The sequence below is a fragment of the Streptopelia decaocto genome, assembly GCF_964273445.1.
Source record: "Streptopelia decaocto genome assembly, chromosome: 13".
Taxonomy (NCBI): domain Eukaryota; kingdom Metazoa; phylum Chordata; class Aves; order Columbiformes; family Columbidae; genus Streptopelia; species Streptopelia decaocto.
The window spans coordinates 1631166-1757124 of record NC_138668.1 but is presented as its reverse complement, the minus strand read 5'-3'; the positions used below and the strand labels follow the sequence as shown (position 1 = coordinate 1757124).

The window sequence follows — 125959 nt, the reverse complement described above, 5'->3', positions numbered from 1 at the left end:
CTCTTAATTGCTTAAAAACTAACTGCCCCACCATCCAACCGCCGAGAAACCAGCAGCAGGTTGGGAAGGGACTACTGTTCCTTGGGAAATTAATGCCTTTAATTCCAAGTTGGTCCATGGGAAAACGCTGCCCACCCTCATCCTAGGCATGTCAGGAGGAATCACAGGGCTTTTAAACAGGGGATTAAGGAAAGTGGTCACTTTTGACTCAGTAGGAAAAATCCCTCCATGACGGTAATGAAAGCCTGGATGATATAAGTATCTTCTGGTTCACAATAGCAATTAATATGGTAATATTCTACTATTAAAGATGCTAACATTAAGATGGAACTCGTATGCGGTTAAAACATTTAATAGAGGGGAAAATGCATTCCTTGAGCATCAGGTAACAAAGTCAAACGGAGAAGGGGGAGTGAAAGTCTCTTAAAATAACAAAGGCTTCTATATAATTCGGAAAGGCTTTTAGTACTCCTTTCCTCCTCAAGAAAAACTTGAAGTGCTTTGAGAAGCGGGTATTAGCGAGTGCTAGGGGAAGGAGCCTGTGCTGAGTGGGGACAGCTGTCCTCATGGGAGCCCAGTCCTGTTTGGAGGCCAAATGCCACGGGGTCCACCTACAATGACCTGCTGGTGGCCCACAAGGAGCCTGTGCTGGGACAAAGACATTGAAGCATCACGGTACCCAGAACCAAGGGGGCTGGAAGGAGTGTCTGGAGGGCTCTGGTCAAGGCTCTGCTCCAGGCAAGGCTGAGCTCAGGGGCAAACCAGGCGGTCCATGGCCCCATGCAGCGAAGGTGGGCATCACCAAGGATGGAGGCCCCAGGACCTCTCTGAGCTCTGTCCCCATGCTGCATCATGCTCATCCTGGTTTGCTTTCCAAAATGTTGAGAGTTGCTTGTACCACTTGGGTCTATCCATGCACTCCCTGGTCTGCCTTGGGGTGCCTAGTCCCATGCAAGCACCCCAGATCGTTGTATCATGGGCCATGGCAAAGTCTTTGGTTTCTGCTGGAGAAGGAGGAAGAGTTTAGACCTGCTTACCCAGGCCCTGAGAATACGCTTGGTACGATCAATTTGCCAAACAGAGGATAGATACAGTTATGCAAAAATACTCTCCTAGCAGAGTTTTTTAAAGTATCAAACTATTTGGAAGAAAATTAGAAAGTACTTATTTAAACTATAGTCCGTGCTTTTATTATTGTAATTGTATTTATTATTGCATTGTATTTTCCTTTGTTTTCAATTTAAGTTGTGATTTAGGTCTTTGTTTTTCACTAGAATAAAAGTAATTTGCAAAGATAATACTATTGTGGGAATGGAGGAATGTTTTAGCTGATCACTAGAAGAAGCAAATATTTACCAGCTGGCTCTGATGATGAAAAAGAGCCCAATGTGGAGAGCACAGTCTTCATCCTGCCTACAGCTTTGCTGACTTCATCAAATCAGACCATCTTCATTTTACAGTTATTTTTTCTCTAAAATACAGCATTCCTGGGAAAAAATAAATTGTTTTCTGAAGCTTGCACTTTTGCATAGTTTATTTAAAAGAAATTCTACTTGGCTGATCCCAAGGATTCATACAGATCCAGCCTGACCAGCCAGCTCAGGTTCCAGGCTCCAGGCTTCCTCCTTCCTCGACTCTTCATATAGAAAAGTTGCACACACAAAGCCATTCCCAGGGTAAATCATCTGCTAGTTTTGCAACTGAATCACAACTGTGCATCACAGGGAGATGTGAATTGTTGCCCTTTTATCAAAACTGGAGAAGATGGAAAGGAAAATGGGTGGAGAAAAGCTCAATGAGGGGCTGATGCCACTACTGCATGCTGCTACCCCATGTTGGAGGTTACACCCCTGTGTGTGCTGCTGAGGATACTCCATAACCTACAGCAAATGGATCAAGTCAGATCACCAAAAGCTTCTTGTGTATCTTCAGATCATTCTGATGAAGCTGATTAGAGAGCAACCACACAAGCCAACAGCAGGGCCAGTGCCCCTGGGCAGCGATGAGGAGCGCGGGCAGGCAACCTCTTCAGCTGGGCGATACGTGCTGGTAGCAGTCCCTCGACTTGTGTCTTTATTGCCTTTCCCACCACTTTGTCTCAAAAAAGACTTCCTCATGTCATGCTCAAAATTGGCTCTGTTGCAAGTAACAGTGCAGTGATAACACGGCACAGAGCAGTGCATCTGAATAGAAGAATACTAATGACCAAGAAAAAACTGGTAACAAACCTCACTGTTTAATCCTTTTTCTTTTCCTTCACCGTCTGTTGTTATTTTGATAGTAGTTAAAGTTGAAGACACCAAAGAAAATGGGACCCTCCAAACAGCTGCTCAGCTGCAGTCAGCACGATGGGAGCCGAGAGGTCACTGTGACTCTGCCCAGCTCTGCTGCTGGAGGTTCACGTGGGTGAAGGTGACCCTTTGGGTCACCTCCCACCCTTGTCCCCTTGACTAGGCCACGGACAACATGTGGTGGAGCCCATCTCGCCAGGCACAGCAGAGGGGCTGCGCCAGCGAGCGCTGCACAAGCAACCGCAATGGAGATTAAAAAATAGGAACAGGGAATAAAAGCTACTGAAATTGAGCAGTGGATGACACTGTGAGAGGAAGAAAAAGCCTCAAACTTTAAAGGCGGTATTAAAATAGGGCATGCAGAAAGTGAAGTCAATTAGGCAAAAGAATCGTTTGCTGACGGAGGTCGCCGGGCCGAATTCCTAAAAGGATTCATGAATCGACTAAAAATACCCTTGGGATGGTTTGAGCACGGACTGAGTTACTGAAGGGCAATGCCCCAGATGACCCAGGAGACCCTTTCCAATCCTACAGTATAAACAATGACGCTATTAACATTTGTACTAAGTACCTGCTCGGGCTCCTCGGCTGCCACCGCAGCGCTTGGGCTCCCACTCCGAGCAGGAGCAGGGACTGCGAGACGTGCTCTGCTCCCTTCCTTAGCCCAGACAGCATCCTCTAGGTCCCAAGCAATTGCTCTGGTTTCTTATCCCTAAAATGACCCCTGTAGACCAGGAATTATAGAAAACCCTCGTGACAATGGTAGGAACAGCGATGGGCCAAAAAGATCAGCAGAAAAGCCTGATGGAAACCCTGCAGAGCTGAAAAGAACAACAACGGGAAGGCTGGAGAAAATCACTGGCGAGAGGAGAGACCCAGGGCACAGAGACCTTAATGGCCATGTAATGCTGAGGAGGCACCTGCAGGGAACGAGGGGACAGGAGACAATCTGGGGAATTTGCAGACATATTATAACCATAGAAACAAACCCAACTACGTCCGAGGGAACCAAAAAAAGCCAGATGGAGTTCGGATACCACATTAGCAAATGCAGCAGGAATGTGGGACCCACCAAGATGCTCCGAGTGACCTTTGCTGTTGGGATGTGCCTCCCCACTGTGGAGGAGTTATTAGTGTACAGAGCCCAAACAGAGCAGGGACTGGGTGAGGGGTCTTGTATTTACTGCAGCAGGGAAAGAGCCATGTTATTATTACCTGTTTCTCTTAACATCCCTGGTGACCAGACCTGACTGAAACAGCAGCCCATGGTGTCACCATGGGGCACTGTCCTGGGAGGTGACAGTGCCGTTGCACCTCGTGTGGGTGTACAGGTCTGGGTTTCGCGAAGGCAAACCTGCAGCCCTAAATCTCTAACTTGTAACTCAGGTGCTGAGGAAAAAAATGAAAATGAGGTTACATAAAAACATTCCCTATCAAAACTTAATTACACATCCACAGGCCGAGGCTCATTATTCATCCTCCAACCTGGAAACAAATTAGTCTAATGAAGCCATGAGTTCCAATGGAGAAAGGATGTAAAGGCTGGAGAGTATTTGTGTCTATGCCTGAGTGTCAAAACCAGCACTGAGCTCTGGGTGCTACACCAGAGCACCAAAATCAGGTGTTTCCCACCTGGGTTTTGCTAAGAGCAGGTTACAGTTGCTCGTAACAGGGAATCTGAAGCCATTCATGACTGGTGAGATGTGGAGGCTCAGTGCAGGCATGGGGGCTCATCAAAACCAGAGATCCTCAGGGCCTGCGGGTCTAAGGAAACCCAAACACCAGTGGCAGCTGCCACTGAGTCAGCCCAGCTTGAGGGACACATTTAGCCCTGGGACAAGTTCTCTGGTGACATCCAGCATAGGCCCATGGAGAGTTTGGTTCCAGTGACCTCCAGAAAATGTGGAGCCAAATCCCAGTAGCCGGGAAGAAAAGGAATGATAACTAACTATAGTGGGATGGCAGCTCTCTGTGGGTTTATTGTGCAAGTGCTTAAGAAGCTGAAGACTATAATTAAACTGCCCAGGAATGTATAATCGCAGTAAGGAAGGCCTTTTGCCTTGCTCCTTCCCTGCAGAATTTGGGGAGAAATGAAATTACATCACAGGAAAAGGACTTGATAGGCACTTAATCCCGTGCTCTCTGCTGCATCGCCCAGCACTCTTTGGTTTTGGACCGGTTGCTTTGGCCGCATATAAAAGTCACCCATAAACGATAACTCCTGGCACAAGTGGGAGAAGCCTGGCTTTGGGGACAGTCAGGGGCTTACCCGCAGCACGCCACGGCAAGGCTGGTGATGTATAGCCCAGGTCTGAGCTCTGCAGCACAGCGCAAAAGGTTCACGCGACCTAGTAAAGACCGTGCCAGTACCAGAGAACAAGTCCCCGTAGACCCCTGGCTGAGCCATTCTCACCGCTTTATTCTCTCACTCCCATCCTAATGCGCTTAACTATAAATGACCCCTTTATTTTTTATATCTCCATTTCATTTTTTCCCATTCTTTCAAGGAAGCAGTAAAACGGGGAAGCTGAGCTCTTATTGTAAAGTGAGTGCTGACACAGAGCAATTCTGGGGACCTCACAGCTCATGTTGAACATTTGTATCATCACAAGGAGGCTCTGGGCACCTCCTCTGAGAGCCAAGCCCTAATCCTGCTCCCGGGTCACCAGAAGAAGCCTGTTGGGATCACACATGCTGAGGTGAGCTGCATCTGGTCCAGGGGTCCTGACATTCACTGGGTGAGCTTGGCACTATTTTCTTTCCAGTTTTGCTGGGTGTTTTATTTCGTGCTGTCCTGGGGCTCATCACAAGGATGATTTGGGGTGGAGACAACCCAGCTGAGCGGAGCCCCCCAACCAACAGCCCCTCCATTGTGCTCTTTGTCTCGAACATGCAGAAGATGCTCAGCCACCCTGGGCGAAAGGACAACAGCTTGCTGTTTATTAGTATAATTTTTAAAGGTGCCTCATTGTATTTATTTGCTGTGTGGTTGAACATTTATTATTTATATTTAATTTTCCCAGATTCAAAGGGGCATCACCAGTGGCTGAGTGTCTGCAGATTCAGTGCAGCTCCTTCACACACTTATTTATGTAACCTTGGCCTCCCCCGAGGGGCTCCCGTTTCACTATGTGCCATCGGCCTCTTAATTGGCCTCACAGATCACGCCTTCTCCTTCGGCTCACCCAGGTCCCCGCGACTCGTAATTTCTAAGATATTAAATGTGGTTGAAACAAAAGAGTTCAGTGAATTAAAACCAGGAAGTTTCCTATCTCTGCTAAAGCTTCGCTTTCAATTCCCTTTCCAGGGCGATGGCCAGATTGGGGTCACCACCGTTGGTCCGGAGGGCTCAGAGAAGGACCGGGCTGTGTCCTGGCAGGACATGGACGTGCTGGCTGGTGTGCCCGGCTGTTGGTATGTGGCTTCACACCCAGCCACATCTTCTTGGTAAGAGCGTTTGGCACTAATTAGACTCCAAGCAGCTGATTAACCTGCAGGGTTGTATGGAAGCTATAAGATACCATAAGAGAGGCAGGACTCTCTCCTTGGGACCCTTTTGCATGGCCAGTCCGGCCCCCTTGGGTGGACAGGGGGTGGTGGGATGGGGAAGAGCCATCCTCTGCCTCTGAGCCACCCCAAAGCCATCTCTCCCCACTCCCTGGTACTGCAGCGCTCACCCAGGTAATGGTTTGGGTAGGGACAGCCAGGCTGGGCCACCTACCAGGGCATAGACTCTAGACTAAAACAATGCAATTTTCAGAGGCAGGGAGAGCAGGAACTCCCATTGACATTTCCTGAGAACTAAAACCACTTTGAGGGCTTCGGATATTCCTTTTGAGACGTGCCCTCCTGCCAATGCACCCCAAGCACCCTAGGGACATATCTGACCCAAAGATGCTGCACTTCATTTCCAGCCACCAGCCGTGCTGCTTCATGAACAAACCATCCAGGATTCCATCCACACAGACCAGAGAATGCACTTACAGCTGTTAAACTTTATTTTAGACAATACAGATCCTGTAGCAAGGAGTTACACGTGTCAGCAATAAGGCAAAGACTTTTGGAGAATTTAACCACATGAGGTTTTCACCAGGATAACTGAATCTCCAGGTGCAGGGGGTTGATATCCCTAGTGCAGTTTTACCCAGTTGCCAGCTGTTTGGGTTTAGGAAGAAACTTCACTCCCATAGGTAGAGCTATTTCAACATTAATGGTTTTTTACCTTCTCCTTGAATGGAGTTTGAGAGTAAACATTGTTATGCTGGAGCTGTCATCTGTGAGTAATCGCAGACCTAATTGAAGCTGGCCAGCCTATTAAATAAACATTCAGCATAAATGAGGGAGCAAAGAAATACCCTTTAGTTTGGTAAGAGTTGAAATGATGGAAACCAGTACCTGAACCAGGTACCAGGGCGATGGGGTGGGAGGACCAGGAGAAGCATGGAAGGAGGTTTCCTCCAAGCAGCTCAGAGCGGTGTGCTGCAGAGCAGCAAAAACCAGAAAGCATCGGCAACCAGCTTTTGGATGGAAGCAAGGAGGGAGCTTCCCTGGAGCAGCTTCCCTGCCATGGCAGCCTGGAATCCGAGGCAAGGAGGCTGCAGTCTCGAGGAGTCTGGCTTTATTGCATCTGGGGAAACACGGCTTCCCACCTACTGCTAATAGCTGGGCTACTGCTCGCAAAATAGCCTAACAGAAATCATCCTCCCGGCATCAAATACTGCCTAATCACCCCACTGAAATGGGCAACGATACAATCTTGCGCTGTTTCTTGTGTTCCTTGGGGAACTACCTAATCCTCCTTGTTGTCTGCCAGTTTTCCCTTGTCCTTGGGAGTTTCACATATAGAAAAGGCTATAGCTTTCCAGAGCGAGGCACTCGGTGCTGGCAGCTCTCAGCGTGCTGCAGTGCGGATGGCACCGAGACACACGGGCATCTGAGCCTGCGTTGTGGGGCACGCACCGCAGAACAGGCACATTTTCACCCCAGTGACTCTCCCAGCATCCTGCCGCTCCTCGCCCGCTCGCCAGATGTTGCACGGATGTGTGCGAGCGGCGCTGCCTCTTTGGGAGGTGATGAGAAGAGGGTGATGCACCAAAGTGACATGCTCAATTTCCCTCAAAGATGGTGCAGCCACAATAACATTTTTCCTGCTGATGGCATCCATGTGTCTCTCCCTTTTCACTGGAGCTCTGTTGCACACTGGGATGTGGTACGAGCGTGTGTGCACCTTCTGTTCCCTGAGCCATCCCTGCCTTTCTGGGGAGGACGAGGTGCCTGGCCTTCCGTGGTTAGTTTAAGAAAAACACTCTCCCAGTGATCAGTGCCTGTATGAAGTAGATGTATGGTTTCAATTCTGTCCTTGAGCCATGGATCATTTAATGTTGTCAACACATATACATCCTTCTCAAACATCCCACTGAGAATTTCTAGGGACTGTAGACAGCTTAAAGCTAGCGTTACAGCAGCAGTATTTACTTTCAGATCCACGTGCATTTTTTAATACTAAAGCTTGCATAATTGCTGCTGAATTTCTAAGCAACTTCTTCAAAGGGGCAGAGGCGCATTAGCAGTAGGAGCGCTGGTGGCGGAACAGGAACAAGGCCTGTTGTTGGTTCTGGTTTCCCGGCAGCTGCTCGGGGATGGTGTTTGAGGGGCGCTGGAGAAGGCCTGGCCTGGGACCTCCCAGCTCGGCATGTGTTTGAGCACATTTTCCTCCTGACCGTTGGGGCAGCTGAGACGTGCTTGCCAAACAGCCGTCGGTGCTAGGTGCCTGCACAAAGAGCATTTTAGTGCTGCGTGTCTTGTCAGGGAAACTTGCACAGACATCCTGCTTTGAACAATGGGACAGGGCACTGCCAGCTTGTTTTGTTTTGGGGAGGTCTGGATGTGCTTCAAAGCACAGAGATGCTACATGCAATGAAGGTGACTTGGAAGGTGAAGGGTCCATCACAGGGCTGATTGAGGCAGGGCTTTAAAAGGGGAGACAAGGTGGTTCCTCAGTATAAGAGAAGGATCTCCTGATCTTTCCCAGGTGGTGGAAATGGAGTTGCAGCCAGGTGGGTGCTGGTATCTTCTGGTTTTGGGTGCTGGTACCTTCTGGGTTTGGGTGCTGCAGTCTCTCTGCAACTTTGCTCTGAGGTGGGACGTGTGCTGCTGACCCATGACAGTGGCATCACCCTCTGCTTGGGATGTCCATCCCCACAGGGCTCAGACCCCCCTGGGTGAAGGGCAGTGACCACCCCAGGGAGCGGGTCGCCCTCCTCTCTGTTTGCTGCCTGCTGATCTCTTGGGTGCTGGGGGAAGAGATGATGTAAGGCGGTGATGTCCACCAGCTGGAGCGTGAGAAGAGGAGGCTGTGGTTTGCTGGAGAACGTGCAGAAGCTGATCACTGCTGAGAGGTGTGGATGAAGCTGGGTACCCAAAAGCTTCTTGTGCCTTTGGAATCGCAGAAGGGCTGTGGGTGATGATGGTGCCCTGGCTGCACACCCAGCAGCACGGCTTGGGGCTGCAGGCATGGGACACAGCTCCTTCCTCCCCCAAGGAAGGTCATTTCTGGGGTTGACACCAACCCAAGTCACCCTCCTGTACCAAGGGGGCTGTTCCTCGAAGCCCCTGGCTGCTGCAGGGCCCCGTGCGATGCCACATTGGACGCACCTGGTCAGCCAAACTCCATTTACTGTGTCTATGTATTTATTATATGGAAGCCCAGCATAATTACTTTGCAACTCTGAACATTAAATATCATTTGTCTTATTCCAGTAGGTCCAAATCTTTATGAATTTTATCTGATGCATGCTCCCTTCAATTATCTACCATCAGAAAAAGTTTACCGTTGCTGCAAAAATATCAATTTGCCAGAGGTTGCAATACATTTACTCTCTACCTCTGTAATTTACAAACTTACATTCTATGATTAGAAAGAAAAATGGCTAATAGGAGAAATATTCATGCAAAATCGATACTGAATAAGATGCTGCCACCTTTTGGCTTAACCTAATTCTACATCTGCGGCCAAATGGATCCCTGGTGTAACCGCTTTGCTGGGAGAGGAGCTACAGCTGCCCTGGGGCTGCTGTGGGGGATGGAGTGGGATGGGGAGATGAAGCGTGACCTGGGGCGCTCACCCCATGGCTGCAAACAGGGTGTGGGAAGCTGAGGCTGTGGGGTTTGCAAGATCTAGTAAGAGGAAATTTTCCACCACCTGGTCTGGGGGCTGACGAGGCTCAGCACATGGCTGCAGGCACCTGACCAAGCTTTGAACTGGTTAGATGGTTCATCTAAGCTTGTAGGCAACCTCCATCCCATCTGTCTGCAGTATGGTTAGACAGTGTGGACACAGCGGGACTCGCAGCACTGTCAGTCTTGGTAGCTATTGAATGTACTTATTCTTCAATTACATGTCACTGCAATGGGCCGTGGAGCTCAAATACTGCCGTGCTTTCAAAAGAAAACAAAAAAGCAGTTAATTTTTGCAGCAAAGATATTCCAAATTGCTAAGCGCTAGAGCAGAGCAACTGCAACACTGCTCTGTCTCCTTGCCCAATGACACTGTGGTTTTCAGCTGAATCCCAGCAAGCACGTGATTAAAAGCTCTTAGGATTCTGCAGTTGTGGGATTTCCAGCAGAACTTGCTATTTCTCTCCTATCTTGCCCCTTTGTTTCCCCGCGTCCAGGGCAGAGTCTGAATTCGGTAATTGCCACCTGGATTTGCTTTGCTGTCTTCCCAAAGAACCTGTTTGAATAAATTGAATTGGCAAATGTATTGTTCAGCTGCAAAGCGTTGTGTCAGGAATAAAGTGGGTATTACCAGTCTCTCTGTTACAGCGCTGAGCACTCTGCCAGGGACAGCGAACCGATGCAGGAGAGCTCCCTTTGAGCCGCTCCCTTCATTTCTTCTTCAGAAAGAAGCGCATGGTTTTTTGGCTGGTTGCTCCGTGCTCTAACGCAAGAGCAGAAGGAGCTACTCGGAGCTTCCTTGGCATGTGCAGAAACTCTCCTCCTTTGGGGAACATTCTGCTAATAGGTTCCTATGGTTTGTACTTGTGTTTCCCTCACTAGGCAAGACTTGGGTGCAGCAGTCACCTTGCTTTCCGTGGAGCCTGTGAGCAGTCAGTCCCACTGATGCCAACATTAGGTGTGTGTCAGCAGAGCTCAGGGCATCGTGGTGGGGACAGGGAGGGCCTGGGGCTGTACCCCCAAAGCAGAAAGGGACATTAACCTGCAGATCTTTGCTGAAGGTCTGGGATAGGCTGTGGAAAGTCAGCAACTGGGAGCTCAGGAGCCTAATCAAGTCACCAACCAGGTGTTGGGCAAGTTCCTTGGGTTGGGGACTGTCATCCATTGCATTTCATTTCTGCACCGGTGCTCCCAAGGTGGAGGCGAGCTGAATGTGCCAAGGCATGAAGTTTAAAGTTCCTCAGGGATATAGGCTCACCTGAATCCTCCCCACCTTGACGTGATCAAGCTCTATGGGAGAAACAACCTCTCCTGCGTGCAGGTCCCTGGAGGGTGAGGACACAGCCAGTGCACACCAGGAGGTCAACAGACCAGCCAGGTGCAACCACCGCCGTGACACTGACATCTGTCCTAGTGCCAACCAATGAGGGTGACAGCAGGGACAGGAGCCCAGGACCCCCGAGGGGAGCTGTAACCAGTGGGAAATAGCACTGCAGCTCTGCAAACCTTGTGCCCTCAGCTGTAGGGTGACCAGATTTCTGCAGGAGATGCTGAGGGCTCCCACAGGCAAGTGGTCGAGCTGGGGAGATGTTCCATGGGACAGGGCAGTGGCACTGCCTCCTCCCTCAGCTGGGTTTTACAGAAGGGAGGGCTGCCCAGTTATTTAAAAAACCAAATTAAATAGCTCAATGGGGGGATTTTAATGATGGGGATGCTCAGAGGCCCAAGGCCTGCCAGGCAAGCAGAGTCCTGCAGAGGTGACCCTGCTGTGCGGGTTAGCAGTGACATGGTGCCACCTCGTGGCACACGGCTCTGAGTGTCACGCATCCTTGTCCTTGTGGGATGGACATCTTTGCACAGGGAGCATCACCCTGGGGGTGCTCCACCGCTTCCCAGGGCTGCCCGGTGCCTCCAGGATGTGGCTGCACCACGGGCTGGTAAAGGCCACCAGTAAATGGGAGGTTGGGACTGATGGGTGATGGACTGGAAAAGAGGGGAAATAGTTAAAGTGGTTGTCCTACCCCCTGGTCTGAGGACCGGTGTTGCTGTTAAATCATGATCAGTTGAAATACTTAAGGATAGAGTCTCAGCGTTCAGAGAAATTCTTTGAAACCAGCAATGCAAAAATTACCCATCAGAGGAGGCCTTTTCCAGTTTACTTCATCATTTAGGAAGAGGGTTTTAAACAAGAGACTCCTCTATCGAACAAGTGAGCCCATGCTGGTATAATGATATCTGTGTAAATCCGGCAGCGTAACAGCGGCTGTGGGATGAGCCCTTAGGCACTTAGCAAGGATTTGCCAAGGAGCCTAAGGGCTGATACACCCTTCAAACTCAGCGGGATTTAGGTGCCTAAATGCATTAGGCTGCTTGGAAAATCCTGCACTTTGAAGTTAGAGTAGGTACTAAGAAAAAATGGCCCAAAAAATTTAAAATACTAAAAGTTAGGCTAACGCCGCCACGAAGGCAGCGGGTACTTTGAGTTTTGCACCCAAAACAAGGCAGTGGGAGGTGGCCAGTGAAGGCAAGTGATGGTAGACTGACGGTTCAGAATTGCTCCATCCCTGATGTCTCAGACGCCCTGAGGAGCAGCAGGATGGCCCCTCCGAACCATTTCTACCTCTGATGGGTGTCTGCTTGTGTGGGAAGGATACAGGGCATTTGGTTGGGGACACTCACCTTGGGAGAGTGTGTGTGGCAGTTGCACACACCCCAATGAGGTCAATAGGGCACCTTTTGTGTGCACTGTGCCTGTCCTCACATACCCACCTTGCTTGATGCCAACCATCATGTTCCCCAACCCAGGGCCATGGTGACTCCTCACGTTCACCTCTCCCTGGCTGCGGGAGCAGGAGGGATGAGACCCCAGTCCACAGACAGGCTCCTCAGCCGATGAGGTGCCCAGACCTGGAGAAGCTTCTGGACCAATGCTGGTAATCACCACAGTCAGATCCAACCGGGCTATAAAATGGAGCTCCTGCCAAAGACCCCTTTGGAGCAGCAGGACTGTGATCAGACCCCATCCCTGAGATCAAGGACAGCAGCTAAGGAGACTTCCCAGGACTTAGAGCCCTCACCTTCTCCTTAGTGAGTGATTATTTCTTCTAGATACACCCTTGAGTGAGCCCTTGTTCCACAGGCAAATGATTATTTGTTCTGGGTACCCTGGAGTGAGAGACGCCTCTTTGTGGCGAGGGCTGCAGCCTGGGGATCACCAGTCTGGTGTGGTCATGTTGTAATTACATCCCCAACTCCTGCATCAAATCTGCAGCTTATTACATGTTGCTGGAGTGCTGACTGATTTTGGATTACCCCCCACTTGTGTTGGTGTCTGTTTGGTTTCAGTCCATCATTTGGTTTTGGTTGTGAATTAAAGTCGGTTTAAGGTTACATTTGCTTGGAGTCGTTTTGGGGGTGCCTCCATGAGAGAGTGTGACAGAGTGTACGAGGAAAACATTAACAACATCTCTTTTCTTTTGAGAAGAATCTTAGGACGTTAAAAGTTGGAAAACTCATCTTCATTATTTCTCTTTAAAGTTAGTTATGAATTGAGAACGGCTTTGCTCATATTTCTCTTTTATTTGCTATCTCCCCAGGCTAAAGTGTTGTCTATTTATCTTACAGATTAGGTTACTTTTTATGGGGTTCCTACTATTATATTTCACATCTAATTTTGTTAGTTTGTGTTTGATATTAAATTATGTTGAATAAAATGGGCAGCTCAAGGACGTTTTTCAGCGCCATCCTGAAATGAGGTTCTTAATCCTGTTTCTGGGTCTGCCCCTGTAGCCCAGCCCATGGGGACAGGATTGGGTACATAGAGAAGTGTTTGTATCAAACTATGGGTTTTGCAAAGTGAAGCTGCAAGAGAATCGTGCCTGTAAAATCAGTCACTTCATGTACAATGATTTTGGAGGCATCTCTTTAGAAATGGGTTCTAATAATATTGACATCATCACAAGATAAGATCCAGGACTAGTTAAATCACAGTCTCATAACTCAGTGGTCCTTTGGGGATTAGAAGAAGTCACTGAGCTGTCACTCTAAAGCTGATCATGGGCTCGTTTAACTATGTCATCCCATAAGACAGCCCTTTCAATTATGTCAACCTGTCTGCTCTCCCTAGACTCTAATTTTAGAGCAGCAGTAGCTAATATTCTTGGAAAACTGATCCACCTCCACAGATCTCTTCTCTCTGTCTGCTGCTGTTAACGGAGTATCCTGTGGGGAGATGGGACTGCTTTACTTCCCCTCCTGTAATAAACCTAATAAAAATAGGTACCATTAGGTTCCTTTGCGTGTGGTCTCTTTAAGATACTTATTTGAGCTATGTAATGGAGATGTCACATCTCCTCCACAGAGGGATTTGGCAGCACCACAGGGTCACTGCAATAAAAATAACATTCAGTTTTAAGAGCCTGGGATGAAATTGCGAGCCGAAAAGCAGGACAATGGGATTGGAGTTCAGAGACCTGGAAAAGGCAAATGTGAGCAGGAGTCACCCGAATGTTACTGCTGAAGTGGTGGCTCCACAGCTGGAGCAGCAAGCAGGATCCTTCCGGACAGTGCAGAAGGCCACAGGTGACGGGGTGGCCCCAGGGACAGGGGACTTGTCCATATTTGCTGGATGGGGGTAAAATGGATGGAGGGAGAAAGAGGAGGGCAGAGAGGCCATGCAGAGACAACGGAGGGAGGTTAAACCCACTCATCCCACCTGGTGCCACCACTCTGGTGGCAAAGGCCAGGCCTTCCCTTTGCTGATCAAGGGATATAAAACCCACACAGTGCGGGTTACCGGGGAATGGTACCTCCCCCAGACTCCAGCAAGTTAGTTACACGTAGCTTTCCTTTCACAAATCCATGTTGGCTGCCCCTAATCAAATTCTGCTTCTCAAGCAATTTCCCTTGCTAATTCCTCCCGAATCAGTTCTAACCCACCTATCCCCCTTGTTGCTAAGCTAGCCAGCCTCTAATCGCACGCTGCACTGTGTGATCCTTTCCTGAGTAATACAGGGTTCGACACGTTCCTCTGGTTCTCAGCAGCCTAACCTGTCAGGAGCAACCTTCTAAAAATATCACTAAAGACCCTGGCTAATTTTTAATCCTCATTTCTATTAAGACGGCTGCCTGTACTATGTGGGTTTCCAGACTTGGGATTTACAGTCTTCCTTAAGAGCATCTAATCTGCGCAGAGCCATTTCTGTTGTTATCCACACCAGACTCCTCCCTTCCCCATCACAATACAGATCCCTTTGGCAGTGGCTCTCCAGTCTGCAGGGCAGCACCAGCCGGGCAGCGGCCACACCACCTCTTCCTCTCCGCCAACTCACTCCAACAGCTTTTGGCAAGCCTTCCTGGGGAGATCACCAGGGTTCCAGTCCTCTTGGGCACTGGGTAGGTCTTTGGATGATAAAAATCAGCCTGCAAGCTCAGCAGGGCAAGTGATTTTCTTTGCACTTCACATATTGTCAAGTGTTGTGTAAATAGTACAATGGAGCTGATGTGTAGGTGCATAATGGAGCGAAGGTCTTGAAGTACCTCGTATAACTGAACTTTCTATCACTGTTTGTATTTGGATATTTTTTTGCCATTTCCTCCGTGTTATTAACACTCCCTCCTCCTCAACTGCCAAAACCAACCAGGTCAGAAGAACAAAGCAGGTGAGTACCGAGCTCTGGCTGCCCCAGTAGACTCCAGGTAGCTGGCCCAGCTCAGGCAAGGGAAAACCTTTTAATCACATGTCCTTAGCAAAGGGAACCTGGTGGAAGCCGCTGCATGACGGTATTGCCAAGGACCAGGCACACCTGTGTGCTTAAGGAGCACCGGCTGCTAAGGCTCTCCCTGGATTTGCGTGGAATGTGACCTGAGAAGGAGGTTCTGCTGGCAGGGAGAAGAGCAGCCATGACATCTGATGAAACATCTGCTGCTGCTGCAGAACGCTCCTCTAGGACACAGCTGGACAATAGTGGCTCTAACTTACACATTCAAAGCAGCATCAGCCCAACTCCTTCAGCTGCTGGTTGTCCAGACACAGCGAGAAGAAACTATGTAAATCAAAGGACAACGCTGCTTTGAAGGCAGATGGCCAGAGAAACTTTCACATTAGAAACCTGAAGCTGTCTTTTCATCATGAGAGCAGTGAAGTTGTGGGACAGCCTTCTGCGGGTTTGGTTTCTTTATGAAGGGAATTACACAAAGTAGTTACATGTTTAAGAGAAGCTTGAATTGAAAGACCCAGAAGGTCTCTTCTCACATCCATTTCCAAAGTCTGTGTGTCTGCAGCCACGCCGGGCAGAGGGGCAGGACTCGGTCTGCTTGGCACAGCAGTGCCTTTCACTCTGCTCCCAAACCTGAGCTGCCATCTCCCTGGGGGGCTACGGCACAGCCCCGGGGTGTCCTTGGGGTGTGTTGTGGGTGCTCCCAGCACGGATGTGGCACGGCTGCCCAAGAAGACGCGTTGCGGCGCTTGCTGCATGGCAGGGCATGAAGTCAGAGTTTGCCCTTCCAAACCAAGAGGCTGCAACACTCTGCCGGTGCAGTTCTTTGGAGGAAGGGCTTTGAATGAGGATTTTGGTAATTTTATGGATCCAGGTGGGAAAACTACTAATATGCATGGGAAGGCCTGGGAAGAGCATCTGGCTGGTGCTGTGGGATTATTTAATCCAGCAGGACTGTGCTGTGAGGAAGACCATAACACCGGCATGGATGTAAACTGGCAGGCACAGAGGGAGTCACACAGACACCAAGTGGTTGGGTGACGTGGGAGATGGATGAGTGGCACATGCCGTTCCCAGAGTCTGACAGCACAAATTGGCCACTGTAGTCAGTCATCACATGCCTTCCTAAAGCTCCTCTTCGATCTCAGAGCTCCACTCAGCATCTGAGTCATGTACTACAGGAGACAGACAGGTGTTACTGGGGAGAGCGGAGGCAGAACAACATATTGTCATTTCTCAATCCCATAACAAATGTCATTAAATCGATAGTCCTCACCTCCTCCATGCAAAGCTAGTATTGTTACGCACATTCAAAGATCAACATCTGTAAACTACCCCTTGATCTTGAGGTGCCTCGTTATAGTGAGAGATGCATTTAAAATCAGAGACCTAACAGGAGACTTTTTATCCAGTTGACTTGTGCAAAGTCACAGCTGCTGCTGAGGCTTGTCCACCCAACCCAGTTAACACAGTCCACTTAAACCAGTTGTGTTTCACTGAGGCTCGTCCACCCAAACCAGGTAGCCCATGCTGAAGTCCTGTAGTGAGGCACATCAGCTTGCTGTGTTGAAAACACCCTCTCTCACCGAGTCCTCTGGATTTACTTTAAAGTTTTGGAAGTAACATGCTGGGCGTGAACAGAGCTCGTGAGGAATTGCATTGAGTATCTTTTATTTTATGTTCTATTTTCCATTATATATATAGTTATTAATAGTAGTTATTAGTATTATTTTATTAAACTGATTTTATCTCTATCCATGAGTTTCTCCCTTCACTTCACTCATCCTAAAGTTCTGCCCAAGAACTGAGAACAATCAATAAACTGCCAAGCCAAGTTTACACTTAGTTTTAATAAAAATCTGTGTCTTGCAGGCAGATGTACCTTCATTGTTGTGTGCAATAGGACTGTGAGACCTGTGTGAAGAATGCAGCTCATTACACTGGATGGACTAGTGGAACTCCTGGCCGTGTGCATCAGAGGTGCTGAGCCTGGCTCTATTTGTAGCTGTGCAGCTCCGATGAGCCTCTCAAACCACCTCAAGTCCACGGGAGCAATTGGAGTGCCATCTAATGGGAATCCTCAGCACAACAGGTATGAGCTGTAGAAGAAGACAAACGTTTAGAAATAGTCTTGTGTCTACACAGTGTAGGAGTGTCACTGCCATGCCTCTAACTGCTCTAGAGCTGGTACCTGACCTTTAATTGGTGTTGGGAATGTGGGAGAGGGGTTCTGACAGCACAAGTAAATCTTTACTTCTCCGTACTGGAGTGATGAAAGTAGCTGTATAGACACAAGCATCAGGACAGCAAGTCGGTCTCGACCTGCTCAGTGTGAGTTTTGGTCAAATTCTGGGAAAATGGTATGTCATCAGAATGCTGAGGAAAGCACAGCGAGTATCTGAATTAAAACAAATGGCCCAAGCCCTTCCCTGCCACATTGTGTCTTCCGGTGACTGAAATTTTTAGTCATGTAATTTTTACAATGCATTCTTATGTCTTTCAGCTGCAGACAGTAGAGGCTCTTCACATCCAGGTCAAACCTCTGTCTACTTTAAAGTTAATTTTGCCTATAGCTCTTAAAATTTTTCTATGCAAATAACATATTTTTGTATCATAATGTTGTATGCATTCAATAAACTGTCACCCTTTCCAAGCCAACTTGCAATAAGAACTTTTATACTAAGAGCAATACTTGGTGGACAAAAGTGGGGAATCGCTATAGGAAGATGACTAAAATTATGCTGAAACACAGCCAGCTTTGCTTAGATCATGTTAAGTCTGAACTATGAGTCCCCTAAGATGAAAGTCTAAAATACAAGATACTGCCATATGTCTTGATCCTCTTGGAAGTGAACTGGCACACAATGCAGCATTTGGCTTGACAAACAACATATATCAGCATGAAGCACGTTTTATATAAGCTGGTTTCTGAATGTCATTGGAAGTATTTGATTTATAAAGCCATACTTAGTTTTTCTAGGCCCACCCTAAGCAATTCACTGAAGGCTACTGCACACAGAGGCACACACAGTATAATTCTTCATAATTTATTGCTGCTTAGATAGAAATCTGGATTTGCATAGGAATTTTTTGCAGCTGCGGGGGGAAAGGAAGCCAAAGAAAGTAGCAGTAACTATGTGTTTTGTCTCGTGTAACAAGAATGAGAGCAAAATACAGCATTGTCTAGGGAGGCTACTCTTGCTGTCTTCCTGAAAAGCTTAAACGAGTGAAGACATGACAGATATGTTCCATCTATTATCTTGATCAGCTATCTCTGCTCTTTAAAACTGCATGAATATCCAGCTGCTTAGCTTGAGGCCTGAAATATTGTAGGTTGATGAAATGGAAATGTGCTGTTAATGAACAATACTAATTCCCCAGCTGGCATCTAAGTAGATCTCGCATCCAACTAATTGTGAGAAAAATGCCAAGGCTTACTGATGATGTCAGGGGGTCAAGACCTCAATTTCATGTGTCATTGGAGCTATTCCTCTCTACGCTGGGGCTGCTGGGCTGGAGTGTTGGTTTAGGACTAACCGAAGGGTAATTGCGGTCCCTTGAATCAGCTGCAGCTATGAGTGCCCAACACTGTTCTGCGGAGGTGGGAGGATGAGCAGCTCGCACAGCAGAGAATGCTGTTTTCCTTGACCTGGGAAAATAACGCTGTAAGAGAGGTGAACCTAAGTGCAGTCGATGCATATGCTTTACAGAACCTTGAGGTGTACTGCAGTCCTGCAAAGATTGTTGTGTGCCTCCGGTTTCTCTCAGAAGAGGCTTAATCCTTAGAGTGCAAATGCTGACTAAAGGGGAAATGTGGATTTACGGTCCTTCATGGGGACAGTATGTAAACATTCAACACATTGAGTTGTACATCTTTCATCAGAAAGGGCAGAGAGAATGTTAATTTCTCGCCAACACAGAACAAAATATCTGTGCTATTCATGTTTGGCCCAATGTGATTTCTTCTCATCCAGGGGAGTTTTCGGAGAGAATCAAAGCTATATGGAAGGTTACAGTTGGCCAAAGTGACTACATAATGTAGGTGTGCATTACCACTGCTAATTCCATGTAGTCTAATTTTATGCAGTCATCTGGTCAAACCTGTGATTTGACAGTATCTGTAATACTGTGTTAAACCACAGGATGTCACAATAGGATATGTAATAGAACAGTAAGTATTTTTAGGAGGTCTAAACACAGAAAATACGCTTTCCCTGCTCACACTGGAACAAAAGCTTGCATTGCAACTTGCAATTTTAGATGCCACCACCTACTGATTACCCTGTGTGCTCTAACGCCATAACTCAGCCCTAGCACGCTGCTACCGTACCAGGACTTTTATAATCTTTCCGTATAGCACAGAATCAGCCGCATGTTCCCCAGCGCTGCTGTGGGACGGGAAGGGGGCTCCAGGGGAGCAGCAGGAATCATTTTGGTTGGAAGAGACCCTCAGGATCATTGAGTCCAACCATAACCTAGCTCTGGCACTAAACCATGTCCATAAGAACCTCGTCTAATCGCCTGTTTTATTATTAGTTTTATTTGTAGCTTTATTTGTATTCTTGCCCCTAAAGTTCCCCTATGCGAGGGGCGGGGACACCGGCCGCGGCGGATCTCGGCGCAGGTAGATGACGTCAAGCCTCCCGCAGAAGCCGGCCGAGCACTCAACACGTGTGTTCCAGGTGGGAGTTTCAACTCCGAGAGTAGCTTTCCTATTGGCCACTCGGGGGATTGGCATGCCGAGGGCCAACCAGAAGCCTCCATCCTCTTCTTGTAGCCAATTAAAAGGAGGGGGCGGGCCGCGGCGCCAAGCGTGGGGCTCAGTTAAATGTGCAGCAGGAGGCGGGTCTGCGAGGTGCGTGTGGGTTGGGGCGCGGGAGGTTGCGTGTCCGGTGTCCCCCACCTCGTGGGGCGGCTGCGGGAGCTTGGGGGGTCTCCGGGAGGACTGGGGCGGCCCGGCCCCTGGCGCGGCGGTGGTGCCTGAGGGCGTCGCATCCTTTCCCCCCGGTGCAGCTTCGCTCTCCCGCCCCGCAGAGGTGGGAGCCCGGGGCGGGGAGCCGGTGGGCAGCGCTGGGGACAGGGCAGGGACATCGCCTTACCCGTGAAAGATGCGTTGGTGGCGGGGCTTGAGAGCGTCTTACTCAAATGTAAGAACTTTCTCGTCACGAAGTCTTAATAAAAGAAGTACTAGAGAGAGCGCAGAGGAGGCGACGAAGCTGCTGAGGGGCTGGAGCACAAGTGTGATGGGGCGGCTGAGGGAGCTGGGGGTTCAGCTGGAGAACAGGAGCTGAGGGGAGAGCTGATCACTGGCTGAACTGCCTGAAAGGAGCTCGGAGCACGGAGGGGTTGGTCTCTTCTCCCAAGAAGCAAGTGGTAGGATGAGAGGAAACGGCCTCAAGTTGAACCAGGGGAGGTTTAGATTGGGTATTAGGAAAGATTTTTTAACAGAAAGGACTGCTGGGCATTGAACAGGCTGCCCAGGGCAGTGGTGGAGTCACCATCCCTGGAGGGGTTTAAAAGGCGTTTAGACGAGGTCCTGTTGGACATGGCTTAGTGCTGGAGTTGGGTTATGGTTGGACTTGATGATGCTGAGGGTCTCTCCCAACTGAAATGATTCTATGATTCTAAGCCCAGGGTGCAGTGTTGGTGTCCCCGGGCGGGCACTGGCTGAGGTGGTGCCTTTGGGCCCAGCCCGGTGGGGCCGAGCACTCAGGTCCCTGTCGCTCGTCAGGCAGCACAGGCCCCTCCTGTGCGGGTCTGGGTTTGGGTGCCAGCGCAGCTGGGGCGGTGGGTTGTTCAGTACTTTAAAGGGGCCTATAAGAAAGGTGGGGACAGACTTTTTAGCAGGGCCTGTTACAAGAGGACGAGGGGTGATGGTTTTAAACTAAAAGGGGAGATTCAGGCCAGACATGAGGAAGAAATTTTTTATGATGGTGGTGAGAGCCTGGCCCAGGTTGGCCAGAGAGGTGGTGGATGAACCATCCCTGGAGACATCCCAGGCCAGGCTGGACGGCGCTCTGAGCAACCTGAGCTGGTGAAGATGTCCCTGCTCATGGCAGGGGGGGCACTGGATGAGCTTTGAAGGTCCCTTCGACCCAAACTAGTCTACGACTGTTTTATCTTTCCGAGTGTGTTTCAAGCTAAATATTTGTGATTGAGTCAGCTGTGTGTTTGTGCTGTTACACAGAAAGTGACTGTGTTGGGGCCACTTAAATCAGCTTTTCTCTCAGAGAAATAATAATGCAGTTACAACTAGACCTGCTTTCAGAACCAGGTTTTTGGCAACTCCTATTTGCCTTTGCCCTTATCTCACTGTAAAATGAAAGTTAAAACATGTGAGGCATAATTCTTTAAACATAGTTTTCCCACATTAATATATATTAAAACAGTGAAACTTGCAGTTTAAACAGAAGTGCTGGTTAAAAACCTGTCTGTTTAGTAATCAAGTAGGCTTTCTCATAGAATTGTAGAATGTCCTGAGTTGGCAGGAACCCACAAGGATCATCAAGTCCAACTCGTGCGAATGTGTGTATGCACACATATGTATATTAATGAGATGGCTAACAGTCACGTTAACGTATTTTGAGAAGAGAGAGGTCTGATTGGTGTTATCTGAGGTAGAAAACCGATCAAACAGTTCAATGTGATGCGTTATAACCCACAGAAAGCACAGTGTCAGTTATGGGGGTGACTACCAGGTGGGTCAGTGAAACATTTTCAACAATAGGCATCAAGTTTTCTACAGGAGAATGACATTCTATTTTTACAGTAGTTTAGCTATAATGTATTCCTAAAGGAAACATGATGAAAATTCTCCAAAATGCATCAAAATTCAGTGCAGGTGTATATTTCATATTTAAGTAGTCACAAATAATTCCTGTACCGGTGTAACTGTAGTATAACTCTGCCCACATATGAAGCAGACATTTTATATAAAGAAAGGTTCTAATTGCAGTTTGGTGATTTCTGTTACAGAATAGTTCTGGTTAAAATGCCAAAAATGAATGTGGGGAAGAAAGAAAAGAAGGCAGAAAAAAGAAAAAAGCTGAAGCAACACGTGGCCCAAACGGCAGAGCTGGAATCGGACACTGAACCCAAGAAAAGGAAACAGAGTGTGCAGGTATGTCCTTCCAGTTTTGACTGGTTAATTCAGTAAAATGTGGATATGTTGTTACCTGTGACATGATGGCTTTAGAGATTCAATACTGAACCTGAATGTGCTACTTGATTTGGTTGCAATGACTCCTTGGATGCGATATGCTGAGAGTGGGTTGAAAGGAGAAGGTAAATTAAGCCAAATGTGGGTAAGATTGCAGCAGTCAAATTACATGATCTGTGTTTTGGATGCTTCTGTGAAAGACAGAGAATGAGTGAGAGAATGTAGGTGAAAGGCGAGCCAAATGCCTTTAAGCAACTGTCATATGGCAATATCAGCATAGCTGAAGCCTTCATGTGATCCGGAGTGGTTGGAAAAACATGAATGACGTTTTCTTGGAGGTCCTCTTGATTTTTGGATGGAATGTCAAATGGCCAGAAGGTGTCAGCAGTCTCTCTGTGTTACTGACCATTTTATGAATTGATTTTATGAGGATTAAATCGGCAATATTGAGATGTTATTGAAGTGGAAACTCAGAGCTGTATGTTTTTTGTGATGGAAATGATACATAAACGGGGTGATTCAGGTCAGCTGTTGAGTGGTTACTGTGGAACGTGGATCAAAGAAATATGAAGCGGTTTGATGCTGTCAAAGGGGAGAACGAAGGACAAAGGTTTTTTCCTCAGGAATTCTTAAAACCTTTCTTACGTTTCCTGGTCTAACATGAAATGGGTGTGAAAGCTGCTTGTTACTCAATTTTTCCTGAGAAATATAGCTCAATGGAGATCTTAAAATAAGAAGTTTTTAGTTATGTTATAAAACTTTATTTAAGCTCATTGGCAAGAATGTTTTTTGAGAATTGTTGCATGCATGAGTGTCTCTAGTTATTACCCTTAGAGTTGTTGAAGCATTGGTGTAAGAAAAGCCAAACCATTGGCAGAAGCTGTTCAGAGGGCTGTAAGTTCTTGCCATTTTGAACTCAGCAGATGTGTTCCTAAGAAAATCAGACTGTATCCTTGTCTATATCAAAGCATATCTATATCTGGTGTTTATAGCTCAATAAGAAGGAACGTTTCTCCTTCCCTTTGTAGGGTGTGTATTATAGACTTCAGATTCACTGTGCTATAATTCTATTGGAGTGAAAATAATTTTTCCAGGATAAAACAGTGTGAAATTGAAATGTCAAAAGTGGAAAACATCCCAAGTGGGCTTCAAACCCCTGGCACGTGGGGCCTTTTTGGGTCAAGGGATAAGTCGTTAGAACCCCCAAATGAGTTTTTGTTGGCCATGCAAAGTGCAGGGCTGTGAAAGAGCGAGCAATTATTAAATGGGAAGAAGAATCCTTACTACTGTAAGGGAACAGTATGAGACACAGCAGTTCTTAGAGTTATAAAAATTGGTGTCAGTACGTGGCTTAAACATGTATATAGTGTTAGTTTAAGGGAATACCATATAAGGTCTATGACAAGGCATTTTTTGGCATCAGCTTTATAAACTATAACTGTTGATAGTAGGAAAGCGTAAGTTAGTAGGCCACATTTTTTTTGTTTGGAACAGGCTGTCGAGCATGAAATATGTTAGGCAGGCCTTAAACCATTTTACTTCAGCAATGGTTAATGAGAGTTTGCTGTTGAGCGGTTTCTGGTGATTACTCGGCGTGCGTACTCCCAGCCTTGTGTGAAATACTCCAGTCACAGTGGCAGTTCTGCTTTAAAATGCTTTTGCTCACCAGCCCCTCGGCAGCATGGAAATGTAGTAGAAAACAAGGTAAAATGGGTCTGTGTGTACAGGAAGATCAGGAGGAACTTTGAGGCTGCGGTGATGTGCTCAGTTAGTCTGAATGGTTCCAAACCCCGAATTTGGAACACAAATCAAGGCAGCCGCTGAGTGTGTTTATTCTGCAGCTTTACTCTAATTTCATTTCAGTTACTTTAAAATAAACTGGAACCTTGAGAGATCTACAGAAGTTCCTGAATCACGACGCTGGATTCTGATGAGCTGTGATTCACTTTTAATACAGTGACTGAACTAAGAAAAGGATTTTTTGGCATTCATAAACTAAGGATGAGTAGACTGGACAGGATTCTCATATGTGATGGAAAGAATCAAACGATAGCTGTATAACACGTTGCTTTTGCGGGGAGGGAGGTTTCACTGGTTCATTAAGCCACTTTACTTTCCTGTGATTTGCCTTTTTTCCTATTCTAGTACAGCAATTTTAGTCTCCAAGGTGGGAAATGTAAATCTCTAACTGATTTTGTTATAGAGCTGCAGGCAGGTTGGAGTGGGTCTTAAGTGACTGGATTTCATGTACGTTGATCATTCCTTCTTGAAATTTGTTTCAAAAATTCTTACCAGCCCAAGACTAAAGCGTTTTTCCTTGACCTTTCAGAGTAATCTTGATGTTTTATTGATTTTCATCTACTCAGTTTCTCCTGTTTACATTAAATAGCAATGAGCAATTCAAGACCAATATAAATGTTGTCGTGAATGGTCTGAGATCCACGTGGCTCTAACGACACATCTCCAGTGCAGCTGAGCAACGCAAGGTTTTAAACTTAATGCAGCCTCGTTTTTTTCCTGACAGATTTTCATAATATTACTGGTTTATTTAGCTACTTGGCAAGAAACTCCATATTTTAAACATTGATTTTTTTTTTTTTAATGCCTGCACATTAGATTTACTTGTTTTTTAATGATTTTGCAGTTTGCTAACATAGCTGTATGTTAAACCTGCTGATTGTTCAAGTTTATTCTTTTGAATTGTCACATAACATGGGTGTAAAGAAGAGAGATTTAAACTGTGGTCTGAGGTGAAATCCTGGCTCCTTAACTGAAATCTTTCCGATGGACATGGTCTGAATCAAATTAACTTTGTTTCAGATCTCTGAAAAAAATTATTTACAATATTGTTAACCCGTTGTGTTGAAAGAACAGGAATGTTCAAAGTGCTTGTTTGCAATTACCTGTGTCTTGTTTCTGTCTATGGATTTCTTCACCCTTCAGCATTTCGGCTGCCACGGAGCCGACGGACACAGCCCCGCGGGGAGGGAGCAACATGTTGTTGCTTTGTTTAGGAAGGTTATTTGGGTGCTACCCAGAGTGACCTTACTGTATGAAAGGATCATTGAACCTTGTGATTGAAGCGTAGATGTTGTTCCTCCAGTGCTGTTTTCAGAGCTGCAGGCTTCCTACAGAACAGTAAGAAATTCTTCTCGAGTTGCACATCTATTAGGCAAAACTCATCATCCATACAAAACAATATTGATTTCCTGTTCCTTCCCAGTTTAATCTTGTAAATATTGTAACTTTAAGAAAAATTACAATGACTACGAGGCAGTCGATCTTTGTAAACCCAATTCCGTCCTTCATGGTTAAAGGGTACTTTAGGTAAAGCTCATACGGTCAGTGGGTGTTTCCTTGTGTGTTCCTTGTGATCTTCAGCATTGCACATGGTTGGAGGAGGAGGAATCAATATTTTCCCCAAATAAAGGCAAAATCAGTGGGAAAGGAATTAAATTTTTGAGATTCCATACAGACAGTACAAACAATGGCAAATAAACAAGTGGCTCATGGTGTTTCTTTAATCGGGGAGCTGGTGTGCAGGTGCCCAAACAGTAAGATCTGTTTACTAAATGGAAAATGGCAAAATTAGTAGGGAAAGGGTTTTACTGCTCAGCTTTTTGGAGGTTATCATAAAGACCAATAAGGAGTTATTAAGCTAGTACTACAGCAAACCAACCACAAAGAATGATTCTTTAAAATCCTTGTTTGCTTGTAGAGGTGGAAGATCCCATAAAATGATCTTTAAGCTGTGGAGATAAAGGCTGTGGCACGAGTTTGGTGCAATGGCTGCCAATGCTACTTTGATGGGATCTCTAATGCTGCCTCTAACCAGGTAACCAGGGCAGTAATTTGAACGTTTAATCAATGCAAACCAGACATTCATGCTACAAAACCTACCAAGCAGATACTGTAAAGCTATCATCAGAAAGTCTATTTATTATTTGACAAACCCACTCATTCATACCAAAGCCTTTTGTTGAAATAATGAGTTGTGGATGACTTGCAAACAAACTCAGTAATCCTTTATTGTTCCATATTTTTTATTTTAAATAAATGAGAAGCTTCTCTTGTAACCATCAAAATAACTTGTTTTGTGTTTTCCCGTCCTAAAAAGATGCTGTGAAGTGACAACTTAGTGTGGTGTTGCTGGGCTTTCTGCCAATTACCAGGCTACCAATTTTAATGGTATATTATATACATTAAAAAAGCATTTTGGAAACTGCTTGCGTTACAATTTCACTATCAACTCTTCCTGCATTTGTTTAGCTTTGCTTTACTAGCTTAGCCCTCTGTGGTAGGCAGTAGTGATGTCTGTGGTTATTTTTGTTTGGTTAAGAAATATGTAGAAAACCAACCTTGAAAACCAATATTGATAAAAAGGAAAATAATTAAGTTTTTTTAAGCATAACCTCTGAAAATAAGAATATTGTACTGGCTGTTTTGACCATTTCTAAAACATCTCTAGCATGCAAATAGTTTTGTCCGTGTTACAAAGAGAAGACAACACAATCCTCCATCCTGCTTCCATCCCTCCATCTCCCCCAACACCTTGATGTAAAGATACCCCAGCAGTTCGTGATTTTCTGGTGACAAAGGGAGGGCGATTGCTGTATCTTAGAATGGTAGTTAAATGTCAGTATGGATATCAGTGCGGTCTTTTTAGTCTGCTGGTAACTATAGACCAGTCAGCCTCACCTCCCTCCCTGGGAAACTGATGGAACGACTTCTCCTTGGTGCCATCTCAAGTCATATCAAGGATAAGAGGGTCAAACTGGGTTCAAACTGGAACACAAGAGGTTCTACTTAAATTTGAGAAGAAGCTTCTTCCTGGTGAGGGTGGCAGAGCCTGGCCCAGGCTGCCCAGGGGGGTTGTGGAGTCTCCTTCTGTGCAGACATTCCAACCCGCCTGGACACCTTCCTGTGTAACCTCAGCTGGGTGTTCCTGCTCCACGGGGGGATTGCACTGGATGAGCTTTCCAGGGCCCTTCAACCCTGACACTCTGGGATTCTGTAGTTTTGGTCAGTCTGTAATTGCAATATCGGGCCCATTTCTCTTCGGGCCACCTTTCAGTTGAATGTTTATTCTTGTTTTATTTGTATTTTTTCTTTCTTGCGTGAAGACACAAGTTTGCTGGCCCATTGGCTTCTGGTTGCCTCACTGCAGAATGGCCTTCTAATAGCTGAAAGAAAAATTATGAAGCTATAAACCCATTTGGCATTTGACTTACTGTGTGATATCTTACTTGGTTTGTCTGCTTTCTTATAACCTACGCAACATTTTTCAAATTAGGAAAAAGCAAATAAAAAGAACACCTAACTGAAACATTAGTTTCCTGCTAGCACTTTTTCATCAGAATATTGATAGTCTTTAAATTATTGTATTAAATCGACCATAAATTGATGTATTTTTAAAAAGAGGTAAATTTGATAGCGACACCACATAGTGTTTATAGAGAATAGTAGGCCTTTTGTCAACAGGCATGTCTAAGAAGGTACAAAACAGTGCCTGAAATACGGATATGCATAGATTAGGCTGAATAATTTTACATTCCTTTGAAAATTATTTTTGTAATGGTAGGAATAGATTTCCCAGGAAAGAGCATTCACAGCTGGGAAAACAGTTGCTACTTTGAAGATGGTTTTCCCAGGCGAAAGGCTCACGTCCCCAACTGTGTTTGGTATAAACAAGATGTGGTGTATGTCTTACTTTTATTTAGAGGAGTTGTGCATCCTTCATTACATATTAACCAGCACATTTCATGCTAATTGCGGGCATTTGCCTTAATCTGTGTACACTCAAAGTTAATTCCTCACTTTCATTGATATAACCAGGGTATTAAAGTGATGGTGAATTTGGTGGTGAAACACAACCGTCCTTTTGTTGCTATTAAGGGGGGAAATTCTTCTTTCTCTTCTTGGAACATGGACCTGATGTTTCCTCTCGACTCCGAGGTGAGACCTTGTTAGGTTTCCAGCAGAAAGTCCTTGTTTCATGACTAAGCTGCAACTATCTCCACAAAATTAAGATTCAGCGCAGGATTCCCACTCGTGGGCTGAATTTGTTGAGTAACAACCGCCTGCGAGCGGTTGTTGGAGGAAGGAGCAGAGGCCGAGGCCGCCTGACCGTGTGTCGCCCAGCGCCAGCCCAGGGCCAACACTCTTTGCTGTCCTTTGGCAAGTGTGGGTTTGTTCCAGTTCTACATTAATGCCTTCTAATGCATCACGGAGAGAGGCATCATAAATAAAAATTGCTGGAAAAGGCCCAAATTACTGAATGCAGAGAATTTGGCACAAAACCTCAAAAGATGTGGAGCTTCCGTTAAAAAAATAATCAAGTCCCATAACGTGTTTGAATTCACAAACCACATTCCACTTGGCAAGAAGTTCAGTTGCAAGCTTGAAAGGATCAATGTTTGCTGCATTCTGATATAGGATAATGAGCAGAGAAACGGGCACTCGAAGGCATTTGTTCTTGACAGGCTTGTAACTTGGGAGTGTGTACAGTATAATAGATTAATGCAAGCCTGATTCTTGTGGATTTGTTACTTCCTTTTATTGCTCTTGGTACTATTTTGTTAATGTTAATTTGTTTTAAAAAATCCAGGCTTGGATATTTAAAACATGTTTATTGTAAAAAGCAGTGGTTTTCCTGTCCTTGGCAGAACGCTCCTGCTTTTTTAAACAACATGGGACTCTAGTATAAGGATTTTTATAAAATACACATTATTGTGTGTTGGTGGAATAGATTAAAAAACCAATAATGTGGAGCAGATAAAAGGGGGAGGATGGCTGCTTCCACACTATCAATGAGAAACTAGAATTATTTATTTCACCAGAACTTTCCTCCTCCAAAATACCTGTTGTGTTTAGATTAATACTGTGAACACACGAAAGATTAGTGTGTATTTATGTATGTTAACTAATAAATTACGGCATAGATAAAATGGCTCTTGAGTATTAGATCAAAGCCACACAGCTTAATAAAGTCTTGTAAAGCGCTTGTCTGTCACATCCAACAGGTGATTAGAACAGAAAATGAATCTGGTGACTTTGAGAAGCTGCCTGGAATAAGGAGGGTCCAAGCATGAAGGTATTTGCCAGGGAAACCTCTTGCTTAAAGAACCGGAATCTGTCTTTGAATGCATTTGCCTCTTTCTAATTGAATCCCCCAAGAGTTCTGTAGGACATCAAACAGATCATCAACCAATGTTTTATTTAATTTCCCAGCATTATCTTAATAATCGGCATCTGTAAACCAGGCTTTTGCAAACAGAATATGTACATAAGGGAAGACAAAGCTCTGCTCCCACCGTCTTACAGTTTGAACTGGATCAGAACTGCTTGGACAATGTACTGAAGACTTAGAGCTGCCTCCCTTAGAAAGGAGCAGAGACGTTGTATCAAAGAGAACAGAAAATCTTAAAAGCTTGTATTTTCACCACATACTTAAAAACGGCAGTTCTATCCTACCTCTGCCTTATGTACTGAATCATAAATGGGAACTACTTGTATTTACCTAGCTGTAAAATAACAAAGTCATTACAGAACTGTTATACTGAACTGGAATACAAAGTTCATTGAAGTTGTTCATGGCTGTTGTGGACTCATAGTGGACTTTGGAGCCTTCATGGACCTCATTGGCTGGTTCTTTTTTCTTCTAGCTGCCTTTAGAATAGGCAAGTTTCTCCTATTTCATTATGAAAGTCCCATCTTTCATGGCTGTTCTTACACCTAAGTCTGTAGCTCTGATTTTTCTTGAGGTGTTTTTAATAAACTTGTGGGTTTTTTGTTTGCTTTCATGGCGAGCTTACTGTGTTTCATTTAGAACATGGTGTCTTCTTTACAAAGCTAAACTGAGGGGGTCCGCTCTGGCTGACCGGGTAGTGAGGTGGACTGGGAACTGGCTGAAGGGACGAAGCCAGAGAGTTGTGGTCAGTGGGGCAGAGTCCAGTCGGAGGCCTGTGGTGAGGGTGGCAGAGCCTGGCCCAGGCTGCCCAGGGGGTTGTGGAGTCTCCTTCTGTGCAGACATTCCAACCCGCCTGGACACCTTCCTGTGTAACCTCATCTGGGTGTTCCTGCTCCATGGGGGGATTGCACTGGATGAGCTTTCCAGGGCCCTTCAACCCCTGACACTCTGGGATCTGTCTAGATTAAGTCCTGGTCTAGTCTGGACTTCTAATAGGAGTGGCTGACTGTCCTGATCCTATAGGTCTTGTAACAAAACCTTCTGTCCAAGACCCAAAAGGTCTCACTGAGTACCTGTGAGTCAAGAACCGCACAAAGGGAGGTGGGGACAGGGACAGCTTTCCATGGATCCTCACGGGCCCTGGTGCTGGGCTGATTCTGGGGGATCAGTGGCTGTTCAGCAGCAGCTCTGCCAGCAACTTTGTGCCTCAACAGGGACATTCACCACCCGGCAGCTTGACATTAGAGTAAGAAAATACCCTGTCACGTTTCTCACTGTTCCGAGAGTATTAAGCTTTTAATATCAGAAGTAATTCTTCTAACTTTATGTATTTGGAAGCCAAGCGAGTTTATCAATGATGTTCCCGCAGGCGTCACTATCTGTATCCTGTCTCGCTACTCAGTGATCAGATGGATGTTTGGGATACCGTCACATCATTTAAGTGAGTTCTTGCCTTGCTTTCTCTCTCAATTTGCTGGGTGTGCTTAGCTCCTGAGTACTGGAACACAAGAGTTAGAAGGTTTCTGTAGTCAGGTAGAGGCTGTTTCTCTTCTGTAGTTGTGCAGGGAGAGAGAATGAAAGGAAGAAAATCTTATTTGCTGTTATGCTACTGTCAAGTGAGTTGGGACTGGTAAGCAGAGTTGCTGCTTTGGAAAGGCTTACTCCGCTGCATTAAATACTTATTTAGAGTAGGTATATTTAAAAGTTAAGGTTTCACTTTTTGGCAGTGAGTAGTTCGGTAGCTTGTTAGTTCAGAACTTGAAAACTTCCATCTATAACTGCAGCAGACTGTTTGAACAACTTCAGAAAACAGGTTAGCAACTTGGACACGGTTTCATCACCAGGGTCAAACGACTTCAGAAGCCATCGTAAACAGGTGGCTTTGTGGAACTCGGACAATCACTAAATTTTATAGTGGAATTCAGTGTGCGTATGTGAAAAACAGTGGATACGAGGCCGAGTTGGAAGGAATGAGCTGATCCTGCCCTGTGTGCAGTCCCGAGCAGGCTCCGCTCTTCCCTCGCCGTCTTGGGTGGCTGCCCCGCTCCGCAGTGTTTATTCTGAGCTCCTGGCCGTGTTTTGCTGCCGTGTGATGGAATGGGAGTCTAAAAGGAAGCCAAGAGCCAAGGGCTAAAAATTTCGGTGTATCATATGTCAATGTGGAATAAATAGTTTGGACAATACCGCTGAAGGAAGGCCACCTAAATTATGAATATGAATGGAGGCTGGTGGGGTTTTCAAATCCAGCGGGTGTCTCTTTCAGACACAGCACAGGGCACTCACCGCAGTTCCCCTCCAGGCAGCACGGCTGGGGATACAGAAGGATGGTCTGCGTTCGTGTCTTAAAAATGGCTTGTTCCCTATCAGCTCTTGTTGCGGATTTAACATAAAAAGATAAAGTGCAATTCCAAGGTGGAAATGCTTTATTTGTGATGTATTTTTTAAACAGAATGTAAAAACTATAATAATTTCTTAACGTAGACAGTCACTGAAGGAGGAATAGCTCGGCCTGTGTATTGATGGGCTGCTCTAGATGTAACTGGCAATGAAAGCCTGAACTTCTATTGCAAAGATGTGGCCCAATCAATTGAATTAAACAATGAATTTGGCCCTGTGCTCTTCTTTGATGAAAGTTTAGTTGTCTGTTGGCCCGAATGGGTAAGGTATGACTTTTGGAGCAGAAGGGAGGGATAACATCCCTTAAATTAAAATCAAACCCTTATCTTTGAAGGGAGGGGGGACTTTTCTTGCGTCTCGCCCATATTCTGTTGGTCTTGCACAGAATCTGATCTCCTGACTCTTTGATTCCAATTCCTGCCACACACCCCCTCACATCATGTAGTGCTTGTCATAAATTAACCAAACTTCATTTTGAGGCTGACTGGGCTCTTTCTGGCTGTGGATGTTGTGCCTGCATGGTCGGTACATTTTGTCTCCTCAAACTGTTCAAAGGATGCAAAGTTACAGCATCTCTTTCACGTGTTAAAATGGTCTCAGATAACTCTTTTTCACGTCTTTTTACACAGCTGAGGGAAAACCGAGGCTTTTGGTCAGTGGAGGTTCAGACTGGTGCCAGCTTGTGCTGTTCGGGTTTATTTTGTTTCTAGATATTCAATAATACTCTGTGCATTCATGACTTTGTGTGTGTGTTAAGGTGGTGTTTTCAAATGCAGTTCACCATTTCAAGGATTCTTTCATAGAGATTTTTAAACTTTATTCTTGTTTTTCCTCCTTCCCTGTGTGCTTTTCCCAACACTAGACTGGTCCCGTCTGCAGAGCTGATCCTTAGAGCCTTCGCTGGAATAGGCTGTATCTGTGATAAACAGGTTTTTAAATCTCATAGTTGTCATCAGTCTGGCATTTCAGAAAGGCGTATGGAATCCCTCCCTTAAATTAAACAGCTTGTGGGAGACCAGAGAAGAAAGTGAAGTGGTTATATCACAATTCTTTTTCTCATTTCCTCTCTGGTCCAGAAAGGGTTTTGTTTACTGACAATCATGCGCTTTAATGTTTAAGAAAGGTATGTAAAGCACAGGTCTTTTGGTTCACGGATAAGCTGCGGTAACGAGTTTCTGCAAGACGTTGGGCTGCGGAAAGCAGGTTGTATATACAAATACATGGAAGGTGTATGGTATTGCTGTAAGTGTTAGTGTTTAAAAACGAAAAGTTTGGGAAGGAGTGTGCCCTTTTTTCACCTGGGAGAGAACTTTTTATTTATTTGAAGTGACTGGTATGTTTAGCTGTAGTAATTTCAGGCACAGGTCATAAACCTGTACCGAAATATCAACAGAAGGAAACTCATTGGGTAGCTTAGAATATTTGGGTTGAAATGTGGAACAGGTTGTTTGAGATTGAGTAAATACTGTTTTCTTCATCCTATAATAATTTGATCTTTCCTAGATTTTGCTGTGATATCAGGATATTCCTGAATACGATGGTGTAGAAGCCATTCCATAGCTTGTCTGAGCAGGCATTTGCTCTGTCTGTTTATTGTTAGAAGCTTCTGAGCAAAGACACTTTCTTGATTTGTTATCCACAGGGGTGATGAAAGGGCTCCTGCGTAGCCTTGGGCAAAACACACATTCCTGCATTGGAAGGGAGGAGGAAGAGAAAGTTTACTCTCATCAAAACAAAACAAGCAACAGCCCCAATTGGGAAAGTGTATTCCTGCAATCCCAAATAACTTCTTTATTCCAGGCAAGATCGCACCAACCTAATGTATCTGTAAGCTAAGATGTGTCTTACTTCGTGGAATGGCATTGCCAAGAGAACGATCCATTCCTTCAGTTCTGTGTTGTCTGAAACAGCCATCTTTCAACCTATGGTTAAAGTACATGGGCAGTCAATAGGATATGAGTAATTATAGCTAATTCCAAAAGTGAAAACAACGAGGAAAAAGGGCTCTGGGCGATGTAGCACGATGGCGTGAGATTTCCTGCGGGTGCGGTTTAGAAACTTGTTCTGTGCAGAGGGGCCATGGCAATACTTGCGTCTTTCTTGGAATAAGTTGTAGCTGGTGTTGTACGGGAAAGCTGTGAGTAAATGACCCTTTCCTGGGACTGTGATTAGGAGTCACCAGCCAGCAGCCGCTGCCAGCGCCGCCCTGCGCTCCCTGTTCCAGCTGCAGGAATCTCGAGTTATCTATTCACATTCAGCCATCGTCTTGTGGCCTCTCTGTTTATAGGTCACGTCTTTTGTGGCCAAAACTTCCACTAGGAAACTCTTAAGTACTTCGTGAGAAATATGAGTGGAATTGTTGTTTCCACTGTTTTCTTTATTGCTTAGTAACTCTAGTCATTGTTTGAAGTGTCTGCACTTTAACATCCTTTAAAATCTGCTCATGTGCTAATTAATTCATATATGACATTTGAAAATAGGACGGCGCATGTTATTCTGCAGATTTCTGGTGCTTCCGTCGTTGAGCACAGAGGTGAAATGAGTTTGGTAACTTCAGAGCTGGAGCAAGTGATGCTTTAATGATTTTGCACACCAGTCTCGGAACTTTCCAGCTTCCTCTGCACAAGTTCAGCAGTAACCTCTGCTGAACATCATTCACATTTAAACCCCAAGTATTTTCTAGCGGAAATTAAAAGCTATTGTTTTCAAGTACGTGGTGCTAACATTTGTTTTCTTAGTTAATTAATCTTCAAATGAACTAAGCAACCAATGTGCATCTTAAAATCTTGAAAGGCCAGTGGTTTCTGGATGTGGGATGGACGCTGCACGAAGTGCAGGCCTGATCCCAGCTCATCGCGCTCCCCATTACGTAAGTTCTTTCCTTCTAAAAGCTGAGGCTTCTGGCATTTTCCTAAGTAATTTTCATACTCCTTTGTAGAACTCGACTTTGGTTCCAAGCCACAGCATTTTGTCCTGGCCATCAAAATGGGTCTGCTAAGTGTAAAGAGAGCTCGTGTGACCCGCATTTAAATCTGAGGGCAGGTATGCACGGCTGTATATGTGCACTGGCATTTTTGACAGAAGGCCCAATTATGTCTGTCCTGGGAAAGATTGTCTTGGGCAATACTTAAGATAGAATGACGCATTAAATTTTGCTCCTTTGAACCTCTTTGAGATGAGCAATATAGTTACAGATTACTTCAGTTCTCATCAAGCGCTGATGTAAACAGTAGATTACATTTATGAGACAAAACTCACCAGTGTGCTAGATTATATTAAGATTAAAAAAAAATGTTAACTGTGGAAGACATGCTAGAATACAGTGACGATAGTACTATGTAGTTCTTCTAAGCAAAGTCATTTATCTTAACATATTTGGATGAAAAACAAAATCAATGTTTTCTGCATCTCCACATCAATATGTTGTAATGATTTTCCCCCACTGTTACAGCAGCTTCATTATTTCAGTGGAAGTATCTTTTATACACCAGCAAAGTAGCATCTCTGATAATCGGGTTACATCTAGAGTCTTCCTAACTCGATAACATTTTCTTCTCTATTGTCATTCATACATGTGTAGTACAAAATTAAGCTCCTTCAGTGCTCAGCTTTTAATAATCCTGTTCATAATTAAATATAAATCTGACTAAAACGTATTGTTCTACATTAAAGTCTTGTCATAAAAACATTTTGAATATAAACCTTCGATACTCGGAGTGATACTATATAAATATATACACACAAATGCACTTTCTCTGTTAGTAGCAAGCATTTTGTTCACTATTTGCACAACTTCACAGTCATGTGTTTGATACAAGCACTGCTCAATCAGACCTCCGATTGCTCGTTGCTGTCAGGAATGACAGACGCTAGGGCAGCCTGACAGAAGCGATGCAGCGTTGACATTTTCGTCTTCTGCTCGATGTACAGTCGCAGTTTGTCTCGGAAGGTTTCTCCTAGAAAACTGTAAATTAAGGGGTTCAAGCAGCTATTAGAAAAAGCTGCCAGGTTGACGATGTGTCCTGTTAAAGGGTAATCGTGCCTGAAGGATGGGCTGCTTGAGGAGACAGGCTCGCTCTTCTTCTGGAGGAGCTGGACGCTAATGAAGACATTTTCAGGTAACCAGCAGATAAAGAAAACCAAGACGACGACAAAAATCATTCGAAGAGCCTTTTGTCGCCGCAGCCGGAGACTCCTGTGCTTGTGGGCTCTGATCAGGACCCGCACGATTAACGAGTAACAAAGCCCGATGATCACAAAGGGGATAATAAACCCCAAGGTTATTTCTAGCCACTGGATTTCCTTTACATCTGCAAAACAAAAATAGACCTCTCCGGTGTGCTGTAAATGCACGGCTGTGAATGGCACTAGCGCTGCAGAAATGGACGCCATCCATATGAGCCCGCAGCTCAAGCGAGCGTGCTGCATAGTGCGGAATATGCTGGACCTCATTACTTTGGCCAGTGCTATGTATCTGTCAAAGCTCATCCATGTCAGAAAGAAAATGCTGCTATACATGTTGATCTGAAGGAACAAAGACATAAAGGTACAAATAATGGTGATATCGTAATACTTCTCGTCAAGGTTAAAAACCTCAATGAGAGAATCAGCGACTAGAATGAGATCAGCTACCGCGAGGTTTATGAAGTAAAGGTCTGGAATAGTCATTTTTTCGCGAAAGCTTATGTTGACAACCAGTATCAGAATGTTTCCTACAAAACCAATAGGAAAAAGAAATATCGTGTAAAGGCATGATAAGAAAAGACCAATAATGTATTGTTGGTGTTCTGATTTATCAGCTAGTCTAGAAGACAGGCTTTCATTACACAAATGGGATGCATTTAGGTTAAAAGTCGTGCTGTTACATATAATGGGTGATATTGAAGCAGAATAAGTTTCCATGGTTAAAATATCTTCAGAAAAGATATTAGTACTCACAGTTTGGTGGTAATGCCAAACAAATCAGATTTGGGGTTGTTTTCAACTGAGTTCATAGCAAGCATTTTGACTGGAATGCAAGATGATGTACACTCTCGTATAGGAAATTAAGGTTTGTTAGAAGTCTAATTAGGCTGAAAATTGACTGAAATATAACAGTAACAAATAGTTAAATTTCTTTACAGGACACTATATATGGTGAATGAGTGAATTTGCAGTTCCTGTGTGCCCTGGGATGACGTAGGAATCTTTTTACCATTCTGGTACTTGGATCTCGTTATTAAAAGCTTTTCAGCAGCAGCGTTTCCTCGTGCGGGTTGGAGGGCAGTGGGATTTCAGCTCCATTGGTTTGCTTCTGATAATCAATGAACATCCTCGGACCTGCAATTTGCAAGCGGAAAACGATTAGTCTCACACTCCTGCATTATTGTACCATGTGCTGCGGTGGACTGAGCAGACACAGCCGAGCGGGTGGGAAACATCACCTTTGAATATATATATATATATATATACACGCAAAGGTTTGATTAAAAAACATTTGTTCTAGATAATAATATATCGTGAGGGCGGATCTGTTAAAAATTGTGCACTATTCAGGGATTCGGTGTTGGGAAATGTAGAAATATAGAAAATCATAGGAGTTCAGCCTCTTGAAGAAAAACTGCTTTGTATATTAAATATCTCTATTCCATCAGCATCTCGCAAGGCTGTTGAGCAGCAGAGCCTGTGGCTGAGAAGGCAACAGGGATGAAAAGCAGCCGGTTCCTTCTGCTTCCAGTGGGAAGGAAAAGGCAGATTTTAGACATGAGGGTAATACGAGCAGCGTATTGATTTACACCAACATTATTAGACTCGATCTGCTTTGCTTTGTGATTAATTGTGTTGCACTGACTTCCGGCTGGGAATGGAAAATACCAGTTATCTGTTTACTGATAAATGCTGAATGCTATGAGCTTGAAGCATTGCTAGAATTTCATTTAAAAGGAGAGGAAGAAACAAACAAAAGACACTCCAAGCAAATAAGACAGCAAGAAAATGATAAGCCCGGGTATTTTGTGTTAAATTTGACATATTTTTAGTTGCTTTAATCTCCACCGTACTACAAAGACCTTGATTTTAATTACATTAAAACATATTAAAAAAAAAATTGTTTACTAGTAAAATTCATGCATATTTACACATTTTAATGACTTAAATCCCATTGATGTAAAGTCTGGGAGAGAAGAAGCCCCAGATCACTAACAGAGTAGGAGTGTTAGAATGGTTTAGGTCAGAAATTTAGCTCTGAGTTCACTTCAATGTATCCAAGTTATCAGAAGTAGCAGAGAAATACAGAGACCTGTTCCCGAGTTTTTACTTCTCAATGAAACGGCCATAAATACACAGTAGCTGTTGCTATGTCTTGAATCACTTTCATGCTGTAAATCCTTATGCAAAAATAACCATATGAAATTACACTTATTTGAAGAAAGTTCGGTATTTGTTTCAAGCAGTTGTGGAAGTCCTGGGTGAACTGTTGTCTTTTATGTGCCATTGCCTTATTTTAGCGTAAGGCAGTAAATCTGCTTTGAATACAATAAAAGGTAAATTAACAGTCTAAGCAATTGATTTAAATAGGTCCATCTGAGGTCAAATTTTAAATACATCTGAAAGGCCACCAAAAGCCAAGCAATTAGAAGCATTGCAGGTAATCACGTACTGTAAAACGCTTTTATTTTACCTTAATTCCCTTTTTCCAGAGCTGATTTTCCCCCCGAGCGCAGGGGCTGGTTCTTGCTCGGGCTCCATAGATGCGGCGACATCAGTAAAGACTCGTCTTTAGGTGCCCAAAGCTGCGGTGAATGGCACCTGTTGACCGTCCAGAGGCAAAAAGCAAATCACATCAAAGTCTCTTCTGTTTTAAAACGTCTTAAATAAAGGGTAGTTTACAACAGCCAGATGCAGACCTTGCTCCATGTCCTTGGCAATAAAACAAGCTTTATAGATTCCCAGGGTTGCTCTAATTTGTGTGCAGCTGAAGTGCTGCTGTACAGCCTTATAAGGCTGGAATTAACCCTGTTTCTGCTGGTTTCTTTTTGATTAGAACTAGGCAGCGTGTTTTCTGTCGCATTTGTCGGTTTTACTTTGCCTGATGTTCACTTTGCCGTCCTTTCTGCCTCTGGCGTGTTCTCACGTTAAATCGTCTGCTCAGACTTGCAGCTCAGCTGATCAATAACTAAGACATTTATTTGCAAATTGTAACTAAGCATATTTTACATACATACAAAGTAATAATTCCTGCTATGTGTGGTATATTTTAAAAGCCTTTGGACAATCTAAAGAGCAGCATTTGTCTGAGAGGAATCCAGCAGCCGAGAAGGATCCTTTGCTAAACCGACAATATACATTTCAGTTTTCCTACCTTCAAGTCGATCCTGTTTTGCCCGTTTGTATTTAAATTTTCAGGGGTGCATCGTCATCCTCGCACTTAGTGTTGCTCAGCTCAAAATCCCACGGATAAAATCAGCTTATTTGGCCAAGAACGTGGAGCCTCAGCCTTGCATAAGAGCACCAGTGTTGCAGGTGGGGTTTTGCATTTGGGCTGTAGGAGGGAAAAAACCCACTTGCCATTTCCACCAACACCACCTACTGGTGGCCAGGGTTGCGAGAACGGAAAGCGAGTTAAACCCTTCTTACGGGAAAGAAACGCTTCGTTTGTGTAGGTTGCTTTAGATGCTGTTCATTGGGTACCCGAACGTTGTGCCATTAACATCTGGAGGTCGATGCCGCGTTCGGCCGCTGCTGGAATGAGACAAATGGGATCGCGGCATTTCGGATTTCAAGAAGACAATGTTACAGTTTCACGAGTGTGGAGTAAACTCTTACCATGTCACTATGGTGGATTTATTGCTCAATTACAGTGGTCAAATATTTTTAGATTATTAAAAGGTCTCATCTGTAGAAAAGCGAAGCAAAAGTTCTTCCCACAGGTGGCTCTGGGAGTAGAAGGGACTTGGCCTTTTAGTGCCCTTGCTGATTTTATGTTATTCATGTGCTGTGCATAGGAACACAGGGCTCTGGCAGTGTTACTAAAGCAGTTTTTGGAGATGTTCTTATACAATGACTCTTCATAAATAGTTTTGGAATAGACTATTTACCTTAAAAGAAAGTTTGTGCAAACGAGTGCGGGTGAAGTTTTCCGGGTGGCTTTTCCAGGGTTGTGAGGACAGAGAGCCTGAAGTGTTCTGAGAAATGTACAGACAGGATTGCGTTGTAGGACTGGAATAACTGTAATGTTAGAAACATCTCGTGATACCGGCTTTGAATGTCTTGATTTTTTGCTGTACTGAAGAAGAGGATTATAAAGAGTCTTTGTGGATCATGTGGCTTTGCTGCACTTGGTTCTGTCCTTCAGAGCCTGCACTGATCTTGTCAGGGCTAGAAGGGTGTTTTACTTTAGGCTCCTGGGTGTCAGTTGTTTGCAATTAGGGGGGCCTGGATTTGAAAATCAGCTGGTCCGTTTGTCCTTGTCTTTCTAGCCGTGAATATCAACCGATTTGCTATGAAAATGTGTAATTCGGAGTGCTGATTTTCTTGTTGGAGTTGGTGATAAGAAATGTCACTTTGCCACACTTCCAGAATTGTTAGGAAAATCTCTTTTGAAAGACATATAAAGTATCAGTTTTTCCTGCTGGTAGAAATGTGAAGCGTGAGAGGCCAAATCTAATATTATTATATTGCATTATTATATCGTAATTAGTGAGTTCTGTATTTCACTAAATATTTTATGAGATGATCATGTGAATTCTCCAAATCCTGTTTCCTAAACCAGATGACAACATCTTTGGGCTCTTGTTTATGCGGTCAAATTATCGTTACTGATTAATCTGTCTTCATCTCACCGCTCATCGCTTCCAGAATCCATAAAATGCTTAAAACTCATTTGGGCAGCTGCTGAACGTTGTGCCCTTTCTCTTTCCCGGTCCGTTGCTGATGTTCATGGGCCCTTCCAGGGAGTGCCCTAATGGTCCATACCTAGCGAGGGTTGTGCCGGCATTAAGCACCGTGGTTCCGCCTGTCGGACCTTATCTTGATTGTTGCTGAGAACGTGCATGGAAACAGCCTGTGCAACAGCATTCATATAACGTCACACCTCAATCGAGCAGTTTGTTTTTAAATCTGGAATAGTCAGCCTCTAAACTACTGTATATATCTCCATGAACGTGTCTAATGCTGCAGAGCCTTTAAGGAACACTAATGTAATTGTCTACGATGTACTTACATGCAGCAAGAGGTTTAAAGCGGGGTATAATAGAAGATATTCTATGTAATTTAGATAGTCCATGTAATTTAGCAGATTTCAACATATGTTGCCTTGCAAAAGGAGTGGGAGCTGGGGAGGGTGAAAGTGGGAGGTGTGAGGACGGGAGAGAAGAAGCCAAGAGCTGCAGCGCATTGTGGCTCCTGAGCCACCACAACGCGGCCGCTGCTCCAGCAGGACCAGCCCGGTGGGGTCTGAGAGTCTTGGGTTCTGTGGAACGGCTTTGGGTACAAAGCTATGGAGTCCTGGAGAAATTAGATCAGGACTGGGCTGTACAAAGCTGAAAGAAAGTAAGTTACTATATGGAATTGCCATTAATGAAAATCGCCTGAGGGTGCTTGCAGTGCAGTCCAACCATATGCAGGAGAATTAAGAATTGTATAAGAATCTCTACTGAAATTCTCTCCAGAGGAATTACAGACGTTGTTGTAATGTTCACAAAGTTTGGCAAGTAGATTGATCTCCACATTCTATCTCACCTTTCTGGCAGTGTGGACACCGACTTCCTCAGCCCCTGAACATCTGTCTGCCTGGACTCTCGTACCGTGGAAGCGGAACACATCCGTTCATTTTAGCCAATTAGTGAATCGGTTTGCTGTGCAACATACGTGGTGTAAATGTTCTATACACACTTTGGCTGAATTATTTGAGCTTTCACCCTACACCAAATCTTCTGCAACTACCTCAAAATCACGATAAAGCTGTAGCCCTTTCAGGGTCTGACATTTGAAGTCAGAGTGTAGCTAAGGCCGGGCTCAGCGGTACATTTAGGAGCAGCAGCTCGAGTTAGGACCCAAGTGTGCCAATCCAGTCTCTCTTTGGCTCAGATGTTGTTTTGCAATGGGATCAGATCAGATTTGAGCCAGCTGGTTCAGCAAAGATGAGCACTTGGTCTCTGCTTGTTCTCTTCCAAAATGTGTTACCAGCTCAGAAATTAATGCTTGAAGTTCAGCAGCCTGCTCGTTTCTCTCTTTTACTGAACGTTTTTTTTTTTTCCCAAAAGCAGGCCAGTCTTAAAAAGATGCGAATATTACCAGTACAGAAGTAAAATATTCTTCTTTGAGTTTAAGTAGATCCCTTTAGTTAATTTTGACAGCATGCCTATAAAAATATGTGCTCTATTTCTTCTGGAACACACTGTTCAAAAGGAGGTGAAGCTGGAAGCCGTGAGTGTTCAACAAAGCTGCTGCTGCTGCTATAGAGGGGAAAAACATCTCTGAGCAGGGAGATCTTATTTTGTTCTTAAAAATACACTTCAAGTTATTAATAATTTAAAGGTTATTACTTTTAATCTTAGGCAAAGCTGGTCTCTTCTCCCTCCTATCAGACTATTTTAGAGTGCATTTTGGGGTCTGTTTCTGTTCCTTCCCCCGTTGCACACAGGGCTCTTTGCCCTCATATTCCAGCTGGATGCAAGTCGATTTTTCTCCAGGACTGCACATTAATGTAAGCTCTGAGTAACTTTAGAAAGAGCGATTTAACAAAACACTTCTATAAGTTATGTTCATACCTATTTGAATTATTGTTCTGCATTTTTCAACCTCTTCTGTTTACCTTCGTTCTCTCCTATTTAGTCAGAAAGTCTTTTAATTGTACGCAGAGATTTCTTTATGACAATACAACCGGCTATCTAGAATGCTGGCTCTTTTTCCGGGACAGTAGCCATGGCTGGGGAAGAGACCCGAGTACACTCCCTCCCGTCTCACAGGTAACAGCCCGTAGCTACCCCCAGGAGTACTCACAGACTTACATGTAGTGGTTCATTCTGGACAAGACCTGACCTACTCTTTCCCAAGTCCCAGAAGGCTCCTGCGGGTCCTGTTTCTCCTCTGTGTGGTGATGGTTCTGCTTTAGCTGGGTGCCTCGCTGAGAGGATCGTTAAGCATCTTTCCACCCATGTTGAACCTTCAGGCTCCTTACAGGTGCCTTATTGTGATTTATTCACCATTAGACCAGTTCCCAGGTCCTGGTCAACATTAACTACAGTCAGCATTTACTGACTAGGTTTTCTATTACGCACCTTTAACAGTAACTCAGGACTCAGAACACAATCTTTATTATTTCATCCTCAAATATAAAATATATGGAAGCAGTGAATAAAGTAGAATCCTTCGTGCATAATTCCCATACTAGAAAATAACCTACTTAGCCATAGCACAGTGGAAACCATGATATTCTGTCTGAATTGGAATAAACAGCTTCTGACACACTCTTGCACACAGTCTGTCAGTTTTTCCACTGACGTACAGCTCTTCCAACTCATCTCTTCACATTTCTTTCTGCAGGGCTGATCTTCAGTCCTTGTTGTTTAATCTCCCCCTTCCCAGGTGCAAAACAAAACCCCTGATGCCAGCTGAGAAATCCTTTCACAATACGAAACTGGTTCTTGGATTTAGATAGACGACTCTTACCTACGTCCGTCCGCTCTGACCAGGTTCTATAATGGTCTGTTTATATGTCGTGTTCTTTAATGATCCATCTGTCCATGCTGGCAGCAGAAAACTGAACAGGAAGACTGGCTGACATAATACAATGCAGACATCTCACCAGCTGATTTTTACATCTTGCAGAAATGTTGGTCCTTATGGTCATAGGGAGACTATGTATTGCCCTTTATTTGCATGTGATGCAGCCATAGTCCATACATTTCAGGACTTGGATGTCTACGACTAGACCCGTGTATCTAGATACTAGATCTATATACTGTAGTATTATTGAACAAATGTCCTGTGTTCTTCCAGTGATGCACTTGGCTGTTTTGTGGGCGATGTGCCTGCTGACTGTGCTCACATTTCTGTGTTAAGCAGCCCATGCTGATTTGCAGCGATGTGGAACCTGTCAGGAAGACTTTCCAACGCATCCAACTGCAAAACAGTCTCGTCAGCTCTGTTAGCACCCAGGTGCCACACAAAGGCACGTGTCGGAGCATCAGAGTGGCTTTTCTCAGAAACCATCAGGTCACCTGAGCGTTTCTCATCGCATCTCTGTATTTTTAGAACTCTGCAGTCCACATCTGCATATTTATCCAAGATCTAGTACAATTACGTGCTTTCCCAGTTGTTTCCGTTCTGCCCACCTCTATGAGAGGAAAGGCTGAAACCGAAGCCAAATGTGTGGGATGATTCCTTGGCCAAATTTGGTTACAGTAAAAAACATTTAAAATTTTGCACCTACACCTCAGCCTGTGTTGGCCGTTGGTTCTGCAGATCTACAGCTCAACTTCTGTGCCACAGCTGTTTTTTTTCCTCTGATTCAGATGTTTTTTTTCCACATTTTCCACCATTTACCCATGAATTTGGGGGTCTTGGGGACAGTAGGGTGACCATGAGCCAGCACTGGGCCCTTGTGGCCAGGAAGCCAATGGTACCTGGGGTGGGTTAGAAGGGGGTGGTCAGTAGGTCAGAGAGGTTCTCCTGCCCCTCTGCTCTGCCCTGGAATCTTGTGTCCAGCTGTGGCCCCTCAGCTCCAGCAGGACAGGGAACTGCTGGAGAGAGTCCAGCGCAGCCACCAAGATGCTGCAGGGAGTGGAGCATCTCCCGTGTGAGGAAAGGCTGAGGGAGCTGGGGCTCTGGAGCTGGACAAGAGGACACTGAGGGGGGACTCATTCCTGGGGATCAATATGGAAAGGGGGAGTGTCAGGAGGATGGAGCCAGGCTCTTCTGGTGACAACCAGTGACAGGACAAGGGGCAATGGGTGCAAACTGGAACACAAGAGGTTCCACTTAAATTTGAGAAGAAACTTGTTCCCGGTGAGGGTGGCAGAGCCTGGCCCAGGCTGCCCAGGGGGGTTGTGGAGTCTCCTTCTGTGCAGACATTCCAACCCGCCTGGACACCTTCCTGTGTAACGTCATCTGGGTGTTCCTGCTCCATGGGGGGATTGCACTGGATGAGCTTTCCAGGTCCTTCCAACCCCTGACACTCTGGGGTTCTGTGAATTCTCATCTAAACGTATAACACTCCTATCTTGTCTCTAGCAGAGCCCTGACTTCAGTTTGGAAATGGGGCTCTGCTTTTGTTTGCCTTTTTAAAAACATGCCTCGGTTACGCTATTCTGCACTGGCTTTTGCCCTTTTTTCGTTCATATATTACTGAACGTGGCTCTTCCAAGGCACGCGACTTTGCGCTTCTGAATGAACTTATCAAGAATGGCTTAAATCAATAATTGCTCTGAGTCTTAATGCAAAGTTGAAGCTGAGAGGACGTTAACAAAAAGCTTTAATTCTTGCACAAAGTTTTAATTAGCCATCCTGTTGATCTTTCCAGTTCAGTGCCTCACAAAGGACCTGAAGCTTTCCTTTACGGACCAGCATTTCCATTAATTTGATTTGATTTTTGTGCACAATAACTCAGACAAAAACCTTAAGGCTTCCCACAAAATTATAAGAGGAAAATGGAAAAAGGGAAGAAATGCTCAGTTTGATTGTGTATGTATATATATATATATATAACACAAGTGCTACAGTAGGCTCGTGGTATCACATACTATGTCAAGACTATAGTGCATTCTTAAGCCACTTCACTGCTGCTGCGACTGGACTTTACCAATGTTGTAAAAACAAGTAGTTTGTAGGGTCAAAGCTGCTTTCCGCTCTGGTGGCGTTGGCGTCTTTGCCGAGGCATTGATATTATTACAAAAGCACGCTCCCGTGGCAATAGTACTTTTCTTTCTACTTGGCTTTGAAATAAAGCTTGCAGAAAATAGGCACTTTAAATATACATATGTATATATGAGAAAAACCCCAAACAACCTCAACCCTACATATTTTCTCATAGATAACTGCAAATATCAGGCTAAATATCTTTTTCCTTCCAGCACTTGTAGCTGTAAGATAGTCCGAGTTCCAAAGAAGGAACAAACATCCTTTTTTTAAGGAGTGAGAAACCAAAACCCATCGACAAACTAACAGGTGAAATGGATGGACAGTTGTTCAGAACAGCAAGCGTTACTGAGACCCGTTTTCCTGGGCTGTCGTTGCTGGTATTTCAAGGTGGTTGTCGGCAGCGTTCTCCCTTCGGCACTTCTGTATGACCTTAAGTATTTCATCCTTGCATGGTTTATGGCAACCAAGTATAAATACCAAACTGGCACAGCTCTCGCAGAACAACGCGATTTCCGCAATATTCATCACGAGCTCGTTCTTTGGAGTTCCGACGCTCTTCTGTAATTTGAGTGTTGTCCTGAGGAGAATCATAACGTTATAAAACAGACGGCACGCAAACATGGTTGTGCTTACGATGTACGCAGCGGAGTAGGTACGGAGGTGCTGTTTTAGAGCTGGAGCGTCGGCGGGTGCCGCTTTAGCGAAGAGAACAGCAAAACAGAGTAACTGGAGAAACGACGGGATTCCAAAGCCAAAGGTGAATTTGACGATCTCGTATTCGGGCCACGCAAATAACGGATCTAACTGGCAGTCTGTTCTCAAGTGATAGTTTCCCGTGCCAACCAGCACGGCCCCAGTCAGCGACAAACAGAAGGCAGAAATAAGTACAAATCCAACACACAAGATGGGCCTTTGGGTCGCTGTGCCGAGAGCAGGCCCGGGCGGAAACCTCTTGAGCAACAGCATGAGGAGAATGAGAAGCAGAACATACTGAGAACTGAAATAACCCAAGTTGAAAAAGAACGACAGTACGTTACATGCGAGGTGGGTGGTGTTTAAATAGTCAGGTCTAGTAATGACAGTAAACGATAAGAAAATCATGACAATATTGCTGATGGTGAAGTGTAGAAGAAGTAAGTCTAAGTTTTCTATGACTTTGTACCGCAAGTAATTCTTTATGAAAATGATCAAAATACATATGCCGGCTGTTAATCCCGTCGGTACAAAAAGGGCGATGTAACAGTGCATGAGTCTCGATATGACGTTTTGAGAAGCTATGAAGGCTTCGATTTCTTCTGGGGAGGTGAAAGCCAAGTTCTTGCTTGGGTAGCTGATCCAGGTCATGTTGTGAGGAGTCATCCTGCCTCCCACACCGCGCTTGTTCCCGTTCGATGGAGTCTGAAACAGAAACGGAAGGTGAAACAGGCTTTAAAGTACAGTTTGTGATGCCTCTAATTTGTGCATTGTGTGCAGTCAGGATAAATACAGTCAGTTTTGGGTGGATTTTATTTTCCTATATAGATTTCAAGCCAACTTTTAGCCAGAGAAATCTGCCTTTTTCTTGTTTATCTGGTTCCTGCCCTCACCACAACCCCTGGCCCCCCATTAACACAGCCAGGACCTTACTGCAGCTCCACTATGCAGACACCAGCCAGGACCCAGCGCACTCACGTTGCCCCGAGAATTAACGGGAGAGCCGCTGGTTGGGTGGGTGAGGAAGGAATTGGCTCCGCAATGAGATGGAGCCGCTTGTCCTCACTGTTTCACCAAAAAAGGAGAAGGCAGGACGCGGGGCGACTGCGGCGTGGGGGCTGCAGCCGCTAAATGGTTCCACTGTATTGTCGCAAGGGTGGGAATTTTGTATAATTTGAAGCCAGCCGACTGAGGAAAACGCAAAGATAATCACAATATGAGGCAAGAGTCGCATTCCTTTCGTTGTTTTACTTTTGCTTCCTTTTTGTTGGGGAAAAAAAGCCTTTGGTAACTGCAGTCTGCACGAGGAGCCCGTTCAAAATCAATGTGGACGTTTAAGAACCGTTATGAACAAACTGTTTTCACATGAAACGTCTTCATACGTTAATAATGCTGCCACTTGTAGCTGTTGCATAAAACTGCAGAACATAATGCTCTCCTGCATGCTCGAATTTGGGAAATGATTACCAGGGCGCTATAAGCCTATTGGTAAAGTTTTAGCAAAGAACATTTTTTACAGCTGAGTTATAAATTCCTGAAAATAGGGAATTTTAAGGGTAATACGGATAGGCTGTTAGCTGTAATGACTCTGTGATATGTCGATATAATAATCCTGCTACCATATAAATGTCTGGAAGATCCTTTTTTAAGCCCAAAAGCTTTGTAGGACAGCGTAATATGTACTCAGGAAAAAACGAGTGTAATAGGTATAGATATAGAAATTTTACAGCCCGCCTAACAGCATAATTAATTCAATTCCAAAAAGAAAATTTCTGTGTACCTTGTACTGATTGATGCAGAAAATAACATACTTTTTATGAGCTACAAAGGATATTTTTAAACATAAGCTATTTAACTCCCTATTCCTAATGAATTTTGCGTGTCTGATTACACACGGTCCTCAGTACTGGAAAAGTTACACATGTTGGTATTTTTTACAGTGTAGAATGTTTTCTGGAGAAAGAATCCTTCATTTTGCCCAAGGATTTCAGTTTTGTGTTAGTTTAGTGGTTTGATTTCGTTCCGTTGAAGGCAAAGCTGATCTATGGGCACAATGCACACAGACCGTGCAGCTGGCACAGCCGGGACCGTGACACACTCCTTATATGAGTTTCTATACGGCTACGTTAGTAACGAGTGATATACTTGGTTGTACATACTGCATTTTCCATAAAGGGATTCTAGTGATGTTAACTCTTCAAGTGAAAGTAACTTTAAATTGGTAAAAAAGTTCATAAAGATGCATTAATGTTTTCAAGCCGTGTTCATTATAGATAAGTCAGTGTCTTAATGCTGACAGTTCATTTATGGTGGTTACCTCTGACACCACTTCATAATTCTGATAGTTCTAATCTCTCCTCAAAATTGGAATTCTAATACTGGTTTTAATTAGAAAAGTTGACTTATCGAAGTGCCTTTGATTAAGTGTTTATATAATCTTGTAGAATTATAATTTCATTTCTGTAGAACTGTGCGGTTCTGTTTTGATTCAGCTGTGTTCTTTGTGCCCTTTTAAATGCAGAGTTTCTTCCTTTATAGAAAAGGTTCTTTTGGGAGAGACCCCACGGGAGGAAGGACCGAGGCACCAGGGAGATGGTTGGTTTGGGTGGTACAGGAACGGTTGCAGGAGGGGAAAGCTGGTTGGTCAGCGCCTGGTTGTGGTTTAAGCTCTGAACACCATGCAGGAAACGCTGATGTCTTGTTAAAGGAGGAAATGTATCTTAAATGCAAGTAGAGCTTTTGTTCCTGTTCAGCAGACTTAATACGAAGCACTAAGAAGGGCTCGTTTGAACTGAAGTGCTCAAACTGAAGAGCTGAGGATTAATTAAAAAGAAAAAGAAATCAAAAAGCCACAAAACACCAACACATGCAAAAGCTCCCAGCTGCGGTCAACTGGCTGACTGTTTGTTTTCTTCATACTTGTGGTTTCCCCGTCTATATTTTAATTTCAAAGTATCTCTTTAGAAATAAAGATGAGTCTCATTTCTAGATTATGTTCCATGTTAGTACTGAAGCACCGGGGGGAAAATCGGAACAATTCTCAACAGTAGCAGCAATGCTCTCGCTTCTCTTGGCTCTATCTCCTGTCTAAAGACCACGAAATTCCAGCTTCTACATTTCACCTCTTCTTAAATACTCAGGAGAAATCTCAGGAATGAAGGAAATGGTAGAAGTCAGGGTTGGATCTTCTCTTGACAATAGATTTTTAAGCTTAGTCTGCAGAAGGACAGTTACTTTGTGCCAGAGGAGAGTGTGGAAGCACTTGAGCATCTGCAGAAAGCTTCTTCTCATCACCCCACACTGTTCTTTCCAGAAATTAAGAAATATTTACATTCTGAGGTCTTCTACCAGAGCGTCCAGCGTCACCTTCTCGTCCCATCAGGCCTTTTGCAGGGCTGGACATTCGAGTTCAGCTGTGGCGCTGTGATGGGCTCCGGTATCTTTGCAACAACTTCTACAGCACCAGCCAACTAAGCACACTTGCTGTCCTTGCAGAGAATTTCAGACAGCTTAGCAACATTCCACTTTTATAGAGGCATAATTGCAAAGGAAACAAAGGCCATAGTTTTGGGTTTCCCAAGCAATCCTATGGCCTCACATCAAAGAACAGGAAAAACAAGATGCCAAATCTTGGTTAAATTTGCTCAGGATCTGGCCTTGGTACTGACACTGGGTTCATCTTTGACCGTAACATTTTGATTTTATTTAGCTACTCCTTGAGCATTTCAGACAAAGTGAGGAACGCTAGACTTAATGCAGTGTATTCCATTATTGCGTAAGAAAGTGCATCGCCTTGGTTTCTCTTTCTGGAGCCAGCGGGCTGCGTGTTGTGCTGTTCCAGCGGTGGCCAAGCACAGTGTCACGGGGAGGGATCCATGTGTTCAGACCTCATGGTCACAGGTGTCACAATGAATGCGTGAAATAGCTTCAGTTGGGTTGCAACTCTCATTTATAGGCACAGACTGTTATTTAACCTTACTGTTAAATAATAACAATGATGGTAATATTATTCTTACTCTCCACCTGGATGTTGTTATTCTAACGTAAGTGTGTGTCTTTTAAATTGTCTCATCTGGGGAGGGACTTAAACTGAACAGAAATAGTCCATTCAACCTAGAATTAACATACTTGGGGGGGCGGAATAACAGTGCAACTATACGTGTATATTTATAATCAATGTAAGTATTACAGTTCTGACTTAAGGAAAAACTTCTCGGTGTGCTGTTTTAAAGGGAACTTCCAAAAAATCACTGTAGGATGACCCGCACAAACAAACCTAACGAAGCAACAGGCCACTTGCAGTTTGCTGTGGTGGAGCCAGTACAAGCATAACGCTTGTTCGAATTCAATAACGTGTTCATCGCAGAAGAAAGAAATACCTGCTAGCAGCTTGTACCTTATGCTGAAATATTTCTGGTTTGGCAAATAAGATTGAAGTTAATGCTGGAGACATTAATTCCCCCCATTAAATTATTCCTAGAAGTTTTGCTTCTGTTTTAAAATAAATCCCAGTGATAATGTCAGGCTGTATTTATTTGGCTCTGGTGTCTCACTCTGCATTTGGAAGAGGGCAAGTGGCAATTTTTAGTTCACATTGTGGCTCATGTGCAGGTGGCTGCAATTAAATACGCTTAATACTTCATACCAGCTAATCCGTGTCCGTCCTTCCCTCTAACATGCTCAAACCCGGGTATTTCTGACTTACAACCTTATCCTACAATCTAATTTTTTCTTTTTTCAATATTTTCTCTTTTCATGACTGTTTCGGTGAAACTTGAGGATATACGTAGCACTTTACAAGACGTATTGCTCATCCCCTCATGAAGTCGCTGCATTACGGTTTCCTAACTGAGATTATAAATTGGACCCGGCCAGAAACGTCAGACTCCTCCGCAGCTGATTGATGGGATAGAGTCACAGATGGCGTAACCTCTATACATTTATTTACATCAGAACAGATAGCTTTAGGGAGCCTTATGACTGTAACGTGCTCATCTATCACGTAAAGCAACTCTTAGAAGCCGTAAACCTTTGCAGTTTTCAAACATTTCCAAAGCGTCAAGTTCTTTCCTTGCACTAAAGTAGATGTATGCTCAGAATAACAACGGCGTGAGGAGGTCTCAGCTTTCGCTGTAGTAAGATGAACGTATTTGCAGATTTCTATAGACCTTTGGTAACGCTGCTTTAATTTGAAACCAAAGTGTGTTGCATGGGAGCAGCAGAGGTGGTTTATTTCTCACATATTTACCTCAGAATCTCAGTGTCGCTGACCACGTTTTTTGCCAAAACGCTTTCAGTTTCCATCATTAAAAAATAAGGAATTCATTATACAATTTTGCCCGGCTACGAGAAAATCTGGTATTGGTATCAGCTCTTGGCTGCTTCTTGGATTTAATGCCAGGACATAGATTTTATTGTAAAATACATCTGATGTTTCTGCCCTGCTTGGTAGGGAAGCTCAAGTCCTTATTCTTTTAGCGCAATCGTTTATGAGTTTAGAGTCCAAACACATCAAGCCCCAATTGTTTCTTTTCCTCACGACACAGCATGATATCAATTGACTCTTATTCCTATTTCTGAGAATAACATCCAGCGTGTCCAACCCCACAATATTGAAGCTATAGTATGAGACAGGCCTATTCCTGTTACTCTTCAGGTTAATTAGTGAGGGAAATTTGCAATATGCTGCTTGCATTATCTTTCCCTATATTGTCATGTCTCTTTTTACCTCCGCTCCCCCTCACTTTAATTGACCATTATTCACATGTTGTGAATCCTCCTGTAACTTCTGCGGCCTCACTTTTTCCCCTCTTCTCTTTCTGCTCCTGTTTCTCCGTTACATCCGCTCTGCCTGTTGTGTCAGCAGTTAAAGCAAATACATTTGATTTTTATTCTTATTATTATATTCTTAAACTTTCTGGAACACGGCGTGTACGTTATCCCTCAATTCCAACACACAGAGCTGAGCAACCAGCGTAGCGTTCAGACGGCACTTTTCAACCAGCGAGTTGTGGAAAGAACACTCGCGGTACCGAGAGGACCTGCTCTCTGATTTCAGTGGGTTTAGTCCCCGTCCTCACTTTCACCGTTAATTCTTGCAAACAGAGAGTTTGGTTTCAAGGAAACCTTTGTTTCCTTGGGAAGAAGAGCTCTGAACCGGAGGGATTCTGCGTGGCAGCGAATTCTCCCTCTAAGCAGGGTTTGCAGGGCAGCCTTTCTGCCTTCTGGCACCAGCCTCTAGACGGAAAATCTTTCATCCGGTCATAAAGCAACAGCATCATATTCCTTGTGAACTCAGCCCGTGGTGGGCACGTCCTGCACAGAGCCGTGGAAACACTGCGCAGGTTGGGGGGCGGAGGGTTAACACAGACGGGAATTGGCGCTTTCTGTCTGTACCCAGCCTGCCCAGTTACAAGATGGGGGAGGCTGCAGCGTGGGAGACCGACATTCAAAACGCCACATTTGTTTTTCTCCTGATGTCAAAATTCCTCTGCTCAGGCAAGTATTAGAGGTTGCAAAGATTTAAGAAATCCCACCCTTAACTTCCTAAAAAAATCATTGGTTTCTGAGAACCCGAAAGCTTTTATTTTCGCTTTTCCTGAATATAAGTGAATCAGCAGTAACCGAATATAATCTCCAAGCAGCATCGCTGACGTTTTTCCTGGCCTGTACAATCCCTGCGGTGTGGTTGGGGTTTCCAATGGTGTCCGTCCGTTGAGGGACAGCCCAGGCAATGGTCGTAGTCTGTTGTCCAGACCACGGAGCAGCGTTTCATCACCCAGCTGCTGGTGCTTCAATGGCATTTAAGCCCTTACCGGAAAGCAGCCTTTGCATTTCTTTAATGCTTAGTTTTATTATACATTTCAGCTTTCCGAGGATGTTTCCCAGAGACAGTGTTTTTACTTTGCGTAGTTCAAATGTTGCCAGAGAAGGCAAAACTAAACCCGTTAAATTATAACATTAGCTTCACAATTCGAGCCTCTTGTGATGAATAAAACATTGTGTATTCAAAGTAATATAAAGCGCTTACCTTTTCAAGGAAATGCTCCACAGACACAACTGGCTGAGAATAGTCAGATGAAATACAATTATTGTTTGGAGGATATAGCCCTTTTTATTTATGTAGAAAGCAGGGTGTATATATTACAGTAACTTCTTTAGCTGCCGTACATCACGATGGAAAATCCAGACGCTCGCTCACTGCAAAAACACACAGTTCTGTAAAGGAAACAGGAACTCGGGTTAGGTCATTCAAACCATACACGTTGCATGTTTAGCAAACCTATGGTTTCATCATGTGACGCTCAAGTTCAAATTATCCTCTGCAGCGAGATATTTTAGAACAGAAAAGTAGTGTTTGTCCCGGCGGTTTCTAAGGCTGTGAGGCCATCCAGTGGTTTTCTGTGCCGGCTCCTGGACTCGTCCTACGCGCCTTGCCCGGCCTTGGCAGTTCCATTCCTTTCTGGTGCACTGTTCGCAGTGCTGGAGGGCTGGAAAAGGAAAAGCCTCTTGACTAAACACCAAGCTTAACAAGACAAAAACTCAACACAAAAGCAGTGAATGTAAAGAAAAGAAAAAAGAAGATACACTCTGTTTTTACGAAGGTATTTCTAGTTTCCGTGGGTCCCAGCTCTTGGAACAGTCCCAGTGTTGTACACATGCGATAGATTATTTTTCCAGATGCTCTGTAATGACCGTGAGGTGTTGAAAGACGAGATTTTGAGTCTCTAGTATGTTTTAGATCTGGCTCAGCATCAGTCACCTTAGTGCCTGTGTTTAATGGTGTCCTTCAAACCTCAGATATAAATGAGCAGGAAAGGCTTGGCTCATGATTTTTCTCGTGCATGCAGCCTTGCTGCCTGGAATGCACGGGTAACATCATGTTTGCTCATACCAGCACATATATCATACACCAAGATGCTGCAGGGAGTGGAGCATCTCCCGTGTGAGGAAAGGCTGAGGGAGCTGGGGCTCTGGAGCTGGACAAGAGGACACTGAGGGGGGACTCATTCCTGGGGATCAATATGGAAAGGGGCAGTGTCAGGAGGATGGAGCCAGGCTCTTCTGGTGACAACCAGTGACAGGACAAGGGGCAATGGGTGCAAACTGGAACACAGGAGGTTCCACTTAAATTTGAGAAGAAACTTGTTGGGGTGAGGGTGGCAGAGCCTGGCCCAGGCTGCCCAGGGGGGTTGTGGAGTCTCCTTCTGTGCAGACATTCCAACCCGCCTGGACACCTTCCTGTGGAACCTCAGCTGGGTGTTCCTGCTCCATGGGGGGATTGCACTGGATGAGCTTTCCAGGGCCCTTCCAACCCTGACACCCCGTGGTTCTGTGTGATTCATGCTCCCAGCCGCAGTTTGTTGTAGAAGTTGCGGTGAATTTTGTTTCTTCGTACAAATACTTGCAGCAATTGCAAGACAGGACCAGCGAGTACAAATCTGTGTTTAACAAGAAACTGGGACTGTAACTTAAATCCTTTAATTAGTTTTACTGATCTTACTGGTTTTGGGAACTGCAAGAGTATTCCACTAGTGACCACCAGATGGAGTTTCTAAAACAGCTTTGATGGCCTAATACCGGCATTAATTTCAAAATGATCTTTTAGCCATGAGTTAATAAACACACAAGTGATGAGCAGAACGACTTCCCATCCATATCGATGAGATTTGTGATAAATACACTTTAATTTAGGAGACTAATTCTGTGGTTTAGAAGGCTGACTTTATCCAGAGTTGAGCACTTTCTCTGCATTTTTACAGCAGAATTATTCTTGCTGTTGGGCAATATATTGCAGATACAGTTCCTGCAAGGTGTCTTTAACTAAATCTATTTATCTTTCTTTTTGTTTTCAGTCCTCTTTGTGGGTCTCTGACTTGGGTATTTCTGCTGCTGTTTATTTCTCTTTTCATGTAGTTCATCATCCGGTGCTATTAAACTAGAGAAAATGGATTCTCTTTCTGGTTGTAAATTTTGTTTTAAAGAACTTTTTGGGTAGGAAGTATTACTTTTGTTATTCTAGCTGAATATTCATAAATATTCTGATAAGTATCAGGTATTGTAAAAATCTTCTACTGTCATGATTTGTAATAATACAGGAATTCCACCTGCTGTAGACTGAATGATTTTGACGGTTCTTGTGGATGTAAATGTGTCAGTGCTTTAGAAGGCAGGAACAGAAGGAAATCCCATGGACTTCCACGGTAAGGAAAGGACTTAATGGGAAGAAAGTGGAGTGACAAAGTAGATAATAAATCCTCTCCTGATGGGAAAAGAATGTATTCAGCAAAGGGTTTTGATAGGTCACGGAAAGCTAACGGAAACACAACAGAGGAAACGCTTCACACTTCCAATTCGTTGCCATGGCAGTCGGTGCAGCTGGTGTCGTGGATTGAGATAGTTAAGAAATACACAGGGTTTCGCTTACTAAGATGCTGCAATAATTAATCAGAGCGTGTGTTTCAGATTCATCAGTGCACTGAGTGCATTCCAGCTGCAGAAACCTCAGTGAAAGTCGGGACCTGGCAAAGCCTGAACTTTGCTGGGCCCGGCCTGCGCTGCTTTCATTTTAATAAGCACCGAGAAGTGCGGTTTTAGCTGTGTACCCATCCATCGCACAAAAACAATTTAATAGAATCAAGTTCTTCACTTTGCATTTCCTGGTAGAGGTGTCATTTTTCTTGGCAACCTTGGGGCCTATTTTCTTGTTATATGGTAGTTAAATGCATCTTTTCTGCAACTGCTCCAAAACGTGGTTGTTTTCAGTGAAATCACTTTCTATCGATAGAGAAGGGCAGATTGTGGTGCCGCGTGGGCCTGGTTTGTACTGCTGTAAACCCTCGACTTGGTGGTACCCGCTCAAGTCTTGTATTTATGTAGACGTTCACCCATTGCAAACCTGTAGGCTCGTTAACTTGCTGCTTAGGTCTGTTCTCATTTGAGATCCTTCAAGTCCATGTTGTATAAAAGGAGGTTTAGTAACCCACATAAGAAACACACATTTTATGTATAACGGTTGTATCTTCACGCTCTGAAGAACGAAGCGTCAGAAATCCGCTGCTCTGTTTAGAGACACCAGCTCTCCAATCAGAGCAACAGAAAATAGTTGCATTGTATGGAAGCAATAAGGGCATCTTGTCAGACACAGGCTTTGACTAAACGGTGTAATATCACAACTTCCATTTTCACAGTTGCGTTTGCATTTATTTCTCCCTGAGTCTTGACACTCAGTCTCTGGACTCAGTGTTTGTTGTTATTTTCTTTAAGGAATTGCACCAATACCACTTACAATAGGGTTTGCTTTTGTTTGCTGTCTCCCTATACTTCACAGATCATTTAAAGGGAACGAATGAATAACTTTGAAAGCATAGCCATGAAAAATATTTTCATATGCATGAGGTAAGCTAAGTGATCCATGGTGAGTGATCTGTTGCTTATATGCAGCGGTTACCACAACAAATGCGTTATGAGGTACGTTATGTTCTTAGAGCTGAATTTTCTTTGGGATGCTGAAGGTGTGAGTTGTTCTATCACGTTGTTGTGGGAACCCAGAGCATTTCTGCAGGGCGCTGGTTCCCCAGATCTCCTCGGTGGCAGCACGAAGCGGGGGAAGTGACAGGGACACGCTGATGTGCGTTGGTCACATTGGGACTCTGCTGCGGTGGCACTCGGGCCTGTCCATTCAGGACTCTTTACTCTGAAAAGCACTGGGGGAGGCTTGTGCCTTTTTGTTTCATTTCCAGCCAACTTCGCACTGCTGAATGATGAGATTTTAATGATGTCAAAATTATGGCCTGGAAAATCTGGTAACGTGTCTGGTTTGCCATCCAAGTGGTGCGATTTGTTGTACTTTGATTCAGTGAAGCAACATGGGTTTAACCTTGTCTACACTAAGTTTGTATCAAGAAGGAAAAACAAATCACACATCTTAGTGCCCAGATGCACGTCAACGCTTTTTATTGAGAATTTCTGATGAGTCGATAGTTCCTTTGCGAAGCTTTGCAGAAAGTCCATTTCTATGATATCGAAGGCCACATCTCTTCATTTTAACAGAACCAGAAATTTTCTAGGGGTTGATCATTTTCATTGACTGAAATGATGGCTGAGACCGCCTCGATTTGACCCTCAAATGAAAGCTCTTCAAACTGGGCCCCTTGCTCGGTCAGCCAACAAGGGCCCGTCTTGGCCTCGCTGTGTCAGTCATTTCAGCAGAGCAGAAAGGAACATTTTTGTGAGTTCATTAATTTGACTTAATTGGCGGTTCAGCAAGAGGACTATAAACCACAGATCAACTCAAACATTACATTTAATTTTGTGAGAAAATAACACTGTTAATAACGGCACTTAACTAGTGCTTACTTTCTAGTATACAGTATATGCATATAGAAACATCCAGTGCACCTTGCCGTTCAGAGGTTTACATTTAAATGGTACATTTTCAGAAATAATTTAATAAATTCTTTGCGGATTCTTTTTACATCAGCAGGCTGATTTTTATCTTGCATATATACATTATTAATATTTATTTAAATGTGAGCTAGATAAGCCCCTATTTACAGTCATCAGAAACCTTCAGGTATGTGAAATGGAGAGGCTGCATTCCTGAGAACTCCTTACATTAAAGATCTGTCCGTAAAAGTTCTTCCATATTTATGATACCATTTAGTTCCAGGAGTATTTTACTGCGCTTGTTCATCTACTGTTTTTCATATAAACGTTGCAAAGCTCTTTTTGGGATCTTGCTTTTGAAGAGATACCACGGGAAGGTGCTGCAATTAAGTTCAGGAGTTCGTTAAGAGAACGGCATACTAACATGATAACATACTAAATGTGTTGGCAATCAGTTTGTATGTTATCAAGGATACACGCACACATACTTAGCTCCATTGCAATAAAGATTAGAGAAAAAATAAGTTGAGATAAGGGTAAATGACATAAAAACTTGTTATTTCACCATCTCTTAAATAGCAGCTTCCATTTCACTATGGAAATCTATTTGTAATGTCAAGTCATTGAATAAGATTTGGGTCATCTTAAAGGAGTCAGTCTGATGAAGTAAATATGAACGGTACCAAGTGCGCAAGACCAAGCGTGGATGGAAACGGGAGCAAAACGAAAATGAAATAGTGTAGAGAAGTGAAAAAGATGAGAGAAAAAGACAAATTATAAAAGGGCCGTGATCTGAAACCGGGAATTTAACATGGAGAGAAGGGAACAGTAAATGTGTGTCTGTTGGAGACAGACAGGACGGGGCAAATCGAGGTGAAGGAGCCGCATGAAGCTCCAGTTGCACTTGATGCTGCCGGTGCCGCCGCAGCGTCCGCAGGACCCGCTACGGGAGCCTCTGTTCTCACCAGATGAGCCCCTTCCACCCTGCTGCAACTTTTCTTGCATACTGGAACGATTTATTTACCAGATTTTTTTATATGGGAGACTTACTGTGGTGCATTAAGAAACCTAATTTTCCTCAGATGGGAAGAAAGAAGCCTTCCAACCCAAACTATTCTATCATTGTTTGCTTGGGAGTTGTAAGATTTCTTTTCTTTCTGCGTGGCAGCGAGCGCGAACGCTCAAGATGTGTAGAAATGAATAGAAAACCCCTCAAGGTAAGGGGGAAAAACCCAACCAACCAAGCCAATGGTTTATCAAAGCACATCAGTATAGAGGCACCAGGGTGTGTGGATCAGACACAAGGATGAAGGCTTCATTCCTTCACGTGGCTTCAATCAACAGGCTAAAATTATGACGTAAATTGATGTAGCTGTGCTGGAAAGTTTTTGTGTGGAGAACACACCACAGAAATAGATTATTTACTGCATTGGGTTTAAGGTTTAAAAAGACTGAGAGTCTTTCCAGCGGGATGTTGATCACTTAGAGATGCTCGTGTATGAGGAGGCAAAGGTGGCCACGGGAACAAATGAATAATGTTGGAGAAGGGAAAAGATGTGAACACACTGTTCCTCACCTGCTTCCCACTTAGAACTTGAGCAAGTCTGTACGCTGACAAATTCCAGCCCGTTATCAGATGAGATTGCGCTAGAAGTGATTTAAGAAGTTCAAGCCTGGTTCTGCCCCATGTTTTTTCTATACCGGAGGCTTGAAAAGCCACATTTTTTAAATAAAGTGATGTGGAATTTGAATTGTGACAGATGAAGCACCAAAACGACTCCGCCGTGTTGCAGCGGGAGAACCCCTTGAACTTCTGCCCCCAAGTTGTTAATAATGCAACATCAGCACAGGACCAGGTAGTTCTGGGGCCAACCGTTTGTAGTTGCTGTTGCGGGGAGCTGTTAATTTGCTTCCTGCAGCATGTTTGTGGTCCTTATGTATTTCATACACTCAGTAAAATCTGGCAATCTGGATTGGATTCCTTCGCCCCCACTGTGAGATACAGAAACTCCACCTTTATGGTATATTCCAGAATCACTCCCTTTCTGAGAGGTCAGCAAAGAGCTGATGCTGACTGGGATTTCTATACATTACTCCCATTTTAAAATATGGTGTATGTATTCAAGGATTTTGTATGGTTTCCAGACCTCCACTGATGCCCTAGATTAAAGAGATTTCCATTTATTTGTTGCAAACATATCCCTGGAAAATACAAAATGTTAATAATAAACATATTTATTTTTAAGGTAATTACTCATTACATGAACATATGTGGACCATAACACTTAGCCAGACATTCTTTACTTGTTAAATTTTAACTGTGTAAACCACTGTGTCCTTCATTTTAATACGCAGAACAAACATCTCTCAGTTCCCTTAGTTAATAAATATTTCTGAATTCTTGAAATGTTTTAGGATGCAAACAGAGCACTGGAAAAGTAAAACACATTGTTGTTAATTGTTATACCTAGAGAAAAAAATCAGTTTATAATAAATGTTAAAACTTAGGTTAGTTTGTGTGAGAAAATAATTTCTGAAAACGGTAAATTAGGCTTCTTTTAGAGGGGATTCAGTGATGGAGAAAGAAATTAAATAATTTATAATTAACATTTAACTATTTGGACATGAATAATTGGGTAATATGATCTTTAGTAAAGATCATCTAGATAGTCTTCATTGAAAAATCCTATTTACTTCATCAAGGACAGCCACGTCACTTCTTTTGTACAGAACGTCAGGTAACAAATACCTTTTCTGCACAAGATACAAGGTGCTGTGTCTTCAGTCAGGGCGTCAATCGACTGCCCGGTGAGCTCGGCAGGCAGCAGTGCCGTGAAGCTCACGCTTTGGAACAGCTGAGCGCACCGCGCGCATCAGGTGTCACGGGTATCACGCAGGCCAGAGTCTCACCGGATCGCAGCGAACGATCAGCCGGTTTCCACTGGGCTCCCTGGTTGAGCCCCTCGCGTTACCGGCTCCGAGCCCAGCGCCGAGCGGCGGTAACGGAGCGCGGGGTCCCCCTACGTCATGACCTGCTGCACCCCCGCGCGCTCGTGGGCGCACCCGCGCGTCCCGCACTGCAGCTTTTTGAGCAGGCGGCGTAACTTGTTGGGGAAGTTTTTGTTGATGTATCTGTAGAGCAGAGGCATCACAAAGCTGCTGGAGAAAGCCAAGAATTTCGACAAAATCTTGGTAAAATGTAATACCCGACTGTAATTTTCACCTGCGAGTCTTCCTTGTGTGTTAGTAAACGTGCTTACTAAGAGAACAACGTAATAGGGTGTCCATAAGGTGAACTGTGTACAGACTGTGGCAATCAAAAGCCTGTGCACCGACGGATCTAATCGTCCAGTGTCTTGATCCAGTGGCGTCGCCTCTTTGCGTATTCGCAAGATTAATATAAGTGCGTACAGTACAGCGATAGCGGGTACCACGTACCCGATAAACACCATAATGGCGTCGGCCGCTTCTTTGTTCTGCATCTTGGAACATTCAATTATTTTCGTGGATACGTGATTGCAGACGTAGAAGAGGAGAGATGAAAAGCTTGTCAGCATGGCACCGCCCCATATGAATCCACAAACGTGTTTGGTGTTGTACACGCTTGACATGTAAGTTCTAGGCAGAGCACGTTCAATGTAGTAGTCCAGGCTGAGTAAGGTAGTCGAGTACATGGTGACTAAAGATGAGACGTTGAATAAAATAAGTAAGGTGATATAAACTTCATTGTTAGAATTCCAGATGGCCCATTTTGTATTGGCAAGACCCAGAAGGTACATCGGTGCCAGAGCGTTGATGATGAGACCAGCGATGGCTATGTTGACAAAATAAACATCCGGCATAGTCATAGTAGCTTTGTTGTAGAGATTAACTAGGACCAGCAGGCCGTTGTAACACAGGCCGATCGGGAAACATACGATGAGGTAGAGTAGGGAGAAGATGGAAAGCACGAGGTGGAAGTCATGGCAGAGATGCTGGTCCTCGCTGCTCTCGGTGCTGTTGTTGAAGGTTTCACAGCTCCACATAGTTGATTTTTGCTTTTGAGTCTTCTCAGCTGGTTACCAGCTTTGCTGTAGAGAGAGAAACAGTGGAAGTGTTGTTGAAATATTATATTGTAAGTGAAATGCAATGGAGTACGAAGAAAATATTTTAAAGACATTATACACTTTGTGTAATTGATTAATTTAAGGTCAGCGGCTGAAACACCTTTTGGGTTTGTTAGTCTAGCAGAAAATCATCTGTGATTCAAAATAAAATGTTCTGAAGTTTTAATTTAAATGAAATTAGTGGCTAATGAGGTGATACAGGACACTCAACACAAGTAAATCATAAACTGTGTATCTTAAAAATAAGTACCAATGCAACACACATGAAGTTAGAAGTACCTTTTATATAGCTAATAACACATAAGGGTAGCTGAAGAATGGGAGGATGTAAGCTGAAGCACAAATTTTAGCAATAAGATGGGAAGTAGAGTTGTCTTAAATACGACTGATTTTGAAAAGCCCGTTCCTTAGGAGGCGCATCCAGGGCCGTATGGTGGACGTGTGCTGATCACCAGCAAAACGGAGGAAACTGGGAAAGCAGGTGAAGCTTTGTTGGGGTTTCTGGTGTGTATGTTTTGTTTTGTAATAGGCCAGTTTGTATTCAGACTTCCAACCTATAACCATTTAGCTCTGGAAAAACAATGGACCTCTGTAGTCCAGGGAACCTAATATCAGGGCAGCCTGACTTTGCAAAAGGCAAGAATTAGCTATCGTTTCCTCTCCAAATAGCTTGAATTCTTTAAGTGTGCTGCTATCAGCAGTCATTGTCCAGCTATCTTTACTTTATCGTCAGTAAAGGGAGAACATTTCAACTGCACTCAGTGAACTTCAAAGCAATCGAGAAGTGTCTCTTTCCAAAATGCAGAAATAAGAAATAACCTCTAAAGTACAAGTGAAAACATCCACAGCCTTAAAGCCCCGGTCACTGTTCCCTCCAGCCCACTGGTGGGACGGTGCAGAATCACGCAGCAGGTGATTTCCCATCTCGCGCGTACCCCGACACTGTCGGGTACCCAGCGCTGCTTTACGTGCTCCCCTTTTGGCACGTATAGGAAAGTGTAAGCACCTGCGTTCTTTCCAGAGAGCAAGATTTAATCCAATCCACAATAAACATTGTGCAATTAAAAGGAATATTACTAGACACCATGCTATACTCCATATGTCTAAATTATACAGTGTGAGTTTTGTAAACACACAGATATGTGGTTGCATCTCCCCGGTGCTCATAATCCTTTGACACTTCAGCCACAGGGCAGGATTTGTTCCAGAATCGTGTCAACTTCCATTTTTTACTTCCCATTGCAGTTATTTGTGTGCATTTTTTCTGAATACCGTTGCCTGCGCCAGATATGGGGCTAAAAATACAGTCGTTTTAGCTGGGCAAACAGATTTTCATTCCGCTGTCTCACGCTGATTTGCTCAGATCCGCGACTGCTGGGGCAGCAGCACAACATGCAATTCTGTTGTTTGCAAAGCCTTCATCACCTTTGTGGAAAAGAACTTCTGGTTTTCTTCAGCTGTAGCATTGCATCTGAGTAGAAAGTATGGTATCTTTACGTTGTCCTTCAATCCTCATGCTGTTTTTGAGCACTGAAAACAATGCATCTTCCGGCAGCATCTGTGAAGTTTTGAAGTGAGGTGGTTTTAGTTTGGTTTTGGTGAAACACAAGCTGTTTTGCCCAGGTGAAGGCAACCGAAAGGCCATCTCATTGAGCTGCTGTGACCGATTCAAGCGGAGCAGCAGACTGGAAAGGGACACTGCAGGTGAACCATGGCAGGGGTGACTGAGCACAGGATACAGTCAGCTCATTCCATTCTACAGCGTTATCCTTAAGCAGGTAGCTTTGATTACTCCAGACTGAATTACATCAGCCACAGAATCCTGCCTGTATATTGTCTCACAGGATCAACAGTCTTTGCCACCACATTTTGTATTTTAGAGAGCAGGGGGACGTCTGGTTTCATAAGTTTTAAGTAATTACTCCTTTTATCTTCATGTTCCCTAAGCTAAGTAAGACGATTCTCTTTTAGTGACAGGAATGCTAGGCAATTCATTGTGTTAAACAGCGATCACAACATACCTCCAAAATGAGAAAAAAATAAAATACAAAATAAACCCCGTTTCTGAAGAAATTCTGGCCGTGATTTCTAAACTACCAGACGAAGTAATTTTGCCGCAACTGCAGAAATCGCCACTAATTGTCACTTACCCGGGAAGGCACAGAACCTGTTTGCTGTGCTGGGGGCCCAGCTCAGCATTTCCTCCCCAGCCGCGTCCTTTCTCATGTTGAAGGCAGTTTGCTCTTCACAGCCCGAGTCCGGCTCCGTCCCCAGGACGCCTCGGGAGCCGCAGCGTTGCTGCCTCCATCCCCGCCAGCTCGTTGTCCCGCCGGCCGCCGCTCGCAGCCCCAGGTTGCATAAGTGAACCCGCAGCGCCCTTGTTTACCGTGCGCTGACTCAGCTCCCCTCTCCCCCGGCTCCCGGCCGCTCTCACACTTCTCCAAAATCCAGTTCGGCCGTTCCGAGGCAGCGCGTCCGGCCCCGCTCGCCCCGCGCTCAGCGCCCCCCGCGCAGGCGGATCCGCGCCCGGGTGCGGAGCAGCGAGCGGGCGGGAGGCGGCCGGGTGCAGCGCCCGCTGCCCCTCGCGAACATGGTGCTGGCGGCGCCCGCCGCCCGCCCTGCCTGCCCTGCACTTGTTTGTCCTCCGGAGTTACTCCCAAGTTTCTGCCGGGCCTGGCAGGCCCCTCCCTTCCCTGTTTACAGCCAGTTTCAGGGGAGGCTGCGGAGCCAGCTCGGCTCAGCCTCTGCCTTGCGGGTTTGCTGCTGAGAACAGGGGCGTCCAACTCCGCGGCACCGGCGGCCGCGTCACCCTCGCGGTTGCCTCCAAAGAATGGGATTTTAGGGCTGGATAAATGAAATGAGCAGGCGGGCTTGTTATGGGATTGTCATCTGTGCGGGGGTTCCCCGGGGACACCGTTCCGCTCCGTTCCCTGCCGGTGCGATCAGCAGCTCTGCTGCAGGAGCCCGGGGTTTATTTTTAACCGGGGATGGGAATGCGGAGCTTTGAGGTTTTATTTTTACAGACCGTGCCTCTGGAACGATCGGGATGTAACAACGTGCCGTGCTGCAGAGCGCACGGGTGCGTGTCCCGCTTGCGAAGGCCGGCTGGCTTGTCGTACAGTGAGGGAGAATTTCGGAGCATTTCCTTTGAATTTGGAGATTGTTTTGGTGTTACAAAAGGGCGTCACAATGCAAACCTCTCTTCCTGATGGTGGGACGGATTCCGTTCGCTTTGCTTTATTCAAAAGTTGATGATTGTTCTCAAGAACATCTGCGTGTTGCTCACAATTAACGGCTGTGAGCGTGGATGTTCTCGACACCTTTAAAATGGGCCGTTTATTGAAAGAGATTTTGAACTGTTGATTGATAAGTTATTCCATACTGAATTTTGCACCGTGGCTGTTCTGTTGTGTATATGGAAACCCCTCAGACTAATGGACTGAAGTTATTACCTTCTAAGTATGTTTTTAACTGTTATTATAAACCAAATCTGAGAGCTGCCCTACTATTTTGAAATAATTTGTTGTATATTTAGAGATTCTAAGGCTTTATCCCATGGCAAATAAATCCCATAGCAAATAAACCCATAGCAAATAAATCCCTTAATTAAAAAATTAAGCAGGTGTTTATGGAGTAAATACCAGAGAAGCACTGAAGATGGTTACTCAGTTCATGGGGAGTTATTCTGACTTTGGTTTTTAAGGCAAGGTCTGTGCGTCTTGGTTTGTATTTAACAACTCATGATGAATATTGGAAAACCGCTGCAGCTCCCCAATGGCAGCAGCTGCCTGCGTTCCGATCTGACGCGTATTCCACAGACAGAATTGCGTAAGCGCTGTGGAGACCTCCCCTCCAAACCGTAGAAGGACCTTCACCCTCATACGTTCCGTGGGGAGGCAGCAGAGCGGGAAAGGCGTTGGCGTACAAATACTGGTAGAGTTGGGACATTTGGCTGAATGCCGATTTCTTTACCTGTCGTACAAGTTGAAGGTGGCTTTATCGAAATAAAAACTTGCGTGAGTACTTCAAGACTTCTTTAAAAAGTTAAGAGTGCTTAGTGTAAAGATTATTTTAGAAAAGATGCATAAAATTGAATGAATAAGGAAAAATGAAGTGCTGCTTGGCTGCATTACAGGGTCCATGGCTGCAGTCAGGTTTATTCAGACTCATAAGGCAGCACTAAGTTGCAGGGCAGGCTGGTTTACAGTCCCAACCATGTCCACTCTACGCTCTTTTTACTCTATTTAACTTAGAACTCCCGCCAGCCTTTATCCAGCCGCAGCGCTGCCTTTGCTCTGCACATTTCTTTGTTTCAACAAGAAGTGATTTGTCTGCTTGCTCTGTTATCACCTATATGTGAAATAGCTCTCATCTAGATTATCTAACCTCTAAACGCATGTTTTCCGAAGTTGTGATACCACTCTAAACCATACGTAGCTTTTTCTAGCTACACCATTTTCTAGCTGCTTCTTGAACGGACTTGCATATTTACTGCTGACATCTTATTCCGTTTATGTCTGAATAAAATACTTTAATTTTACAGCCTAGCAGGGCTGGTATAACATTAATGCTGATCTAGAGGTGGCTACTATTACACTGTAAGATTTGGAGTCGGAATTTTCATTTACCAGGGTCCTGAAATTAATTAAAGAGGCATCTTACTGGCATGAGCAGGTTCTGATGTGTCCATCTGCTGCTTGTCGTGTTCCCCTCCCCACTGCACTTTATCAGCGACAGGGCTTTTTATTCCTTATTCATCAACATTTTCTACTAATGATCTTGATTTCTCGGAAGGCTCCTCATTGCACCTCTATGTCCGGCAAGACCCTTCCATCAAGCTTTAAAAAGCCAGTAATGACCTTTAGTACGGTATGTTCTAGAATGCCGGCGATAGGTTTAAAGATGTGATGATTTTAGGTGAGTCTTGGCCACACGTTCACAGGGTGTGGGTGGGATCCTCCCTTAGATATTCTTAATGGGTGTCACGTTTTCCAGCCCAGTATGAGGCTGGAAATGTGTCCAAAACCCCCCAAAAGTCATTTGAGGAGCAGTGATGTGCAGGGGGGTCTGGGATGTCTATAAATCAGGGCTCTCGAAACCGAAAGTGTCTATTACAAAAGCGTCTCTGAAGTTACACCTTGTGTGTAGCCACTTGTTACCCACACCGTCCTACCCATGGTGTTCTGGGAAACCATCCTTAGGGTTTGCACAAGCTCCTGGGACTATAGCCACATAAGTGACACTAAAATAAATACCGGTGTTTACTAATTGCAGTGTATCAATTTGCACGCTGTACAGCAATTGCTCTGGTGGGTTTTTTTCCATAACAGATTTGTTTTAAGGTCCTTTAGTATCCTTGATAGGTACACACATCTTTTGTTTTAAATCTTGCACACCACAGGAAGAAAACACAACTTCCATAGCAGATTATGTTACTGCAGGAGCTGTATAAGGCCTTGATATATTGAATAAATTAATAACCTGCTTCCTTCTGTGCTAATGAGTGGAAGCCTGAGGAGTCATTAGTTTGTGGCAGAGCCAGTTTCTCGGTGATGATTGATAAAGGGCTGTTCTTACGCAGCCCACACAGACGCAGGGCGCGTACCAGCACCAAACCGGCCTGTAGGGAGCTCACTGGGGCCCGCTGGCCTTTCCTCACGCCAATGAGCCTCATGTGGCCGAGCTGCTCTGGAAAAGACGCACAATCTTCTGCTAAGCTCTTCTCTAATGCTTAGATCCTGCGCACAGAAGTTCAAGTGCATCGTTTTGATGTGCAGGTCCCAAACACAGACGTTCGCATGAATCGCTTTGTCCAGACATTTGGTTAAACCTTTTTTCGTCGTTTCAGAATGGATCCAACCTGTCTTGAAATCCGTGGGGTGTTGCTTTGACTTAAAAGATGGGGCCAATCAAACCCGTGAAGGATGTGATGCTGGCACGAGAAACGGCGCTGCCTTCTGATGCTGGTTTAGCATTTATGTAAAACGGACATAAAGTGGAGCTGCCAGAGCCCTGAAGGGAGGTAGAGAGTAGATCTGCTGTTGAGTACAGTAGAAAACAGGTTTGCAAATCTGGCGGTGATTAGCGTGCTTAAAAACGCTTGTGGAGGCTGCAAAGGACAGCAGCATTTGCTTGGTCAAAGTGGCTGCTGAAAGCACTTGGGAAATCTTTGCTGCTCTGAAGTTTGCCTTTGCCTTACCGTATTTTAGAATATAAATGAAAATGCAGCTTAATTGTGATTAATTAGTTAATTAGTTACTGCTGTGTCTTCTAGCTGCTTTGCAGCGTGGCTTGCTCTGTGTTTTTATGAGTACAAGATTTATAAGTATCTCACTTTCATTGAGAACTTTTGCTTTATTCAAGACTAATTAGCTTAACGTTTGATCAGTTCTTCTGCTATACTGTTATACTCTAGATTTAATATACAGGTCGAGATCTCATATATTCAGCGCGATTAATAAAAAACTGAAAAGCATGTACACAGTACATAAAGAAACAGTAAATGAGAAATCCAGGCTCCTGTGCAAGAGCATTAAATGGACATGGATACGAAAAAGCCTATTGTGACTTTCTTTTGGACAAGCAGATAAAAGTAGGAGCGTGACGAATTTAAACAATGACCATTTTCGTAATGAACTGTTATCTAAGTACTGAATGCTGATTCCTAACGATGACACGGGTCTTAATATGCATTAACGTAAATTGTATCTATGCTCTTCAAAACCCCCGGAGCAATCTATGGGGTGAACTTGTGCACAGCTCACCCGGTGCCGCCCGCCAGCCGCGCTTTGCCCATCGCGGCAGCCCCTTCGCAGGGTGAGCTCAGCACCAACCCCAATGCTCCCGTTTCCTGGCGGGAGTGAACAGCGGGAGAGCTCCCAGCGAGGCGGCCGTGACCGTGTCACCCGCGCCGGCGTCACCCGCGCGTCCCCGTGACCCCCTGCGCATACGGACGCTTAATCCTTTAAGCTCCAGCCGCGGGTTTGTGCTGCAAAACCAGGGGCCTGATGCTGCCTCTGCGTGTTCGTCATTGGGAAAGGGGGTTTTGGGGTCTTTTTTGGACAAACAAAGGGCATTGTTGTGGTTCGAGAACAGTTCGGCCTTTGGTAGTTAACAAGAGACAAATAGCGGCTGCGTCGAACCAGCAGAGCTTGTTTGGCACGAGAAGAGGCTTTTAACCACAGTAGCAGCTATTCTGCAAAGCTTCGCGTGTTAACAGAGTGACAACCCAGGGCAAAATAAGCCAAACTACCAAAATATTATGTTAGTAAAATCTGATTTTCCTTAGAGCTGCTCATCACCGCCGTGTTTGTTGGGACCCGTACCCTTCCACCCTGGGAGAACAACGCTCCGTAGCAATCGCCTGCGACAGGCACTTGGCCTCGGGGAGTTTAGACTGTGACCAACGTTAGACCGAAAAGGAGCCAATGTCTGCTTTAAAAATACTGCGCCGCAAACCTCCGAATTATTTTAAGCATTCAAAAGTAACCTTTTAATTCAAAGAACAAACCAAGTGAGAAAAATGCTACTGCTGCCTAATCTCACTTTGATGAGACGGTAGATGAATGTAAATTCTTTCCATTTGAATAAAAAGCGTGTAATGTCATGATTCTGTCTGCTTAGCTTGGTTACAAATAGTCTTTTAAATCATTTGCCTTTTAAAACGGTAATGAAGAATTAATTTATGTGTTTGCCTTCCTCCCCAAAGCACCAAAGTGTAATATGTGCTTTGATTTATCAAACAGAAAAGGAGTTGACGCCTAAAATGAATGAAGAATTTGTCATTCACGTTAGGTGTGTATGTAGCCTGTGTGTTTTCTTTACGTAATACACGTGTATTTTCTTATTTTATATCATTATTTTTGTTGTTAAAGTATCATATAAGCTAAAAGTTCACCGTAGGACTCTAAGACAGACTCTAATGTTGATACCTGAGAACTTTCTGGTTGTCAGTATTACGGTCTACGTGTTTGCCCAGTTCAGCTGTTTGTGGGTCCCGCTGTGGGCGGCTGTGCCCCCACGGGCCGGGGCGACGCGGTGCCCGACGGCGGCAGCTCTGTTCCCAACGGGGACCACCACAACTCGCCCGTCTAAGGGCGTTGTGGTGAACTCGGGCTGCTGAGACAGGCGCACCAGTGTTATTTTCCTTGTGATCAGTCGCTGCAGCACTTGGGAAACCTCCATAGGGTGGAAACCTCCATAGGGTGGAAACCTCCGCAGGGGGTGGAAACCTCCATAGGGTGGAAACCTCTGCAGGGGGTGGAAACCTCCATAGGGTGGAAACCTCCCTGGAGGGTCGGTGTTGAAGGGGCTGGGAGGGGAGCGGGAGCGTCTGGACCCATCGCGGCTCCCGCTGCCACCGACGTGACCGAGAGCCTCATGTGGCTTTAGCAAAAGTCCCTCAGCTCTGCCAACCCAGCTACTGCAGGGAGCTTCTCCTGAGCTATTCGGAGCTTGTGCTTCAATTCGGTAGCGTGCCTTTTACTTATTTAATTTGAACGCAGCACGATTCTGTTTCAAAAACATGGTTCTGTGCTAAAACATAGGACAGAACCCGATCATTGCATACAAATGTCTTTTCTAATGCATAGTAATGTCTTTTCTAGTCAGTAGGCTTTTTAACTTGAGCAGTTTTACATTTGACCTCTAATTTGAATGGCCGAACTGCTGAAATTCACCGTTAGGTCATTGCTTGTGCAGATGTATTAGGGACTTACCCTGGTGCATCTTTTCTCCCTGCATACTTTGGATAATTTCATTAGCTGTTGTTTGAAAATGTCATTAGACATTAAATCAGTTTATTCAGCTATTGTGGGCTAATCCAAACATACAGACTCTAACACACGGGTCCTGACCTTCTCCTGTTCCCAGGCTTTTGGAAGCAATTTGCTTTGGAGGCGTCAGGGATGGGGGAAGCGCCTGAACCCTCTGGGTGGATTTTGTTTATACCTTATTGCTGAAACAGTTGAACAGAACTTGGTTTCTCCCATTTCTCAGATTCCTCTGTGTGCAATATTGCTGTCGTTAATACTAAAGGCATAGAACAAAGCGCCTGAAAATGGAAACCTGATTGTCACAAGAGTCCGCAGCCTTTCCTTTAGGATCAGCTGAAGCTCCAAGAATTGTGCTTTCCTGCTAAGCATCTTACTCTGGTTTTCAACCTTTCCTATGCAGTCCTGCTGTAGCTTCCATTGACCAGCAGCCGGGATGCAGGGGGTGCTCTGTTCCTATAGGTGACCCCCAGCTCAGCATCCCCTAATCTGGGAGCTGCGGTCCCTGTGTGTGTGCCAATGCGACGCCCCACGCGCGGGTCGCTGTCTCTGTCCCTGTCCCTGTCTCCCTCATTATTTTATTCCACCATCTCTCCCGATGGCCTCGTCTTGGCTTTGGGGCTGCAGTTTGGGATTTACTGGTCGCAAAATTCATTAATTACGTGTGTGTTCATTCCTTGTGTTCAGGCGGCCGCAGTGACAGCGCCGTGGAGGTGCTGGGGTGCAGCGCCGTCATTTACAGGACGGTGAGGAGCCCAGTTTGAGCATCGCTGTTACTGGTGATATAATAGGTAAAAAGGATCAAATTTATACATTTGGCACTTCTAACCATTACAGGTACTTTATGTGAAATTGGACCTGGAAAGGAGTGGCTTATAATCAGGATGAAATTCTAAAATGTCACCTGTGCCCAACTTCTACAAACTTTATTATCCCAATCTCTGTAAGAATGGAAAGTCAGTTCATGGAGTGCAGAGCAGCAAATGTTGTCAGACGGTGTGTAATGGAAATTTGTAAGAGCCAATATTTAGCATCTTGAAATGAGAAATATCCAGGATAGTTTTTGAAATCACTTCGCTTGAGTTCACTATATATTACGACAAAATGTGGAGGTAAAGATTAAGGTATTTTCAGTCAGATGGCTTTACATTGATCTTTCATTTTCCTTAAAAAAGGAAGGAACCTTTGAGTAATGGAGAAACAGGGAACTCTTCATATCGCTGTAACTCCAAAGGATGACACCGGGAGAAAAATTACTTAGAAATAATTCCATTTCTATGTCTAAACCTCTGGTTATTTAGTCCAGAATGCTTTAAAATCATCTGGTTTAGGCCTTGATACTGCAAATTAACTTTGGGTAGTTAGATGTGTCTATATAAAGAGAACAAAGCCCCGCAGAGATCCGCAGCTCTGGGTGGCCTGGGCTTCTGTCTCAGGGCTGTTTGCGCTGCTTTTCTGTATTTTTGAAGTGTTCTAGAGTGCTGTTTCTAGCTAAATAGATGATGTTCCGTATGTGACAGGTGACTAGTGCCAAACTTCAACCCAAAGCAGCTTTCCTTCGCTTGGTTTAGCAAGATCTCTTTGATTCCGCTTGTATTTAAAGTGTGTTTAAACCAAATTCAAAGAGTATCACGAACTGACACCTGCTTAAGTCTTTAATTAAAAGTGGGTTAATCTCTAACAATCTCTACATCCATAAGCAGAAAGTGTCTGTGTTTAATGTGTACTTTGAACTGACGTTCATTTAGAAATCAAAGATTTGTAAATGAAACACCGTGTGCCAGACGTGATGGTGTTTGACTGGAATCACTTCTCTGATTTTCTGGCGCTCTCAGCCCTCATCCTTATCAACAATTATGTGTGGAGGGAACGTATAGAAAGAAGGCTATCTAAAAAAAGAGGATGTGTATCAACTATATAGAAATATATTTAAAATAGACAAATATATACAGTGGGTCATGTAGTGGAGAATTGCTCCTCAATGGAGGGGTCAGCCGAGGGAACACTGTGTGTTTCCAGAGCTGTGTACCCTATAGGAAGAGATGTATTTTCTGTATTCTTCCCAAAAATTTTTCTGCAATAACGTGTCTTAAAGAGTTATCTTAGTTAATGTTCATGAATGTTAATGCATATTCTCTTTCTCAAATTTCTCAGCCTTCCTCCTCCAAAAGAGCTCCCAGTGTTCTCGAAACAAATGTATAGACAGCCTTGTATTTGTGTGTGTTGGGGTTTTCAGCAGCTGGGGATGGTGAATGGCATTGAGTGATGATAAGCGTTGATTTTTAACTAGTGAAGAGAAAAAGAACAGCCTCTTCAGTTTTTGCACATCCACAGCTCGTTATCCCTCCCCACTGGTGCCATCTCTAACAATTTCCAGCACAATAGTATTAATAGGTCTGGTCTCACCTCTTGAACATTCCTGGGAAACATTGCGGAGCTGGCGTTTGAGGGGACAGTGTTAAAAGCGTTTGCTTTACATTTGCTTTTGACGTCCTGAAGAGCTCACCGAACTAGTTTTCGGTAAGACAAGACAGCGCAAACAACTTGGGCTTGATTTAAATGTGGGTAGTTGTGCTTTCAGGAAGCGGCATTAAATTCGGAGATGTTTGCTTGTTGCTGGGTTTGTTTGTTTGTTTAAGACACTTTCTTCTCCCTATATACTATGGCTTGTTTGTATTGCTGGTTTAAAAAGATTTGGGATGGTTTGGGGGTCACTGTCACCTGCTGTTTGTGTTTGTATTTGCTGGGGCCAATTTATACAGCGGTACAAAGAATCCAACGTGACAATCAAGGATGATGGTCCCTGACCCCAGGAAGGATGACACCCGGTGTCTCTATGAGCAGCCTTCAGGGAACGGCCGCTAAACGAATTGAAAACCAAAAAGTGTTTTGGCTGTGGCACAAATATTCCTCTCCAAAGCTTATTGATGGCTGTTGTCTCAGCATGTCCAAAATTCATTCAGGTAAAGCTTTAGTTGCCTTCTTTTCTACTGTCTGAACTTTCCTTCAAAACACTATCGCCACCAGTGGAACGTTTCAATTAAGATTTCAGTTAAGCAGTTGGGAGTCTGAGGGTAAATGCTGCCCATGTCTGGTTTTCTGAGTTACTTTTAAAAAGTATTAGCAAACCAATGTGTCTATGGTTGTAATAGGCAGCAGAGAGGAAAAGAAAAGACAGTCTGAATAAATTCTGGATGTGTTCTGTTTCTTGGATTTAAAATCTTAACTATATCATACGGGACTGAGTCAATCAGAGAATAATTCAGGTGGGAAGGCACCTGCAGAGGTCACGTATCCCAATTGCTGCCCAAAGCAGGGACAGCTGGGACATCCGACCAGATCCCCAAAACCTCTGAGGATGGAGACTGTGCGACCTGCCAACAGCCTGCCCCAACGTTTGAGTGCCCCGTGCTCAAAAACCCCAGAAGTATTCCCTTATGTGTTCAAATCCATCTGCTTTTCAACTATTTCCTTTTTTCATCCCACTACTCATTGTTGTCAAGAGCCTCAATCAGTCCTCTCAATAAGACTCTTATGGGTGTGACGTGGTGGTTGCTGGATCCACCAGCCTGGTGTCCTCAGCCGCCCCGCAGGGCTCGTGTCCCCGTGCGCTGGGCTCTTGGTGTCCCCATGGTCCATTTGCTCCAGTTTACTGAAAGATTTCTTGTACAAAGAAGTATCAGGCCAGTCTTATGCAATAAAGACCCTTCTGTAAGTCTGTTATGTGGAGACTTAGGTTTTCAAATGTTTTGTATCTGGCCACGGGGATCAAACTTCAGGTGGATATGTCAGGGGGGGAATCTTTTCTAGGCCAACGCGAGGTTTTGGGATAACGGACTCTTAATTAACAAAAAGGATGGGAGTCCATGGAGCTGCATCCATGGAGTGGGTTTATGGTTTGCCTTCAGTGGACAATTTAAACCAGAAGCTCGTCTTTCTATAGCTGCATCTTACACAGTATATCCCTTCTGTCTTTATACACACACTCTGAGATTAGTGTGGTTGAATATATTGAAAGTAATAGAAAACAGACACAGAAAAATTGTTGCATGTTTAAAAAAAAAATAAATCCTAAAATGAAAGAGGAAGTGCATCATTTATTATAACACCCTGTAGACTAATGGAAAACACACTGCAGGCTGGAAATTTGTTAAAGAGCTTGAACTCAAAAAGTTTCCATTCCCAAAAATGCCTTCGGGCCCCCGGCTGTGAGCTTGTGGCTCAAGAGGCTCTACGGCAAACTGACATGAAAAATAACTGCTCCATAAACATTCAGCTCCTGTTTCACAACAGCTCAAAACAAGTTTTTAAAAGTGTCACCTATTGATCCTGACTGTACTTTATCCCAGTCAAAGGGCGGCAGTGCATTTATGGCTAGAATATTGAATTGGGAATGAAGCACTAGGGAGGTGGGCACTGGGCACAAAAATGTTACGTTCTTTGTTCATGGGAAAACATGAAAAAGATCAAGCGACTTGCTGAGAGCAACAGAGCAGCGCTCGGTATTGGCAGAGCCGGTATTAACATGAAGTAATTCCTGGCTTGAGTCCTGTGCTCATTAACGAACCGGGGTGAGCCCCGGCCCTGCTCCCGCTCCCCGGCGCTGGAGCAGCTCCAGCCATGCGCTCCAACACATTCCTCAGGCTCCTCAGCGTGTGGTATTTGTGCCACCGGTGCTCAGGTGAATGGTATCGGCCGCTTCGAGAAGACAGAGTTTTGTGTCTCTTTCCTTTTAATCCACGTGTCTCTGCTGCAGAGTCACCCCGGGCTGGGTGGCCGTTGGCTTTGCCCTTCCCCTTGGCCAGCCCTTGGGGATGGATGGGAACGGTTAACGTTGGCGTGCAGGCAGTTTGCACTGTGCCCATGGCTTGGTGGCAGCGGTGCTGGGACAGCGTTCCAGCCGCGATTCCTTCTTGCACGGGCTGGCAATCCACTTGCAGAAATAACACCAGTGCCACCTGGGCGCTGATGTTCCTCCAGACCATTCTGCGGTTCCTCTGCATGGCAGCAGTTCCCCTGCTGGTCACGGAGCCTGGAGCGTCTCACATTGTGAGACCCCGCCATGAAGTCCGGATTTCACAAACCTATGAAGACGTCGTAAATTGGACGTATCTTTGTATGAGGCTACTCAGGTGTTTGTGACCCCTGAGAGAGGAGCACGGTCTGGGAGTAGATACTGCTGGCCTGACCTAAGTATTCAGTGAGGACTTAGCAAATATTTCCCGTACCTTTTCAAAGTAATAAATAATAAATAGCAGGTCTAGAAGTCCCAGTTTGGGTAAATATTTTCACTGTTATGCATGGGTGAAATAAACATACACAATAACATTGGCGCTGCATTGCTGGAGCTGTACTTACATGGGGTGCGGGCCAGGAGGACGTCGGTCGGAGACGGAGCCGCTGGGGGGAAAAAGAGAAGAAAGACGAGGTGAAACAGTTGTTTGTGGGTGATTGGAAGAAATTAAAAGAAAATGTAATCAATTCTGATAAATACAGATCACTTTCATTGTTTTTGTCTTATGTCTCATTGTCCCATGCTCTATGTAGTATTTACAATATACAGTGTTTTCATCCAGTGATAGAAAATCTATAACATAATTGTTCCTGATGTGAGGTGTTGAGTTGCTGCATGGACTGACTTGTCCGTAGTTGATAGAATTAATGTATCACAGCGGTGTTGATGGATTTATTTACGTTTGTGCGGTGAATTGAGGATCTCGAATAAAAGCTGTGATTGATCTTAGAGCCGGGGCGGAGAACGATCTGTCACAGTGGCCGCCCCAGAGAAGCTTTGCTACCAGGGACCTGCTCCGGAGTCACAAGGTAACGTGTCTCTCGTTGCCTTGCTCCTTAGTGACTCGGTAGCTCTTCTGGACTGATTTGATTCTCTTGCTTTCCGATCCTTGTTGTTGAAGCACAATTCCTTTTATGTAGTAAACAATGCTTAAGGAATGATTAAATCACAACGTGACTCAGAGCTGAAGCGCTGAGCTCGGCACATCTCTCAGCCTGTGGAGACGAATAACGAGTTCCGTAGTGACAGTTTTGCTGGGAGCTGAACCCAGTGGCTTTTGTCTTTTAATATAAGCAGCTTGAGTGGAATAAATAGCTGGTTAATCAGTTTGAAACAAACTTGTAGCATGGACAGAAAGAGCATAGCATTTCCAGATAGCTTAAAGAATGGGGTGAGTTTTCAAGTGTCATATGTAACGTTAATTTTATGCGCGAGGCCTGTGTTCTGTATTCTAACAAATATAAATGATGTGTCGTATTAATCGTGCATAATTCTGAATCACAACTTAAAATTTTGCAGTGCTTTAATTAAGAAAAATGAAAGGGGTAAGGAGCAGCAGGTGCGTAGCTAATGAAGGCGTTAATGTCAAGGTGTGCGTTAGGCATTAAGTCCTCTAAAGCCAAAGGGCTGCGCTGGCAGCACGACCCGAGGAGGGGTGGGTAACCAGCGCTCCCACCCCGCGTCCCTGGGGATGCTCTGCAGCTCCGGCTCTGCTGAGATCCATTGGTTAGTCCAGGCAGCAGCGTGCGCCGCAAGTGTGACCAAGATAGAAATCACCATTGCAAATTGTCTTTTAGGAAGGAAAATACTTTGTATTCTGCTATAAATTTTTCTCTTTGAAAAAGTTTTTATCCTCTCAGGCTGGAGTACAGTTTATAAATTTATTGAACAGTTTGAGAGCCAGGAGTTCGGGTCTTTTTTCCTGTCTCTCGAGACTCCAGAGATCTGCAGGCCATCCAATATATCATCGTTCACATTGTACTTTTTATTTAACAAGCCCAAAACGTTTTCCTTGTGCGGTTTCGCAACCCTGTATTATTTTTTTTTCCCCAAACAGCATGAATCCTATCACTAAATCAAGTTTAGAATTCCCTGCTTCCAACAATTGTCTAATGGATGCACATGTTTACCCAGCATGACATTGGCATCCAGAGAGTGTCATCAAAGCGGCCGAGCAGCGCGGCCGTCTCGTGGTTCCCGCAGGCGCAGCTGTTGTGGTGCTGGGGAAGCACTGAACAGGCCCCTGGCCCCTCCGCTTCAGCCACCACTATTGTCTCACAACATTGAGAAAACAAACTTTTGGCATCTGTTATAAATGAAAATGTCAACTCTCGGGTATTTTATTGTATCAATAAATAGATTTTTGAATGCTACTGAATAGAAGGCTGCAAATTAATGTTTCCAGACCTAATCCTTTTTCTGCCCCGAGTCTCCCAGACTGAATGAAAACATGGCCAGTGCACCCACAACCAGCACAGGTTCCGCTGCCTTCCCCGGCCGCTGGGTCCCGCTGGTGACAAAGGCACTTCACAGAGTCACAGAATCACAGAATCACAGAATCGACTGGGTTGGAAAAGCCCTCAGAGATCATCGAGTCCAACCCTTGGTCCAACTCTAGTCCATTTATTAGATCATGGCACTAAGTGCCATGTCCAGTCTGAGTTTAAAAACCTCCAGGGACGGCGAGTCCAGCACCTCCCTGGGCAGCCATTCCAATGCCTGACCACTCTCTCTGTAAAGAATTGCTTTCTCATCTCCAGCCTCAATTTCCCCTGGCAGAGTTGAAGCCCATGGCCCCTTGTCCTATTGCTGATGCCTGGGAGAAGAGCCCAATCCCCACCTGGCTAGAACTGCCCTTCAGGTAGTTCTAGAGAGTGCTGAGCTCACCCCTAAGCCTCCTCTTCTCCAGACTAAACAAGCCCAGCTCCCTCAGCCTCTCCCCATAGGTCTTATGTTCAAGTCCCTTCACCAGTCGTGTTGCTCTTCTCACTTGTGTCACCTTATGGTGAACCAGCCCATCCCAGCGATGCGCCTGGAAACCGCTGCACCCAGCAGCAGCCTCGGGCGCTCGGCATCTGCGTGGCACGGGGAGACCTTTTGGAATTAACTTGCCCGTGTGTTTTGCAAAGTGTTTAATTCCTGTTCGCTGCGATTGGATGTAAATAAATCAGTCGCAACGACTTGGCAGCAACTCTCCCCAGTCGTTCGCTCTGAGGAAACTTGGTCACTGGTAGCACTGAGTGGAGGAAGTTTGGCTGGGACACCAAACCTTTCTTTTTAATGCCCTCGCGGGACCTTTCACTTCCACACAAGCGGCTGCTGAGCCGGGTTGAGCTCTGGCTATGAACAGCGCTCGGCCCAGCCGCGCGATCTCATAACCTGCTTCCTTAGCCGCGATTTGAAATCTGGGGCCACATGATTCAGATGAACCACAAGTGCTTTGTTTTAACTCGGCGTATTTGTGTTGAAAACACCCTTGTTCGCTCCAAGCTTGAGCTCCTAAGCAAATTAAGCGGATTTGCGCTGGTAAATTGGGAGGACTTACCAACCAGCTTCATTTGAAAAGAAAAAAGGCAAAGAAAGCTGAAGTAATTTGTAACTCATGAGCGCCAAAGAAAATACTTCATTAGCACAAGCTTGAAAATAAAAAAAATTAAATAAAAAGTAATAGGTTGTCCCTAAGATAGATGGAAAAATAATTTCTTACAAAAATAATTGCACGTTGTACTGTATTTCAGCGAGCTCCCCAAAACCTTTGCTGCAGGCGGGTTTCGGAGCGGAGGGTGATGAGCAGAACGGGGTTGGCTTTGCATTGCGAATTCGATTTGACACGCGCGCCCGTCCTCTCGGTTGGAAGTCAAGCCAACTGCATCTGTAAAGATGCTGATCTTCTTCTCTGGCCGTGTTCTAAACACCAGAAAATATTAGTGCTGACAAGCCTACCTCGCTATGCTTCTCAGTTAATATTTTTTATACTAGATTACAGCGCACATCGATGTGCGCAAGTGCGAGATTCGTATCACTCAGGCGGCGTTTGTAAATGGCAGATGCTGCCGTCGCTCCTGTCGTGCGTGCTCCCCACAAATAAAGTCACCACTAGCATTAGTGTCACTTTAGTGCTTTGCACGGAACTTGTGGCATTTTAGAAATCTTCATTTCCCTGACAACTTTAACACATCGCTGAACTTTTCAGTTCTAGGTAAATGGATATACAATGCGTGTCGGCTCTTCTCAGCTGCCTGTTCTTTTTGGCATTCTGTCTCCCATTGAAATGTATGTGCGTATCAGTTAAGCAGGGGGTTATTTGTTGGTTTTTTCTAATTATTTTTTTAAGAGTAACATAATCCAGAGTAAGGAGGCAGAGTAAATGCTGTGCCGCATCCTTTCTGAAGATATTTGATGGCTTTCAAAATGGGAAATTAAAAAACAAAGCCTTTGCCATGGCTGTAACCTCTTTAAAAACCCAACCAAACCCAAGCTGCAAACCCCTTTTTATTAAAACAAGACATAGCAGAAGAACCATCAGAAACCACCCAAGAGGCTCCACATGTTGACCCGTCACTGCAGGTCAGGCTCATTCACCACTGTGTCCCATGAGGTTTTTGCCACTACTCATTACATAAACGAACATGTATTTACAAGCTCTAATTTTTTAGAAATCGTTTGCAATTAAGCTTATAAACTTCATAATTGAATTGCATTCTTTACCTTCACTTTTTAAAATTGCCGGTTTGTAGTGGTACGTTGTGATTTTTCTTGTTTAGTTGTTAATAAATGCTCAGAGAGACTAAACAGAAGGTTCGAGGGCTGGGGTGGTTTCCTGGGTGTATTTTAGAGCTGTTGGTCAATCAGTGAGCCGCTTGTGCAGCCTGCAATACCCGCAGCCCCAGCAGCGCCTGCTCTGCACTATTTACAGGGTGCTGAGTTGGGCGAGTCAGGGCTTTGGTCAGATAACGTGCAGGCGGATCGGTCTTGGGCAGCTGCAGAGTTGCTGCGAATTGTCAGACACACCTTACGCAGTGGAAAAGCATTGAGGAAACTGCATTCAAATACTGCCAATGGCCTTACAATGAAGATGCAGTTTTGCCCGATGGATTTAGGCAGCTCTGCTTCCCGCCCAACTGCACTGCCCGAGGTTTCTCTTCCTCCTCCTATTTCCCCTCTTTCCCAAGTAAAGTACGTTCTGCGTTTGGTGTAAACCAGTTCAGTTGTTGCTGATTTGCTGGTGTCTGAAGGCAACACTATGGCCCAGGGACTCAATTCCTTAGCGGTTCCATGAGCAGCTGGAACAATGAGCGTTTCACCGTGCGTCCTTTTATGACCGCGATTGCTGAAAATTATTTATGCGCCGTGAGGTTTAGCCCATCCCGTTCTATATTTGGTGCAATGTCCCAGCCTCGTAGGCTGGTCTGATTTTGTGTATATTCCATTCCTCATGCCTCTCTAAGTCAGACCTGCAGAGCTCACAGCTCCGAGGGTCCTGTCAGGCCCATTGCACCATTGCTGGTTGAGCAGCTCCCCAAAGGGAAGAGCCCAGCTGATTCAAACGTGGGCATTTCCTCAGTATGACCATCCTCAAGCTGCAGCTGGGATGGCTGCGTTGCCTCCCTGCTTATTTCTCTGCTCACCTGCTACTGGGACAGGCGGCAAGAGAAGAGTCTTGGTGCCTGTGATTGGGAATCAGCGTGACTAGAGGCGAGGGCTCAGAAGAGAGGCGGAAGGATGCTGGAGAGCGCTGTGGTGCTTGTGAACCGGGGAGCTGGAGGTGGGCTGAGCATGTTGTTATGATGAAAGGAGGGATGATGGAGAGCGCTGTGGTGCTTGTGAACCGGGGAGCTGGAGGTGGGCTGAGCATGTTGTTATGATGAAAGGAGGGATGATGGAGAGCGCCGTGGTGCTCGTGAACCGGGGAGCTGGAGGTGGGCTGAGCATGTTGTTATGATGAAAGGAAGGATGATGGAGAGCGCTGTGGTGCTCGTGAACCGGGAAGCTGGAGGTAGGCAGAGCGTGTTGTTATGATGAAAGGAAGGATGGGGTTTTGCAAGCAGGAGGAAGCGGTGTGGCCGACATTGCGACATCGCAGCTCTGCGGGTCCACCCGTTTGTTTGGACACAAATACCTGCTCCCGAGCTGCGTGGAGGCAGGAAGACTCGACACAAAGCTTCAGACGTGTGGTCTTCAGAGTTTGCTGTTGCTCTTTGAAGCTTGGACTTGATGTTTTAATATTTTGTTTGGAGACTTAAGCATTTAGATTTATAATTCTGCCCTTCTAGCAGAGTAAACATGCTTTCGTTCCATTTTCCAGACTTCCTTTGCTGTTGGCTTAATGTTGAGATATGATATTCAAGTCAGAGTTAAATGTCTCTTTGGGAGTGAAGGGAAAAACCAGCTGAGGATTTGAGCGAGCAAACTCGTTTCATCGTTGAGAAGCAACGGCTTATTTTCCAATATTGTGCGAGTCCTCACGCAGGGGTCCTGCCAGAGGCCCCGACTTCCACAGCAGCGGCGCTTGGGAGAACCTGCTCGGGTTTTCCGGCAGTGCTTACAAGCCACTTAGGAAAACACCAGGCACTTTGCTTGTAACGAGTGCTCGGTTTGGAAAGCACTGCTTAACACAAATTCGTGAAGAATTCCTTCTTGTGGTTATAGTTCTTCTTTTTCATTTCATCCAGAGTGGGCCCAGTTTCCTCAGTGTTTGATATCCAGGATCTTAACATCAGATCTGTGATTAATACAGCTGCATTTAGAGACCAAGACATTTGCAATGTTGATAGCGATCATTCACTGTGTCGCACAGTGGAACTCAGCGTGTTTTAAACATTCTCCGCTTGTGTGTGTACAGATTTCTATAGTTGAATTAAGAATTGATAACCTGCTGGGGCTCATATTCCAAGTGGGTTTGTTTCTAAAGCCATACACAGAACTTGAACTAGGTCATAAATTTCTGTAGATGAAATGGAGACTGATTAGAATTTTAATATTAAGGAAGGAAATGGCCTTGGGTAGCGCACGGCGGAGCAGAACAGCCCTTCTGTTGGGACACAAGAGTGTTACTGTTTTCTTGAACTTTGCCTTCCAATCCAATTACCAGTTGTGCTTAGAAATCATAACTCTGATGCCTCCCGTTTGATAATGTTGAATGTTATCCTTGTCCAAGCTTAAATCATTTCCAGTAGTAAAAATTATCTTGATTATAAAGCTTCTAGATAATATAGCCCTAAAATTGAATTATAGGCAGTAGAACATGGTATTTGTTGATAAACAAAGCAGAGCCATGATGGTGTATCAAACTGGCCCAGCTCTGTCTCTTTTTAAGTTAAAGGAAATCAAGAGGTTTTTCTTGCGGTGTGCCTTCCTTGTGATAATATGTTGTCTATTATACTCTTTGTGATAGGAATGAACACAAAGCTTTCAGTGTCAATGTTTTTGGGGTTATTTTTGCGTCAAGCAAAGTACCAGGAATCCACGTTGTCGGCTTTAATTGTAGGCGCTCGTGCGATAGCATTGCGCTCGTGGTGTGTAATGAGCGCCCGGGACGTCCAGCAGCTCCTTTGTCAGCGTGAGCCGCCGTAGCTCGGTCCGTGTGCTCCGCGTCCTCCTCCCTCGCTGTCCCTGCGCCGGAGCAGGCGCCGCATGGTTCCCCAGGTCGGTGTTTGGGAGCCTTGGCCGCACGCATCTTTGTTGCACATTTACAGCAGGATGTTATTACCGAAGTGCGGAATCTCATTCTGGTATTATTACATGAAAACCGATCCCGCTTCCTCGGTGTTTCAGAGTATATTATTAGCGCAGTACAACTAATCATTTTCTTCCAGGGGCACGGCAGTTGCAGCCTCGGTTAGATGCCGCGTGTGTATTTATAGGAGCGCGATGCCCAAATACGGTGGCTTCACTTGGCAGCTTGTCCTGCTGGTTTCTGTGGTTTCGCTTCGTTGTCCAGAAGAAGTGACAACATCGTCAGCCCTGTCGCATCCATCACCAGGACTCATGTGTGTCCACTTTTGGCAAGAAAAGAACCATGTATATTTGTTTATTTGGTCCTTTGATGATGGAGCAGACTTTATTATCTAGCTTTAAGAAGTTTTGTTTATGGTTCTCACACCATTAAAATGGCACAGCCTGAAACGTATTTATCCCACTCAAGAGACTCAGTGTGGTTTATGTACAGTCTGTTACGCAAGTTTAGTTTAGTTTTGGTATCTGCATTACACATGACACTTCAGCAACATTCCTGGTAGAGGTTTCTGTAGTGATTCGGTGCTGAACGTGCAATGACTCTAGAGCTCTTTCTTTGGTCCCACATGTTATCTTTAGTCAGGAAGCAAGGGGGAAACCATTTGAACTAGAGATGCTTTCGGATATACTATGAACAAAGAAAGAAGTTCAGACCTTACTAGACAGTTTTATGAACTGCAAGGGTGGATCTGATTGTGGTTTTGCCTACAAACACCTTTTGTCTGTTGAGTTATTAATTGAGTTTTTAATTACTCACAACTGTGAGTGATTTTATGTCAGACATGTGAGTTGTATAAGCGTTCAAAACTGAATTATTAGGACAAGTTTTCCCTAGATGTATCTTCACTTATTTCCCCTCCTCAATTCACTTCGCTCAAAAGCCGAGAAGAAAGGAGCACTGGTGTTGAGTAACTCGAGAGAGATCTTCTCCGTCAGTGGACAGAACTGGAGAGCCTAAGCCAGCGATCCCGTGGAGATCTCACACCAACAGCTTCCCAAGGGATCCAGTGTCGTACAAAACGCTGCCATCAAACCAACCAGGGTGGTGATGCTCGGTGCTACCAAAACTGACCAGTACCCTCCTGGTGGGAGACACCGAGGAGCCCTGTGATACAGCGTGTACCAGGAGCAGCGTTCCTGCTCCTAACCCTGGAGACCTTCCCACCCTCGGTGGTACCTGTTGGGCATGGCCATGAACCAACCCATTGCAGAACCCACCGGACATGCGCGTGTAGACCAGAGTGCCCCTACGAGCACCGAAATAAGATCTGCAGCTTTGTCAAAGGTGTCTCCACCTCAGCTTATGGAAGAGCTGGTGGAAGTGCAGCTCATGCCTTCACCCATCATTTCTTCCTGAAGTTGATGCTATGTCCAACGCTGCTTCTGGAAAAGCCATCTTAGTTTTATTGTAATCATAGAATCATTTTGGTTGGAAGAGACCCTCAGGATCATTGAGTCCAACCATAACTCAACTCCAGCACTAAGCCGTGTCCATAAGAACCTCGTCTAAACGCCTTTTAAACCCCTCCAGGGATGGTGACTCCAGCACTGCCCTGGGCAGCCTGTTCAATGCCCGACAGCCCTTTGGGGCTCCCCTTCTAATGACTCGTTTCTGCACAATCACCACAAGCCAAATACTCTGTGACCAATTATCCCAAGAATTTGTTAATTACTGTGGAGCCGCTGCAGTTTTTAAACGCGTCGCCTGTCCCAAGACCATAAATCCACTTTCCACTTACTGTGGAGCCCTTTGTGTTCTGGATTCTGTGTTAACGACGAGCTCAAGCGCCGCTGTGGCTTTTCCCTCGTGCTGCTGCCATCACGTGCAGATGAGCATGTGAGATGGAGGCCAGAAAGAGCAGAGGACCCTGCTAACCAAGCAACTTCGGGATTTTATGGTCTAGTTCTTAAAATTCTGATTATCAGTCTGGAGAAAGAGCCACAAAAATGCCAAGGAACTTTCTCACTTTGTGGTGGATTTTGTGGTTTCCTATTTGCAACATTTGCTGTGTGTAAATTTTTGCACTTTGGCCAAAACAAGGCTGTTTTAATGACTTTCCTTCCGAACGTGTTGAAAGCATATGTTGCTGTATTATTTATTGTACAACGCTTAAATAACTTTACATACTGACCATATGCTACAGCAGGATTCACTAGTGGCATCTCCTGCTGTAACTACAGTCTGTGCCCTTTTGTAACTGTGTAACTTGGTAAGGAAGAGCAACCATTTAAAAGCTTTTGGACAGAATTATGAAAATTATTGATATTTTAAATTGTTACAGGACCAGTAACATTGAGCCTAATCCGACTGAAATCCAAATACGAACCTTATTCTAAAAAGTCAAAAAAGCTTTTATGGGGGGTGAAGGATTTCGGAAGCTTTTCGAGATCTGTCTGCTCTTTTATACGGGTTGTGTTTCTGGCACCTCTCAATGCGGGATTTAAAGCAGTTTTTATTTAAAAGGAAAGATCAACCGTTTGGCAGTAGATCTGCTCTCCGAATAGATAAAAATGCTTTAAAATCCCGACAGCTGCTTCTAAGAGGAACTGTATTAGAAAGCTGTTTTTCTGCTTTTATTTCTAGTAAATTTATAGGCTGAACAGCTTGGGAAGTGTTCCAGGTTAATGATTCATTTGCAAACAACAACTCTTTTCAGTCTTTTGATCATACTTCCAGTTTTAAACTGGAGATAAGCTGTGAGATGTTCATGCTTTTCGCTTCTTTAGACTTAGTCTTTCTCAGCCTGTCTTACATTTTGCGCAGATTTTAATATGAGTGTTTCTACTGTCAAGTGTTTATTCCTTTCACCTGAATGGTCTAGTGATATATTCCACTGCTGGAAGGACAGGTGTTCAAAATGCAGCAGGCTGTGCTGTGTCCTTGTGTTTTAATAAAGCTCTGGAGTTACCCAAGGAGCATGTTATTATTCCTTTTCCACTTTGGCCCAATCTGCTCCCTATGAGGGGGCCACCAAAGAGCTGAGCTGCACGATGGACGGTGAGAAATGGTCGATAAGCGAATTGGGGTTTGGTGTAATTTGGAAAAGATGGAATCTCTGCTCTGAACTTCACCCTGACACGAGGACAAAGATCAGCAGCCCCGGGGAGACAACCTGGGGCCTGTGGAGAAACATCACGATGTGCTTGGAGAATAGAAGCTGAGCATTTCCTTGTAACAAAAGGACAGGTTTTACTTGTGGACGTGGCTGGATGACATTGTGATTCTTCCAGATCTTAGTTTTACAGCAGAAATCATAATGAAAACCAGCTCATGCTTAATTCAAGGGTAAAACTAGTACCTAAATTAAAGGTAAAACTAGTACCTGAACTAGCTCTGCCTATTAAAATAGTTGACGAAGAGTTTTCACTGTATCAGTTCTGTTCTATTAAACCGCTCCTATTCCTAAAGCGTTTCCCATTCCTTGTGTCCTCACAACAATCATCTGGTAGCAAAGGGTCCCATTCAAGACTACTTAAAAAAACCTTCAAATCTGATGAGCTCAATCTAAATTTTGTTCTGTGGTGACCAAAGGGGAAAAAGTCCTTTTAAATAAATTTGTTCTCTTTCTAAATAGATAACTAGCCAAATGCATTTCAAATATTTGTTCAACCGATCAAATATTGGTTTAGATTTAGAAAACAGATTAACCTGATGTTTGAAGAATTAGACATTTTGTACCCGAATGCATTGCTGTGTCATCGCCTCTGTACCAATGACCCCAAGTACTTTGGTCAAAAGAAAAGAACCTTCTGATGAAAATTAGTCAAGCGTTTTTGCTCTTTGGGTCGTTCTTACTCTTGTGCGCATTCACATTTAAGTAGCGCAGTTGCCTGTTTAAATTCTCGTAGCTTCACTCGGGAAAGACTGTTCTACTAATTATATGGTGATACTAATACTTCCAGTGTTGTGAAAATGTGTATTTTGTATGCTATCAAAACCTATAAAGTGCCATATTGGTTATCTGTTGTAATTTTTTGAGTATACTTGTTTGTTTCTGCAAGAAAAAGAGCTTTTTCTAAGGGTTGTTCTCAGGAGGGCATTAGGCCCGTTGTTATGGCTCTATTGCAATGCTCACCCTCCGTGTGGAAGGAAAATGATTCTCTTAGCTCCTGATTGACTAATTCTTGCCTGGCACGTTTTGAATAACAAAAATACAAAGTATAAAATATTTCTAGTCTTGGGTTAAATCACAGATTGGAAATCACACATTTAAAGGTACCACCTCGTTGTTTGCTTAACTCTGAGAAATAGTTGCTGCCTTCAGGGTGATGTTCTCAGACTCCGTACTGTTCCAGTCATATGTGCTTGAGGGTTTTACGTCCTCCACTTTCCCCACGGGTTTCCTTTTGCCTTTGTTTCCCTTTCTTCCATTGCACTCCCTTTGGGGTATTTCACGTGGTTTAGCGGCTCCGTCAGCCTTTTCTTGCTCCTTGTGTTGCCCCATCTATTCCACAGGCCCTGTCCGCGCCGGCCTCCTGTGCCGCTTCCAGATCCTCCTGCTCTGTGCTTTCAGTTCTCCTTCTCCTCCCTCCTGTGCAGAAACACGGATTCTTCTGACCCCCTTGGGTTTCTTGTTCCCTTTTCCTCACACGTTTCCCACTCCTGCCTCCTTTCTCTGGTTTCTCGCAGCCGCTGACTGAGCTCATTGCTAATAGACCCGGACTCCTGGTGACTGAAACACCCTCATGCTTCACGGGAGCAGCTGGAGTTCAGGCCCTCGGAAACAAAAATGATGTTTTCTGCCTTTTCTAGGCCTTTGTCATTTTGAGATTAAAGGGAAACAATTGAAAGCCTCAAACCATGCAATGCATGGCACTCCTAAAAAGCAGCAAATACCAAAAGTTCTGTGAGAATCTGAGAGTTAACAAGCTGAAGTTCCTCATCTCTATACTTAAAAGGGAGGATGTGCATAGCAACATTACATACTTATATTTATTTTGAGGAATAGCGTCTTCAGCCAGAGGCTGCAAAAAATGGGACCCCACAAGCTGCACAGCCACTTGTTGCCACCTTCCTATCACCTTCCTATCACCTTCCTATCACCTCCTATCACCTCCTATCACCTCCTATCACCTCCTATCACCTCCTCTTCCTGCTGGCAGAAACATTCACAGTGAATTGAATTAAGGAACCGATTTGGCTTTACAGTCACCTTTTGGGGGGGATAGAGGGGTGATTTTAACCCAGATGAGTTTACAAGACTGTGCAAACACTTGTGCCAACCCAAAGAAGAGGTGGGAGAAAATGGACAGTGTGTCTTTTGGCAGCAGTACTAATTGATGCAGATTTAAATTGTTCCTGAAACTATTACCTGAGATTCTTTTATTCGTAAGAAAAGCTTTCTTTAGAGCCTAAACAGGAGTATTTGGTTGTGTGATCTTTCTTTTTGGACGGCAAAATACGCTACATCTGATTTATAAGCATATTGTCTGTACTCCTGCAGTCACTGTGTGACTATATTGCTTCCAGTAAGTTAATAATTTCTATTATGTATAATGTGGATATTCTAGCGTAAGGTGGGAGAGGAAGAAATCAGAGCTCTGTGTAATGACATTAAGCTTTTAGACCTATAGACAGCTTAAATGGACTCACAGCTGCTTAACATATGCCCTCTGCTTGAACTCGGTTTATCACTTGGTATCTGACTTCTCTCAACATATAAAAAGTTGATGTGATTGATAGTTGGATATACAATATTTGTCAGGGTGAACTGAATCATTATGTGTATAGATTCAAGAGTATAGAAAAATAAGGCTGAAAGAACAACAACTAAAATCCTGACATTTTTTCCATTCGTTAAGTGTACTTAAAGCAACTCTTTTTGTTTGCTGGAGCCAGTGGTTGCTGGTTTTTCTAAGGAGCAATTGTTGAGTGATTTAGAGTACATCTCTGCTCTTTTGTTTGGATTTCATTTGCGAAACCATTTAGAGTTATAAAACTGTCAACTTAAGAACATTCTATATATTTTGCCAGTGAGGGCCTCATGTATGCAGAGTTAATATGCTTCTCTCCATTTTGTGTGCTGTTTGAATTCTCTGGTATATATCACTGTTCTTCTTGAGGCTGGTCATTAGAATAAGTCTCATGGCCTTTTACAGAGCACCAGGAATCTTCAAAGTAATTATGAAGTTGCGTATCAGATTAGTCATTAGATAAGTGAACGTATAAGATCGGCTAACCACAGTATCTTGGCCTTGGCCAAGCCTGGCCTAGCAGTGTAGTAACAGAGGGCTGTGCTGACACTTAAAAACACATGAAATTTAGAAGACCTGTCTACAACTAGAATTGAACCGTACATCTAAATGTTAGAAAGCATGGACCAGAACTGTTAGTTACATGAATTACAGTAGTTAAAACACAGCAGCGTATACTTCTGAACTCTCAGATTCCCTAAAATAGCTACCAGCTGGGATGTGAAAAATGTTATGCAAACTGTATTACCTACTACCCGGAGTGTTGCTCGCTATGTTTCCCTGCTGTGGAATCCCTCTGCTGGCTGAGCTCAGCTGGACGTTGCATGGAAGTTGTAGGGCCCAGGTCTGTCGTTGTTTCGCACGAGGGTCGTCTCTCGTGGCCCTTGTGCTGCTGCCACGTGCAGAAAACTACAGGACATTTATTTCAGGTTTCCTGTTCCTATTGTTCATAAGGTGTGGCGGATTTAAGATATCAAGTACTTAACGAAATTATATAAATGTCGATGTGACAAATCTGGAATGAGAGAGGAGCCATATCGCCTTTGGGGACTGAACAGCATCACGGCAAACTCTGTAATGTTCACAGAATCACAGAATCCCAGTGTCGGGTTGGAAGGACCTGGAAAGCTCATCCAGTGCAATCCCCCCATGGAGCAGGAACACCCAGCTGAGGTTACACAGGAAGGTGTCCAGGCGGGTTAGAATGTCTGCACAGAAGGAGACTCCACAACCCCCTGGGCAGCCTGGGCCGGGCTCTGACACCCTCACCGGGAACAAGTTTCTTCTCAAATTTAAGTAGAACCTCTTGTGTTCCACTTTGTACCCATTGCCCCTCGTCCTGTCACTGGTTGTCACCCAGAAGAGCCTGGCTCCATCCTCCTGACACTCCCCCTTTCCATATTGATCCCCAGGAATGAGTCCCCGCTCAGTGTCCTCTTGTCCAGCTCCAGAGCCCCAGCTCCCTCAGCCTTTCCTCACACGGGAGATGCTCCACTCCCTGCAGCATCTTGGTGGCTGCGCTGGACTCTCTGCAGCAGTTCCCTGTCCTGCTGGAACTGAGGGGCCACAGCTGGACACAAGATTCCAGGTGTGGTCTCCCCAGGGCAGAGCAGAGGGGCAGGAGAACCTCTCTGACCTACTGACCCCCCCCTTCTAACCCACCCCAGGTACCATTGGCTTCCTGGCCACAAGGGCCCGGTGCTGGCTTATGGTCACCCTGCTTCTTCGATTTTTGATTTTTTAAAATTATTATTATTTTTTTATCTCCGAGGAGCATTTCTACCTCGTTGAAGAACTCTGTTGTGTATGTTTTGCCAAGAAAAACAGGGTTTTAGGCTTTGTGGCCATATTTGCTGAGCCGAGGTGTCCCTGGAGGTGTCGGCTCTCAGCTACTGCAGCTGAGCAGGGCAGATACGGGTGTGCAAGAGCTGACACACAAAAATGTATACAAAACAAAATAATTTGGGAATGTTTATCCAGTTGGAGTATTTAGGAGCTATAACTCGTTCATTTCATGGATGTAAAAATGAAAACGTACTGCATGAAAGGAGAAAATTTCATTTTGTGATGTATTGCTGGAGGGAACACGGGCCTGAAACTTAGAAATTTATAAGCTGAGAAGTTCCACAATGGATTTAAATTGTTGTTACTTTGAGCAAGTAGCAAAGTTTGGCTTAAAACTGCCAACATGAACCATATTTCCTGTCATGAAAGTTGTCAGGAGTGTTTGATGGATCAGATCATTATCTTACATTGCCAGTTGTATCCCAAGTCTAATCATACCAAGATCTGGGTGTAGAGGTACAAAATACAAAAATAAAATAAAATAAAAGTAAACATTTTCAAAGCCAGGAAGAGTATGAATCATGCTGCTGTTTATAGCTTGGAATTTATCGTGAATTTGCACCTCTTATTGTTACTGGATTCCTGGTTGACCACGGGAGATAAGTCAGTGCTGCAAAACTGATTTGGAATTTTTGGGGTCAATTAATAGAAGGTTTTAAGGCTCAATGACAGATTTTATGAAAGGCAGAATTCATTCAGAGGATCTGGAAGAACCTTGTGCAGGAAGGGTGATGCTTTTCTCTTTGCTATGGTGAAAGAAAACCAAATGTTGACTTCCCGGCCTCTCGAACTATTCCCCGTTGGCCTTGATTTTTTTTTGTTCTTTGGGAGATTGCAATTTTGTTTAAAACGTTTTAGGAGACGTCTTCACTTCTAATGGTATCTGCAATGTCTCGTTATGGTAGAAACTTTGTTTTAATTGTGATTTTAGCTTGATTTCTGTTTTAAAGTATGTTGTATTGTTGGCAAGTAAAAAGAAATATGGCACTTTTGTGTTGCCGTTCACACGAATTCTGACATCTTGGCCTTTTTACAGACTAGTTAAATTCTTAAAATAGATCAGAATTTCCCTTGAGGTGGATCTTCCCTTTTCTACTATTCTCTCTCTTCTCTCCTTTTCCTTCTGCCGAGCAGAAACCACTTCGCTCTCAAAGCGTTGCGATCGTTCCCGCTCCAGCCGTTGTCCCGCACGCGCTGTGGAAACGTCCACTCTTCTTCACTAATCATTCAGACTTTGATGTTTGCCCGTCTGCATTTTCTAGGCAGCATCTCCAGTGCCTTGTGCGGTGTGCACCAAAGGAGCCGGTTGCTGCTCCTACCCTTAAACTTCCCGTTCTTTTAATCCCTTCAAAAATACATGATAACGGAACAGGTATGTGATGAACTTAATCCTGCTCCTATAGGGTGGGTCCATGCTTTCTTGTATTGAACATGTTATTCCATCTGTAGTTATCGGCTCTATTTTATACTTCACTTTAAAATTACGTGGGCAACTCCTATTTTCTGTTGTGTTTGCACTTGCTTTATCGGAGATGTAGAATGTAACTTCTGCATGTAAAGCTTGACTTTGAAACCAACATGAGTTGTAAACTCAATCCACGTAAATTATAGTATTTATATTATAAATATGTGCATGCTACTTATTTTTGAAATGGAGATTGATAACTTGCTAGGTGCCATCATTCCAAAATAAGCGCAACACCACCACCACCTTGTTTTGTGCTGCTTTTACAATGATGTTTTTCAGTGCCGTCTGTTGAAATACGAACAGGTTTTATGGAGCATTTTTACTAAATAGTCAACAGGTTTTAATTTAGGCTCCTAAATCATAATTGTGTTTCAATTTTCTGCCCTGTCCCACGAAAGCACAACCAGGGCACACCTGATGCCATAAAAACCAGATGTCACTTCAGCGTTCCCGGAGCGAGTGATCAGTTCAGAGAGCTGAAGGGTTCCTCTCATAGATCTGTAGTTATCAGGGAGCCAACAGGAACAGAAAGCATGCAAAGCATTGCTAAAGAGAAAGAATTTGGGAATGGATTGCGCTTTTAATTTTGGGGACTTCCCACATACTGACAACATGGATGGAGTTTTCTTAGAAGAACTGTCAGGAGACCATTTCAGACTGACAGTGTGTTCAAATTCTTTCTTCCTACCAGTGGTGTTTAATGAGACAGCACTTCTTGCACTTGATTATTGTGGTTGGAAGAGCAGCCAGTGGCGCTGGGAGAGCTCGATGGTGTCATTCATGCCAGCTCGTAGACCGTTATTCCTTTATCTTTCTCCTTCACATGAAGCTTCTGAGAACAGGAGGTTTGGTGGGAACTGGACTGTATGTGACACACAGGTGGAACTTGATGGTTCTTGTTCCTTTGGTTCAGACCCTGCAGACCGGTGTTCAAAGGTCTGCTCATGGAAGTTATTATATATTTACAGGAACAATCACTCCTCAGGAAGTCATTGTCACAGCCTCAGCCATCCGTCTCTGGTTATCACAGGACATGAAGTCAAACGCACAGATCTGTAATGTCCATCAGATCCATCCCTTATTTTGTGTTAAGACGTTTGTCTTGTTGTAACCAAACTCAGGGTCCAGTTCTCTGTCTCCCAAATCCTATTGTAAAGCGAATCAAATGGCAAGACACGCGTAGATGTTTTTGACACTCTTACGGAGTTTGATATGTTATTTTTTCTTTTAATCAAATGGAAGAACACGGAGTTTGAGGATATGTACCGTGACTTTAATTCCCTGGAGCTGCACATCCTGTTGAACTCTGGAGCTGATGCTGATGACAACTTGTTGAGAAAGAGGAATGGGGTTGTTTTAAGCGGTTTTGGTAGCTTTTTTATTTTTAACAGAAAAAACAATATTCTTAAGTGAAACATAAGAATTCCTGTTTGAATCAAAAAGAAAACCACCTATCCTAGGGAATGATAACCCTTCATTTTTAATGTAATAATTTGTCTTCTGCTTCACTGTTCTTCCCACAGATGGGGCAAAATGCACCGTCTCCAATGGTGTGCTTCATTCTGTCCCACTGGTGAGTCAGAATAGGTGCGTTACAGAGAAGCTGTCGGTGTGAGGCAGAACAAACTGAATAGATGAGCTGAATGAATTCAGCACTGTGAACGTGAACCACGCTGTGAATTAGAAAGGAGATACCTTGGAGCTTTACGGTGATCAGGAAGTGGCAGCTCATGTTCATTTGAAAGGGATGGCAACACTTTTCCACCCGTGCAGACGGGGGGATTGTGTTTCGCCCCCAAGGGACTGTCCAGGTGTTTAGCAGACCCTGATATTTGCCTTTTTATTGTTGAATCTGAGTATTTTTGGAGCAGCCATTCAACTTGTTTTGTAGAATCCCAGATCTTTCCCTTTGGAAAGATTTAAATAGGTGAGATTAAAACAAAATGTTTGTCCTTCCACCTTTGGAAGCATTTTATCTACTTCACTGACTGTTATGAATCTGTATATACTACTTTCTGAAAGTTCTTTTACCAACATATATTGCTGTAAGGACAATTGGCATGAACTAGTAGGTCAATATGAGTGATGTGCAGTGTCTAAGTCTCACCTAAGCTTTCCTTGTTTGCAATTTTAAGCGAAGACTTCAATGACTTCCTCTGCATAAGGATAAATTTAGCTCCAAGAGCATCGCAGAACGCTCGTTGATTGGTGTGGGAGTGATTGCTGTGATTCCTGAACTGTGAAGGTGTTGTTATTCCTGCAAAGGATCTGTGCAGGGGGAGGCAAAACGTGGAACAGGCTTTGACAACTGGCAAGTGAGGTGGATCTGGGGCTGTGGATATGCCCCAAAACTCACAGGGACCATCTTCCGTTATGAATAACAACTTGGCTTTTTAAATTGTAAATTATTGCTCTTTAATTACATCTCCAGCTGTAATTTTGCAGCTATTCTATATGAGGGGCTCAAAACTTGCTACTCTTTAAATATAGCCTCAGCTATTTTCATAGCTTGATCAGGACAGCTTTAAAATGCTTAAACTTGCACACAAAAATAACAGACCCTCGCTTTTGGTCGTGGAGGCGTTCTTCACGCCATTCTTTAAGCGTGTGGATCATTTCGGTGTGATGTGAAAATAACCCGCTTTGAAAGAGATTGCCTTTTCCAAAGACAGAGCAGCGTTTGCACCTGCAGGAACACAAACGCGCTTTCTGCCCCAAGTTCTTGCACTGCGTCTGGTGGCCCTGGGACGGAGGAGACGCTGGGACGTCTGTGCTGCCAGAGGCTTCCAGGCTGGGTTTGTACCGCATGGTTTGGGATAACGAGGTGCCAGAACATCCCCTCGGGGGGTCCTGAGTGGGAGGGGAAGCGTCCGGCCCCCAGCTCGCACTGCTGCTGAGTGTGCGCTGCTGTCAGCATCTCGTGGTGACCAGCACAGAGCATGGTTGCGATCGCTCCATAGGCACCTATTTATTATCTGTCCCCGGGAATTCCTGCCATTGCTGGGAGGGAGACGTTGCTCTCCTCATTTTGCTTGGCTTGCAAAACAGGCTTTGATTTCCCCCTTGGTGTCTCCCTGAGGTCTAGAGAAAGCATCTGAACTTGGCCAAAACCCGAGAAGGATGTTGTGATCTACAGCTGTGATCTGCGTCTTTCCCATTTTAATATCTATATTAAAACTGCGTGCATTAGTGTATTGGCAGGATACACACGTGCTGCATAAACCTGTGTTGGTCATTCCTAAACAACATGCCAGAAACCCCCCTCGGCTGTGTCAACTTGTAAGTGCAAAGTTGTTTTCGACAAAACAATCAGACTAGTCCCCACGCATGCAAGTTGCTGTAATTCCTGGTACAGATCAGCACATGGAACTCGGTGCAAGTATGTACTGTATGTGGCTGCTATGGTGATTAAAATACATAAATAAAATAGATAAATGTGGACTGTATTAGAAATTCATTACTGGCAGCGTCTCAGATCACAGTCGGCTCCAGCGCGCGGCGGCACTCGCGGTTCCTTGCTCTGACGGGCCCTCTGGAGTTACGCAATGGCCCCGTCCTACCTTGTCAAACAGCAAATTCAACGCAAATCCAAACAGCAAATTCAACGCAAAAACGGTGAGCAAAGCGCTTCCGCGCATGTTTTATAGTTCAGGAAAGATTAGTGGCCTGACACCACGGATGAGACAAACTTAGTGTTCACTTGCCTGAGGTTAATGAGGGAGGACGTGTGGCAGTCGATAGAGACGGAAAGAGAAGGGTCCCGCTTTGATTTCAGACGCGGTGCAGAGAATCACCAAAGCGTGTTCTTACCTGGGCCGGCGTGTCGCTCAGTGTTCCCTCCCGTCCCAGCTGCTTTCGGTGGGTCCGTGCCGGTCTCAGTGCTTCCCCGGCGGGGTGGGCATCCCAGCCTGCGCGCGGGCTCTGCCTCGCTCGATCCCCGCTCTTCTTCCCCCTCTCACCTTTCAGCATTCTCCAGCCGTAAAATCCATCCCTTGCCTGAAATGCGGAGCGATGCACTTGTCCGATGAAGTGGTTTTTATTTCCAGGCGGGATTCAAATTCCAAACAAGCCTTTCATTTCCTTCGCGCCGGGGGCAGAGCGAAGGCAGCCGAGGAAAGCGCCGGCTGCCTTTAAATCCCCACCAGCGTCTTCCCCGCGCTGGAAGCAAAGCAGCTTGTCATGGTGATCTTCGGAGTTTAACTTTAGCGGGGGGAGGGAGAAAGTGCAAAGCAAACTGAATGCTGTAGTGGAGATTTCTCTTTTCCCCCAGTGGGCCCCTTGCCGACTGTTTTTATTGATTTCAATCACGGGAGGCTCACTGGCTCCCAGAAGAAACACTGTGTAATGTGTTCTTTCCTGGCTTTCATTAAAGAAACTCAATGCAGTGCGGTCACGCTGCCGAGCTCGCCTGGCAACCTGCCTACACCCTGTGGTACCGCGTTCATTGGAGGAGATCGAGCTCGTGGTTTGGGCTGCCTTTATTTATTTATTATTTTCTTCTTTTTTTAAAAAATATATTTGTTTAAATGTGCCAGCAAGGATTTGGGAACAGCCCGTGCTCTGCTCCCGCTGCCTTGTTAAGCTTTGGGGAGGAATTGTCGGCACCCCGAAAGGGGACGGCTTTGGTGGCGATGAAAACGGCGAGTACCGCGACGGTCCCGTGCTCCTGCTATTAACATTCCTCCCTGCGCTTTTGGGGAGGGGTTCAAAGGGCCCTGTGGAAGCCACAGGGATGTGGAGACAAATGATTTCCAAGGGGTTTCCTTTCTCTTTATTTATTTATTTGTATTTTTCAATCCGTCTTCTCGCGATTGGTTAATGCGGTTTAATTAAGGGTAAGAGTGTAAGCAAAATCCTTCAACAAATATGTGAAAATTCCTGGCAGTGCTGGAGTTGCAAATGAGGCAAAGCTGCATTCCTTGAGCCCGCGGTCCTGGGGGGGCTCAAATATTTCTGTTGTGTTCAGGGCTGTGATACCGGTGGAGAAAAACGAGACATAAAATATGGTACTAATTTGTGCCTTAGAACTTAATCTGCTTCAGTATGTATTTTATAGGAGCAAACAATCTATGAAGTGGAATTCAACAAGCTAGGTTCTGTAAATCGTATTGTCCTGTGTGCCTATAAATGCTTTCATTTGATTTAGGAAATTGTTCATTTTGTTCTCATTCAGCAGTTCCTAATGATAACACTTCATGTGCTCTTCAGAATTCATTATCAATCTGTGGAACACGTGAAGATCATGTAGTTGTAAATAAACCTGGTTTCAAGTGGGTGAAGGTGCCTCTGTTCTAAATTACAGCTGCAAATTTGGGGTTCTACCCAGTCCCTTGTGCTTGGAGAAACTATAGCTGTGTACATAAGGGCACCTTAAAGAAATGGTAAACATTTCCTCCATCACCAGGAATCCTTTCCTGGATCAGAAGATAAAAAGCCTGTTCTTATTTAAATTTGTCTTCCTGCAGAACTTGTTTGAGGCTTTTCTGCCTGGGTTGCATCCACAGACAACTCTCCCAATGGAGCTGATGTCAGTTACTTGCAGTGGATTTGCTGTGAGGAGCTGGGATGGTAAATCCACCCTCGCTTTTATGAAAACTTTTGATTGTTTCTTTGAGCAACATAGTTTAAAAACCAAACACACACCTCCTCTGTCAGTGCTACAGGCGCTGCGTAAGGAGCTGTACTTCTACCCTGTTACTTTTCAGTCAAAATTTGCTTTCTGCATGGTAAGGACATCTCATATCACAGTATCACAGTATCAGTATGTGATGCTGTCTCTGGTCATACTTCTTCTTTTCATAAGGTGCAAAATGACAGAAAATAGTTGCTTAAATGCAATATGGCTGTGAAATATTGTAGCACAGTTCTTTGGCCAGGCTCAAATAGTAAATAATTTGTCGATCTTCCCTGTGTGAACCTCGCATCTAAGGATCTGCCAGCCTGTCTTCTTTGTAGATTGTGAACCGTGTGTGTAGATTCTGAACCGTGTGTGTAGATTCTGAACCGTGTGTATAGATTCCACTTTTTGTTTCTGAGCTGGCGGACAGCCAGTTGTGTATCTGGGTTCGTATATATTGCGTAAGACAGCACGTTGTGCATGCCGACGTCATGCACGGGGCATTTGTGGGGCAAAAGGCTACCCATAAGCAGAAGCCTTTACAGGGCGGGTCGGCAGCTCCTCGGCAGCTCTTGTTCAGTGAACAAAGCCCCTTTTGACATTTCCTTGTTTTAAAAGTTATGAAACAACACGAGTTTGGTGAACAAACAGGGCGATACAATGTTCCTACTACGAAACGAGTCACATTGTCCATTTCCCCATCTTCTTTGAAGTTCAAAAATTTGACAGCCTCTTCACATGTTTGTCGCTGTTAGTCAAGTTGTAATTGATTCCTCTGGATTTCTGGCGTTGCTTGCATTGTTGTACAGGAAAGGATAAAATTGGCTTTTGGAGGAGCTGGATTCGCTGGTACTAATAAATAGTGCAATTGATGGCGTGGCTCGGTCTGTGGTTACTGCTGTAGGTTTGGCAGCAAAGCCAAAGCCCCGAACAGGCAGAAAGTTCAGACCTACACAGGCAAACCCCAGAGGCACATTTGTAATAAACCAGTATTCGTTTCATCGTGGCAGCTCTTCAGAGTTCCGGACTCTGTCAATCTGATCCTGACGGACAACCGGGGATGCAGATGTAGGAGCTGTTGAAACGGTGAGAGCAAGGAGGGGGAACAGAAGTCTACAAGATTTCTTCAGTTCTTCTGCATACCTATAAATCTGGAAACAAATGAAAAGTTCTGCTCTGCTGGAGCACAATTAGTGCGCTGTTAATACCGTCCGGGTACAGGTTGCCAAGCTCCTATGGGTCACAGTCCCCTGGCAGGAGCAGCTCTTGTGCAGTCTCTGAGAAACTGCGCCTGGTGTTGCTCTTGCTGCAGAAAAACAGGGACAGATAGCTTAAAAAATCCTGTCTTGGTAAATCTCGCTGCCTTTTCCAGCTTCTCTCTGTTCCGAACTGCTTAGCAATACTGCTTTACACTGTTAAGTGCTTTACTCCAGTTTGAGATGGCTCCTCTTTTCCGATGGGTAAACTCATTTCTATAGAACACTTACAAAATGTTTTACATTTGTGCAGTACGTCCACGTTACAAAGGATGACGGAAAGCTTCAACTGGTGTCTAAAGCTGCTCCAGCTGCAGCCTCCAGGTGTTTTGAATCAGATGTCTCAGACTATTTGCAGCATATTACTGTGTTTACATACAAATCAGAAATGTGGGGCCTGGCCGCCGCGGCCTTTGGGGACGGACATGGCACTGTATGGATTTGGGGATTCACGTGGAGATGTCTGAGCTCACAACTCCACGCCAGAGACGTGAATTTTTACGAGCGCAAGTGTTAAAGATTTGGGGGCCCGTCTTTTATTCAAAATATGGCATCCAGTGGCAATATCCCCTTTTAGCACCTTTTCAGGCCTTCTGGAAGATTTCCAAGTGGACAACTCCCACCTCCTTAATCACGGAAAACACCGGCTCTCCTCTGAATGTCATTTATTCAAGGGCACTGACCCAGCCTGACCTTGTTTAGATTGGGATCTAATGAGCCCATGACCCAGGGTGCTGTGGTAGCTCTCAGCAGGCTTTGCAAATAAGCAAGTGTTGTGTTTTTCTTTATGCATGTGGTTTAAATTTATCACGTCAATAAACAAGTGTCTCACACGCTCAAATATGGACTTTACAATGTTGTAGTTAAGACTAATTGTAGCACTACAAATTGTGATGTCACTTTATAAATATAGAAGGAGACAACATGGAATATTTATGACCTCGAAACAATGAAGTCCTGTTGGCTGGGGCTTTTAACTTAAATAATGACACAATACTAAAAGTTTGAATCCAAATGGCTCACAAACTTTGGACACATCTTTCAGAAAATCAGTCACGCTAATGGTTCGGGGAAACTAAAATTAAAAATAAGGCTGTTGATTTAAAGAGAGATGCATCAGTAGAGTATCATAAGAGAGATCATCCCAGTGAAAAGAAATACAGATAGGCTTTAAATTCCAGTGAAATGTTTGGGTTTGTATTCTTTTCAATCACAGGTTTTGGCGAAGGAGAAGGAGAAGTTTTGGTTGCATTGTGTGTTTGTTGTTGTTTTAAAATTGCGATAAAACTGTCCTCAGCTTCAGTGCGGAACACACTGCCAAATGTAGTCATGTTATGGAGCACATACAACGTGAGACTTTCAAACTAAAAACCACCGAAAGGCGGATTGCGGTTCCGACCGCTCGATGGATCGAATCGACGCACATGGATACAAGTATAATTGCAACTAGAGAAGTCGCTTGAGTGGTGAAGTTTGAGCGGTGAAGTTAGTTTGAGCGCTTTGCGGCCTGTGCGCCGGGAGGCCCAACCAGCACCCCCATGGATCCCGGTTTTGCCCCTTGGAGGATGCTGAGTGCTGACAGATGGTTCCTCCAGCCTGAAATCCCGATGGATCCCATATTTTTCCCCTTGGAGGATGCTGGGGGCCGACAGAAGGTGCTTCCAGCCCGGAATCCCGACTCTTTCACACCCGGGAAGCACCAGCCCCGCGGGGAGGACAGCGCTCGGGTTCCATATGGCCCACGGTGCAGCCACCGCGACGCTGGAAACAAACGTCCTTAGGGCTCCATGTTTATTTTGGGACCTACAGAGACGGAGAAATCTCCCTTGTTTTTAACAGAGGGATAAAAAGCTTTTTGATAATACGAGGAATGCGGGGGGAAGGGAAGGTAGAGAGATACGCGTTTACTGTAAACGCGAAGAAGCAGAGGCCTCTTTATCGGACCGGCTCTAATGATGTGCCGCAGTCACTTTATTTGAAAGCTTCATGGCTCGCAGAAAAGTAAACAAATTCACTACATTATTTTTAAAAGAAGATTAACTGTAGTTTGTCGTCTGTGGGACAGCTGCTGTGGTAATCTTTTACAAACACTTTATAAATGACCACCCTCAGTGTTTCCCTGGGCTTTGTGCGGCTGGGTTGTTAGTTTAGTAAGTACCAGGGTGGCTTTTCAGATGAAAACGTTGTTTCCTGTGTAACAATTACGTACCTACCTTCACCCTAAATATTATTTTATTCCCAGCATGAGTTATAAAATGTCCTCTACACAGATGCAGCGTATGTTGTGTTTTTGCACATGAATGCTGACTTTTCCATAAAAACAGCTACAAAGTACTTCAAACAAAAAAAGCAAACCCTCTTTGCTGGCCTGCTCCCATTTGTTCTAATTTCTGCTTTCTTGCCCTTTTTTGGTCTTTGGAAACAGAAAGTTGAAAAGGTGAGTCAAAGTCAATTTGGAAGACACGTGAATTGACCCTGAGCACAAGTTTTGTCCTCAGCAGGTGCCTCTGGCCAGTAAGACTGTGCTCAAGTATTGACTTGTATTACCAGCCTTTGCTTGGATGTAGCCAGAATAACTTCACTTAGAATCACATCTGGATTTCTATTGGAAAGCACTTGACAAACACAAATTGATGTAACAGTAAGGATTTGTGAGTTTATGAAATGGTTTTGACCAGTCTTTCCATAAAGCAGTTGATCTTGTTGTGCGTTTGCGTTTCACTCATGGGTTCGTCAAAATGGTCCTGACGGAAGGTGCTGGGTATGGTTAGATACAAAATGGGAGCCTGACAACCTATTCCTGTAATTTAGAAGTGTGTCAATGTTTGCAGCTTTGAGTTGGCTACAAATAGTAGTAGGGAAGTCGTACAGCACAGCAAACAGGAGCTAAAAACCCTGAGCTAATACTTGTAGTATTTTTGCTACTGGATTTCTGTTCTTAACTTGGAAGAGAAGGTGATACTTAGATGGTCCTTGTGAATACATTTATCCTGCGTCTTATTGCAGTGCCAGACCCATGGGGGTGGCAAAGAAGCAGCAGTTTCTTAAATCCCCATGAAGGCATCAGAGCTTTATTTGGGACTGTGTGAGGTCTGGAACTATCTTATAAGCTAAAAAATAGCACCACCCCTTCAGTCTTGCGCTTGGAAATATCTGAAAGCAAGACCAAAACAGTATGAGAGTCTTGTTTGCAGGATTTCCTACTTCTTTCGTTGCTCGGTTGTTACAGGGAGGTTGCACAGTTGGTACTTAACAATTCAGTGAGGCTGTTGCCTGCAAAGATCCCCTCTCAGACATTGAGGAGTCCCTGGAGTCAATCTCATCTTGCTGTGGAACAGCGTTTGATTTCCACACTGTGTAATCTCACACTGGATTTTCCCTGATAAACTCATCATATCTATTTAATACTCTTCATCTGTATATGAAATACTTATTTTCATTTGGGGTATATTTATGCATATGTTTATAGCAATATGTTTTAGATGTGAATAATTAACTGTTCCGTCAGCAAACCTATAGAAACTTCAACCTTTGTGGGATATGTGTGCGTATGGTTCTTGAAGCTCATGTGTGTGTGTTTACTCACGATTGCTGAAGGGTCTCCAAGAGGTCTTGGATGAAGATGGTGGTTGTCACATCATCTCGTTTGGCATAATGGAGATGAAGCCCTCAGATTTGAGTACAGGCCAACAAACAGCACAACAGATTTTAGATATGATGTTGAATACATAGCTAGGAGGGGCTGAGAACAGTATAATCATCTAGAGAGGGCAGTCGTACAGATTTCTACAAGTGCAGTATGTACAGCTCTGTGCCTATGGAAGTGCAGTGAACAGCTTGAAGCTTCTGGTCTTAAATATTACCTGTGCCCTTCAATTGCTTTTATACATATTTTGTTCACTTTCCTATAGCAATGTAAACACTTTCTTTAAATGTCGATTATTTCAGGCAACAAAAGAAGAGGAAGAACTTAGCGCAGAGGAAAGGAGGAAACTGGAAAGGAAATTAAAAAAAGAACGCAAGAAGAAGGAAAAACAGCTGATGAGAGAAGCTGGAATGGCTGTGAAAAAGGTGGCGCCCAAAAAGCAGTCAGCACCTGAGCTGGCTCTGGCCTATTTAACCAGGTAAGAACAGTAAAGCCACTGCAGGTGCTCCCCACAGAAGCTGTAACCGTGCCAGCAATCCAGAGCAAGCTGAACCAGGTAATAACACATGAAAGGAAGTTGCTGCAGTTAAGTGCTAAGTTAATGTTTCATCTCAGTTGACACCCTGGCATACACTTGATCACCCTCTTGTATTTATACCACAGGAACAACTGAGAGATGTTAAGTATGGTGCAAGCATTTTATAGAAAAACAGCTCCTGTCCTCAAGATTTTATGGTTGATATCTAAATATCACCGAGTTGCTACACTTAGATGAAGGGCACATTACCGGAGAGATTGCATTGAGGAAATTACTTTTGTTTCTTGAATGTGCTGTTCTAAGCAAAGGAGTTCGAGTTGTTCTCTTTATATAAGCAAATTGCATGAAGTGCTGAAGCACTATGGAGTCTGAATTTAACCGCCTGCATGATGTTTGGATATTTCTAAATTAAGATGGGATTGTGCCACTATTTTAATAGCGTACAATGCCTTGTTTTTGCATACCAAAGTATACAGCCAGTGTAGTGGCTGATTTCAGATCGCAAGCAATTACTTCATCTAGTTAGCACACTAGTTTAGAATACTTAGACTTTGCTTTACGTTGGAATTTTATGGTTGAACTAAAGAACTATAGCAAAGCATTCACAGTACCCTATGGACAGCAAGAGGCCGTGTCTAAACAGGACGATAGTGTTTATTTATTTCCAAACTGTAAAATATGCCCTGTCTGTCGGAGCTCCAGGAGGCTGGTGTCTTACAAACAGTGGGTTCCACACGGGGCGATTCCGGGGTCGCATCTCTGGCCGTGCTCAAAACCGACGCGTCCAAACTGTCTGAATTGTTACTCACCGCTCTCAGTGGGGAGGGAGGAAATTAATTGCATTCCAGGCAGAGGGACACGTGCGTTTTTGTTACATAACCCTCGGCGCGCAGCGATAGCAAAATGACAAGAATATTTTTGATCTGGAAAACAGCTGGAGTAGCTGCGCAGCGGTTTGGGCTGCGGGTGGATTGACAGCTGGCTCTGAAGCGGCTGCTCAGACTGTGCTCTGGGGTGGCTGCGAGTGAGCCGTGGATCTCCAGATAATGCATTTCACATTTGGAAAGCAAAGGAACAAGCTGTGGGCGTTTGCTTGATATCCCACTGTTATCTCTGTGGGGTTTTGCCTTGTTCGGAGAGAGAATATGAAACTACATTTAAACTAATATTTGAACCAATTTGACTTAAATTTCACGTAAACTGTACCGAATTACCTTGAAGTAGTAAACCTGCTATTTCATTTCATCTTGTAATTCAGTGGGTGCAAGGGCTATGTGTACAGCAGCAGGTTGTGAGGGATTATTTCAGCAACAGACAGTTTTAATTTTGTAGATTTAAGAGGGATAGTCCTAAGATGCTGAACTGCCGAGCAAACGTAATCATAGACATCACTGGAGCCCCAAATGTGCCGGGTCCATCTTGCACCATTGTCAATTACAGAAAAACAGCTTAATCCTTTTCCACATCAGAAGATTTTCAACCCAGCAAGACTGGAAGAAGAACGAACTGGATTTAAAGTGATCAGAGAAGTAATATATTAACTGGGGAAGGGAAACTGAAATCTGAGCTCTGGAAGTCCATTGCAAAATGCCCAGCAATGTCAGGAAGTCAAGGAGTTCAGTCTACATGTTGTGGGGCTACAGGCGTGATTAATGTGTGGGAGGATAAGTTAATCGTATAGATGCAAGAGATGAATATAGTTGGAAGTAAACAAAAAGGTGCTGTGGATTCGTGTTTTGCCCCACCTACCATAAAAAGCCTGACGTGACATAGGTTGTGAAGTGAAGTGGCATCGGAATTCCCTGATGACACGTGGATCTCCCGTAGGACAGGTGGAGCTTGAAATACCGTATGATAACTACAGCTGTGATTTTTATTTATTAAGGGACTATTGGCAGTACGAGAGCACAGCCGCATGAGGCTTTAGCCTATGATGGGAAAAGAGTGGCTTTGTTTTAGTGAAATTTTGCTTGGTAACTTTAAAAGAAAAATGTTAGAAAGCATGCAGTGATGATTCAGGTTTAAGGCCAAGATTAGAATGTCTCATTACTTTGATTCTTGGAAAATATAAAGTAAAACTTCATCCTTTTCTGAGCATTAAGCAACTTCAAGTGAAAAGATGTTGCAATTCATGGGAATGGTAATTTGACTTAATTATAACCTGACTGACCTCCTGTGGTGTTAAAACGTTGGCAGAACTTGTTTGTCTTGTAAAGTCGCTCTCCTAGAGACGTTTCTGGCCTTGCGTTTGACTTAGAGAGTTCCCGGGTCTATGGATCTGCACATGTGGGTTTCTCCATCACCCATCAAAGGAACAGACAGAGATCTGAAAAGGTGTCGCTAAAAGTATGTGGAACTACAAGGCTGATGTCATCTGAAGTGGAAGTAATAGATAATACTGTTCTCTGAATATTGCTGTGAATCGCCTAAGCCTTGCAATATTATTTATCGTGTGTGAAAATTTAAATATAAGCTGCCGGAGTACATTTATTTTCTTTCTGCAGTGATTAATGTTATACTAGTAATAGATGTCAGCAGAATGTTTCCCAAGGCATTGGCTTTTCAGTTATCTTTATAGACCTTAGTTTCCTCGTCCCTAATTGAAAGGTAGGTGAGATTCAGAAAATGTCAGAGATTTCTTTAAAGAAAAAAAGATGCTTATGAGAATAATAGAAAGCAAGGGCACGTTCCAGGGGCACAGGAGCGAGAGGCGATCGGCGTTTCCCGTGGAGCGGAGCCGGGCTGACTGTGCAGAACGCGGGCGGCTGTGCTGAGCGCGGCGCTGGAGCCGCGCAGCCCGGGCGCTGCCTTTGCTGCGTCGGCAGAATGGAAACGCATCCCAGGCCTCGGCCAAACTTCATCCCAAACAGGGGAGGTTTGAAAGCTGAAATGTTGTTCTTCCTTTCAGAGGATACAGGAAGCTGGGGGGGTGTTCTCATAACTGTTTGATACTTTGATATATATGGAATACATTACGTAAGGTATATTATATAATTATGTAATATAGATAAAAATAACGTGTATAAAGTATATCAGGCTTTTACTCCTACAGGAGCGGAAGGCACGTGGAGAAGGGCATTGCTGGGTAGCTTAGTGTTGGCATCCAGGGGGATTCTGATCCCTGAAGGGACCAGCGGGAGCTTGTCCTGGACCGTAAGGAAGCAGCAGCGTTGGAGATTTGTGGCCAAAGAGCTGAGGTGGGGCAGCCCTCAGGAAACCCCAGAGCTGTTCACCTGCCGCGTGGGGGACCGGGTGACTGTATTGGGAGAGCTGCTGCGCAAATACAGCCACGCTCGCTAATGATGAAAAAGAGTTTCTCCATTTAAAGTACATTGAGTGGGCTTGTGCCAGTTTTAGTTTGCTTTGTAACGTTTTGAAGCAGTTTTTCCTCTCACAGTTCAAGTATTATTTTAGCCATGGTCAGTGATGACTTTTGATGTTTGATTCTGAACTTATTTAAAGCATTCTCATTGCTGCTGGTCTTAATCTTTATTAATTTCAAACTTGGCACTGGTGTTGGTGTTTTACCATCGATGGATTAAGCTTTTAGGTATTAGGAGCAACTGATGCACTAGAAATCTAAACATACACAGATTCTTTTTCCCCATGTAAAGACTGACTCCTTGGGTTTAGCCCAACGTTGGTGTCATTTCTCCTTCCTCCAGCCTCTGGGCTGGAGAGCGAGTTCCCTTCCCGATGGGCAGGTGCAGCACATGGAAAAGCTCATCAGTTATCTCGAATTTCATAAACCGCTGCAGAACTGCTCAAGTGATGAATCTCAATTAGCCAGAAACAAAAATAGTATGTGAACTTAAGAGGAGTTATTGTAATTAGACTGAATTAGGCTGAATTCCCCTCAACAACTGCGATTTAAAGGTGTCTGGAAAGAGCAGCTTTTCCTCAAAGATGAAGGGAGCAGTGATGGACGCTGCTTTTGCCTTAATAATTGTAGGGCTATTTTTTTAAAGGTTCTTGGGCAAGCGTTAGCTATGGATGTAATTAACACAGGCTTTTAGTCATTTTGTCACATTCATTAGTTCCATAGGAAGCCTCACGAATGTGGAGAGTCGGCTACAGGAGAGATTTGCATTTGGCGTTGTTGTGCTGCTGTGTTTGGTGTGAACTTGGGCAGGCACTCGCTACTCTCTGATTTCAAAGACTTGCCCTTTTCCTCATGCTCTAGAGATCAGTGAATTTGTTTTAGCACTTCTCCAACTTTCTCTATTGCTTGACTTTTATTTCCTACCAGGGCCTGACCCACCTCAAAGTGGGATTTCTCTCCTTGACCTAAACCAGCATGTCTGTAAAACGGAGTGTTTTCCAGCTGCTGCTAATACTTGGGCAGATCTTACTCATTTTAAAGGGAGCCTTTGTCTCTGTCTGTGGCAGAGAAAAGTAATCTCCTCTTCTTCAGAGCGAGTTACCTTATCATTGCCCGACACTCCCTGTGTAACTCAGTCCCCGTGGCAGCCGCTGGAGCCACGTCGGTGTGTTTGCAGTTCCGCAGCCGCCCCGGCGTTACCCAGAACTGCCACAGAGCTCCATGGTGCAATGCCCACACCTTGCCTATTTTTAGGGTGCCGGTATGCCGGCAGCTTGTTCTTGTGAGGGTGGGTGGAGAGCACACATTCAGACACATTCACTCTGCAGATTTGCTGCTGCTTAGGGCTATTCAAGGATATCACCTCCTGTAGAAGGCAGAGCTTGCTCTTAGGGTATATGAAGCAGAAAAATTGTTCTGCTATGTTTTGCCTCTTATTGAGCACGGTTTGCTAAATCGTTGGATTGCCCCACACTTTGTAAATAAGTCGTCCCGTCCTGGTGTTTACGTCCTTCCCGTGCTGTATCGTTTCCTCCCTCTCGCCGCACCCCTGGTGGAGCAGAGCACCCGTACCCGCCGGCTGGCGCTGGTCCCTCCCGGCGCCGATGAGCCCCATTGCTCTTCTTTGAACTCCTGTGTCTGTGATCGATCTGGAAACGTGAGACCTGGAACCAAATGTTCTTTTTTACTGGAGCCGCCTTCCAGCTCCACGCAGAAGGGACCAAGAGCCTGTGATTCCGTCCTGCTCCCTGTCACTCTGGCTTTCGTGTACAGGCAACAACCCCGGATACATCTCTCAGCCATAGCACATTGAGATTTCACATATCATGTGCTGCATACTAAAAAAATCTGCTATTTTTTCCTCCTCTCAATCTCTTATTCAGTTTTGTGTTAATGACGGTGTTGGCATGAACATGCCATCCATAGCCATAATAAATTTTCCACTGACTGTAATAGGGACAGCGCTTCTCATCCTACTTCAGCCTGGCTGCAGCAAGCCAGATACCCTGACATTTCAGAGCTGGATTTATTATATACATTTCCAGATGTTGGTGTTCTCATTATCATCTGATTATCCAAACGATGCATTTAGGATTCTGCGAAGGTCACGTTGCACTCTCGGTAACAGCACCGCGCAGCTTTTGGCTGTTCAATCAAGCCGTCTGACGGCAGCACGACCTGATGATTTTCAGCGCCTGTGATACACTCGCTGACTTCTGGATCCACTTCTCTGTGTGTCGGTGGCAGGCGATACGCAGAGCTGTGCTGGAGCCCTGCCAGTGTTTTTCTAACCCCCACATGACATGCACAGGATGTCATATTGTGCAAGAACTCCTTTGAAACCCTTATTAACTTCTTGGTGGGTTAGCTGCTTTTTATGGTTCTAATACAACAACTTTGCTGCTCTGCAAGAACCGCATAAACATCTTTTAATTTAGCGAGTTTATGGAGGTTACTGTGTTCCTTACATGTGTTTTGTCTCTTTTCCACCTATAAGTATTACCGCTATCCCGACGGGGTGATCCAGGCGTCGCCTGAAGAAGGCTCACCAAAAACACCCAGAAAAGCAGCACTTTTGGTCTGCAGCTCTTCCATGCGAGTCCGGCTTTGCAATGCAGGTGATTAAAGAGATGCTGAGCAGAGGAAGGTGCCTGCGTGGCAGAGCGCCGTGCAGAATTACCCGCTCAGGTCTGGAGTGAATAACCCGCATCATTGGGTGGTGAGCCCAAATTAACGAGTCCTCGCCCTCTGCAAATGAGCTCAGGTGCTGCACGGAGCGGGTTTATAAACCAGAGCAGGCACCGAGGCTGCTTTGGCTGTCACTGGGGATAAAATTGTCGGTTAAAGCTAGTGCTGGCAAATAATAGCATTATTTGCTACATACTTCTAAAAACAGCCACCCAAAGTAAGTAATCCCCTCTGGTTTCTTGAAGCACGACAGGTGGTCGCTTTGGAGATTCTGAAGTATCAGGTTCTCTGACTTCTCAGCTTAGTTATACGTGAAAGTTCTCAGATGGTGCTGCTATTTCTGTGGGTGTTTTCAGCTCATTCAGAAGCAGAAACATCAATGATTGCGTGATTTTCCAGCCAAATTAGTAAACGCTTATGAGGCAACTCATTCAGCTGAGCTTTGGAAAGGCAGCTGGACTAACAAACTAACTGAAGCACAGCTCTTCTGGTTTAGCTATTAATATGATTCTGGCTAAACTCCTTTCTATAGGGAATGGTTTTGCAGTAGCTTCCTTCCCCTTTGCTCAGCGCTGCTCTGTGGCTTAAGAGGAGAAAACAAGGCAAGCTCATGGCCATGCGAAGGTTTTCTCAGTCAGTAGCTGTCCTGTCCTCCTCAATCTGCTCATGATCCTATTTGGTTTATAGCAAAGAGATTTCTTCTTTTAATTTCCATAAATGGTCACTAAATTTAACAAAAAGGGAGAAATAGATTAGGAAACTCTAATCCTGCTTTATGGCTCCAAATCAAATAATTCGTCTTTCTAAGTCTTCGCATTAATTTTATGGGAGGTCACAAGTCCACATCTCCAAGGGTATTTGGGTAGAAGCTGCAGTGATTTACTTTGAAAGCTTCTGTCTCTTTGTGCTTCTACCATTTTTTTCAGCGTGAAACAAAGCTGTCAAAATATTTACTTGGGCATTTGGTTCAAATGTTCTTATAGGGAAATACTGTATTTAATAGCATTATTAACATGGATTCACAAATCCTTTCATCTGACATCTATCAGTTACAGGATCAGCTGAAAAACATGTTATCAACTAACCAGACCTATCTTTAAAGGGATTTTGAGTTTTGTTTAAAAGAAAACTTCTCTATCTTCTCCCTGTCATAGTAATGGTAATTTGCTTTTCCATAATACCTTTCCTGATAGCATATCCAACTGTATTTTGACAAAATAAATGACAAATATTTTGACGCTAATTTACTCACTCTTGTTATGGCAGCTCTTGAGAAATTGCTGTATTACCCCCATTTTTCAGCTGGATAAGTTAAACAGTGATGAAGTTTGTGACTCGCCCGAGTCCTTGGACTATCCAAAGGTCTCTTTTCAGGCAAGTGACAGGAGGGAAGCAGACCCGACTTTCTTCTCATCTGAACACGGGCTGTTTTCTTTGGCCGTAGATCAACGGCTGCTCCAAATGGTCCTGGAGGATTTTTCTCAGGAGTTTGCACGGATTTTTTTCCATACTGGTAACTCCAGACATTCCAAAGGCCACGAGCACCTATACCGACCTCTGGGTGGGCACGTAGTGTATGGATTAATATTCCCAACCCTTCTAGTGGCTTTGGGAGACGTTTCTGTGTTCCGCGGCTGGAGTTGTGCTGCTCTGCAGCGCTGGTGCGAATGACCGGAGCAGCTTTATTCCACTTCATTGCTGCTGATACAACCGGGACCGAGGGCTCCCGAGCGGGCCAGCCGAGGGTTGTGGGCAGCACTTCTGTTCTTCCATGTTCTCCTGAGGATGATCTTTCAACAGCTGAGATTGGTGGCTCTTGAGATGACTCATTCTCATGTGCCTAACGAGGCTCCCTATGCATTGTTAGTTAATTGATTTTTCCAAAGTTTAGTTTGCTTTTATTTATTTTTATATATATTTAGTAGGATTTTTAAGATTCCTCATAAATTTTCACAGATACCTTATTGCAGCTATAAATTGTATTAACAGTAATTAACCGTCATGCTATAAAGCGCTTCTTCAGATGGGGAAAACTAGATTCCGTGTGCTAAGTCCGCAAATACTGGGGTAAAAATACTTAAGGTTTCTTTGCCTGATTATCTTTCCTGTAAAATAACGTCTTTATTTCCAAACCTAGTTAAGAAAATTTAATGCATCCTTTCTTAATGACTCTCATTTCCAGTAAAATAAAATTTAGTATAAATGAACTTTCTTAACTGTTTATTAAATGTAACCATTAAGTATTTCTCATGCAGATCCAGCTTTCATCTGTCCATAGTATTATACAGAAGAAGTTGCATCTAATTAAATAATTAAGCAGTTTTAATACATTATTTCATCTGAAATGAGTTTTAGAAAGCTCGTAAGGTATATTATGGAGATGGAGGAGAGGCCTGCGGTGCCAGGCGTGCACCGGGTCTGAGCAGAGCCCTTCGTGCTCATTCGATTCGAGTGTTCGACACTTTGCACAATCACGTTGACCTTCTCCATTTGTCTCGGGCAAGACTCTTCATGTTAAATAGAACCAGAGTCATTAAAACGACCCATTTCGCATGGAAGTGTTACAACAAACTACCTCTTCAGATTTTTAAACCCAAAGCAGATTGCAGGGGTTATTTCCTCTCTTTGAATGAAATAGTGTTTGCGTTGGGGTTTGTTCCGGAATACGAAGCTCTATGGAGTTTCCCCTCGCCGAGCACCCGGCATCCCATCCTCAGCCCATCTCCTGGGCTGCAGAAAAGGCCTTTTCCGCTCACCTATCTCCTTCCATTCAGACTGCGTTCTTGACATGGCAGAAATGCGAAAGGAAGGCTTTATGTTTTCCCCGTGTCATAAAATGTAGATCTAGGAGAATTAACGCTGCTGCTCACTTCCTCCGACACGTTTAAACCATTCATCCGGTGCCCAAGTACTCAAAATAGCAGAGAGTAGTTTCGTAGCTCTAGGGGATCATTTAGTCTAGTCAGCCAGAGCCAAGATTAAAATGTGAAGTGCAGTTGGCAGTGATTATTAATCAATTAGCTCCAGGGGGCTGTCGAGGCTTCCCAACCAGAGTTAGAATAACAAGCCGTATTTTTAAAATAATAAAACCGGATCCTTAATAAAACTCATCTCCTGCTTCACACATTTATTAATATGCTGATGTCCAAAAAGGTATTAGTAATTACTTTTATGTGAATAAAACTGAATTGGAATGAGAGCCATCTGCAGGAAGCAGTAATTGGCAGATCAGGTTCTTGGAGCAGAGGTTTTCGCGGTGGAAGACACATCACAGGATGTTGGAAGAGGAGGATCTGATGCTGTCCCGAATGCCGCAGCGTGCCGGCAGACTGTATTATGCGGTGAGAGATGTCTGAAGGTGTGGGCTGGATGCGGGGGACGCGCGGGGGCTGTCAGCCGCTCTGCGCCGGGGGGGCCGTCTGGGTCTTCCCATTGGCTTCTCCTTCCTCAAACACTTGCACGGAGAATTTTTTGCATGGAGTTGGTTTCTCTTCCAGCGTTTTCTATGGAAAACCAGGACGCTTCCACACATTGCTGCTGTTTTCTTATTAAAACTTTGGACTTTTTAATCATGACTAGATTTGAGATAGGCCTTAAAGTTATACACTTTATCACACTGGTCAATATTTGACTTCTCGTAGCAGCTTTTTGTAGCTTGTCTAATTCTTTCATTAACACTGTAATATTCTAAGTGTAGCTAGTACAGGTATGACCCAGCACTGCTGAAACTATAGAATATTTTTGGTATTGACACCGGGAACAAGATTAGGGTATATTAGTGCTCCACCAGCCGTATACCCATGAGCAGGTGTTACTGGGGCAGTTTTGTGGCACTGAACAATAGAACTGAATCTTTTCGATCTGTCTTGAAGGGACTCGGTTGCTCATTGTGGTGAGTGGTAAAACCCGGTGATTATTCGCTCTCGCTGAGAACCACCCCAGAACCTCATGATCTGGTCAATGGGCTGGAGTTGGACCAAGGGTTGGACTTGACGATCTCTGAGGTCTTTTCCAACCCTGTCAATTCTGTGATTCTGTGATTCTGTGTGATTCTTCCAGCAACATGTGATTATAGTCACTAACAGTGATTTCAGTCTACATGCTCTTCACATCCCTCCTTTGAAGAGCAACGATTAGTTTAAGACTAAGAAATCAACTTTTTCATTTGGTCTTAATTGTTTAATCTCTTCTGTTTTTCTCCTCTTTGAGAAGCAAAGATGGAGAATCATCAAAAATTTTAAAAGCTGATTTAAAATAACAAAGCAATGAAAATAAGCTACTGGTTGCAACTAAGGCTGAACCTTGGCAGGGGTGGTCGGAGCCGCAGATGGACGTTCTGTGGTGTAGGCGTAAGACAGAAGAGAAGGGACTGTGTGTGTTTTTTCTGGGTCTGGTAGCATATCCCTCCTCTGATCATCAGAAAGCGTTTATATAAATGGATTGTTGCCAACCTTTGGAAACAATCCTGCTGGCAGCTGGTTTCTTCCATGATTTTCCTACAGACTATGGGGCCCTCTCTGTCTCCTCCTACCCCCCAGGATGTTCTTCATGGGAGGGAGGCACAAGAGTTGTTTCCATTTTCCATTATTTCTGCTCTGGGCATCAGTGGGACCAGAATTAAGCGCAAGAAGAGATGGACATCTGGAGAGGAGCTGGGACAGCACAGAGGCGGGGCAGCGCTCGGTTGTATATTCCTTGCAGGAACAGAACAGATTGGCTGCGAAGGCCTCAAATTCTGGTTTTTATTCTTCCTCGGAGATAATTCAAGCCCTGCTTTGCCTTCTTTTTATGAATGAATGTAAAATAATAAATGCGTTTAGCTTAGTAATATTAGCCATTGTCTTTCAAGCCTACTGCTGACCTTTTTGTTATTACTGAAAACAACAGAACGTGGTCAACATATTATTACTGCTATATATGTTTTCAGATGAAAATGCAATTTTGCTGCAGGCAGGCTAATGCAGATACCTGCAGTCACTGTTAGTGACTATAATCCCATGTTGCTGGAAGAACATGAGGTTCTGGGGTGGTTCTCAGTGAGAGCGAATAATCACCGGGTTTTACCACTCACCACAATGAGCAACCGAGTCCCTTCAAGACAGATCGAAAAGATTCAGTTCTATTGTTCAGTGCCACAAAACTGCCCCAGTAACACCAGCTCATGGGTATATGGCTGGTGGAGCACTAATGCTAAATAACTAAGTAACTGTAGTAGAAAAATAATTAAAAACATAAAAATGGGTGAGGTTTTTATTCCCAGTTTAATGCTGGTGGCGTTCACAGGTGGGTTGGTGTCTATGGAAAGTTGACAAGTTGAATCACAGTAAGATACCCTGTGTGTATTGTGCCGTATAGAAGAGATATGAGCTCTGCCGATGACCCGCCGCGTGATTTTGAGGCATTGTTACCATTTTCTGGGTCAACTTTCCTTTCCACTTATCATCTCTCATCTGTTTATACTTGAAGCTCTTGAAGGGAACGTGTCCCGTTGTGTTTGCGCGGGGCCTGGAGTGGGGAGGAAGAGGGTTCCTGGTTGGCTGGGGCTTCAGGATGCGAACAGAATATAAAACGGTACAAATAATGGCAAGTGATGAAAGTGCGGCTAATAAAAGATACGCTGCGATAAACACCTTATGTAGATTTAATCCAAGTTTTGCTCTAAGGCACAAAGGCCCTTTTCCTTTTGCTTTATAAATACTTTCTAAGAAAATTCCGTGACCTGTGTTGTTTGCTGTACAGATAAAATCAGATACAACCTGTCCTTATATTGGACATCAGGACAAAACCAGACACTAAAACCCAGTCTATTCCTGCATGTGTGGTTCCTAAATCTAAAAAAGAAAAGCTCCCCCCTGGCCTTTTCACAAGTCCTGAGTCATTATGCTGTGTCTAAACCAGATGGAAGAATATATTAAAAGTTGTTTTTAAACCACAGATTGAGAAATGGTGCCAGGACTTTCTACCAAAAATGTGGCAGCGATTCTAAAAGCTGTTGACAATTTTAGGAACTTTTCTGCTGGCAAAAGAGCTCCCTTAGGGTTTCTTCTCTTCCAGGAAAATAAGGAAAACCTTTATCTGAGTCATCATTTCATGAGCTTCCAAACCAGATTTGAGAATATCGGTGTAAATATAACAACTTTCTCCAGAAATTGGAGTTGGGAGATAAACATAATCATCCATAATGTGAGGAAAGAACGGTTAAAAATAAAGGCTATAACTCTCTTTCACATCATCTGTATCTTGAGTCCTGCCCCGGATTAGTGTCTATATTAACTACAGCCGTTCCAGTCAAGTCTTTGAAAATCTGGGTAGAATTTCAGTTTGGGGTATTTCTTATAAATGAGGAAAACCAGCGTCCCACGCACCTGAGATGGGGTTTCCTGTTATCTCCTGTGGAACCCCAGGGCCCACGCGAAGCGGCCTGGTGGGCCCGCGGGGGTTGGCGAGGACAGACCCCCAAACACTGAACGTAAAGAAGTCCAGTTGTTTTAAACACCCCTGAGACAAACAGAAGAAACTCTGAATACCCCCGATAAAAATAAAAACTTTAACGTTTCCCGTTAAATAATTGTATGTGTTATGACTGGACAAAATAATTATTATTCCTACTTCACTACGTGCACTGTAGGGCATATATAAAACTTCCATCCACCTCCATATATTTTTTATATACCCGTATAAAACCTCCATCCACAGAATGGCTTTTCTCCCATAAGAATGAGCTTGTGCCAAATTTGTGCTCCCTCCGCGCTGCTTCCAGGGAGCCCCTTGGGTTCCATCCTGACCCACTGGCCAAATGTAGCGTTACGGTCACCGCTGACCTGACCTGGGAACGCTGCTCGGAGTTCCCAAATTCGGATCTTTTGAGGGCAGCGAGCTTGCCTTAAACGTGAGTGTATGTAAAGCTGCTGCTATTTTATGTATTGCATTGTGAAATATTACAGCAAATCACTTGAGTGTTTCCGCATGGCTTTAAATACCTTTAAGGGCATTTTTTAGAGTGTGGTTGTTCTTTATTGAGGAAGCACCTGTTATCCATATTTTACAGGCAGGGCAGTGAGTGCAGAAATGACACCAGTGCGGGAACAAAGCGCTTCGCTTGGATCCTAAAGCCTTAATCGTGTGCTGTAAGTTCTGCTCAGCACTCCTGGAGCTCGTGGAAGAACACGGATGATCCTTAGAGAGGGTTTTCAGGGTGCTGAGTGACCGAGGGTTATCAAAACAGACAAGCAGCCAGATAAATGGGATGAGAAGAATGTGACACTCTCTGTCACAGAATCACAGAATGTTATGGATTGGAAGGGACCTCGAAAGATCACCAGTGCCCCACTTTTAGTGTTTCAAAGAGATCCTTTCAATGTAACCTTGAATGTGGTGTAATCAACCAGATCTGGTTTCTGTCCCTCTTTGGAGATTCGGTGAACGGGGAAACCACAGGGGAGCAAGAGGAGGCTCCACGCTGACCTGGAGGAACCTTTCGGGTGAATCCCCTGATGCCAAACCTGGGCTGTATGCTGGAGAAATTGAAATTTGGTGGCGCTCAGCTTTACCTTGGGTAGATACCCCGTCTTCAGGGTGGGCTGGATGGTCAGTGGCCCAGAACCGGCTGCGGATGCCCTTGTGTTTGAGGTCCAGCAGTGCTCTTCTCTCCAAGGTGACCAGCAGTCACGTCTTCATTGCTTTCTGGTTTCCTAAGGCTTGTCTGCTACCCAATAACCTTTTCAATTGACCGAGCGGAATGGTCGGCTCTCAGCGCAGTGCTCTTCTACACCTGGGAGATTGGTGGGTAGTTGTGCCAGCTCTGTGGTGTTTGCTCCTGGCCAGCAGTGCAAGCAGAGGCATTGTGGTGTATTCCTGAATCTAATTTGTAACAAGAATCTTTTGGTGTGTTTCTGGAACCAATTTGACTACTTTCCCTTCCCTTTTTCATTCTGCCGGGACTTCCCAGAGCGTGCTCTGCCCTGCTGGCTCCCACTTGTCTTCTGTTTGCTGACTTCTGCTGCCCATACGCAGAAAATGTCCCATTTGCTGTCACAGTGTTGAGAAGGACCTGGTGAAGCATTGTGAAGGCAAATTACATCTGTGGTGAGCAGCCGGGAAGGTCCAACTCAGCCGTGGTTTGGGAATAGGTTTGTGTGAGATTAACGTAGAGACTAAAAGTCCTTTACACAATAGACCAGTGAGAATCTTGGGCAGCTTTTCTACGTGAGACTCTCATGGTAAGAACCGAAAGCCCAAATGTAAAATTCCCAAAGCTGTGTGATTCATTTGGTTCATTTCCTCTGTGTCTTCAATTTCAAAGCCGTTTAAGGAAGATCATTTGCACAAACATAAAAGCTCTTTAACTAAAGTCAACCAATGTGTTTTTTCAATGAGTTGAAGCTCGCATGAAAGATTCAAACATTAACTGTGTAAAGAAGGCAATTAGTATTTGTACAATATATTGAAAATTAGCCCTAGGCATACTGGAAAAATACAGGTTTTATACATGCAAGTTTTTAATCCAATTCCATAGCTTATATTTGATCTGGACACAGATGCTCCTAAAGGCTACAAATTAATTCAGACTGTGAAAGAGGTTGTGATTGTCAAGGAAAAGGTTTTCTTAAGCAATAGTGTAGTTGGTCTTGCTCTGTATATTCAGTCACTCAAAGGAAACGGCTTTTTTACTGCTCTGATATGTCAAGGGATCTTATCCGCATAGAAACAGCAAAATGCGACCTCTCTTGTGTCACCAAGCTTTACCTTTTATTGTTTCAAAGTTGAGCATTTCTGAAGATGTACCGTGTCATTCCAATGAGATGAGATGTCCCTCTCACTTTGTCACAGCGATACTTCCCATAGGTTTTTAAGCTGTTGTAGGAATAGGAAAAAAGCCATCGTAAGAATCAGTGGAAGAGATTTATTTTAATAAGTGCTGGGTGCGGCCAGTTACGGCGGCAAGAGCCACATTTCCCGTCTGAAACGTTTGTGCATCCATTATCAGGAGTGTTGTGCCCGGAGTTTGATGGGAATTAAGGTCAAGAGAAGGAGCTTTTTCCTGCAAGGGGAGAAACAGGAATTGATGCAGCAGCGGATGGAGCAGCAATTAAAAACTTGGGAGCGCTTTCTAAAGATAGGACTACACCCACAGTCTATTAAAGAAAATATGAGGTTTTTTACCATACTCATTAAGCATTTGATTCTAACGGCACAGAGTGCAAACCAAGAGAAGCGGTTTGTGAGGCTCCGGTGCAATAATGGCCACAAACGTACTTTCTGCAGTCGGTTATGTTGAAGCGTTTGTTGTTTATGTGGATTATTGTGGTGTATACAGAGTGAAACCTTTCAGGAAGACAAACTGAAACTTCTGTTTGTTCCTACGAGAGGATTCACTGGAGTGGAAGCCAATGTGGGCTCTTAGGTGCGGGAGCACGATGCCTCGCCATAATGGGTACGAGAGAGCATATGGTTTTGGTAACAAGCTAATAAGAGCAATTAACCTTGTGGTGCACTCATTTGCTGGCCTCGGTTGTTTATAAACGAGGCAATAAAGATATTTTCACATCCTATAGCTTTATAGGAGATTAGTGAGATCAGGCAGTATTTTTCAAGTTAATGCTTAACAGTGCTCAGGTGACAATGTGAGTGAGAAAAACATAAAATTAATGGAGAATCAAACTTTCCGAGTACTGTGCATTGTGAATAACCAATAAATGTAATAGCAAATATAGAAACACACAGTATGGTTTAAAGAAATAAAACTATGTTAAAGGATTTCGTTAGAAGAGGGACTGTCGTCGCAGGATGTGCTCACAGGTCAGTCATTCAGTCTGTTCTTGTCACCTTGCAAAGATGATAAAAACTGTTTCCAGGCTTATTTAACGTAGAAAATAATTTAAACTCACCTTCTCTGTGCTGTGCAAATATGCAGCGTTTCCTATAACATTTTCCATATCATTGCTCAGAAGGATGAACTTATAGATGAACAGCCTCTCATAGAGCGCTGGCCGAAGCTGAGGAGTGGGGCTTCATTGGGAACTGCAAGAAATCCGTGCTTTCTGATGAAAACTCACAACATTCTTGGCAATAATGCCTTCCTATAATCTGCACTTTTTACACGTAGCCAACCCTTGTGTTCTTTTTTGCCACTCGTACAAAATCCCTGCTAATATCTGTTTCACAGTGTCACGAAACTCCGCACCATGCGTGCACGTCGCTTGGAGTCCTTGTGGGGAATGTTTTATGCGTAATGAATATTTTGATCACACAGTATTTAATTTAAGCTTTTTTTGTTTGCTCCAGCTGGTCTGAGAAGCCCAAAGAGTGGAAGTTTCAGAAGACAAGACAAACCTGGCTTCTCCTGCACATGTACGAGAAAGAGAAGGTTTGTATTAACGCTGCTTTTGCTCAGAACAACCACGATATGAAGTTTTATACATTAGTTGTAGCTATTCTTTATTAACCAAAACTTGCTAGTCCAAGCCATGCACTTTTCTAATAATTTTTAATAATGTATAAATGAATTACTTTGGTTTTAACCCAAATACTGAATCATTTTAATTGCTTGCGATTAATCTTTTTTTGGTGATTATTCTCCCGTGTATGCTGGATTTTTGTACTTGATATACGTGGCGCATAAATAGAGCAAATTCATGTTTTATATAAATCTGGAGCTTACTGAGAATTTGAGTCATATCCTTAATTTGAATTTCTGAATGTGAGCCACGATTCCCATATAGCCTCCGATATCCCTGGCTCCATGTAGGACGTACATCCATATTGCCAAGATGTTAAAATAGCTTTCTCATTAAAATATAAGTGAAACCTGATGTTGATTGTAAAAAACATAAAGTATAACCAGAAGCTAGGCTTGCGTATTACTGCAATCCATTCATTTCTTAACTTAAAAACCAATATCGATTGAATTTCCAGTGAGCATCTGACCGTCATGCTCTTGAATGGAGGTTCAGGTCGTTCGTTTTGTTGTGCAATAGGACAAACATGTAGCCATGTGCACAGTGCTTCACTTATCGATCCATTTGGTTGACGTTCAGGTGGGTTTTGCCGGTTTTGCGTGTGCACTTGGACATTTGGTGCGTCCCGACCCTCCTGACCACATCACTCAGCTCTGACGCCAATCGCTGACATAGGGTGTTACCTTCATCATTCAAAATACCTTTAGAGAACCAGATCATTAAAAGCAGAGTTTCACGAAGGTACAAACGTTCACACAGTGTAATGTCTTTAAAAAAATCGCTTGCAGAATGCACATTTGTCGGTATCCAGCTTGTTTGCGCTGTCTTCTATTTTCAAGTTTCTCCTTTAAAAATCTTTTATCACCATTTTGAAATCAACATAAGCTCTTTAAAGCCACCTAGACATTGTTGTACAGGCAGAATGATGGCTTAGTTTTTTACTTGTTTACTTTGGAGTTTGTGTTGAAATACACTGGGAAATAATTAACCTTGAGTAGCGTTTGTTTTACGTAGCGAAACACAGCGTAACTCCTTATTTCTGCAAGAAATAACGCCGAAAGGAAACTTCCTTTCTGTTTCCTTTAAATCTGATGAAAGTGCTATGATTTATTTAAATTCACATATTTTGTACTTTAATAGTCAGAGATGCTTTGGATATAATGATTAACATCTGCATCCAGATTCAGTAAAGTTAGCAGAACTGCTCAAGTGCTTATAATTAAGTATCTTTCTTCATCAGGACTTTAGGGAGGGCAGACCAGCTTCTTTGAATATTGTTTTATACCCAAATTCAACTTCCTGGCCATTACAGAATACGATCTGGTGGGCATCCAACATGATGAAAATGCAAAAGGAGATGTGGGTAATTTTCCTTCCTAAGCCACATCTTTGATCTGGTGTCACCTACCGCAATGGGGATGGAGTTTCCTGCACCGATTGGCCTCTTTCTGCAAGAAATAAGTCGAGGTTTTAAAATCCATTGCAACACAAGGGGGGTTTTTAAGTCCCTTTAAAATCCATCTGTTGGTTGACTGGCAGCTTCCAAGCCCATATACCTATAGCTTTTATACTTCTTTAGCATCCAGTATAAAATAAAGACTAAATCACTAGTAGATCTTTGTCATCTGGCACAGTGTTTTTAGTAAGAAACTATGAGCTGTGTTCAGCGTCTGGGCTGCAGGGCCCTGGAGGGCTTCTGGAACCTTCCTTGGAAGGTGATTGAGAAAAATGAGCTCGAGGGCAGCAAACTGACGTTCTCTGTGCAGGTATCTGCGTTTGCTTTGCCAAATTCGTGGGCAACTGCACGTCTAAGAAGTCTGAAAACCCTTGAGTTTCCATAGTAGAATCTGGAAGTGATAACTGTTCTTTTCCTGCTGCTGTTCTGTAGTGTGTCCCCATGCTGGTGATGGTTTCACTGTGGGGGTGTCTCAGCTCCAGCGCACATCGGCTGGTTGGGACGGGCAGGGTGAGCGCGTGCCAGGGGGGAAAAGAAACAAGAAAAGGCCAAAACGGTTTAACAAAAGCATAGTAATAAAATCCCATAAGCATCGCTTCCACTTTCCAAACCCGTGGTGGGAGATCTTGATACCTCGATATTTCAAGTCAGCCCAAAAATTGATCTTAGAAGGAGGATTGTGTTCCGTAATATGTAAGTTCTGAGGCTGAATGCAGACGTTAGTATTGATTTATGACTTTGTAATATCGCTGGTTGATGAAGGCAGTGTTGGAATATTCTTTCTTCCTCTTCTTCTGGTGTGATAGAAGTTTTAGTGATCAAAGTTACGCTGCCAAATGTCGATGGGAAAATAAGTTGTAAATTAAGTATCTGTTGAAGCTCTTCCTTCTCCAAAATGCTGATACTTTGCAGAACTGAAACGGCCCTTGAATAATTAGTCTCGAATCCTTTAAATACTTACGTATGTGTTTAACTTTGCTCATGTCGAGTAGGCCTTTTAAAGTTCCGTGTGTAAAGTGAAACATGGAGAAAAATATTTGCAGGATTAGGTCATTTTAACATCTCCTGATTTACAGCAAAAATATTCGCTATTGGCCGAAAGCTGTTCCGCAGATACACAACGTGAAGTTCAGATATGCTTCAACGTCCCTCTGTTCACCTGATACTGCTGAAAACACCTTGGCTTGAAATACTGAATAAACCATTCAAAAGTCTTTGCTTGGTTATTGCCAAGATGATTTACGTAACGATCATTTAAATGGTATGTAGTGCCAGATAAGCTAAAATTTACCCTATGACTAGTTAATGAGAAAGGGAGTGACTCTGGGGTAATGCAACTTAAATGACTAAGCTGCTTTTAACATTCGACATGTTAGTAGAGCCTATTGGTTTTAGCCAGCATGATCTCCAAATTATTTCCATATGTCTGAATTCATTGTATTTTTCAGATTAAATTCTATTCCTGTGTATCAGCATTCTGTCGAAGTGCTCGGTGGTGGGTGGTATCTCATCGTAGCAAACAAAGAATTTTGGGTAGGCGCGAGGGAAACTTCTTTCCTCAGCCATGCGGGTGCAGTTCTCGCTGAATTCCATGAGGTTTGCACACACGTTTCCAAAAGCAGGTTATGCTGGTGTGTTTTGGTGGGGTTTTTGATTTTGTCTTCCCCGAACCCTCAGAGCCTTGAGCTCCCCGAGCGTTTGCATTTGCCGATCAGCATTTCCACATCTGCTTGGGATTTCCTCTCAGCCGCTTTGCCCATCTGAGCACATCCCAGTCCCCTGTTCCCACCACCCGTCCATCCTCCGGCAGCTGAGGAAACGCTCCCGCTCGGAGCCGTTCATTGCCAGCCGCAAAACCCAGGCAGTTCTCCTCATTATCTCCCAGGTGATGGCTTGACATGATTGCCAATGAGTGTTGAGACAGAAGAAAATAAAGCTTGTTGTTGTTTGTTTGTTTTCCCCATCCTTGTTTTTGACTTTAAAGGTTCCGGACGAGTATTTCACCATTTTACTGGATTATCTGCAAGGGCTTCAAGGCAGCGCGCGAGACCTCACTGTGCAGAAAGCCGAAGCTTTTATGAAGGAGTTGGATGGTTCCGATGCACAAGACCCAAAGCTGTTGGAGAAGTGCGAGCGCATACGACAGGTTCTGCAGCTGCTGTCCTGAGAGGGGCTTTGTGTCCTGGTGGCGCGTGGAGAGAAAGAGATGATGTTGTACACAGAGACTATAAATTGGTTGTAAAGACATATTTTACAGTAAGAATCCTGATAGTGAGTGTTCACATTTTATACTCATAATTTTTTTCCAGTTGCAAATATTTATCATGTTTTGAGGTGATGAAATAAAAATAACCGATTTGGTCCATAAACATGCCATTAAAAGCAGCCTCACTGCATATCTTTAGAAAAATAAACCTCTCTTTCTCGTTAGTTTTTCTCCACCTCCGCCTGTAATTACTGTTAGATAAGAGCTTTGCAGTTCTTAATAAGAAGAGCAAAGGAACCAACCAAAGGCCTTGGAGGGTGTTTGGCAGGGCGGCGTTTCAGTGAGCGCGCAGCGGAGCGGGCCCAGCCAGCTGCAATCTAGCACTTTCGGCTTCAGAAACCTGTCACTCGGATTTGGGAAAGATCATTTTCAGTCTGTTGAACACGGGTTGTATAACTCAGTTGCTTATTAGCACTTCACATGGCGATCCTGAGATACCATCAGCTTTGTTAGGCTCCCTTTCATATTTTGAAGCTTGCAAATGCATTATGGCAATTGTTTAGATATTCAGATAATGCACAGATGGGAACAGATTAAATCCTTTGACTATATGTAGTGAAACAGTCTCACTGTGCCTAAACTTCCCCCGTGCTGCAGTGTTTTGTATCTAGCCTGCCAACAGTGCGTTTTCATCTTTCTCTTGTAATTGGCACACAAAAGAGTTAATTGTGTTCCTCCGCTTTGACGTGGGACATTGGTCTCCTGTGAACATGCTGAAAATGAGTCTTTCAAGTAAAAACCAAGGACATTAATTACTCAAAAGTCGGATGATTGGCTTATTTAATAACACTTGTATTCAGATAGCGTTCTTGACCTGATTCTTTAATGTTTCTGCAAACATTGTTCATACTTTATTAATAACAACTATATGAAATGTGTAGTGTTTTAGAAGAGTGGCCGTCTTTGGGAATTACGGCTTTAATTTGGATGGGTGAAAGAGGGAGCAGCTATGGATATGCAGGCCTCATTTTTCAATAAGCAGCATTTGAGTGGATTCGACAGCCTTCACAGCCGTGGATTACCACAAATCTTTACAAGTATGAAATATATTACTAGTAACAAATAACGTATGCTTTCTGACTTCTTCAAGATGATGTTTTCAGCCAAAAAAGAGACTAGAGACCAGCACGCGCTGCTCCTGTGATGGAATTTAACCTGGCGGTGAGCAGAACTCGGCAGCCATGGCCGGTCTCTCCATTGAGCTGCTGATGGTTCCTCACCATGGAGCGACGGTCGATGCAGAGGGTGCAACCAGTGTCAGAGCCTTTCTGAGGCCCAAAGGAGCGATACCGACATGTAGCGAACGTGTATGAGATCATTGGATCTTATCTTTTGTGTCTGAGAATATGCAGCTGGGAAAAACTACTGAGCAGAAGCTGATACTTTTTTCTTTCCATCAGGAAAAATACTCATTTCTCAGGGGTGAAGTTTTCAATGTTTTGTCTGGGGTTTTTGTGTGACTTTACGATTGTGCTTTGGGTGTCAGAGAAGAAACTGTGTTCTCCCTCAAGATACTTGAAAATTGCCACTTTTGGTTTCTGTCACACAAAACCGCGGGTCCTCACTGTCACTCCATATAGCTCGTAGCTTAAAAGCACGAGCACATCGCAACCATATTTTGGAAAAGACTTGTAAAAAAGATCATCAAGGTAAGGTCCAGGCCAGAAGACGTGAATTGATTTCAACAGATTTGGCAAGATTTGCCCTTCTTGAACGTTGCTTCTGACCACGTGCAAATCTCGACAAATCTGTGCGAAGGGAGACTCCGTAGATCAAGAATGTCGTGTTTCTTTTTATATCTGTTGATATTAAAGGCACATAAGGCCTGCCAATCTGGAGTCCATGTGAACAGTAGCGTTGGGAGGCTCTCCCCAGTGCAGTGACACGTCCCACGAGTCAGGTCCTGCTCCGCGCTCCCAAAGCTGCGGCTCCAGCTCTCCTGCGGCGCCCATTGCTGGCTGAAGGACACCGGGCTCTGGCCTCCGCTTCTTGCAGCTAAAAAGTGAGGTAATTGTTGCTGCGGTTGTGTTTGGTAGAGAAAGAAAAGTATGCCGTGTTCTGCCACGTGTGCCTCGGTCTGCGGCATTGTCAGTGCTGTCTGGAAATGGGGTAAAAGGCTCGAAAAAGTTCCCCTTTGCATTGGCGCTGTGTATGTCTTGGTTTTCAAAGCTCAACAGGAAGTGTTTTAAGTGTTGTCTTATACTTGATGTCATAGTGCTTTTTTACTTCGCCCCGTTTCTTAAAGAATCTTCGGCTGGTTGGCAAGCAGGTCATCTTCAGTGGCCCATGAAATGCAAAAACACGCACGTTTTTTGAGAGACATGTATTGCTGGGCCTATTTTAAAGACAAGATTGTGGGGACCCAGGCAGCTCACCCAACACAGTGTGCAAATGCAGTGACAGCTCTGGCAGTCAAACGCTGTCTTCTCCATATGCTGGCCAGCAGGCCGG

At 44.3% G+C, this 125959-nt stretch overlaps 4 protein-coding genes across 5 annotated transcripts; 1 reads left to right on the top strand and 3 right to left on the bottom strand.

Moving 5' to 3' along the window:
* Positions 1 to 19907: 19907 nt before the first annotated feature.
* CHLSN (cholesin) lies at positions 19908 to 123624 on the top strand. 2 transcript variants are annotated; one of them, XM_082064624.1, is made up of 5 exons: positions 19908 to 20039; positions 22160 to 22304; positions 103084 to 103259; positions 119614 to 119695; positions 123227 to 123624. In XM_082064624.1, exons 1-5 carry the CDS (start codon positions 19921 to 19923, stop codon positions 123407 to 123409), a joined length of 705 nt encoding a protein of 234 aa, XP_081920750.1. In that variant the 5' UTR covers positions 19908 to 19920; the 3' UTR covers positions 123410 to 123624. The 2 variants fall into 2 exon arrangements, with proteins under 2 accessions (XP_081920750.1, XP_081920751.1); XM_082064625.1 differs by lacking the exon at positions 19908 to 20039 and adding an exon at positions 20167 to 20331.
* Positions 35237 to 36831, bottom strand: GPER1 (G protein-coupled estrogen receptor 1; the record flags this gene model as incomplete). Its single annotated transcript, XM_082064621.1, has 1 exon — positions 35237 to 36831. The coding sequence occupies one exon, from the start codon at positions 36829 to 36831 to the stop codon at positions 35758 to 35760; it is 1074 nt and encodes a 357-aa protein (XP_081920747.1). The 3' UTR covers positions 35237 to 35757.
* LOC309445641 (uncharacterized protein) lies at positions 45365 to 53669 on the bottom strand. Its single transcript, XM_082064622.1, has 2 exons — positions 53492 to 53669; positions 45365 to 47166 (listed from the first exon to the last, which is right to left on the bottom strand). The coding sequence occupies exon 2, from the start codon at positions 47125 to 47127 to the stop codon at positions 46111 to 46113; it is 1017 nt and encodes a 338-aa protein (XP_081920748.1). The 5' UTR covers positions 47128 to 47166; positions 53492 to 53669; the 3' UTR covers positions 45365 to 46110.
* Positions 60015 to 64599, bottom strand: GPR146 (G protein-coupled receptor 146). The gene is made up of 2 exons (XM_082064623.1): positions 64106 to 64599; positions 60015 to 61919 (listed from the first exon to the last, which is right to left on the bottom strand). Exon 2 carries the CDS (start codon positions 61872 to 61874, stop codon positions 60870 to 60872), a length of 1005 nt encoding a protein of 334 aa, XP_081920749.1. The 5' UTR covers positions 61875 to 61919; positions 64106 to 64599; the 3' UTR covers positions 60015 to 60869.
* Positions 123625 to 125959: the final 2335 nt, after the last annotated feature.

What these genes read in the sequence shown, in the direction of transcription:
- GPR146 (XM_082064623.1), bottom strand. Translation starts at nt 61,874, where the DNA reads ATGTGGAGCTGTGAAACCTTCAACAACAGCACCGAGAGCAGCGAGGAC.
- LOC309445641 (XM_082064622.1), bottom strand. Translation starts at nt 47,127, where the DNA reads ATGACTCCTCACAACATGACCTGGATCAGCTACCCAAGCAAGAACTTG.
- CHLSN (XM_082064624.1), top strand. Translation starts at nt 19,921, where the DNA reads ATGCCGAGGGCCAACCAGAAGCCTCCATCCTCTTCTTGTAGCCAATTA. An exon ending in GCTCTGGCCTATTTAACCAG is followed by an intron (nt 103,260 to 119,613) that starts GTAAGAACAGTA and finishes TGTTTGCTCCAG; the next exon opens with CTGGTCTGAGAAGCCCAAAG. An exon ending in ACATGTACGAGAAAGAGAAG is followed by an intron (nt 119,696 to 123,226) that starts GTTTGTATTAAC and finishes TTGACTTTAAAG; the next exon opens with GTTCCGGACGAGTATTTCAC.